Source organism: Chlamydotis macqueenii, chromosome 1 (genome assembly GCF_036417535.1).
Source record: "Chlamydotis macqueenii isolate bChlMac1 chromosome 1, bChlMac1.mat, whole genome shotgun sequence".
Classification (NCBI taxonomy): Eukaryota; Metazoa; Chordata; class Aves; order Otidiformes; family Otididae; genus Chlamydotis; species Chlamydotis macqueenii.
In genome coordinates, this window is record NC_141556.1 from 204,201,895 (window position 1) to 204,344,923 (window position 143,029).

At 44.1% G+C, this 143,029-nt stretch overlaps 5 protein-coding genes across 5 annotated transcripts; 3 read left to right on the plus strand and 2 right to left on the minus strand.

Moving 5' to 3' along the window:
• The first annotated feature begins 2,096 nt into the window (after positions 1-2,096).
• GPR83 (G protein-coupled receptor 83) lies at positions 2,097-7,459 on the plus strand. The gene is made up of 4 exons (XM_010127355.2): positions 2,097-2,868; positions 3,602-3,727; positions 4,767-4,900; positions 5,698-7,459. The coding sequence occupies exons 1-4, from the start codon at positions 2,482-2,484 to the stop codon at positions 6,320-6,322; spliced, it is 1,272 nt and encodes a 423-aa protein (XP_010125657.1). The 5' UTR covers positions 2,097-2,481; the 3' UTR covers positions 6,323-7,459.
• A 20,828-nt stretch (positions 7,460-28,287) lies between these two features.
• PANX1 (pannexin 1) lies at positions 28,288-54,549 on the minus strand. The gene is made up of 5 exons (XM_086742657.1): positions 54,369-54,549; positions 44,612-44,751; positions 32,446-32,669; positions 30,770-31,440; positions 28,288-28,803 (listed from the first exon to the last, which is right to left on the minus strand). Exons 1-5 carry the CDS (start codon positions 54,547-54,549, stop codon positions 28,718-28,720), a joined length of 1,302 nt encoding a protein of 433 aa, XP_086598783.1. The 3' UTR covers positions 28,288-28,717.
• A 2,851-nt stretch (positions 54,550-57,400) lies between these two features.
• On the minus strand, positions 57,401-91,420 carry HEPHL1 (hephaestin like 1). The gene is made up of 20 exons (XM_086742671.1): positions 91,251-91,420; positions 81,183-81,427; positions 80,203-80,415; positions 78,212-78,391; positions 76,053-76,307; positions 74,850-75,018; positions 73,987-74,126; positions 73,684-73,815; positions 70,293-70,504; positions 69,718-69,868; positions 68,687-68,899; positions 66,359-66,572; positions 64,639-64,778; positions 63,787-63,927; positions 61,423-61,529; positions 60,757-60,979; positions 59,863-60,002; positions 59,094-59,253; positions 57,682-57,762; positions 57,401-57,603 (listed from the first exon to the last, which is right to left on the minus strand). Exons 1-20 carry the CDS (start codon positions 91,418-91,420, stop codon positions 57,401-57,403), a joined length of 3,489 nt encoding a protein of 1,162 aa, XP_086598797.1.
• A 16,222-nt stretch (positions 91,421-107,642) lies between these two features.
• LOC104476124 (transmembrane 4 L6 family member 1) lies at positions 107,643-123,756 on the plus strand. The gene is made up of 6 exons (XM_010115824.2): positions 107,643-107,759; positions 110,984-111,163; positions 114,582-114,647; positions 120,077-120,222; positions 120,991-121,177; positions 121,691-123,756. The coding sequence occupies exons 2-6, from the start codon at positions 110,993-110,995 to the stop codon at positions 121,709-121,711; spliced, it is 591 nt and encodes a 196-aa protein (XP_010114126.1). The 5' UTR covers positions 107,643-107,759; positions 110,984-110,992; the 3' UTR covers positions 121,712-123,756.
• Positions 123,757-128,292: 4,536 nt separating this feature from the next.
• On the plus strand, positions 128,293-136,103 carry LOC104476125 (high affinity choline transporter 1). Its single transcript, XM_010115825.2, has 8 exons — positions 128,293-128,669; positions 129,702-129,815; positions 131,392-131,547; positions 132,035-132,183; positions 132,695-132,838; positions 133,776-133,929; positions 134,818-135,035; positions 135,488-136,103. Exons 1-8 carry the CDS (start codon positions 128,492-128,494, stop codon positions 136,007-136,009), a joined length of 1,635 nt encoding a protein of 544 aa, XP_010114127.2. The 5' UTR covers positions 128,293-128,491; the 3' UTR covers positions 136,010-136,103.
• Positions 136,104-143,029: the final 6,926 nt, after the last annotated feature.

A 143,029-nucleotide genomic window follows, 5' to 3' on the forward strand; every position in this document is an offset into this window, starting at 1 on the left:
CCGCTTAAAACCATTTTTTCCACCAGGCCTCTTTTCTAATGTATTATAGTTTTGTTGAGAGTGCTATTGCACAGATGGTTTTGATTACTTTTATTTATTACCTGAATTGATGAGCTGTATAGCTTTATTTTAAACATTTTATAAATACTTTTCACTTTATAAATTACATCATTTCACAGATACCTTACAAAAACCAGGTACCCTGGTTTACAAGCTGGCTTATTGTACTTACAGTATTTTTCCAAAGACCTTTTTTTTCCCTCAGAGAGACAGAGACCCTGACATTCCTGTGCAGCTGCTTCCTGTGCTGTCAGTGGGTGCCGAGGATGGTGCAGCAAGGATGGAGTCAGCAGGTACCAAGCTGAGGAATCTCCTACAGCCTGTTCTCTAGTAACAACCACACGTGGGTGAACTGCTTAGAGAGTTCATACTGGGGTGTGTTTAATTACAAACTAAACCAGAAGGGCACACGGGTGATGTGGGCAGCTTCCACTAGACTTTTTCCCAGCACCCTTTGCAGGTATTTTGGGTGGGCCTGCCCAGTGGGCAGTGGGAACACTCCCTTTGGATCATGAGATGCTGAGCCCAGGTCAGCGCAGGGTGGGCTCGGACTGTGTGGGATGAGATGCCCATCCTGGCCAAGGAGGTGAGGAGAAGGGCTCCTGGTCTTCAAAGGCAATGACGGCTCTGGCTGCACGCTCAAGGGTATACCCTGCTGGAAATGCAGAATTAGATCAAGAGGAGAAAATAGACAAAACTAATCCTTTTTGCTGGAATATGGATGATAGTACAGGGGAGCAGGATCCGATAGGTGTGGAAGAATAAGAGCTGGAGTTTGAGTGTCAGCAGACAGATTACTCTTATGCAGCACTGAAAGGGAGCAGCCCAGCAAGAAGGGGGCCTGTGCCACTGACCCCTCTGTTCTCATCCCAGATCCACACCAGGACACTGCCCTGTTCTGCTTTCTGCCATTTCCCTGGGCCTTTATGTTGAGATCTTCATGTTTTCCTGGCAGCTTCAGATTGGGGACCTCCTCCCTGACCAAGTGCTTCTGAGCTGGACACAGATTTCTTTCTTCTCTCTGAATGGTCACAGGTGACTGCCACCTTAGCAACTCCAGCAGGTTCACTAGAAAGCTTCCTCTGAGACAGGCAAGCTACCAAAAGAGGTCAAATCGTACAATATCCTGGAGGAAACAGATGCTGGCAACAGTTTGCAGAGGAGTGCTGTGGGCTGGCCATGCTGCCTATCCTGCTGTGTTCAATTCCTGAGCAGCGGTGAGGACAAAGCAGCCTGAGCGGTTCACTGGGGGAGTCAGAGGCATCTTCTGGAAGTGTTATTTTCACCAGTGACTGACTGGCTTGTAATAGAAGCTTTTCAGATAATGGTCTTTTAATTGGTGGTTAAATAAAGCCTTTTCTGTACAAAACCTGCTCTGGCCGGGGTTAGTTGATAACACCCAAGCAGATCTGTTCCCAGCAGAGGGGCAGCACCTTACACATGCACTCATGGAGGGGCACATCTTTCTGTGCTGTGCAGAATTTGTGGCTCCTGGTCTCCTGATGCTGATTTTAGACTTCCTGCTGCAGAAGGAACACATACGCTGCTGTCTCACCAGTGCTTGAGTCCAGCATACGGCTGCCTGTTGCTTTGGATATGGGACTCACTGGGCTGGGACTTCCCTTCCCCTCCTCTGTCCCATATAATCACCTCTTTGTAGCTACCTCTGTATTTCTACAAACCCTAGAAAGCACAGTTTCACATCAAACTTTTTATTCCCTTGGCCAAGAGGAAATCTCTGCCAAGGGAAAGCTTAAATATTTCTCTGTCTCTCTGAGGGGGAAAAAAAGGTCTTTGGAAAAATACTGTAAGTACAATAAGCCAGCTTGTAATTCACAGTTCATCTGTTAGCTCCCTCTTCTATGCTAGTTAGTAAGTGTCATGCTGTGAGGTAGGCTGAAACTTGCCTGCCAGACCTTGAAAACGGAGTTTAAATTTGAACTGCATTCTGTAAGAGAGCAGAGCTGCCACACATGCTGCTGCTTTATGAACAGCACAGAATTTGAATGAGCTGGTCTGCTGGTATAGCAAAAGGATGCTGACGACTGGAGAGATCGATTTGTCTTTCTCACAGATGTGCTTATCTTGGAGTAGCGCCCGGGGGAGAGTGACTGCGTGGAAAAGCAGCACGTCAGAGCAGAAATAATGTCATGCAGCCCAATGGCTGCAGAAGATCCTGGCTCGGAGCTCATCTCTGGGTATAAAGCTGGCTGAAGGAGCAAAAGTAGCAGCAAGCCGAGCGGGAGAGAAGCACCGGGTGGGAGGGAAGCACTGTGCTGGAGACAGAAGCATCCACCCACTCCTGCTGCTTGCACGCCGTGTTTGCAGTTCCTGAGCGTGCCCGGGCTGGACAAGGGGAGGACGGCTTCCTGGCACACCAGGAGAATTTCCAGATTGGAGGAGCAGAGTAGCGTTTCAGAGATGTTGTTCTGTTTTGTCTGGCTGTTCCTCCCCGACTTGGTTAGTGCCTTTGGGATCCCAGAAAAGTTGCCTCTCAATGGGAGTCTGAAGGAGGCTTTTGTAATCCCAAACATCTCGGATTTCTTTTCCTGGGATAATGAAAGCCTGGCCGACTGGCAGAGCTTTGTGGGCAGGAGCCGGTATGGAGCGGAGTCGCAGAGCATCACGGTGAAAGTCCTGCTCATTGTGGCATACTCCTTCATCATCGTCTTCTCCCTCTTCGGCAATGTCCTGGTCTGTCACGTTGTCATCAAGACCAAGCGCATGCACTCCGCCACCAGCTTGTTCATTGTCAACCTGGCTGTAGCCGATATCATGATCACGCTCCTCAACACGCCTTTTACACTGGTAAGACTGGGGCAGAGATGCCGTAAAGGCTTTGCAGTTACTTCGGTGGCCTTTTCTTCTTTATGCTGCTATAGGCAGTGCATGAATACCCTGCAGATACCTGTTCAGTCCAAATTACAGCAATTGGAGTTATCTTTGAAAACTCTACGTCTTTTTCTTCTCCTATTCCTGTTATCTAGGTGAAGATCTGAAATTATCCATTTGCAAAAGTGGCTCTGACAGCACTTGAACAGTAATAACCTCACAGCAATTACTTAGCTCTTCATAATATCTGGTCTTTTTTCCCCCTTCTCTGAAGTATTTCCAAGGTAATGCTATGAACCTCTTTAAAAAAAGATTAATGCTCACCATCATTTTACAAGTTGCAGTTTGCCCGGAAGTAAGGGAAGGAGTACAGATCAGCCGTATGCTGTAAGGAGAGCTTAAAAGGGAAAAATGAATACATTGACTCAATAGTTAGACTACAGAGGGACATGCTGTGAATAAAACAGAACAAACATCTTTCTTTGGTACTGCTCTGCCGTGTGGTCCTGGTGGATATTCCTGGGCCCCTGAGCAGCACCAGCCTGCCTCTTCAGGGCTCAGCAGTCAGAAAATGACACAATTATGCAAAGAACCTGCTATTTTTAAAATATCTTTTACATAGTACAAGGAATTAGGTGCCAGAGGTGTCTCAGGTAGCATGTGGAGGTGTGTGGAGGTGTGCACAAAACTAATGGTATTCTGATTTTAGGCTCGTTTTGTGAACAGTACCTGGATATTCGGGAAGGGGATGTGCCATGTCAGTAGGTTTGCGCAGTACTGCTCCCTCCACGTCTCTGCCTTGACCCTCACAGCCATTGCCGTGGACAGGCACCAGGTGAGAGCCGAAAAGCTTGGGAGGGCACAATTAAAGGAGAAAGGATGATCCTATGTCCTTTCCTTCTTAGCTCCCAGATTAATGTAAAATGCATGAGGAGCTGACAGGGTCGGGGAGCAGCTCCTGCTGTCAGATGGGAAGAACAGTTTCAAGCCCGCAGCAAGGCAGGAGATGTCCATTGCCTTGTGATTGCTTTCAACTAGGGAATGGGAGCTTTTCTGCAGTGGGTAATCCAGTAGCTCCCAAACAAGGAGAAAGTTTCTCCTCAAAAATTCTCTTGGAATTCATGTGGGCAACCCTCTGCTGGGGTGGTTTGTCTGGATGGTGGAGGAACAGAGACTGGAATGCAGGGACATCCTCGTTAGCTTCCACAGCTCCATCTCCCTTTGCTCTGAGATGTCTTACCTCTTGTTACCCCGAATACTGGAGAGCTGACTGTACCATACTGGTATTTCTCTCAAGCAGAGCTGTGGCTTGCTGTTGATAACGGGCTCAAAATGGGGGACAGTCAGGCATTATCAGTTTGGAGTCACCCAACAACCACACAAAACAAACCAGTACAGTTGGCATTTTCTGCTAGAAAGCTTCTAAGTTTCCAGAAAATGCACTGGCTGTCAGGAGCATCCCCAGGGAGGCCTGGTTAAATCACAAACCCGTGGCTCTTTGGGTCACTGATACTGAAGAGTCTGAGGCTATTTTCTCCTTTGGTGTTGTTTTTTTTTTTTTCCTTTTTTACTATTAAGTAAATTGAACCTAGGCGTTCATAGGCAAAACCCACTGGTACCCAGTTCTCCCCACCTAGACGCAGATACTGAAATGAGAGGGGTAGGGCTGGGATCTGACTTAGCCTGTTTCCATGGAGGAAAAATTCAGGCTTTCATGTACAGCTTACAGTCAATGGGAGTTGAGTGACAGTACTGCGTGTATGCTGAATTTCTATCTTAAGTAATAGATTTAAGGCTGGAAGATTATATGAAAAAAAAAGCTATAGTTATTTCCTGAAGTGGCATAAGCCTGAACATTGGTTTGTTTTGCACAGGTTATAATGCATCCTCTGAAACCTCGCATATCTACTGCAAAAGGTGTTATCTACATTTCTGTAATCTGGATCATGGCAACTTGTTTTTCCCTGCCACATGCTATCTACCAAAAACTCTTTACTTTTGAATACAGGTAAGGACGTGCTTTGCTTTCCTCCACAATCTCCCTGGAGGCCAGACTCTGAGTGCTCATACTTTGGCATCTTCTACTGAAAGCCCTGAGCTTTTGTTGAGGTCAGCCACATATGGACCTAGCCTATAATATTCACCAGATTCCTTTTGCAATGGCTGATATCCTGTCCTTGTTTCTGTTTTTAATTATTTTATCTTTATTCTGTTACACTCACATGAAACAGGCTCAGAAGTTAGTGGATCTGGCCTGGACCCTCTAGCTCTATACATTGGCATTTTACACAGTGCACCAATCTGACCTGTTTGGGCAGACCAGAAGTGGGGAAAAACCTAAAACCCAACAGGTTTTAATCTACTCTTTAGCCCTAGGAAAGTGAAAAAAATCTGCCTCAGCTGCTTGTTCCATAAAATGCTGTAATGAGCCTTGATATTTGGGAAGTGCCTTAATGATGGAAAGGTCCTTAATATATGCAGAGACTGTGTTTCTGTTTGCCAAAGGACAGAGAATAAAAATCTGCTTCTGTGCAGCTGGAAAAGTTGTAATTGACAAAATTAATAAAATTATCATAAGGTCATGAATGCCCACGAGAAATTATCGCCACATTGCTCGCAGGCTGCTCCATGGCTCAAATCCTTGAATATCAGAGCTGTGCTTAACTGTGGCACATGTACATAAATGAAGGGTCCAGGCTCTGTGGCAGGAGCCCTCTCCCTCCTACCCCCTTGTTTCTGATGTACTTCTCCCACAGTGCCCAGCCGTACTCGGTCTCATCCCCTGTCCGGTATCTCCACTTGCAGTGAGGAAGTTACCCGATGCCTGTGTCTGCCAGATTTCCCCGAGCCCGCTGACCTCTTTTGGAAGTACCTCGACTTAACCACCTTCATTTTGCTCTACGTCCTGCCCCTTCTGATCATCTCTGCTGCCTACATGACAGTGGCCAAGAAACTCTGGCTGCGCAATGTCATCGGGGATGTCACCACTGAGCAGTACTTTGCCCTTCGCAAAAAGAATAAGAAGACTATAAAGATGCTGATGCTTGTTGTCATCCTCTTCGCAGTTTGCTGGTTTCCCTTAAATTGCTACGTCGTCCTCCTCTCCAGCCAGACCATCCACACCAACAATGCCCTGTACTTCGCCTTTCACTGGTTTGCAATGAGCAGCACCTGCTACAACCCCTTCATCTACTGCTGGCTCAATGACAGCTTCCGATCAGAACTGAAGACTTTGCTCAGCGTGTGCAGAAAACCTCCCAGACCTGCAGAACAGAGGCTTCCCTCCATGGTCCCATCCTACCGACTGGCTTGGCCAGAAAACAGTGACTTCAAGAGATTGCAGGTCTCCCATGTCCTTCCGTCAGCCTCCAACATCCAGTCAGGAAAGACAGACATCTCTGCGGTTGAGCCGATAGTAGCTGTGAGCTAAACGGTGGCCCTGGGAAATCTATAAGGACCATACAAAGATTTGGCTAGAGCTAACATGGTGGGAAGGTGGGAGCTCTGGCCCACTTAGGGACTGTGCAACTGCACGTGATAAAACCAAGAAGGACGTTCTGCAGGAGGTAGCATGGAAGAGCTGGATGTTTGATGCAGGCTGATGATAATGCCGTGGAGCCTCTGAAGGGGAGAAAGCAAACTCTTCCCAGGAAGGAACTCTCTTTGTCAAGCTGACTTTGGATTGGCTTGCAGGATGGGATTGTCTGCATGTATGTAGCTGTTAACTGCATGACTAAGTCTTTGTACCACTGGGGCTGTGCATGTGTTTTGCTGGTATTTAAACACTAAAGCAACAATCTGATCACATCAGGCCTCCCTCCCCCTTTTCTTAGTAGCAACATGGAAATGGTTGAGAAGTAGACCTTTAGGTTGCTGGTTTATCACAGAATCATAGAATAGTTTGTGTTGGAAGGGACCTTTAAATGTCGCCTAGTGCAACCCTCCTGCAAGGAGCAGGGACATCTCCAACCAGATCAGGTTGCTCAGAGCCCCATCCAACCTGGCCTTGAATGTTTCCAGGGATGATCTAGTGCAACTGAGTAGAAAGGCATCCCTTCTGAACTGGGGCCTGAGAGGTCAAAGTCTGTTCAGGATGAATGAGCAGATATATTTTTTTCTGGAAATACCCCCAGAGAGGCAGAGGGTAAAGTGGACATTGATAAATAGAGCTGTCTCTTACATCACAGGAACTTTTTCTAAGGTAGAGTTGAAGAAAATCGGATGCGTAAGTAGATGGCAAACACCAACCTATTAGCTCAGTGTCTGCCACCAGTGCTATAACACACAGAATTTTTCTATCCTAAAATAAAAGCATGAATGTTCAGAAAGCTTTTCTTCAAATAGAGAACCCCAAAAAGCTACTTTGGAGAATGTTGGACGTACCATCCACAGTTGGAGAACAAGTAATTAAAGATTACTCTGAGTTTGGACTAGGACCTTTTGATCAGAGCATCTAAGCATTATTGTCAAGAGGCAGCTAAAGGATTCCACAGTTTGACATTTTCGTTTGCCTTTGCATGTTGCCCTCTTACCCTGTGAAGCTCCTGGGTACTTCTCAGATCAGACATTTGGGACATTTCATCCCAACTAAGATGTTACCTCTCTGGAATCAGTTCATAAATGAACTGCTTTAAGAGAACAGATTATATCTCTGACAGCAAGTAATAAAAATGGAACATTTCTCTGCAAGATGTCCTCTGGTGATTGCACAATTTTAGTGCATTTAAAGATGAGTGAGATGTGTCCTCCTTGGGTTAGCTAAGAAGATTCATGTGACTGCAGCTGTCTGGAGTAGTTTGCAGAACTTAATGTTCTTAGCAGAAGAAAATCGGATTTTGAATAATGAGAAAAGAATGGGCATTCCAAAAACTGTACCTTGTATTACACAGGAAAGCAATAACTCTCCCTGTGCTGTGGAAATTAGCTTGAATGTCACACCAGGGTGCTCCATTCCACATTCATCTTGTGGCAGCCAGCAGTGAAGTGAGAAAAATCTTCTTTTTATATATGACTATAAATGAGAAAAAAAAAAAAGCTAAATTGCTGTTCCCAATGTCCTGTAATAAACTTACAGTTATGAAATAATTTTAAGGCTTGCACAGGTCTTTCATACTTGAGTATTTCAAGAGACTGAAACACCTGCCACTCCTTGCAGCTAGGCTGTCCTTTTGCAAGGTGTTACCAGTCCCTCGCTCTGAATGCAGTGCTATTTTACCACCCTTTATCAAGGCCTCGTGAATCAGAGTGCTTTGTATCACCGATGTGCAGCATCAAACCTTTCCTCCTGCCCGCTTTGACCCCGTAAGCCAAGTCCCATTTCCTCCCTTAACATTTGCAACACGTCAGCCCTGAATTGGTCAGGCAGTTGGACAAGATGATTGTTGTAGGTCTCTTCCAACTGAAATTTCCTCTCCTCCTCCTCCAGATCCCAAATGTGCAGAGCCTGTGAGCCACGCTCCCTCAACCAGTGACAGGAGATCCCAGCTCTTTACCAGCAAATAAACCTTTGGGAATGCTGAGTACTATGCTCTTAAAAGAGGAAAGTGATGACGGGGTATTTCTAGAATCACGGTGACCTTGAACATACTTTGAACTGCTGTAAATCAGACCCATTCCCTGATTTCAGTTGCACAAGACCTGACCTATATGTTCAGTATAACGTTTAAATTAACATGCCAAAGCATGTGAGAGAAGCAGGGACCTCAGCCCATTTCTGCTCCACAAGAGAGAGAGGTCTGGCAGTGTTGGAAAACCCACTTCATGAGAGTTTTGGAAGTTAGCTCATCCCTTCCAAAGTCCATTCAGTGGATGTTGTCCTTTCATTTTCCCCTTTGCCTCTTCCTTCCTCATAATTACACAGCTCCAGTTTGATTTTGAAGTCCCTCATAACCCTTTGTAGTCATCCGTATAACTTTTAAACTATTTAAACATTTCTCCCAGATACTAAAATATTTCCTCAGAAGAGGATGAATGAGTGCATGCACGTATGGGCAAGGGATAAAGCAACAAATTCGAGGCTACATTTGGCTCCCCCTGAAAATGGTCTGCACTTACGTGCCTTTCCTAGCAGCAAGTGTTCACTCACTGGTAGCAGAGGGAGAGGAGCGGTGAGGAGGAAGCTGAGAGGGGAGGGAGCATGTGATGGCAGCAGGAGGAAGAAGAGACTCAGACAGGAGACAAGGGAAGGGGATGGCATGAGGAAAGGAGAGCCAGGGAGCCAACTTCTTCCCACCTTAATTTTGTCACAGGTTTTGTAAACGTTGAACAAAACCATTTTGAAGGCTACACATTTGTTATTTTGTATTCATTAACAAAAATCTTTCTTTGCTTGGATTTCTGGAATGGCTTTACTCAGCGTCAGCTCGCAGTGAACAGAAAAGCTTCTCTGTCTGCAGCAAAAGGAGGAGAGTTAGAGCAGATCAAGAGACCCTTCCTGAAAGCATCCTTCACTCTGGGAAGCAAATGATCAAGGCTATAGTTAGGTTTATCTATAGAGTCACCTGGCTTCAGAAATGGAAAATATTGTCTACGTGTGGGCTTGGTTTTTTTAAGAGTCTGCCCTTAGGGAAACTGAATATTTCAAATCTTCATATAGTATCCTACATTTTGCAGGATTCTTTCTCTGTTCAGTCACAAATGACTTGAGAGATGAAATCTGCCTGGAAATCTACTTCTGAAAGATAGATTTTGCCGCTAGCTTGACCTTCCACTCTGAACCTTCAAAGCATCTCCAGTCCTGTGCATGGCCAAATGCCTCTTGGGGCTTCTGCCAGACCAACACTACCGTGGCTCTCTCTTGTCAGCATCACCGGCTGGCTGGGGAGAGCTCGGTGAGCGTGGGGCTGGGCCAATCTCCTCAGAAAAATAAAGCAAGGCATTTTCAAAGTACGATTCTGCTGTTGTCAGTCTTATCAAAGAGGAGAGGGAAAAATTGTCTTTCACATTCTGGATTCATCTTTTTACGCTCTCATACTTTTTTTTTTTCTGTCACATCTTTTAATTTTTTTTCTTTTTTTTTTTCAGTGAATCTGTAGCTTAAAAGTCTCAAGCACAAATACTTCAATTGTGAATACTCTATTTGTTGTCTCATGACAAGTCAGTTGATTTAGATGTCCAGAGTTTCTTTCTTGCCCATAAGTAACTGCTTTTGGAGTGTTTTCAGAGTTTTGTCTGAATAATGCTTTTGAGTTGTGATACTTATCATCATCAAATACAGCCAGTTGTTTACACTGTGCATTCCCCAGAGACTAAAGGGCCTAAAACTTTAAGGGCAAAAAGTCTCCCAGTTTCCCTGCTGGAGAAGGACATGCTGCCGTGACAGCTCTTGCACGAACTGTCATCCCATCATTCTGGGGACTCCTGGGAAGTCACTATGACTGGTGTACGGACCTTGGTCCCACTGGCCTTGCTGGATGTACTGGGAGCTCCATCTGAAGGAGCTTTTGGTGTGAGAGAGGTTGCAGGTTAATGGTCGATTGGAGCTGATGGACAAACCGGCAGCAGAGGTGAGCCACAGGTAAGCGCTGCCTACCCAGTGCTTTAATACAGCTTTGCCAAGTCAGAACCATTTGCCTTGAGCCATATTTTACATTAGAGGTCTCTTTTTTTTTCTTTTCAATGAATGTAATGCAGTTGTTTTCAAGCACGTATAGAATCAGCAAATCACAGAATAGTTTAGGTTGGAAGGGACCTTTAAAGGTCATCTAATCCAGCCCCCTCTGCAAGGACCAGGGACATCCTCCACTAGACCAGATTGTTATAATGGATCCTGCAGCTAGATCCTTGTATTTAGCTTCATCCGAGACCAAGGGCTTACGGTCTGAACTCAGTAAGATATTCTTGCTGAAGCTGAAGGTAACATCTTAAGATTCACCATCTTTGGGTGCAGGTATCATCCTTCGAACAGCTAGCTATGTAGAACCTTGCTGTAACTCCAGTAGACAAAATCCTCAACTGCCCAGTCAAATGCTCCAGGTGGGTCTGAGCAGGGATCCTGCAGTTACAGCTCTGGATCCTACACCCCTGCATTGGCTGGAAAACCTTTCTCCTCCAAGCTCTGCCCAATCCTGGATCTGGGTGCAGAGCGGATGTAAGAAGTGCTGAAGCTATTTGCAATTACAGAGAACAGGAGGGACAGGCCTGGTGAAAACAAAAGAAGAGGCAATTTGGACAGTGAGCCTTAACAGCCTGTCCAGGGATGAACCCATGGCCAGCAGAGGTACAAGTTTTAGACAGAACAGGGCAGAAGTCTGCAAGAGAAGGGCATGGTTAAAGCACTAGAAATGGTGCCCTTGAAAGCTGTACCCGTACACTGTGCTGCAATGTACTAAATGTGGCACAGGGCAATTTCTGATGAGCATTTCCTAATTAGCTATTTTTCATTTTCTTCATATCTGATTTGGGATTCTGGAGAAACATTTTACATTTGCCGGTGTTACTGAAATCAGTGAGGGTTGTACTCTGAGCACACGAAGTGCAGTATGATGCAAACTATTCCAAAAACATCACATCCTGGGCAATTTAAATTGGGCATGCAGACTTCATGAATATTTTTTCATTCTATCCTACCTCTGTTGCAGACTAGAGGGCTCTTTTAAAATGTGAATACAGCCATTGGTGTGTAAACTGCATTCAGATGCCACCTTGGTGAGTGTGAAGGGATGGTCTGAGTGATGATAAAATTAGATATGTCGAGAGGGTGGAGATTATCTTCTTTCATTTTCCCTTTTGTGGGTGTTTGCCTGCTGCAGCTGGACTTCTTGCTACCTTTTGAACTTCAGTCTTGTGCAGTGCTTTGAAATAGATAGTTTAGTAGCCAGCCTTAGAAAAACAGATCTGCAAGAACAGGCCTGTGGAGGACTGTGGTGCAAGACGGGACGGGATGCTCAGGAGCATGGTAAGGATCATGCTGCTGGGATGCTTTTCGTTCCCCTCTGGGAATATAATGAATCAGAGATAAACGTGAAGTTTTATGGAAAAGGGAGATCATTTTGGTTTTTCTGACTTTCTAAGCAAGTTAACTCTCCCTGCTCCCACCCTCATCCCCTTGGTCCTCGGAAGCACCAAGACCTGTGCGTGTGTCCAGGTGGCCTGGCCAGGCTGACTCCTCTGTGACACAGAGCTCAGGGGATGCTGGCTGCCAACTCCTCATTATGTCTCTTGGGTTCCTGTTTGTTGACAACAATCAACTAGATTTTGGATGGGTGTTTTACACTCTTTAAGAGTCAACAATTATTATTGTTATCTTTTCCCTCAAAATCTTGCCTGCTTTGGCTTGTTGTTTTTTTCCCTCCTTTTCGGTGTCTTTATACAGACTGTCTAAGATACAGACTGTCCTCGTATTGGGGTGAGGGAAGAGCAATGGTACAGGTGATGTGCCATGACCTTGCACCCACCGGCCAGGCGTGGGATCCTCCACGGGCTACAGGTGGATCTCTGCTCCCTCGTGGGCTTCCATGGGCTGCAGGGGAATCTTTGCCAGGAGCAGAATTACTCCTCCCCCTCCTTCTTCACTGACCTTGGTGTCTGCAGCCGTTCCTCTCACAAGAAATTCTTCACAACTGGCTCAGGCAGACACCTCTCCTTTTTTACATCTCATTAACATCTCCTCTCCTCTCCACTTCTTGCAGCTGGGCCGGGCCGAGTCGAGCCCAGTGGACCGCCCGGCGGGAGGCCCGAGGGTGAGGGCTGCAAGGCCCACAAGGCTCGCGCCTCCCCCTCTCTGCCTCTGCTTCTGCTTCTTCACTTCTTCTTTTTTTTTTTTTTTTTTTTTTTTAATTTTTCTCCTTCTTAAATACGTTACCACAGAGGCATTACTGGGGAACATTCTGCCACCAATTGGCTTGGCACTGGCCAGCAGCGAGTCCGCCCTAGGCCCAACCAAGTCCACCGGACAAAAGGGAAACTTCTAGCAGCTTCTCGCAGGAGCTGCCACTGTAGGCCCCCCTGCCCTAAATAAAACCAACATAACTGCTATCACTTGTGTCCTTGGTTATCAGTGTAGGTCATTCTTTTAAATCCGGCTCAGTTGTTTCCCCTGGAGCGTTCACATGCATGCCTCTGGAGCAGAGCGGTGTCTGCTGGATAACAAAGAACGTGCAAGGCACTGGAGAGCTGCTCGTTGCAGGAGATCCACATAGCCTGAGCACAGGGGTTTTGTGGAAAAATGAATTGCATTTAGAGAATTCATCATCCGGCATATGAATAAGGAAACACAATCAAGGTCACATAGGTAAAGTTAATGCTGGTATCTCCAAAACCTTGAGTGGCTGGCTCTGCAACTTTCATGATTTAAAGAGTGCTGTGTTTTTTTCTATTCAAAAGTGAAACTATCTGTATTGACAATACTGTTGTCTTATTTTTCTATTTCCTTGAAAAATATCATAAGATAACAGGCCTATGAAAATTAGCTTGCAAGTGCTATGAATGAATGAATGTTAATTCTCTGTTTCTAACAATGTTCCTAGTGTTTTATTCATTTTCTCTGGGTGGAATTATGCAGAGACCTTGAAAGGGAACAAAGATGATGCCAGGCTATATTTGTGCTATTCTGAATAGAACTCAGGGGAAAAGAAATCCTTCAAGCCTTTCTTGCACTTGTTGATGTCAGATCAGGTTTTTAGCTTCCAGCTTTCATTCCCTCCCTCTTTCCTTCCCTCCCTCCCTCCCTTGAGGCTCTTGTCCTAGGCCTGTGGTCCATGGCACCAGTACGGGTACTGTGACACTTTCTAGCATCAGTGCTGGGAAGATAAAATGTAGCCTCAGTCCAGGGCTTTGCAGCTTTGAAAGTAAAGCCTTTTCTAAGCATTTAAGCTAAATCGTCACTTTTGCAAGTGAATTTGATGGCTTCTTTTTCATGTCCTTTGTGAAGACCTGTCTTTCACTAGTTTTTCTTCTGAGAATACTTTTGCTTCTCCCCACTCTCTTCTACAAAAATCAGAGCTCTTCCAACTTTCCCTTGCAGGTACAATTTTCTAAGCCTCTAAGCCTTCTAAGCTTAATTGTTATGAAAAATCACTAAATTGCCTGTAGATCAGTTGCTTCTACTTTGGGTTTGACTGATGAACTATAAACTCCATCTGGGATTCCCCTGTAAAAACAGAGCAGGGACAGAGGGAGTGAGGGAAGGGAAAAGGAATTCCTTGCTGACACCGCTCTTTCCTATGAATCCCAGGGGCACCAGTTGATGCCAGTGCCGAGCATCCAGTGGCCACTCAGTGCTGGCCTCTTATGTGTGTCACAAAAGCGTATCTAGTCACGATGGTGACTATGCCCAGATGTAAATGTAAGGTGGACAGAGACATTAATGGCAGGTTTTTCCTTCAAACATGCTTTACTATGCCTACCATAATTAGCAGTAAGGCAAGTCAGAGACTGTGTCATCCGAAGGAAAGTAACAAATAGCTGAGGCATTGTATCTGCATCCATGAGAGGGATGTGTCATAGAGCACAGGCGAAACTGGCAGCGCATAGCACAGCCAAAGCCTGTTACTGTAATACGTAAAAGGAAGCCAAGACTCCTTGAAGCGTGCTGACATCACCACCCAAGGAAAAGATGACAAACTTCTGCACAGAAGAAATGAACCTCAGCTTTGGTTGGTATTGTCGCTGCCTGCAGGGCAGCACGCCCCTTCTCCTGTCAGCACGGGATGAGTACATTCTCCCTTCAGCTGATGGAGATAAGAAGCGGGCTGACAAAATATAGCAGTTTCCTGGAACTTCAAGAACATTAATGCCATTGTCTCACGGGCATTTTCCAAGGGTATCAGGCACCATCTCCAAACTGTCTTTACTTCCACTGCTCTTATGGGAAAAATATGGGGAGGTTCCAGAGATTTCAAAATCATAGTTTTCTGACAAGTATAAACACCCTCTTAATTTCCTTGATTAATGTATTTAACTAGCCACTACTAGCTAATACAAACGTGATTTTTATCTCTGGAGCTTAAAGCATTTAACAAAGGTTGGTGCCATTGTCTACATTTTGGTACCACAAAGAGAGAGCAGTTATTCACCCCCATCATTCAGCTGCTGAGAGTCTTAAACATTTGCATGTTGAATGTGAAACTTCAAGATGTTTTTTTGATGTACTTTGGGTAGATCACTATTAGAATAGTCTGGTTATGTCCTGCATGGAAGACATTAATGGACTGCAGAGCAGTCTAACATTTTGCCAGGTGCAGACTTGTCTCCTCTGTGAAAGCCCAGATTCCCCAGCTTGCTACAAGATGCAGGCTGCATTTGTGCAGCGAAGCTACTGAGCTGGGAGCTCATGCTGAGCTCAACAACACTTGGATGAAGCTATACAGCTCTTGGACATAAGTAGATACATTTGCACAGCGCTGAGCCGTGACCCATGTGTAGTCTTACCAGATGAGTTTCAACTCTGTTTTCTGTATTGCGTGCCACAAGCACGGCCGTCACAGGGCCATGGACAAGTATTCCAGCTAAAATTAGACCTTCATGGACTTAAACAGAAACAACGAACAGCTACTGTAAAGTGTCAGGTAGTAGAAAAGGGTTTCAAGAGCTTCAGGGATGTCTTATCTCTCTAAATAGACTGACCTAGAAACTGTATGTGGACACACAGACAGAGCTTTAGAACAGCAGTTTCCCAGGAGACTGAGAATAACTGTTATTTATGACTGCCTTATTCATAGATCTCTTGAGTGCTGCTGGGAGAACGTAGCCAGCTCTGCTGCTGATGCAGTCTGCCAGCCTGGTGTTGAAGCCACCGGGCTGTGACCGTCTGCACCCGCGGAGGCACCCAGATGATGTAACAGCTCTCAGAGCCTTGGCTGAGAGAGCTCGTACCTTCCCACAGCCTCTGTGTCTGGTACGTCATGACTGGGTAGCGTGCTCTTTTATTTCCTGATCTTCCTTATACCACCCAAGGGGGATGAGGATGGGATTCTCCATCCAGCAACCCAGCAGAAGGGCAGCCCCTGCTCCTTCCTGGAGATGACACGGTAGGCTGGGGAGCAAGTTTGGGCTGGCATTGGAGAAACAGAAACAGGGAAATTCTTTGATCCATCCTTTCTTCTTCTGAGAACTATGTCCCCTACTGTCTGTCCTCCCTTTTACAGGCTTGAAGGGATTTCTGTGAGCCACAGTGGGGTCAAACGCACCACCTCTTGCCTTAGGCTCAAAGCCTTTTAATGATACTTAGAGAGGAAGGGATTAATCTCATCATCACCACAATGTCCTGACCAGAAGAATTGCCTTTATCTACAAACAAATGCATGGAAGTTTCCACCTCCTTCAGATCAGTCTCTCAGCCACATCTTAGGTGTATCTTTTCTCTACAGGCTGTATCTGGCAGGTAGGGCTTTTTAGGACAAGAGAAGTGGGCTTATCCAACTAAATAACTGAAGGCCTACAATGATTCCTGGCTCTAAGGTGTCAAGTCATCTGTTTCCACAGTGTGGGGGGCTGGGTCTATCTAGAGCCAACCAGCTATGTCATGGTACGCAGTCCTTGAATCTGAGCCCCTAGGGTCACAGGGATATTGGGATATTAAGATGTACTTACATTTCCTTTATGTTTTTCAGTAATGTGACAGGTTTGCCAGAGGCCATCAAAATAGTTTTTAATCATATGAAGCCAAGGACATGTATCAGATGTCCTAAAAGCATGCCATCACAGTCTCTGAAGGTACAAAACTTGATGGAATATGTTGGACGGACATGTAGGGTGGTGGGAACCAGATTGCTATGGTCTCATCCCTACTGCCTTTTGGGAGCTGCTCTTGAAGTGAACTGTTCCCAGAGGCTGGCCCAGAATTTGTCTTGGAGAAAGGCCAAGACAGGGCTCAGGAATGAGCTAACATTTGAGAGATGAGGACAGCAAGGAACAAAACCTTCAGCTGGGTCCTTGGCAGTCCTATTCAGCAGTGCAAACACACTCCTAGATGTCAAACAGACAAGTAGCTCTCAGGCCTGTTTCTCACCCTGCAGCTCAGACTCCCAGCACAGAGGCATTGTTCTGCACTGTGCAGCATCACGTAATTCTCTCATCCCAATTTACCAGAAGTAAAAGGGAAAAAGCAAAAAAAGTTCCCAAAGATTTTGTTGCTGGTTGAGAGATTTCACTTCCATTGCTTTAGCTACATTCAATTTTTAAGTGTGCAAGAGCCAAGACAATTAAAAATGTAGCACAAACACAGTGAGCCCAGGCTATTTTTGTCCCTGGACTGGTTACCCATTCAAATACCCTCAAAGGCACCAACAGCTTTCTCTGGACTATGTCGGGGAGTGAGGCTCTGACTTTAGAGGACTAATTCAGCAAGCACCCAAGTTGAGTGGGAGTTTGTTTATAGGCAAAGAATTGTGTTTACGTGAAGGTGTTTGGTTAATCTCAATGACACAAAGAGTTTGTAAACAGACAAAGCAACTCACATCAAACAATCTGAAGAAACAGAAGAGAGGATGCAAATTTCATTACCTAAAAAAAAAGAAATCAAATGTTGCAATGTGAACTCTGTGTCACAGTCCTTCAGGGGAGGGTTGATAACATGAAAATATTTTGAACAAAATCAATGTGTGAATATTTAACTATTTAAAGCCATAATAGATACATTATTTTAATTACATTGTGTCACTTCAGAAATACACTTTTTAAGGGTTTAATAGAGTAATTACTTTTTAAAATTATGCTAGGAGTTTAGTACATTCAGTTGAATATCCCATTATGAGGAAAAAAAAGCCAAATTCCAATCTAATGTTTGGATAACTTCTCTGTCAGCCACCCAGTTGGCTGTGATGTGATTGCCTTACAATTGCAACAATGTCCAGAAGATCTCTGCTTACTCCTGCTACCCAGTATCATCTTCACTACTCTATTGGGTTGTGGTGGTGGATGCCCCATCCCTGGAAACATTCAAGGCCAGGTTGAATGAGGCTCTGAGCAACCTGATCTGGTTGAAGATGTCCCTGCTCCTTGCAGGGGGGTTGGACTAGATGACCTTTAAAGGTCTAGGTCCCTTCCAACCCAAACCATTCTCTGATTCTCTGATTCTATGATATTCCTCTAAATAATTTGTTTTGTTTCCCAAATTCTGCCTCGCCCCCAAGCCTGCTCAGTTCTTTCCCAAGGAGCATCTCCCTCTAGAGGAGATCTGAGAGAACTAACTCACTTTTGGACAGCTTTACCACCAGCAATTGCCTTTCCAGATGTTTTAATCTTGGTACCGCATCGTTGTACTAGCTAGATCAAATAACTCTATGTGCCGCACACTTGCCAAACCAGATAATCTCCTGAGAGGTGGCGAAGTGTCAGTCACTTCACAGGACAATGATAAAAAGACAAGGAAACCATCTGTGTGCAAGGGTTACAATCCTCAAAACACTTCAAGAAACCCCTTAGGGAATAATAGTTAAATGAATGTCGGGATTTCACCTGCCATGTGAAAACCACGATGTTGCAGATGTTCCTGGAGGAACCACAGACCGAGTTTCAGGTTTCACCACATTGCTTCAGGCAGCATTCGCTCTTAGAGCACACCAGCCCTCCCCAGAAGCAGCCAGCTGCAGGAAGGAAAATAAACCTGAAGAGCTGAGGTATTGTTTTGAATGGTCTGCAGCCAGCCCTTTTCTTGAGTTTCTCCAGTTGGGAGAGCCTCAGCATCATGACTTCCAGGGCAACTATCCTGCAGGAGAGCTGGCCAGCGTGGGACGGGGTCTGCTCACCAGCGCTAGCACATACACAATGTCCTGCCTCCTCTGGACCCACAGCCTTGCGCTGTGCCACTGGTAGCAAATGTCTTAATTCTTCAAAATACGTGGATTAATGCCCAAATTGAGAAGCTGGAGAAAAGAGCATGGGTCGCATAAAACACAGTAGAAATAAAATCAATAAAATATTAGTCTTACTGACTTCGTAAGTTTTTAAATTTGCTTTTCTGTGCTCTTGTGCCAGAGTCGGCAGCGTATCATAACCCATGCTGGCTGGTTGATCTGCTACTTAAAGAGCAAAGTAAGCAAACAGGATAGTCCTCAAAAGATGATAATGAACCTGCAGTCGTTTCTCCAGACTGATCAGCCTTGGAGCACTCTGGACTCATTTCAGAAGAATATCACCTAAATGAAAAAGTCATCTTTCACTTTTTGTTTCCTATCTTTACATGGTTGAAAAAATGTTTTAGCTACTTAAATATGTGTAATTTTAAAAACAGAGGTTTTTTTATTTAATTCACTTATGAAACATATACTGAAACTGGCTTGGTTTGTAACAATGCTAATGTACTTTGAGAAAAATCTCATGGATTAAAACTTTTGGAAAATTTCCATACAGGGACTTATATCTCAGCTTAAAAGTCAAATGTGTTTCTGGCAACCTTAGCCTACCTGAAATCTCGTGCTCTGTTACAGTTCCCCATTACTTTAACACCAGGTTAGAAATGTGAACATTTCTCTCATTATGTTCCTCTGGAGTCACTATTTCTCTGATACTGATAGAAAGCCAACATTGTGTAACATTATAATAAACACAGCTTTTAAAAGAACAGTAATATTACAAAGTGAAACTACCATTTCACTCTTAATTTGTCTTCCCATTGTGTACGTGAGTGACACAACTTTCAGTTATGGGATTATGTGTTAGTTTTTCATGATGCCCTGCCTTGTCTGGCTTACAGGAGGACAGTGTTCAAAAGCAGTTATTTAGTATTTTCTTTCTTCTCTCTAGTCGAAGATGTCCCTGCTCCTTGCAGGGGAGTTGTACTAGATGACCTCTGAAGGTCCCTTCCAACCCTAACCATTCTATGATTCTATCGCCCATGGGTAGGCATCCTTTTCAAACCCTGCCCTGAATAGGGAATGAAATTCTTGAGAGTGCTTTTTGTAGCACACGACGACATTGAGGAAACATTTGCATATTCTGATACTTAACATTTTTTTAGAATGCCCTCATTTGATGAAGTGGTGTTATCAGTCCTGCTTTATAAAACAGGAACTGAGACAGAGGGAGAAGAGCAAATGCATCTTGTATTCAGGATATCTGGAAGCAAGAGTTTGAGAGCAACATGGTTCAAAAACATGCACAGAAACACGTAAAAATTATTTTGTGTATCATTTTATTGATGGCTGGATATATTCTCAGAAAGGCTGGAAATGCTAATTCATTATAATCTCCTCTTCTAATCCATCTAACTGACAACAATGGTGGGATGATGTCCTTCATACGTAGTTAACAAACAGGGCAAAAATGGGAAGTTTTGCCTGTGGATTTGAACGTTTGGTAAAAGCAGAGAAATTATGAGACTTTGGACTCTCGCAGTACTTGCAAGGGGTCACACCTTTTCCATCTTCTTCTTTTGCAAGTGTTGTCTTCTAGAATCTTCTTGGAAGACCCTGTTACCTCAGAAATGGAGATGAAGTCAAGCAGTCACTGATGGCTGGTTCCATCTGACCTGCTGCCTCAAACTTTCTCCTGTTTATTGTTTTCTTTCACAGTTCTTTTTAGGTTGTAGCAGAAGAATAAAGATGAGCTTCCAGTGACATCCTGCTGTCTCTGGCTTACTGTCACTTCAAATATGTCATTTGTGAGCTGCAAGGTTGTATGAAGCCCCCAGAGAAAATCTCTGAGGAGTTTGTCTTCATTACCTTCAGCAAACTTGCTACCAGCAACGGTCCAGCAACCTGCACCTCTTGCTTTGCTGTTACACTCTCTGAGAACCCGGTGAAGGTGCTCTTCCCTGCACCCTGAGGTGCTCAAAGGGCTATGAGATCATAGCTGCCTCATCATTTGCTGCTCTGAACAGTCTTGACAACATAAAGAAAGTGTCTGAAGCTTGCAAGGCTGCTGTGGTTTGGAAGGACATCGGTGACCACCTACCACTCGGCCTCCTGCAACAAGCCCTGGGGGAGGAGAAAGTGTAGGGGGGAGGAAGAGGAGCAGGAAAGAAACAGCTTGGCATTTCAACGAAGGTGTTTCATGACCTTTCATCCCTCATCTGTTAATTCAAAACTGACCTGTGATTAAACCCTAAGGAGCACAGTGCTGTAGCTCGGGACGACTACCCTGGGTGCTAATGCCAGACAGCCTCCCTGGCACCTACTTTTTACATTACCTTTCCCCTCATCTTTTGGTGCAGTTCTAAAGATATAAATACTTCATTCAGACTGTGGGAACAATGTTTCTTCCCTCAAATGAGGGAAGTCCAGTTTTGTGGCAGCTCACTGTCTGATTGTGAAGAGGAAGAGGTGAGAACTGCTGATGTTGTGGGCCTTTGACAGCAGCTCTGAGATGTCAGAGCTCATTTGTCTTTGTATGTAGCAATGGCGTGTGAGGAGATGTGCTTTGGCAGGAAGTGGTTTGTCTAAGGAAATATCTAAAGCTGGAAAACTGTTGCTGCTGTGGGAGTAGCAAAACCCTGTGAGTTGGTAAAGAGTGTGGCTGGATTCCAGCTTCTTATCCCTCTCATGAGCCTGTGAGACCAGGCAGGGCCTGTGAAATTCATGTTGAGATGCAGCTCAATCCCGTGAAAGCAGGGAGATATTCTCTCTCCTCTAGAGAAACACCTTTCCTCCAGAGGAAGGAGGGAAACATCTCTCTCTAGGAACTTGTCTCTAGAGGACGCTGTGTATGAAAGAGGAACTCCAGTCTGAGCAAAAGAACTTCTCGCTTTCTTCTCTGCGGCTCAAACAGACCATTATGGTTGTGGCAGTTGTGATGGACCTCCTTCAAATGCAATTAATTGTTTGTCCAGCTCTCCTGGGTCTTGGGTCAACATGAGGAGGTCCAACACTCTTAAATGACCAAGATGAGGTGGTCCCCTGGATATCCTGTGGCTATGTGGGTTTTTGTGTCAGCAGATTTCAAAAACCTGTGGAAGCTCCTGAAAAGCTGCTGACCTGAACAGAGCTAGGTGCATGCATACAGGTGGAGAGGAGGTTTAAGGCTTTCTGTGTTTTCCAGGCAACAGAACAGAAAAGCACGGAGGCCTGAGACAGTGCTGAGATTCAATGAAGCCTGATTTCCTGAGAAAGTGGGACTTCCACCCACTCCCTCTGTTTTTCTAGGTGAACGAGCTCTCTTCCAACAAGAAATTGTAGGTAACACTATGGCAACACTGGCACAAATGCTGGAGGAGCTGAAGTAGTTAATTGGATCCACTTTCAAAGACATCAGTCTGTACCCTGAGATTTCCAGTGATGCTGTGAGTGAACTGTATGACCTAACTCCTCTTTCAATGATCTTTGTAAAGTTTATCTGAGAGGTGTGTTATAAGCAGGTGCAGATTAGGATATTTTGGGTTCAGAGAAGGTTCTTCTGTGGAAAAAAAACAAAGAGAATATGGCAAGACTTGAGGTGGTCTCTCCTGATCCTCAGCCTCAGACAGATATTCATCCTTGATCACACCTGGAGAGTGCTGAAGAAAGCCAGGATACTAAGGAAGGAGTCATCTCACTTCACTGTAGGTTCCTACATCTGCACTGCTGCTTCCTGTATTTTTTCATAGCTAGTGGAGACAAAGAGAAGGGACTTTGTTGGTCACATGAGAGGTGTTTGAAAACTGCAGTGAGCAATGGGAGTCCTGTTCTGTATTGTCTGAAAACTGCTCCGTTGTCCAGCCTGGGGATGTGGGGATGAAGAGCTGTTCTCTGCAGGAAAACAGCCCCAGCCATGCTGGAGGAAAGACTTACTGGAATGACGACCTTCTCTCAGATGCTCTTCCTGAGCCACATGGAGATCATGGTGTGAGTCTGAGGGGACAGATGACCTGGGAAGGGCTCAGACATGCATGGGACTTGGGCGCGAGCCAGGAACAGGTTACCTAACTCTGGGGGTAGGCACTTTCACCACCCAAGCCTCTATTCAGCAGGTTGCTTGTCAATACTTGCCACTAGAAGGGATGCTTTTTTGAACTGGCAAGTCCCTCATAAAAGGAAAGGGTTAGAATAGTCAGTACAAGATTTTGATAGTTTTGGTAACCAAATAAATAAAATTAAACTTTTGGGAATGCCTTGAAGTACAAGATAGGAGGTCTCTGTTCTTTTGCAATGCTGTGCCAGAGCTTCCACCCTTGCAGCCTGCAAGACAGAAACCCACAAAATGCAAATTGTCCCTAACAGACAGGCAGATTTTCTTTTGTGCCACTCTAAGGTAGGCTGCACAAAGTGGTGCTCAAAGAAAAGGTGTTCTGGAAAAGTTTACTCCAAAGAGAGAGCTCTGATTCTGCCTTCTTCCATGACACAGACTCATCTCTGCCTTTACTGAACTGGCCCACTGATTTGGCCACTGGAACAGAATCTGTCATTTGTCTTTGAGAAATATTTTATTCAGCCAGTATCTCCACTTCTTTCTGTGGATCAGAGATTGTTTTGCAAACGTAGGTGTGCAGGAAGCCAATGTGCCAGCTTGTGGGCAGTGGTGCTCCATGAGCTGTTGGATGCAATATGGACATGTTGCGAAAGGGTGATAAAGGACTGAATACATAAGGGTTTAATAATAGCCTCCATCTGAGGAAGTCCTTAGTGGAATCACTATTCTGGGAAAGCATGGCTATATGCTTGGCCATACCACTGACCAAACAGGTTGCATAAAGTCTTCAGATAATTAAAAAAAAAATTCACAGTCCAAGAAATGGTTGTGAGTGGTTCATCTAGCAGGTCCCTTCTGTAGTGCTTCTTGGTATTTAGCAGGAAGCTACACTGTTTTGTTTCCTTATCTTCATGGTACCACCATAAAAAAAAAACCCCGAATCCTAGACTTTTTCAAATTTCTGAATACAAAGAGTACTCCTGAATAAGAGTCTAATTCTTTGTTGCACTTCATAGACAGTCTGAGCATTACCTTGTACTCCTCCTAGCATGTTGTTTAAAGCTTATTCCAAATGCTAGAGACCTCAATATGAGCCTCAGTGGAGCAAGATAGTCCTAAGCACAATACAGACATTGAGAGTACTCACTATCAAGTTGTTTCATCTGCTCTTGTTCTGTTTGCAACAATCCAGCTCTCAAAGCAATGTCATGGTGGCATAAGAACACATGTGTAGTGATGACAACCACTCATTGAGGTGAATATAGTCTAAACTTCATTAAAAGCAGAATTACAAACTTCCTTAAGACAGACATAATACTTCACATACCTTTTAAAATACAATAGCTTGGATCCACAGGTTAGAAACAAGACTGTTCCTATGAGCCTTTGAAAGCAAGTCTGCAGTACAAGCCTAGGTACAGGAAAAAAAACAACCGAAAGGTGGGCCAACAAAATCATTGTGGTGTATGTAAAGGCCAAACGATCCCTAATTTCTGTCAGTACGTTAGAATATACTGCATTTCAATGATAGCATGCCATTCAATGGAGTGCTTTTTATCCACAGTGCATAGAGATTTAGAATCATAGAATGGTTTGGATTGGAAGGGACCTTCAAAGGTCATCCAGTCCAACCCCCCTGCAAAGAGCAGGGACATCTCCAACCAGATCAGGTTGCTCAGAGCCCAGTCCAACCTGGCCTTGAATGTTTCCAGGGATGGGGCATCAACCACCTCTCTGGGCAACCTGTTCCAGTGTTCCACCACCCTCATTGCAAAAATTTTTTTCCTAATATCTAATCTGAATCTACCTCCCTCTATTTTAAAACATAAAATTTTTTTAACATCATTATTAGAAGAATATATGACATACAAGTCCTTTGGATCAAGGTAAATTATAATTAGTAAAATCCTTTACAACAATTTGGACAATTCAGATTTTGATGACTGCACAGTTTTATTTAAGCTGGGCAGGGAAGCAATCATATCACTGTGAAAGTTCAAGAGTTATACGCAATGTGAACTGTATGGGATACAGCATCTGCACAAGACTTCTCCAATCTTTTCCTTAGTCCCCTCTCACCATTTTGGGCCACACAGCCAGCTTACATAGTTACCAAAAAGGTCAGTTCCACGTTTCTGAGCAGATATTAACATGGTGCATTCACTTTCTTGGGACACAACGCTCAACAGAACAGTTAGAGACTGGTGATCCTCCCGTGTTCACACGGCACAGCCTCCCTGCACTCCCGTGGATATCTTCATGCTTCTGCTGGTGCCCCCATCTACACTCAGCCACTGGGCAAGGTGGTGGTGCTGAGCGACACCACTCCCGGCTTTACAGCTGTCCCTTCTCAAGCGGGGGGTTTCAATGTCATTTTCCCTCTAGGTGATCTAAAAACCAAACCAGTCCCAGACATCATAAAATGAACTTACACTTCTTAATGGGAATTCAGTGAAGAAGAATAATGAATAATGAACTTCTTCTAGCTTGTGCACACTGCTGAGGAAGTCTAGTTGATACAGTTGATGAGTTAGGTAACTAATTAGTCCATAGGGCACAACAGTATAATTTTCATTATTCATATCAGCAACATGACACTCATTACTGAAAAATATTTACACCAAGTTGCTTCCTTAAAAGGTTTTAACTGAGACAGATAGAAGCCACTGTAGACAGCAAACGGTGGTGGTGGTGGAGGTGAAGGTTAAATCCCTCTTACCACCTCCATCTTTGGAAAACCACTCATGACGTGATGTCTGTCTTCATGTTCACAGAGTGCAGCCAGGACATCCTTTGGTCGTAGGCTCATTAAATGGGGCTCTAGGCTTGGACTCTAAACTCGTCATCAAAACTCCTACTAAAAAACCCACCCACTGCTCTCAGTAAAAGAAAAAAAAATATGGATCTAAAATATATTCTTTATTCTGAAAGTGACTGACAACATCCAAAGGAGGAAAAGCAGAAAGGGGCAGTTGCTTTAGAGATACATCATCTACTGGAATAAACATTTTCACTCTCCTTCTCTGCAATGTAGTTTATATCACAAGTTTTAAACCTCACAAGGTAGCTAAGAGCCATTCAACGGTGCTATAAAGCAAAGAGCGTGCAGAGGAGCTAGCTGCAACTCTCCTGCATTTGGAGGGCTATTGATACCCAAGCGATGGAGGGAGAAGGGTCAGACAAAGGCTGACCAACCTGAATCTCTTCAGACTTGATCTTATATCAAGTCTGAATCTGCCTCCTTCTATTTTAAAACCATTATCCCTCATCCTATCACAACAGGCCTTGCTAAAGAGTTTCTCACTGTCTTTCTTGTAGGCCCCCTTTAAGCACTGGAAGGCTGCTATCAGGTCTCCCCGGAGCCTTCTCTTTTCCAGGCAGAACAGCCCCAACTCTCTCAGCCTGTTCTCACAGGAGAGGTGCTCCAGCCCCATATCATCTTCATGACCGCCTCTGGACCCTCTCCAACTGGTCCGCATCCTTCTTATGTTGGGGGTTCCAGAGCTGAACACAGGTGGGGTCTCATGAGAACGGGAAGAGAGGGGCAGAATCCCCTCCCTGGACCTGCTGGCCATGCTGCTTTTGATGCAACCCAGGATGTGGCTGGTTTTCTGGGCTGCAAGCACACATTGACGGGTCATGGGGAGCTTCTCACCCACCAGCACCCCGAAGTCCTTCTCCTCAGGGCTGCTCTCAATTCATTCTTCCCATATTGTGCTATGGGTTTTCAGATGGTGACATGCAACCGTTCCTGGAACCTTCAGTCTCTTATGCTGCTGTAAGTCACAAAATTGATTTTATTTAAATAACCAAGAAGAAAGGATACATATTTTATTGAGCACTTCAGAAGACAACAAGAGATTCACTGCAGCAAGTCATATTTTAAAATACAAAAGGGGAATTAGTAAAAAGTTAGGTTCATATCCAACATGAAACATGAACATGTTGCTTTCAGGAGCTTCGCGTTTTAAAGACCGAGAACTCTACTCATATCAAACAGTTCAAACACATCCACAAAATCTTAGTATTGCACTATAGCTCCGTGTCCAAAACGCACAACACACAATATGCACCTGCCTTACCCACATGTAAAGGACACATGCAACACATCAGCACAGCCAGACAGGAACAATCTAGAAAAGGTCAGAGGGGTTGTAGGTTTGCTGGTAGAAGTATGGCAGTAAAAATGACCAGTTTGGGCCACCAGTACCCAACACAAGCCCTGTTTCTTGCTGGTAATGCAACAGACATTAGGACCTCAGCTGTGCCTGTCCTATGCGGAGGCAGCATAATACTATGGCTTTAAAGACTTTATTTTAAATAAGGCTTCTCTTAGCTGAAAGCCATAAAATAACTGAAGAGTTCTTGTCATACGAGCCCAAAGCATAGCATGGCAGCACTTTGGGATCCACTTGTTTAACCAACTGCCAAATTGAAGTAGGCACACTATCTGAAATCTGCTGCAGCACATAGAGTTTTGTGCAAAGATGGCAACACTAATTGCTTCTTTTCCTCCCTCATCCTCAGGCATGGGAGAATGCTAACAGTTGAGAACACAATAGATGAGCTGGAAAATGGAAGTCCTACCCAGCTATAAAAGAGATCCCACTTTCTAGTTGTCTAAAAAGACAACTTGGAAGACATGACAGGCAAAACATTTAAGTCACATGGACAATACAGAAAAATAAGTGAGCATATAACATTTGTGAAAGATACACACTGCCATCGTGGTGCTTAAACCCTACCCACCTCACCTTGTATCTAAAATTCAAGACAAATCTGGTTTTAATGTTCATTGAAGGTAGAGGTCCTGGGCAGGAGGGTGACATAAAAGCTGAATGCTACTTTCCCAAAACAGTCCAATAACAAACCAGGACAGTTTTCCAATTTACATGGGCTCTCCCTTCTTTTGTCTGTTCCAGTCCACTTCAGTATCTTATCTTTAATTAAAATTAAGTCACAGGGTGCATGGGGAAGAACCTTTCATTGTACTTACATCTACCTCACTTTGCCTATTGGGTGCTTGGCTCTGCTGAGGCACTCAGGTGCCACTGTAATACAGTTAAGACTTCTCAAGTGGGGTCTGGAACATAGCACAACTAATATTGCATTTGATATTACAAACATGTTGAAACAAATTGCACACATACAAACATTACAAAACACTTCTACGAACCATTACAAAAATGGTACCAACTTCACTGATTTTCAGTCCAAACTCCAAGGTAGATTTGCTAGTCACTAAGACCAAAACAACTGAGAACTAGAAATTAAACTAACATTTAGCTTACATATAATTACATTTTGTAAAAAAAAAAAATTAAAAAAAAAGTGTTAAAACAATATTAATTTATTAATACATAGAAAATTCAAAATCTCTAACATTTACAGTACCCCCTTATACTAAGGCCTGTTTGTAGTTTCTTCTCCATCAGTGCCAATGCCAGACATCAATGCTGAGATGGCTAACCAAGACATCTCAGGCTGAACAGAGCAACCTCTATTTTTCCTGTGAAGACAGAGCCAGTATCACTGGCCAGCTACCAGTACAGATTAAGCAGACTCATTAAAAAAACCCCACCACTACCACCACCCCGCCCCTTTCCAGGGCAGAGAGCCCCAAGATGCCTCGCTTAAACCCCAGAACTGAGATGGCCGCTCCCAGCAGAGCAACACTTCAGAATGCAATGTGGCCATCTCTTTTTGTGTACCTACAGGGTTGTTTCCCTGTGTATGGGATAGTGCTAGCCCTTTACTTGCTGCCAGCTTCCATTGCATTCAGTGCATGTCACTTGTAACTCATGGCTGAAATTTTTTGTTCTTGTTGTTCCTTGTGTGTTGTTTTTTTAAAAAATAAATAATAAAAATCTACAACATGCTTTTTCAGGTACATGATTGCTGATTATTATACAACAGTAGTCTGTAAACCAGTTTGGCCTCTGAGGAATTGTCAGGCTCTTGAGACAGTTGCATTCAAAGAGCAGCACCTTGCGTTGAGCGCAGCGAAGGCAGAGGAGAAGCCCTCCTGCAGTAGGAAGCTCCTGCCCACTGTGGTGGGAGAGCATCAGCATGAAGAATCTAGGAGTCTTTGGCGAAGTTTTTTATCTTCTCTCGGACTCACGTTGCCACTTGCATCATGGTCTCTCAAAACTAAAGAGAAAGGAAACCTTTAGAAGTGAAAAGGCCACCAAACCACTTGACATATTCTCATTTACAAAGGGAGTGCCACCAAGACTGCAAGGCTGGCTGTCCTGTGCCATGCTGGAGCTGCCAAGAGCCTCCAGCTGCCCCCGCTCATCTACCACTGGTTTGTTAACATGGTTACTAATTAAAACATGCTAATGACACTAGTGACAGAAGAAAGGACAATGAGCCACAGGCGAAGCTTTGCTGATGGGTGGTGAAGTCTGCAGCTGCACCCAGGCAGGAGAAGAAGGCTGCACAAGCCAGGGCTGCTCATGAAATGGCAGCTTCTTTCTGCAATGCATTTTAACAGAGCTCCAAGCATGGGTTTGTTCTGCTCTGGAGGAAAACAAGCCTTTGAAGTGTTTTTGTGAGATGAAAACAGTCTCAAAAGTTCTGCTTTCAGATAAAAATAAGTCAGATTTTCTATTAGCTTTTTCAGCTCCTTGAGCAGAGATCTCCACCTCGGGCTCTTAAGTTCTCCTACCAAAACCCATCCACCTGTAATTTCAAAATGGAACACATATAAGAGGAAAACTGTTAGAATTATTCCAAACTGCTATACTAGAGCTGTCTGCCAGAAGTGCTTCTTCTAGTTTGAACAGAATTCTGCTTGTTTGGTCTGAATTCCCCTGTTGTATAGACTTCTCCAAACCTCAGCCTACTAGAACTGCTTGACCAAAGTACAGAGGAACAATTACCCCTCTGGATGCTGGCTGCTTCTTTTTTATCAAGCACAGGGCATAGCTTTCTGAAGAGAAAGTAGATTTCATTTTTTCCTGCTTTTGAAACTGCTCTTTAACTTGCTCTCAGCATTGTGCTCTGCTACTCAAGTCAGCTGCTAAATGTTTTAAAGCATCTTCACTTCTGTGAGTGAAGGACTTTGTGAAGAGGCAGCCCACAGAGTCTCAACTCCTTCATTTGGGGGATTTAGGCACTGGTGTCCTGCCACTTCTGTGGGGACAGCTATGACAGCAGCCACATTCACATCAAATGGGAAGAAAGCTCTTCCATCCCTTTATGCCTCCCTGTGGACATTTGGCTTCTCTTCTCTCATTCTGCACTTGAGGAGGGAATTTGAATCACATTTAAGATAGGCCACATTTTTTAGCACAGAATCTAAGACTGCATCTCATACAAGAGCGATTGCTCAGAGCTGATCATGTCTGGGGACTGGTGGGAATGTTCAGACAACAGCTGCACCAATTCAGATTGACTCAGACCCCTTTCGCAAAAAATCACTTTACAGTCAATCTTCCTTTCTGTCTGCGTAAGAAGGAACGGGAGCAAGTTCACTGGTCCCAGTCCCACTTCCCTTCTTTTGTCATTTTCTGTTCCTCCACCAGTGGCATTTCTGAGCATCAGACTTATTTTTACATTCATCTAAGATTTCTGCCAAAGCCTGAATGAAAAGCAGAAGCAGCAGTTACTACTCTCTTGAGATAATCTCTGAAAAACAGATGTCCTGAAACCACCAGCTTTCTCACCGGAGCTTCTTCAAGCACAACCTACTGCAGACCAATCTAGTGCTCTTCTACTGTGCAGGTGGTCTTAAGGAGATGAAGTTCAGACACCTGAAGCCTCTTACTGCTAGAGCAGAGATGTCAGCAAGGACCACCAACTTAACAGACACTTCAGCATCCAGCCTGTGCCACCAACTCACAACACTACAATCTTCTGGCACACAGGTGAAGTTAAGGCAGTTATACCGCAGACAACACAGCAAGGTCTAAGCAGCTCCATTTTCTTGTAGAATGTATTAAAACCTTTCTGGTACGAATACACATCTACGTGAAACCTGCTTTGTTTTGCATGAATGAATTTTTGGTTTAATGGATTCCTTATCTCTTTATGCCAGTAGGTTTGGATGCGGTGTTTTTGTGCTGTTTCTTTCTTTGAGTTTTCTCTTTAAAGAAAGGGCAAGTCACCTTACCTTGTAGCTCTGTTGCATTTTTTTCCAGCTCTTCTGTAGTTGTTTCTTCAGGCTTCTCCAACACAGCTGTCCCTGGCTTCCCATCTATGGTATCTGTCTTAATAGTACCAAGGTTTACCAAAAGTTGCATGACATCAAACTTCTCAGAAACTGCAATGTTCTCCAGCACTTTGAGGCATTTAAATGATTTAAGTTCACTCACATTTTCCTCAAGAAAGAGGAGGTAAAGGCTTAAGTCGTCAAAACACTTTGACTTAAGTTTCAGAACATCAAAAGTTGGCAGGATTTCATACACCTTGAGAATACCCGAATTCCACCTCCACGGAACAAACATTGCATACACTACCAGCGGCATCACTAGAAGATAGACTATCAGGTTAATGTAGCTGAGTACCTTGAAGACACCAACAGCAATAAGCTTGCACTGAACCACTTCTGGAACAGTTGTGTCATTCTTTAAGATCCCAGTTTTGATAGTGCAGAGAAACTCATCACTCAAAGAGGAGAGGCTAATGTAGTAGCCCAGGTAGAGGCATGCAAGGAAAATAATTACTAGTGTGAGTAAACGGCAGATAACATATTTAATTATTAAGCATTTGGAATTCTTTTTCGTCTTCAGGTACTGCTCCACAATTGGGTATTTAAAGTGGCTTTCAGATATTTCCCACAAACTGAAAGAGAGAGAGAAAAAAAAGCAAATCACATAGATCAGATGCTGCAGCATTCACCTACCTCAAATTTCAAACAAACCTGGTACTCTAAAATAGACACAAGATTGGGTTCCCTCTCACTGGGGTAAATCAAGGGTAGTTTTAGTGAAGTCAGTAGAAAAACAACAGAATAGCAGATAAATGAAGAATATTGACATTCTAATACAGAAAAGCCACTTAAGAGACAAAAGAGCTCAAACACTGGAAAATGGAAAAAAAAGTACTGCACTTGCAGCAAAAAAAAAATATTTTTGTTCTTTTCCAATAGAAAACAGGTATAGTAAGCAAACTCATGAGGAAAAGCAGACTTCCCAAGCACTTGTTTGATAATAGCACACTGGAAGGCTTTTTACTTGTCAAGACCTAACTCCACATTTTAAACAACACCCCATAGCCCCTGTTGCATTGCCTGTACCCCCACATGCAAAGAGAAAGAGGTGCCCTGACTTAGGATGAAGCAGAAACTGGACTTGGTTAGCACAGTGCACCAGTTCGATCAGAGAGAGGGTTTTTGCTTTTGTTGGTTATAGTATTTGCTTTTTTATTGTTCTTTGGTTTTTTTTCTTTAAACAGAAGTTTTGCAGACCAAGATCTGAAAGGACAGGAGATGACAAGTAACAGACTTTGCTCACAGCATGCAAGTGACTGCCAAGAACATCGAGGACTGCAGCCATCTCCATTTTCTTATGCTACTTAACATCTACTACAACTAAAAAAATCAGGACAGCTCAGGTAATTAGTAATCTCAAGAGATCATCAAATATTTTCTTTGAAAAAAAAGAAAAGCTGTAAGTTCCAGCTCCAAGTGCCCACAGTAATGATTTCACGTATCTTCTCTTTTTTTAACCAAATGTAAAAATGTGTCAGGGCCCCATTCAAACCTTTGCAATAAACTTCTAAGAGAGTGCAGGTGTCACATCTGTTAAGAGCTTAAGGAAAAGAGCAAAGAGAGCCCCAGCATCTTACCTCTGTGTCAAGTTCTCATTAACAGCTGGAACCAAGTCAGCAGGGTCCCTGGGGTCTCCGCTGCGGATGCTATTAGCAGCTTTGATTGCTCTGTTATAGGCTTTGTCAAGTTCTTCCATAATAAATTTCAGGTCTGAAGAAAGGTGAGGTGCTGCGGTGAAGCGCCAGAACAAGCATGGTAGGTACAGCAGGATAGCAACAAGCAAAAGGATGTATGGAAAGAACTGAAGGGAGAAAAAAAAAATTCACATTAGGCTCCACTTGTATATAAAACAAGTGAGCCAGTCACCATCATTCCCTGCAAGTCTATTAAATTCCTTCTAAGCCCATTCATTTCCCTAGAATTTTATTTAAATGCTTTTAGTAAACCCCACTTTTGTGGTTATTTGGGATATGCAGGGAAGTGAAATCTCTTTTCAGACAGCTCCAGTAACCTTGCTGCCACTTAGGGCTTTGCAAAAAAAAAAAAAAAAAAAAAACCCCAAAAAACCCCCCAAAAAACCAAAACCAAAAAAGGCAGAATAAAGTCACTGCTGGAGCTGAAATTGAGAGAGGCAGCATTAACCTGGGGAACCACAAATAGCAAAGGCAACCAAAGCAGCTATCAGAGAGGCTAACTGGAAGAAGAGGATAGTGTCACATAACTGTCCCTCCCAGATGTGTCACCATTGTTCATAGCAACTGAAATGCTCCAAACACCAGCAAAATCTCTCCTGCTCTCAGCTGTCAGGAGGTCAATGAACAAACCTTTATAGTGCTGTGTCTGTCTGCAAACACAAATATCTAGTCAGAGCACATGGCACACAGAGACTGGAAAGCGTGTGTCCTGGTTTCAGCAGGGATGGAGTTAATTTTCCTCTCAGTAGCTGGTGTGTTTTGCATTTTGTGTGTGAAGAATGTTGATAAACACCCTGATGATAGCAGTTGTTGTGAATGAGAGCAAGGACACTGCCCTGCTTTCCAAGTCTCACTACTGTGCAGATGCAGGAAGCTGGGAGAAAGACAGACAGAATAATTGACCCAAACTGGCGAAAGAGAGTATTCCATGCCATAAACGTCATGCTCAGTATATAAGTGGGGGTTGGCCAGGGCAGGTATCTGCCTTCCTGGCATCCATCTTCCTCCCTCGTTTGCTGGCATCATTCCCTCTACCTTGCTGGCTCCCTTTTGCTCCTCTGCTTGCCGCTCGGTTTTGTTTCCACAATCGCTGCTCGGGATGGGCTGTATCAGTCATTGGGACATCAGGTGGTGAGATAACATATATTGTTCACTTTGTGTATTTTAATATCCTTATATTCTGTTATTATTGTAGTTTTCCCTTGTTATTTTAGTAAATTGTTTTCATCTCAACCCACGAGTTCTCCTTCCTTCCCAATTCTCTCCCCCATCCCACTGGGGAGGGGGAAGGTGAGCGAGAAACTGTGTGGTAATTCGGGCTAAACCATCACAGTGTGGTTGTAATATTTAAGGGTATTTAAATATTTTTAGGTAACTCCTGAATGGAAACCAACACATGGCATCAGAATAGTCTGGTGTTAATGCAGCACTGAGAAGTCAGCCCTTACTTAGTCCCCAATGCTCAGGGAAAGGGCTTACACAAGTATAAAATACAACAGCTTGAAGTCTTTCCATCTTTCTTCTAGTCATCAAAAATAGTTTTTCACCATGAGATTTAATCTCTAGTTTCCTCCAGCTGCTGGAAAGATGGTATTTTCTATCTAATGTGACATTATATTCAAGGTCTACATTCATATATAACATTATCCTTACAGAGCCATGAGGTAAGACCTCGTTAGACAAGCGGTTTATTAACAAGTGTACTGCAAATTTGTCTAATCTCTAATTCATTACATTCAACTTCTGACAGGAAGCACACTTAACTCAAATCCAGCACCAGTTCCTAAGGAATTTTAAATTAGTTGTGGTGAACAAATCAGAAACAAATTTAAGGCATCTAAAATGTTACAGCCATGCACACATACACATTCGTTGAAAACGCCAATGGAGAATATTAGAGGAAACTTGGACTGAAGTCATTAATCAGTACAAGTGAAACAGCTCCACTTACATTTATAGCCATTTAAGAAGATGAGACTTTGGACCTAATATTAGAGTGTTAACTTGTGTTTGCACTGACCAAGACAGATCAAAGTTTTGTATGCACAAAACAAATAATCTGATGTTATTGAACATTTTATCCAGGAAAACTACTTCTAATATCACCTACCATTAAAGAAAAATCCTATGTTATTATTAATAATAGGAATGCATGCAACATATTAGCAGATAAATAAAAACAGACTTCTTAAAAGGAACTGCATCAGCAACTGGAGACGACAATATGAACCAGCATTCTGGGTGTGCACGTTCTCTGCATACCAGTCAGACTGGAAATTTGGAACACACAGTAAGACAAAGCCATGAAAAGCAGGAAATAGCCACAGAAAACTGAGGATGCTGTATTTAAAGGTCAGCTTTGCCTTGCAGCCCATCTTATAAAATTCATACTTTAACTGTTTCTCTAAACTGTTTCTCTGCTCAGTAGCAACATAATTGAACTTGGACAGAATTGCTACTCCAGTCTCTAGGTAAGGCCTCGAGAAAGAAATCTTCCAGAAAGGCTTCACCTTTAAAACTGAAACAGAAATCCTGCAGGGATGGGCGACCCCAGTAAACAAGATTGTTTCAAAAACCCAGTTAAGCCACCAGAGCGGAGCTGGCTGTAATTATACCGCACATCCCACTAGAGGTAGCTCTTCCTCACCAGCAAGGAACCAGCATCAACCCCGTACTGCCATATCACAGCTGCGGCCTGTCCCCGCTCCACTGCAGGGGACTGACCTGACAGGCCGGGGGATCCAGGGGATTCCTTCTGATCTGGAATTGCTGGGTATCTGCCCAGCGCTCCCACCGAATCCATACTGTCTTCTGCACCAGCAAACCACACTCACCGAATGGATTGTCCACAGTCACCGTCAGGAATTTCCTCCCTCCAGAGCTCCCACCTATGCCAGCAGCCAGGACAGCCCTTGGGTGTGGGTGCTGCTCTTGTCTTTGAACTGCTAACTGCTCTGGACCAAACTGAGCAAGCTCCTTCTCTCAAAATCACGTCCTTCCTGGCTGTTGCCTCTCTGCTCTACTTGCTGCACCCTTGACATGATACTTCCCCTCCACCCAGCAGCCCATAGAAACTGCTCAGAGCTTGGCCCTCACTGCCTCCTCTCTTCCCTCTTTGTACAAACAGATAACCTCCCATCACACCACACCTATACTTTCCAATTGAGATGTAAAGCTCTGGTGTGTCCGATGTGCTTTTGTAGACCTCTTGTCAGCTCAAACCCAACAGCTCAAGAATCTACCCTTCATATTTGTCCCTGTGCACAATGCCACCAGGTCTCACATGTCAAAGTCCTGGATGCCCTGATCTATCAAAAGCTTTATGGTCTTATGGCCAGGCTCTTTCAGTCCTCTGAGTTCTGTATTATCTAGAAATAGAAATTAGCTGTCTACGAATTCAGCTTAAACTTATCTAAGCTTCTCTAAGCTGCTCCAGTACCTTTTCTGTAGGCCTTAACAAATGTCTTCTATAAGATTGCTCCAAAGCCTGTTTCACTTCAACTTAATTCTGTGTCACACACCTCTTAACACCCTTCCACTGGTGCCAGGTGGGGAAAGAAACAACAAACTTCTGATTTAGTAAGGAGCGGCCAAAGCTTCTTACCTTGGTTTATGCCACTTGGCTTTACTACTCACTCATTTGAAATTTTACAGGCGTCCAACAATTTATGAATTCCCTTTCTGACCCTCAAAACTGGAAATGCCACCAGCAGCATCTGATTAATCCTTGAGATCTCTTTACGCTGAGGCCTACAAGACATGCGTCAGGAGGCAAGATAGTTGACATGCTGAAGTCACAGCCCAAAACCTCCATTATCCCAGTCCCCATCTCTTTCCTTACACCTAGAAAAAGACACTGTGGGCACATTCTGCACTTGCGTAACACACCGGCATCACCCCTGTTGCTCTGCCCCAGACCTCCACCAACCCCACCCATCTCCCCAGCCCCATTACAGACTGTTGTCCTAGGAAACTGAGCCTCTGCCACCTTCCCCTGCACCTCCTCCTCTCCCTGACTCCTCCACCACTGCCTCTTCACCTAGAAGCATCGCACCACTGGGACAAAGGCACATTCACCACGCGTTTACTGGGCTTCCCTTTGCCAGGCTCTCATCACTCCCAAAGCTGTAGCTCATGGCAGCATGAGAAAACATTATGCAGCTCTTTTCTGAATGGTCTCAAAACCAGAGCAGCAACGTGACCATTAGTCCCACTCTTTTTGTTTGGAAACAAAAGCCTGTGTTTGTCAGCCCTTCCACAGCACTTGATGCACGACTCCATCCTTCTCGGATGCTGCCTTTTTAAAAAATGAAATATATGCTTGTTCTATTTGTTAACAGCAGGCTTAGATAACTAGCAAATTGTTTTGAATCACTAAAATTGAAGGCCTTGAATCAACAGGCAGAAGTGAAAATGCAAAGTCATCTGGCATGAGTCCTAGGTTTCAGAGCAACAGACTCGGATTACCCAGCTCATCTGACCACATTTCAGTCACACACAATGACTTCCCATTTTAAGAAGAGGACTCCGTGGTATTCGTACACAGATGAGCATGTGCCATGCGACTTTCCTTTATGGTTTATGTACTTACTTCCAAGGCGCTGAATACACAGGAGTAAATGTTACTGCAGTCTTGGATAGTTTGTAGTATTTAAGTTAAATGGGACATGACACCAAGCTCAAAAACTGTGTGGTCAAACATACGCCAGAGAAAGACACTGGCCTACAAGTAAAACTCAGTTTTTCCTTTGCTGTCTAGTTATCAAGGTCCTTTTCAATGGCAAGTTGAAAATGTTGGATGTGAGATGCTATGAGAATGCATAACTGAAGAAGGGTCCTCTGAAGGCAGATTAGAACAGATACACTAGAATAGATACAATATCCTACGGTTCAAAACGCTCCTTTCTGAACTTCATTAGTGAACGTGCACTGAGGGCTACAAGACTGTGCTTCAACCTGGATGCCCTGAGTCTTCATTTCCACCCAGCTGCAAGGAAAAACAGGACAGGCTGAAGTCCTCTGAGTTTGTCACTCAAAACCAGAGTAGCAGAGCTTCTGCTAGGCTAATCCAAGTTTCTGGAAGGTACTAGGCATAGGTATTGTGTGATTAATACTCAGTATGAGACAGACAAAACCAAGAGCACATGCACCAGGGACTCAAACTAGAATTCCCTGTGTGTTTTCTGCTAACTATTGCAGAGCTCCTGCAAGCTAAAGATGATGGAAGCAGGTTCACATGCCTTGCTTGTCCCGTTAGTCTGATGGCATGCTGGGTGGGACAGCAAGTTCCTAAGGAAGCAGAGCACTAGGAAGCCAAGAGGTGAACTTGCCCCTCGTTCTGTACTGCTGCAGCTCATTTCAGTTGACAAACCTTTGAGCTCTGTATACACTACCAGCATTTACTGACATTACCTTTACTCCTCCTGAAAGCCAAGAGCACCTCATACCAGAGCAGGGTACGTCTGACAACTCAACACCAGAAATGCCAGAAACCACCAAACCCTGTGTTAACCAGTACTGATAAGGCACTCAAATCCAAGCCCTATCTAAGCAGAAATCTATGTAGAGAAGGATTCCTTCCTCCAGGCTAAAGATGTGTGTGCTCAACATCACCGCTCTGCAACAAGTAATGCAAACGGGTACTGCAGATTTAGTGCCGTATCTCACAGCTGTAGTCATAGCATCACAGAATCATGTAATAGTTGGACTGGAAGGAACCTTTAAAGTTCATCTAATCCAACCCCCTGCAAGGAGCAGGGACATCTCCAACCAGATCAGGTTGCTCAGAGCCCCATCCAACCTGGCCTTGAATGTTTCCAGGGCTGGGGCATCCACCACCTCTCTGGGCAACCTGTGCCAGTGTTCTACCAAGAGTAGCACAGCAGTAGCAGTCCAAGAATAACACATCCCACTGGGCACTGAAAGATGAAAAGAGGACCAGATCTGACACTAGCCGTTGTGGCACAACACTCCACCAAGCCCTGCAGCAGAGAAAGCATGATCTTCCTGGACAGCAAGAGCTTAGGAAATAGGGTGTCCAGGAGTGGTACAATGCAGAGCCCTGATCCCCCATCTCAGCACAACACATTGTTTTCAGCCTTGTGTTCTGCACTTGCAAAAGCAGCTACAAAGGTTATAATCAAAGTAAATCATTTACGCCCACCAAAATGCTTATACTTTATAGATGTGTGCTGTTTTCTTATATCACTGACCATAAATAGGTTGAGCAATTTTAAATCAATATGAGCTAGTATGAATGGAGGATAAAATAACCTGCATGCATGCAGCCTGAACTCTAGAAATCTCGTGTCTAACAAACTGAACTCTTTTGAAGTCAGGACCGTTTATTAAAGTGCCTCCATTTGCTCCTCTCATGAAGATTATCTGCACAAATTGAATCCATATTTTCCAAAACAACTCTGTCTTACCAGAATTTGTGAACATCTACAATCAGATAAATATTCAGAATGACATGAACAATCTTCACTACATTTTAGTCCCTGATGCAGACGCACAGCCTTTCACTGATTAATGCACATAGTGCTAGCACTACAAATATCAAAACAAACTCCTAATATTCTCATGACATGAGTTTTTTTTCACCTTTTATTGAGATGGAAATAAGGGAAGGGAAATAAGCTTTGAAGACATCAGTCCATTTAAGTTAATTTGTTAGAAATCAGCTAACTGTTTAACCAGAACACACACAAGGGTATAGAAGAAATGTTTGAGTAATCTGTTTGCATAAGCAGGCAAGACACTGGAATCACAAAATTGTCCTTTAAAGATGCATTAGAATCACACTCTTCTGAAAGTAAAAGGAAAAATCACATTAAAATACGAAATAGTCTAAAATGTACAATTCCCAGCTTCAACTGTGCTAAGATACAGTAAATAAACAGTAAGTTAAAAGGACATTTTTAAAACTTCGTCACAAGCTCAAATATGCTTCTATCATCCAAAGAAAATATAGCTGCCAAGGGTGGTGTGACCCAAAAGGCATTTTCAAGGACCTAATCTACAGAAAGCTTGCCAAGGTCTGGATGAAGATGGCTGGCAGAAGATGAGAACGCCTTTAGTGGCATTTAGAAAAACAGTTTTCTAATTTTTCTGCGTCTTCAGTCCTTATTTCCTCTGGCAAACACTGTTAAAGTGACTACAAGCATTCTGACTCCTACCATACCTACCAGTGGCCAAACGCTCATTTTAAGTACAACAGGATGAAGCTGTTGAGCTGCACAGGTCTGAATTACAGCCTTGAGAAAATTCCTTGGCGTACAGTACTCATCAAAGAAGGAAGCACTAAAGTGTCTTCACTCACTTGATGAAAACGTTTCTCATTAAAATATAAGATCATGGTGGAGCGTCTGCTTCTTCAGTTCCACATTTCTATTTGCCACCAGGAAAAGCCTAAGGAAAGGCTCCCAAACAGGCTAATGACGGCAACAACGCGTTTCCAGAAGCAAAGGTATTAACCTTGGATACAATGCTATTCCTGTCTGAGTCAACGGCAGATGTTTCATCGGTGTTCAGGGCAGAAACATGAGCTATAAATGACTCATCATTCTGGCTGAGATACTATCCTGCTTCCAGACCTGAAAGTGAATCTCAAACCATACATGACCTTTTCTACCCCACCTATTACTTACTTTCTATTTTGATACAGCTTGAAAACTGTATTTCTCCAGCATCAGTAAGACTAATGTGACTCAAGTAGCTCTAACACTACACTCTCAAAGAATGGTTTGTAAAACATTCAAGGCCAGGTTGGACTGGGCTCTGAGCAACCTGACCTGGTTGGAGATGTCCCTGCTTCTTGCAGGGGGGTTGGACTAGATGACCTTTGAAGGTCCCTTGCAACCCAAACTATTCTATGATTCTATAAATGCATCTGCATTGACCTTTTATTGCTTTGACAGCCCTTAATGCCTCTGGGTGGGGCTTTATAGGTGAAAAATGAGGAGTCCTCAGTCAGCTAAGAAGTTGTACAAACTGAGGAATGAGAATCAGGTAACAACTGTGATTCTAATCATAGCAACAACGTAATAAAGAACCTCAGGGTGGTTTTCGGGTGTTTTTACAGACAAGCAAATCAAAGAACAACCCACAGGTTCACACTAAGTCTTAATTCTGTTACAAAAAGTGAATATTTTCAACAAGCTAAGTTTCACTTTATGCATACAGACTTCAGACCCACTCTTTGTATGCAACGGTTTGAGCAGGTCCTGCAGCACTTGCCCGGCGCTTTTACAGAGATCTGAGCCAGACGACCAACCCTTCCTTGCTGTGCCATGTGTGAAGAACTTTCATTTCTGCTGTCAGCTGTGCACATAGCAATATGCAGGTGAACCACTTATCTGCATTTTACACTGGTACATATCTCCTCCTTCTGAAGAACCATCTGCTCTGTTTATCTCTACTTTGCTTACCTTTATCTTCCTCCTTGATTCTCTCCAATTAATAATAGACTAGAAAATAAAGTAATTAAAAATCCCTAGAAGTCTCTTGATCATTGACACCTCCATCCTAACAATCCAAATTTCAGAGGCAGAGAAAGCTCACCACTCAGTGTCCAACCTGCCCCTCAAACTGCGCGGTTGCCATCATGTCTGCTGGCCATCAAGAGCCAATCAGATGACGCACACTGTTCTCCTGCATGCATTCGTATAAATTTCTCTGGGCACTATGGATTAAAAAGGCTTCACAGTGCAGTCTCCTCTTCCACTGGACTGCAAGGACTGGCCACTCACAATGGCCAAAAGCTTGTTTCTATTTCAGTTAAGGATCAGGCTAAGTTTTATCAAAACAAGTTATTAAGTGGAGCACTCCTCTTCAGAGACAAGAAGCAAACTATCTGCACAGAGGGAGCAAGTACATGATTTTTCCATCCCACACCAGCACGGACTGTCTCTTTCCCACTCATCTTTAGAAACCAATTCCTCTATTCTGACACTTCAGACAGATACAAGAAAACTCTTGAAGGAATTAAACCTGAATGGAAAATCTCAGAAGAAAACAGAGACAACAGAAGAGCGAAGCCTCATCAAACCAAGTTTCATCAATGACAAACCTGAAGATGAGTTTTGTCAGAGGACTCAACCATATAAGCACTTTGTCAGCTTTTCCACTGACGAAGAGGAGGAAATCCTAGCGTCAAACTAAGAATATATGCAAGACATACCATAGCCTCTTCTTTCCATTTATCTATCTGCAGATAATTTGTTTCTTAAATTGTGCATTTAAGTACACAACTCATTTTGCTTTCCGCTAAGGGTCATCCAGAGTGAAGACTTATTCCAGGACCACTGGCAATTTCAAAAATCCTGTTTTCCAAGGGGAGAGGCCCCAGGCACCCTCTGGGAGTGCACAGGTCACTAGAGAGGCAGGGAACCCAGAAAGTTGCAGTACGCTCCTCCTCTCCACTCCAAAACAAGCTTCCAAACTTATAAATTCCAGTGTGAGAGAGATCTCCCAGAGTATAAAGGACAGCAGGTAAAGGTGTCCAAGCTTTGGGGACTGCCCAAAACTGAAACATACATTTTACAGATTGAAAAAAAACAAACAAAAAAAACCCCAACAAATCCCAGCACAAACTTGTACTCTGAAATAGGAGGGAAATTGAAAGTCTTCTGTTTTTCTGTAATGCAACCTGGTTTTGCTAATCACTCAGAGCACCCAGATGCCTAGAATAAAAGCAGGGCAAGTTGCTGCCAGCTCTTCACCAAAGAGCTACACCGTCCTAGTTCCTCTCTGTACCACGCTGAGCACTGTCCTAGGGTGCCGTAAGGAAACCCATGCATTTCAATCAGGAATTGGGGCCTACAACCTCATTCCCCCCAAAAAATGTAACATAATGCCTCCTTAAGCACTTTTTATGGAGCCTTCCAGCAGGCCAATATAGTGAGATAAGTCAGAGCATTAGAAAGAACCTGAGATGCTTTTCAAATAAATGCACCGCTGTCCAGAAAGCAAGAAAAAAAAAACTTTAAGTGTTGTCTTAGGAAAAACTGGACCCAACAACCCCGGCTGCCCCTCTATGTGTGTCCGTACCCTTGCACTGCAGAGCCAGGTCTCCTCTCACCGGAGCTTAGGAAGGCTCCCTTTTTTATTAACATCACTGTGCTCCCAGAGCTCTGCTCTGGCCACTTCTGAAACGGTCTGCAGAGCAATGAGCTTGTATGAACCTCGCAGCGAGAGGCTGGGGAGAAAACCCAAGCCCTGTTTTCCTGCAGAAGCGACCAGCCCCCATAGGAAGCCACTCAGCAGCGCAGCCGGCAGCTGCTGGCCCTGGGTGCAGAACACAGCCAGACACCTTGAGATACCACAGCCAGTAGAAGGATGTTAATTAATACTGGCCTCCAAACAGCATCTGCAGCTCCCAGTGCCCAGCTCAGGTGGCTAAGCCTGGATTTAGGAGGTTAAGATGAGGCAGCCAGCCTCTGCCACAAGCTCTGACTCAGCTGCTCAGACACACTTTTTGCAGCTTATCTGCAGGGTATTTACAAGGAAAGACCACATACCATTAAGCTGTCATGGAGGAACTGTGGGAAGAAGGGCCTTGCAGTCAGTAAATGAACAAGGGTTGCATCACAGAAGTATGACTACTTAAGCCATTAGTTATTGCTGGCAAACAAGGAGACTTACAGCTATCAGCAGGTGACTATGGCATAAAACTCAACATACAGAAATCGAGTAACAGGAACTAACTCGCTCAAGAGAAAGGGGCAGCAAGGTACCCAGGTTTGCAGGTGGAGTTTGCACACACGCAAGCCACCTGCATTGCGAGATGTCCCAGCAGCTTCCACTGGCCTCTGTAGAAGGTCTGGCTGAAGTGAAGTGGAGCACTAACTAAGCAAGGAAGAGTTCAGGCTAGAAACTGGTAAGTCTGGCTTTAACATTGATGAAACACAAGACCATTGTGTCAAGGTTACGAGTGGAGTTAACTGGAGAAGGCAGTAGTAAAACTTCACAGTTAGTGATTCGAGTCAGCAAATGAATCAGAGACAGTTCTGAACCGTCTTTCAGAGGAGATAGCACCAACTGACTGGATAATAAAAGCTGAGGTATAGGATACACCAGCAAAATCCAGAAATACAGGCGCTGCAGGTCCCAGACATGAGCTCCCCCTAACTCCAGGCTCTCCCCGGCTCCCAGGTGCCAGGGGGGTTATTTACTGGGACAAGTGATAAAAGGGCTTGAGAAGGCAGCACAAAACACCCTAAATTTGCAGAGCTCCAACAGCAGTTCTGACTTTGACACCAGTGCTGCCTCAGCAGGGCGATGCTGCCTCTCCAGCTGAGTCAGCTGCAGATGTTGGAATGGCATTTACTCAAGAGTTTGTGACTCCTACCAAAGCTCAGCTAACTGCCTTGAGCCAGCTCAAGTATCTCAGTACCTACTGCACTTTTTACCAGTAAAACAAGTCTCTTACTGTGCATGAAAGCCAGCTCATGGTTTGCAAGGGAACAGCCCGCGGAAGCTCAGAAGACCACACTGAAGACCTGTTGGCACCAGTAATTAAATTAATCTCTCCCAAAATTTTCTTCTCTCCCAAAAATTTCATCTCTCTCCATCTGCCATCAGTCTAATTCCCCATGCACAACTGGCAAAGTGTAATATAATAAAAATATTTTAATAATTATAATTTATAATACAATAACAATGTTTTTACTCTTTTGCTTTTCTGGAGTAAGCTTTTGGTACAAGCTTTAGGGCAGTTGTTGTGTCTTGTGTCCCAGTTTTAAAATAGTTCCTGGCTAAAGCCAGGTGTGGCACTCATCTCCAGGGCAACATAGCGACATTACCATTACTCTTGCGTCAGATAACTGGTGATATTTGTTATTATAGCATGACAGACCCTTTATTTAAAAGGAGAAAATACCTTCTCTAGTAGTACCCTCTTCGGAAGCGAGGGAAAGAAAATATTCTCTCTAAAAATAGAACCAAGTCAAAGCCAAGGACTATAGCAGAGAAGAAGAGCAAGAAGAGTTAGGCAAAAGCAGGGTCCTCGCGGGGATAACTTCTCCAGGAGAAGGAGATCTGTACATACTTTATGCAGCCACAGGGGAATGTTTTCTAAATTGTTCCGAGATGGTTGCTTCTGTTGCACAGCCGCCCAGCAGTAAGAGTCCACGTACGCAGCTTGTCGCCAGGAGAAGGAGCTGGGTGCAAAACAGCTTATCTGGGCACCTGGGAAAACAAAGCCAAAGTTATCAGGTCCTCATAACACTAAACAAAAAAAAAAAAAGAAATCAAGTTTAGGAAGAAAAGCTCACATTTGGGATTTCACAATACCCAAAGCTATTAGGTTAAGCGAGCAAATGAAACATGGCAGCTCTGCAGGGAGGAGAGTCACTGAGTTCCCATTGCATCCAAAGGGTTAAACTCCCAGGGGGCCTCTCTGATGTCTCCTAAAGGTTGAGACAGTATATTAGGAAGACCTGTCTTTCAGGCCTATTTTCATAAGGTTTTGGGGGAACAGAGGCTCCAAGACCTGTCTCTCTTGCTTGCATTTGACTCAAGTTGGCCAAAGGGGAGCCACCACAAAGTGCAATCAGATGAGGCTGGTTTCCTGATGAAGTAGTCACCATCACTTTCCTTCATGCCACTGTATTTCCCAAACACACAACCTAGAGCTTACGCATCTATTGAAACAAGACCGCAAACACCATTCCCACAGACCAGCAGTGGCCCAGGGTACAACCACTTCTTCTGCCTCTGCAACCCCACATGAGTTTTGAGGGGCTGACATGACACATGTGAAAACAGGGATTTCCTCCTGTAACTTCTGGCAGTGCAAGAGTGGCCCCCAGACACCTCCCAAAGGCACCAGATCCCTCCTCAGCCGCACAGTGGCATGTGGTGCCCGGGGCCAGGCATACCACCATCATCCCCACCCACTCCCATCACCTCTCCAGCTGCTCAAGAGCTTCAAATTAAGATCAGGGCACTAACTGACAACAACAGCAGGTATTTAGCCAGCCTCAGCCTGAGGGTCAAATTATGCTCTAACAAGCTACAGGCACCAACTGAGTCTTCCCAGAGAGTATGTCAACAAGAAAGAGTGGTTATTGGACGTGGAGTATCAGTGGCTCCTCAGATGACAGCTATAACACAGGATGAGGGGTTTTGATTTTCTTTCTGAGGCTTTGATAGTGAAAGCAAAAAACCCACACACAATTCCAGCAGGCTTTCATAGAAGCTGAAACAGGACAGCCATTTCACCAAACGATTGCACAAAGTGGAGCTGGCTCTTCCACAAACATCCCTCTTCTAAGAGCAACCTCCAACACAACACCAATATCAGAAGACCAAGAGGGGGGGAATAGTGCTACTTTTCTTTCTCCTTAGTATATTCATCAAAGTTAGTGCTAATGGCATTGCTGTGTGCTTTACACAAAAAAAAAAAAAAAAAAAGTATTTGTATAAGATTGTATCATTCCTTGTACCTTTTTGCTGGTTTAGCTTTTAGAGAATAAGAGCTTCTTTTGTATCAGGACCCCACCACATCTGCCTTGTAACTTGTACAGCCTTTTTACAGCACAGCATAGTCAAGGAGTGTTACAAATAAAAGCCTTTCCTTGTGAGTCACTATTATAATCATTTCTAAGCCTGTAGTATCATAAGGACATGGCTGGATCTGTCACAAGCCTCCCTTATGGAAAACAAATTACTGTTTATCACACCAGAGCTCACATGATTTAGCAAAGCTGGCACCAGACAAGCACTTGCACTCTCCCAAAGCTTTGGGAGTTTCTGCTTTCCGGAGAATTTCCATTAGCTGTGGAAGCTCAAGAAATAATACACCTCAGAAAAAAAAGTGTTTGTGCTTGGCTGGACAGGGACCATTTATGCTCTCCTCTCATCACTTAACGAACCTCCTACTGCTGGCCGTGCCCAGTGTGAAGCACCAAACAAGTGACCCTTTCAAAGGACAAGCAATGGGAGCGTTCAGAAAGATGCTTTGTCCTATTCTTGGCTGTGTATCCCCAACAAGAAACACATTCCATGTGTTTGTCCTCATTAACAGGCGGGAAGCCACTGAAAGTGATGGAGCGCTTAAACAAGTGAGGAAAAAGGCAGCCAGCCTCCATCTCCAAAATTAGTGATGAAAAAGGCAGCCAGCCTCCTCCTCCAAAGAATTACGTGCCCAGCTTCATGCCAGAACAGCCATAGCAATGCCAGTGATGCGGCAGAGCAGTGAACCTCACTCACCTGATCCCCTCGTTTCGGCAGGGCCACTGGAAACCTTTGGCAACCTGACTTGCGAGCCAAGCAGACAGAGTTCAACATGAAGCAGAAGCTGGGGACACTCCAGTTATTGCACTGGTTTTTAATCAACTAATTGCAGTCCTGGTTGTAAACACTTGTTAACGTAAATTACAAGTTTGCACTAACCATGGCTTAAAGGGAGAGGATGTTTCTCTGCATATTTTACACAGAACGCATTATTAAATACATCTGAAAATGATCACAGTTTTCCATCTTTTTTTTTCCTTCCTTCTTCCCTCCGAAGGAGTAATAGCAATAAATCTATATAGATAATTTACTTTATGTTGGGCTATTCTGGAAGAAGTGAAAAAGAATATCTGTAGTATTTATTAGAGGAGAAATTAGGCAAAGGGCCAAACGCCCTTCACAGAGCCACTGTGCACACACAAGCACAAGGGCTAGTGTCCACGGAAGGCTAATGGTCCTCTGCTGTCAGAGGAGCAGCCTCCTGGCTTGGTGACATGAAACCATTCCCTGTCCTTTGCTCCCACAAGTAATAGGAGGGGAAAAAGAAAAGCAGCAGCCAAGCCCATAATAACAACAGGGAGATAAACTACACTACGAGAAGGATGAGGAGTAATAAATGACTGCGTTTGTTAAACAGTTGCCACAACAGTCTGTGGCCAAGTTATTATTACACTTGGCAACACATTTTTTTTTAAAATAATTCCCTGGTACTAAATCAACTTTGGAGAGGGAGTGATGGGGATTTGACTTACATTTTTGCAAACAAATTAGGATAAAAAAAGTGCCACTTACGAGGGCTGCCCAAAAGAGAGACCACCTTAAAGAGCTGCAGAAGCTTAAGGCAGCAAAAGGTGTGCAGCCATGTAGGATAAAACGTCACTCTTACAAGCGTGCTAAGATAATCAGCTGGAGCCGGTCGCTGACAGCCGGAATTACCTGCAAGCATGCAACCGAGTGCGGAGCGCGAGTCTGCGCCACTGCAGCCAGCGAGCAGCGAGGCCGAGCTGTCATCCCCCCCAGCACGTCTTCAGGGGTGCGCTGCCAACAAGCCCCCAGCTGTCTCCTCTGCCTCTGTACTGGGAGAACCCTCTTCTTCTGCAACCGGCTCCTCCGCAGCTCCTGCACAGCACTGTAAAAACCAGCATGGGCTTGTCTACAGGTGGAGGTCCTGTGCCCTGGTCACACTTTTTCATCCACTTTGCCTAAGTCTTGCAAGCTCATTTGGGAAGGATCTGTCATCAAGTGTCCCAAAGAAGATGTCCCAGACCCAGCTGGGACTTCTCAGAGCTGAGATGCAAGCAGTGGGCCTACTCCAGCTTCTTTTGTCCAAACAGAGGTGTAAATTTTGCTATCGATGCTAAACGAGCAGGATACAAGTCACTTTTATGATTCCCACCCTAATGGCCCTGTAGATACTTTCCAAAAAAGAAACCTGCCTACAGAAAAGAAACTCCCATGGAAAGCCTCAAATCTGAAGGAGAGAGACTCTGTTCAGCACCCAGCTGCTTTGCTGGGGTGCAAAGCGGGACGAGCAGCGGGCTCAGCATCCTCTGGCTGCATCCCTTACCAGAGAGAGCAGAAAGCCAGCAAGCTGGACTGGTTTCCTCCCCAGTGGCTCAACACCCCTTCTGAATTGAACATGTAATTAAGAAATTACAACTAACAGAGAGTACTTCCAGGAATCAACGTTAATCATATGCTGAAATATTTTTCCTGAACCAGGATCAAGTGGTCGTAGTTGATAAGAGTAAACCTTCAGTAAGCACTTATTTGGTTTCTAATACACTGCAATCACTGCCAAAAGATTTGCATAAGCTCAGATGAAAACCTCGCCATTAATCACCACTATAATTTTCCACAGGGCAAAATGAACTAGCCACGATACCCGAACACCTGGTTTTATCTAGCAAGAATTATCCATGTTAGCAGCCACTAAAGAAAAACCCACAAATGAGAAAATCAAGCCACACATACACAATGTGCAGACTGCCGGGCACCATCCAACGCACATCCTCCACCCCAACAATAAAAAAAGATTTTAAAATATGAAAAAAGATGTCCCAATGCATGCCAGAGAAGAAACGACTGTACGCGTGGTTGTACACACATGCATTAAGAGCAGACCACAAGGAATGATTTTATTAGATTTACAGATGCTTCTCATGGACCAGAGTGGCAGGTTGGGTGAAACATGGTAGACACAATGTTTAAGAAAGAAATATGGAGAGAGACAAATGGGTGCACTGGAGAAAATAACCTGTTCCCTGAGGTTTCCTTTGGCAATGGAGTCGTAGTAGAACATAAAGGTCAGGGGAAATGGGTCAGAGGAGCCCCCAGGTATCTTTCCCTCTCCACAGGGCTGCCAGTTATCCCTCAGAAAAATCTCAAAATAATGCAGTGAGAAAAGAGCTGGGTGTTTATCAAGCATTGCCTTCAGAGCGATAGGTTTTTTGATTCATGGGGAAAAAAAAAAAAACCCGTGAATGAAATTCCCACTAGTGAGATTTAAGGAAAACAAAACCAAAAAAAAATTCCTTTCACCTGATGGATCAACATCCTAAAACAGCGATGATGACCATCTGACTCCACATGCTTTTAAAATTAATTCTGGCACCAAGAGCAGCTTACTAGCATTTCCATAAGAAATGTAAACCTGACTCTGTAGAAGTTAAACAAAAGAAATCTCCTCACCAACAGCTGAAGATGTTCACCCAAAGACAAGTTAGACCTGACACTAAAGTAAATTTTTTACAGGTTTATCCTGGCTCCCCAGGCAGGCTCATTCCTGATGCTGGTAACTTCTGCTATTGACTGCGCGCTCCTTACAGGCCAACCAGCAGCACAGTGTATGCTGCTCTTCTCTGGGGTCTGCACCTCTAACAAAAGATGCTTTGGAGTTCACAGATTGCCCAGCTGCTCCAGACTGATGCAGCTCGCACACTTGTTGACTCAGTCCTGTCATTAATGCCCCAGGTTTCCGAGCATCCCGCTGAACTAAATGCAAGATGTGCAAATCTCAACTGTTAGCATACAGCCTGCTTCAGCAGCACTTGGAGATGTTTTTCAAGCTCTCAGCCAGCAGCTGCCATAGTAATAGTCTTTGGCCTAATTACACCCAACTTAACCGTAGCCCCCAGCTCTTGCGGAAGTCACAAGACAGGATTATTTCCCAAACGCCTCCCCAGCAACTTCTCAATGTGAAGGGTGATGGACATCAGCAGGGAGGGCCAGCGAGAGCATAGGAGAAAAGCAAAGGAGCTTAATCCAAGAGTTAAGACTATTTCTTGGTATATTCATAGTGATTCAATCTCATTTCCCCCCCCCCACCTTTTCTATGTATTTGATTCTCCTGACTGTTTGAGAAATCATTAACCTGTACAGAGAGACACAGGCTCGGCAATAGGGATGCTGCAGATGGGCACTGCTGGCCCTGTGGTGCCCACAGAAGCTGTTGGGATGCAGCACCCAGAGTTCCTCACTAACAGTCTTCACCCTGTGTTTTCTGCTGGGCAAAGCACCTCAAATCCCATAGGCAGCCAACTGGGGGGTTGTGAACTAACTCAAACAAATTTGAGAAAAAAAAACCCTCAGAAATTAGGTGGAAATTGAGCGGGGCAAGTAAGGATTGTCACCAGCGGGAAAGCCCGAAGTGGTCAATGGGGACATTAAGCCTGTAGAGCACAGGACAAGACTCCACTTCCCAACCTTCAAGCACCCTCCAGCAAGGAGATAAGTTGCATCAGAAAGAAATAAGACTTCTCTAGTGCAGCAAATCTTTATTTTGACACATTCATGCAGATGTCGTGGGTTGGTCCACAGCCAGGCACCTCCTAATCCACCATTCTGCCACAACTGACGAACTGGTAGTGCTACCCAGACCTTCATGCTGATGATACACAAGATTCTTAGGTGACTTAGTTAACATATGACAGTTTCTGGGTCCTGGGAGGGTTTCCAAGGTGGGTTTTTTCTATATTATAAAATAAAGAGAGATGCTAAAACAAGAGGATTGATTCATACCAGCAATGTATGAGTCATGCACAACCAATGTCCAAACTGAACTTGCAGTAAGGATGGCTGGTGGCCACCACGAGACTCCCTTCTCCTCCACTCTCTAGCTCTCTCCCTCGCTTCTCGTCTCCTTTCCCAGCCATCACCTACCACGCGAAGATGCAGTGAACGCAGCCAGCACACGCTGCGTGCTGCACATCCTCACGGTGCCCAAAAGCCACTGTACATGGAAGGTCAAGCAACATCATTCAGTGACAAGCAGCTGCTGGGCTTAAGCACATATGAGCAATTCCCAGTTCGCTTCCTACGGGAAAAGAGGCAAGTATTTGATGTCGAGTGGACAGCTCTCACATCTGCTTTTCTTTTGGCTGCAACTCAAGCCAGCCACTAATATTTTTCCCAGAACTAACTTGGAAACAAGCCTCTGCCAAAATTAAGCAGCTTGTTTTGATCTCCTCTCTGCTCAGCTGACTGTACCTGCTTAGGGCTGCTGCATCCTGCTACAAGCAGTGCCTTGGTTATAATTATCTATGTTTTCAGCTAAGTTGTTTAGAGTAAGAAAGCCTATCTCACAAGATATGCGCACATGGTTTAAAAACTGGAATCTCAATCCTGGCTCAAAGCTATTCTTACTAAAAACATGGTCATCGAAAAATGACACAGACAAAATTCTATTAATTTGTGGCTCATACATTGCTGAGGGTGCCTCTACCTTATGACTTTTTTTTTTCCTTTAGAAGAAGGATGGGTGATTTAGCGATATTTATACAGTTTCTGTTACGACACTACCTGATCACCTGTAGTATATTTACTGTAAGAACTGCCAAATAATATAAGGAAACAATATCAGGCCATAACATAAGAAACACAAGCATACACAACACAATCCTCACAATCCTATTCTTATTTCCATTTTCAAGTTCCCTGTATACAAAATTACATAAAATTATATAAAATTGTATAAAGCAAGGTCTAGCTGCACAGAGATAAGAGGTGCAAGATTTCAAGCAGCAAAACTTCCCAGCACTGGCAGAGAACAGCTCAATCACAGCTAAGCACTACCAGAACCAGCTTAAAATCATCACAAACCTGCAGCTGACCATGGGTTTCTAAAATACAACCAAGAATAAACTTATATTAGTTCTCCTTTTGCCCCCAAAGGATGCCGAAGTGCAGCGCAGGCACCAGCCTCGGAGTTTCAGCAGGACTCGCTGGCTGAGCACGGCAGCTGGGTTTTCCATGCCTCTGGCACAGAAATCCTCCCTGATACCCAGCTGGAATCTCTTTTATTTCCTAAAACTTCTACTGAAACTAAAAGTCACTTGGTAGCTTCAGAAAACCTCTGCGGCCTTCGTAAACATTGTAATCATTTTGCACAATTAACAGCAACTGCACGTAGGAGGAAAACTGCAGCTGTCTGACACCGCACGGCAAGGAAACAGGAAGGCAGGGCGGGAAGGGAAGGTGACAGTTTGAGGTACCAGGAGAATTTCAGGTGGGAAGAATGCAATTATCCCAACAGAAATAGGAGCTGAGCATTCATTTTTGGAAAAGGTGTTTCTGAACCTGGAGGCAGAGGTATTTCCATGCTGTGACTCACACTCTGCTTCCACAACCAGTCCTGAATCCCAGTTGCTCTTCTTCAGCCCTAAAACGGACCCTACCATTTTCTCTCAGTGTAGCACTCCTGAGCTTTTTCAAAGCACAGCTACATCAGGAACCCTTTGAAACCAATCTTTGCTTTCTGTTTTACCGCTGGCTGAACACTAGTGCCCACAGAACTGGGCACATCCAGCCCCCAAGACCCTCTCTATCCCCTCAAAAGCCTTAACAGAAACAGCTCCGGGGTCTCCTGTAAGCAGCCAGCCTGCCAAGCTGCAATCCCTGTCCAGGAAATAGGTGACGGCCGTCACGGCAGCGCAGGTGACATACTATCACTTTCTGTATGGAAACCACGTGGCGCAGTTTCACTCATGCTGAAGGCCTGGCATATTCCTCACACTTATTTTCATATTTCTTTTTCAAATAGCAAAGCGCGGTTTTAAACCCCGTGTTTTCTTCTAAAAGGTTCTCAGGATGATGAGCAAAATAAAGCACATGTCAGATGCAGCACACGTTTTAATTCTTGCTTTATAGATCTACTGCAGTTGCAGATTCAACTTGAATTAGTTTAATACTGAAAGGTCTTATATATACAGCACACACTGAGGCCCAAATGTTTGATTAGCAAAGACGAGAACTTAACTCATCCAAAAGAAAGGCACAGCTTATGAAACTCTGCAATTCAACTGTGTGTTGGAGCTTTACATAAGGAAGGAGGATGAAAAAAATACTTCTGCAGAGCTCATAAAAGAGACCTTGATATGCAGGCACTGTTTCAGACAGAGGTGGATCCGGCGCGTTTAGAGAAGCAGAACTGAGGGGTCTATATACAGACTAGTACATGCACCTGACACGCAAGCCCTCTTTTTCATTGCTTTAAGAGGAAGAAATGTGCACATATCAGTATCAGATCTAAACCTAAGAGCAGCAGGTTAGATTACAGAAACACTTCTGTATCCATCCAGTGTCTGACCGACCAGAGATGCCACAGTGCTTGACTCCTCTGTGCGGTTATTGCAGGGCACTGTTTTGAATCGAAACCACACTGATTGCAGTAGGTGTGTAGTTAGGTGTAAACACAGCAGTCTGGGGCATCCTATCTCTTAAGCAGTCTGGGATCTGATTAATGCTATTTGGGATATTTTTATACAGATTCACCACCAATTCACCGTTCCATCTCAGCTTCCACTCTCTTGACTCAAATCTGCAGGCCATGTATCTCAGGAGGTCAACAGCGAATGCCCCTAAACAGGGACACGCAGTAAATCAAACTATTTCTGGAAGTGTGGAAGAAGTCCTATGATTTACTTCTGTCTCAAAACGGACAGCACTGCTGATTCACCTTTGAAATCTTCACCCGCACGGTGCCGTTTAATCTCAGTTCTTACAAGCGATAAGATTTTGTCTGTGAGCCCCTAGGTTACGAGTCCTTGTCCCGTGGATTTCAGTCATTTCAGACTCTGAGGAGGGCTGGCTGCTAGGCTGCTGCACGAGCACTTCTCTAACGTGGGGATGCGGAAAAAAAAAAATACAGCGAAATAATTAGGGAACCCGGGCAGCCGGTAAGGCAGAGCTGAGCGGCACCGGGGAACAAAGAGCGGCGCGGCCCCATCCCTCTCCCTAAACCACAGCCACGGCCCAGCCACGGGGCCCTTGCTCAGGCGGTGTCCAAGACCCACAGCGGTGGGGCAGTGCCGGTGGGGGGGTGGGGGGCAGGCGAACGGCGGGGAGGGCCAGCCGGGATGCCCGGCACTGCTTGCTCCCTGGGATGCTTCCCGGGGGAGCCGCCCGCCCGCTCGCCCGCTCCCCACAGCCCAAAGGTGCCTTTTTCCCGACCCCCGAGCGGAAACCCCACCCGGCAGCCGACACCCCGGCACGGAGCACCGCCCCCGCCCCGCCGAGCCCTTTGTCTGCCGCGGGAGGAGGGAGGGGGGGATGCCAAGGAGGCCGGTTACCTATGGAGATCTCCTGGGCGAAGGCGAGGGAGATGAGGAGCAGCGGCAGCCCCACGGCGATGCAGGTGACGATCTTGTCCAGCGCCAGCTCCAGCCGCAGCCCCTTGTAGCGCGTCTCCGGCGGCTCCTTCAGCAAGAAGTCGGAGAAGACGTACTCGGTGGCGATGTGGGCGATTGCCATGGTGGCCACGGCTCGGCTCGGCTCGGCCCGGCCCGGCCCGGCCCGGCCCGGCACGGCACGGCACGGCACGGCCCCGCTCAGCTGGGCTCTCCGCCCCCGCCCCGGCCAGGCTCCGCCTCCCGCCGTGGGGAGGGAGGGGCGGGAGGGGGTGCGGTCGTGCAGCCGGTCCCCTGCCCGGACCTGGAGGCTCAGGGGAGTGCCAGGAGCCTTGGGGTGACCCCGGGGGTGGAGACCTGCACGTGGGTGGGGGTGGGGGCAATGCCAGGCACAAACACAGGCTGGGTAGAGAATGGATCGAGAGCAGCCCTGAGGAGAAGGACTTGGGGGTACTGGTGGATGAGAAGCCGAACATGAGCTGGCAGTGTGCGCTTGCAGCCCAGAAAAACAATCGCATCCTGGGCTGCACCAAGAGGAGTGTGGCCAGCACGTCCAGGGAGGTGATTCTGCCCCTCTACTCTGCCCTGGTGAGACCCCACTTGGAGTACTGTGTCCAGTTCTGGAGCCCCCAACATAAGAAGGACATGGACCAGTTGGAGAAGGTCCAGAGGAGGCCACGAAGATGATCAGAGGGCTGGAGCACCTCTCCTATGAGGACAGGCTGAGAGAGTTGGGGCTGTTCAGCCTGGAGAAGAGAAGGCTCCAGGGAGACCTTATAGTGGCCTTCCAGTACCTAAAGGGGGCTTATAAGAAAGATGGGGAGAATCTTTTCAGTAGGGCCTGTTGTGATAGGACAAGGGGTAATGGTTTTAACATAGGAAGAGACAGATTTAGACTAGATAAAAGGAAAATATTTTTTTATAGTGAGGGTGGTGGAACACTGGAACAGGTTGCCCAGAGAGGTGGTGGATGCCCCATCCCTGGAAACATTCAAGGCCAGGTTGGATGGGGCCTTAAGCAACCTGATCTGGTTGGAGATGTCCCTGCTCCTTTCAGGGGGGTTGGACTAGATGACCTTTAAAGGTCCCTTCCAACCCAAACTGTTCCATGACTCTGTTAATTTTGTTGCTTTGCTCTCTGTTCCCGCTGGTCCTTCAGCCCAGCACAGATGGTCTCCTTCAGCACAGGTGCTGGGGCATGGCTGGCTGCGGGGCTGCCTGCACCAGGTGAGCAATGTTAAATGCGATGCCTTACACTTTCTGTGATACTTGATGCTCTCTGCAGCAGGCTCTGTCGCCTGGGCAAGCAGCGGTGACAGCCTGAGGCCCTGAGGACTTTTGGAGGCTTCATTCCTGTTTCACAGCCACCGTCCAGCTGAGAAGCATGCCAGATGAAGTGATCTGTGCCAGAATGTTCATACAAATAACCACATTTTTATTATCGTTGTAATAACTTTGGCTGGCTACTTTCTACGGTCAAAAGATATTTATGATTCTGTTTCTAAGAAGTCAGACACATTAGCTACTCTAAAAGGAAAGTACCAAATAATTTCCTTTATTAACAGTCTGTGTTTAAGTGAAGGGCTTTAATTTTGTCCATATACAGAGAGCAAATGTCCTGCACAGACAGTGTTTTTGCACAGAACAGGAGACCTCAATTTTAATGTTTAGAAAACAGAAAGATGAAAGGGCTTAGAGTATTTGTTTTTTTGTCAGCTCAAAGGGAAGATTTAGAGGAGGAGTCTGGAAGTGTTTATTGCTGTGGTGTAAATCCTGTTTGGGCTCAGTCCTGCAGTTCTACCTCACATGTTTGCTTTTAAATGGCTGGGGAAAACAAAGAATCAAGAAATAGCTGAGAAACATCCAAGCAACTTCAACATCTTAGTTAACTGGACATCAGTCCAGGGCATCATTAAGCTACAATAAGAGTAGTGGGCAGTAAAGTTTCCTACATCTGAACACATTTCAAAATACAGAAGTAGAAAAAGTAAAGAGAAAAAAAAAAACCACCACCCAGCAACTTGAATTTACATTCAAAATCAAATTTGGATAAACAATTTCACAGGCATGTTTATTCTGGAGTTCCTCTGCAAAAGCTGTAGCTGATGTGAGCAGGCAAGAATGAACACTGTCTAATTAAAAATGAGCTAGAAACATTCAAGTATCACTAAACATGGTCTGATTCTGCCTGTCTTCCCCGCAGAGCACAGGAATCTGCCTCCTGATGGCTTCCATACTGGTAGGGAGTGAGGTGCTACTCGGTGCAAAGAAGAGGTACAGAATCAGGACCACAACGAGCAGCAATTACAAAGTCAACTAACTTTCTTGGAGGTCGCTCAGGGCTAGATTTTTAAAGGGATTAACGAAAGGTGAGAGAAACTAACAGCAGGGGCACTGCTGAACTCTGTCAGGTGCTCAAATATATTGGTAGATCCCTAAATGCCTTTAAAAATCTGTCCCTAGTGCACAGTTTCCTCATTTGACAGGGAAAAAAAAAAAGGAGAATCGCTTAAATGTCGGTGAATTCATTGAGTCAGACTTTGGGAAACTACAGGGACTTCCACAATGACACCTGCTCCTTTGGAAGCCAGCACGCTTAAAATAGACCCTGGTGGTATTTATTCCCTAGCTTGAGCCCTGTATTTCTCCACAGAGTGCATGGATGCCGTGCTGTCCGCTCCTTAATCCCGTGGATAAATCCTTTGCAGCTGGTGTGGATGCCAAGAGGTGTGCTGCTCTGCTCATCCACCAAATTTCATCTTGGGCCGAGCTTAACAGAACTCCAGAGGAGCGGAAACGGTGATGTGTGGTATGTGGTTGGTACGTGGCGCTCAGAGCTGGACCCTACAGCTCATGTTCACTCTTGTGAGCGCTGGCTACGGGGTAGGACTATCAGCATATGTCTCGCTCCAGTTTTATTAGCAGCATGTCATGAAATCCAGTGCGGCTCTGTGAATGGTGCTAAAAGCGGGGATTTACAGGAAATCTGTTAGAAGTGCACTTTTGTCATGCAGAGCCGTGTAATGGATCCTGCTTCCTTGGCGGACGATGAGGCAGAAGAAGGTTAATACTGTTGAGAGCAGAACAAGTCCAATGAAAAACAAGACTGCAAGTATCAAGCTGGCTTCTCCAAGACTCAACATTTTGCCAAAAAAACTGTCCCCTTTGCTGTCATAATCTGTTAAAAGAGAGTAGTTAATAAGAAATCTATGCGTTACTGTAAAGAGTTTGAAATGGCATTTTAAGAAATCCTCACCCTTTGCAGTGGTCCTATTTTTTGCACTAGTTGTATCGTATGCTCCAGTGGTGAGTCCTCCTTCTGAATGAGCTTCCCGCGCTGTGAGGAGAGAGAGAAACCATAGTTAAGTTGAAAATCTTAATAAATGCTTTTTTTGTCTTCTGGAAAAGTAGCTTTGATTTTATTTAATTCCTTCTTCCTTGTTGATTTAAACAGACATCATGATTAGATCAGCACAGCTATTGCTCTCAGCAGCTCTGTGGACAATGTCCCCCTTCTCCATAGGCATCTTTGTTACTTCACTACTTACTGTAGTGATAGGACAAGGGGTAAACGTTTTAAACTAAAAGAGGGTAGATTTAGATTGGACATAAGGAAAAAATTATTCACTGTGAGGGTGCCTAGGCACTGGAACAGGTTGCCCAGAGAGGTGGTGGATGCCCCATCCCTGGAAACATTGAAAGTCAGGCTGGATGGGGCTCTGAGCAACCTGATCTGGTTGGAGATGTCCCTGCTTCTTGCAGGGGGTTAGACTAGATGGCCTTTAAAGGTCCCTTCCAACCCAAACCATTCTGTGATTCTATGATTCAGTTCCCTATTTGTTTGTTTATTTGAAGTTTCACAGCCCAAAGGAATATGTGGTATAAAATAACTTCACCTTGTCCAAGGAAGGAGTATTTTGGCTGTGTTTGGCTTTACATTTGTCATCCTGCTGCTACAGGGTTACCAGTACGAGGTGTGCCTGCTGACGCTGTTGCAGACCCTGCAGAGGAGTGTAGCAAGCACAGCAGGGACCCAGGCAGGAGACAGTGGATCCAGATGTTTAGTGAATTATTTAGTGATGTAGAGAGGCTCACAAAGCACTTCTGGCTTTACTCACAAGTGGTGGAAGGGACCAGCACCACCCAAAAATTTTGCCAACTTTTCTTAGCCAAAGGATCTCCTATTTCTTGGACAGAATGAACAATCATTCTTTTTCTGGAGCATCTGGTATCTATTTCTGCCCGTGCAGGAAGGAGCTCGAATAGCCCCGTGAGCCAGCAGTGATTGCAGGGAGGAACCAGCACCATGCCAGTCTGCAGACCCTCCCACACACCACGTGCAGCAAGGCTGAAAAATAGCTTCGCAGCTGTTTGCTGCACCATCTGCGGGTGACTAATGGCCCGCAGACTGCCACTGTTTAGAGTGGCTCTTGTGAAGCACCAGCTGTTTTTAAGTTGCAGAGTGCAGCAAAGATTACTGTCCTTGCCATGTCATTAGCGGTGTTTGTCCTGTCCCTAGATGACACTAACTGGCCCCGGCAGTCATTTACAGGTGCTTCCCATCAGCGTGCAGGGAGCAGCGTTGACATCAGCCCTCTTCCTTTCCTCCCTGCCTTCCATCCGATCTGCTGCGACACCTAGTCCGAGGACGCATTTCTGATACTGCACCTGATTTATTGATGGTATAGGTCGTCTCCATGCCGGCATGGATGTGATCAGCTACGTGGCAATGCAGAAGCCACGTTCCAGGGTTTTCTGCTATGAGTTCAATTGTCTGGAAAGTCCCAGGAAAAAGGTCGTACACATCTCCTCTGTGGTCCTTATCTGTCTGTGGCAAGGCAAAACCAGCATCGTAAGAGTCTTGCCTCAAATACCCCACAGGCACTGAAATATTCCTGTTAGACTTTCAGCTCCGCAAGGCAGCTCAAATGCTTTCTTGTTATATGTTCCTAGGACACCTCATCCGGGGAAGCTGAGGTCTGTGGACACTGCTCATTTAATCAATTAATTAAGACATCCCTTCTGAGGGCTTCAAGTGCTGATCGAGCATGGGTATTTCTTTGAAAGATAGATTTTTCAGACAGTCCTGTCAGCGTTGAGCTGTCACAGCATAAAACCATACCATAAGCAGGCATAACTCGCTCTGATTTCCTCCCTTTATCTTCCCTTATGCGCATGGGTAAATATATATATTTTACCCACCTAATCATGTCCTCTAATAGTGACATTTATTCATATTTCATAACATGCTCATATTGGCAGAAGCTTTTCAAGAATCACATTCATTTTTTATTTCCTTCACACACAAAACTCTCACTGGCCTCAGCATCAGCCCAGGGCTCCGTGCCCAAGCCGCAGAACCAGGCTAGAACCTGGACTTTTTTGCAGGAATTTCCCATCACACTATAAAGGTTTTACTTTGATTAATTTTACCAACCTTGAAAATGAAGGTCTGTGCATGGAAGTGAACTGTATGTATATCCACTTCATCGCCCATTCCTATCAAATACCAGTTTGTCCTATCACCTTCATTCATCGTTAGGCCCAGGAGACTGTTATAAATCTTCCCATTGATTGCTGGAAGAATGACAAAATAGGACTGATTAATAACTGGCCATGATATGGGCGATGATAACCTCCACATCAGGCACCCCTTCTGACTTTCTCTCCGGGGAGAAGGGGTGCCCAGGCAGAGAGGGGACAGGCACACGTGGCCAGGGCAAGGGCTCTCCATAGTGACTGCTGCCATTGCAGGGAGACAGTCATATTTTTGTTTCAATTTCCAAATCATCCATATGCACAGCAGCAACCATATTTTTTTTTTTTGTCTTGAAAAGCATCAGGTAGGTTTTTACTGGTTGAGATCAGACTCCTGAAGAAACAGGATTTATGCAGAGAAGCTACATGGGAAAAGAGAGAATAGAGTTGTTGCCTAAAATGGGTACCATCTGTAGAAAGAAGAGTTTGCTTTGCCAGGAATGTTCCTGTCCCCATCCAGTCTTTGCTGCCTGGCTCTTCGGTTGTCTGCTACTACAAGCACAATTTTTAAATGTCATCCTTACTCTCCTACTAAATAAACCTGCAAGGAATGCAGCACCCAAATGACAAGAGAAGTCTGACAGGGCAACCACTTCCCATGAGAACAGGATTAAACTATATCGTTAGAAAAAATATCTTGTCTGAGCCGCATGAAATCTTTTAGTCTCCAGAGTTGCAGCTTATGAAGTTGTCACATGGTTGGGTAATTGCAGGCTAAGTCCAATGTCTTCCTAAAATGGCTGTGAAAAATAAACATAGGTCCTCTTGGCTGTTGCCACCGAGTCCTACATACCATGCTTGCTGTTGCCTTCTACAAAGTCCTCAGTAGAATTAAAATTGTCAGGATTCTTATGAAGGTATGTTTCAATATTTTCTTTCAAATACCAGGATTCATTTTCATCAAACACCATGAACAGAAGGGTAAATTCACGATCAATGTCTTTTCTTAGACCTCTTTCATCTAGAATTCCTTTTCTGCAAACTACGAGAGGCCCAATCAGACCACTGTATGTGTCCTGAAATAAAATAAATATATGCATTACAAATTTTCTAGTTCGTTCAGTTATGAAATAGTACAGATTAACTATAGATTAAAGAAAGATTAAATTCTGTTTTCCTATTAGATGAGAAAAATTCATTACTCTCTCTAATTAGAGATCTCTTTCCCTACGTGTCCCTAAGCATGTACCAAAGCAATGTTTGCCTTCACTTAAAATCCCTTTAACTGTTCTTTAAGGAGGGAATCACATTACCATGGGTATCCCTGGGGATTTCACTAGATTAATTACCCAGGCATGTACAACTGTTATCAAAGACGACAAAGGATCTAGCTCTGTAAATTGTTCCTCTAGCCTGTGGTCCTGGCATAAATGAGAAGCAGGATCTTTTCAGAAACACTATGCGAGGCAGCATGCTTTATCCAGAGCAATGTGATCTTTAATGACCATTTCTTGGTTACCTTCACAAAATTCACTGTTGAATAATAAACCCAAGTGATACAGTTTGGATCTGTTTTACCAGGGCCAGATCGTTCTGGGACGTTCCACCTGTAGGTGTTTATTTCCCCTGAAATAGAGAAAACAATTTTACCAAGAGCAGCTGGGTATTAGAGGCTTTGAATAGTATGTAACTGAGGAAATCACACAACTGTTGGCCATGGTCTTAGTACAGTCACAACCCAACACCTGCCAACAGCTATGGGCATCAGGGCAAAGGAGAGTTTTCAAGCTTAAATGGTTGTGAAGTGACTGAGTCTAGTTTTGTGTCAACTGAGCTACTACACTGTTTTGATGGATCATGCAATAGCGGGTTTTATTGCACGGCAATAACTACAAAAAAGAAATGGTGACTCATACTATATGAGTCTCACATAGATGCTGCAGTATCATTTAATCTGACAGGACAAGCACCTTCTGTTCATTACAACATGTTTATGCACTTCAACAGAGATCAGAAAGGCTTTCAAGACACAACACTACACTAATAGGACAGAAAACATGAAGAAGAAACCCCTCAATCTCAGAGACATTCATGCCGTGGAGCCATAGACCAGAGGAGAGTTTGTCATCCACCTGTGTCTAACCTCCATATCATCACCCCTTTTTAGATGGCCTGATGTGAGAAGGGAGCCTGGCCTGGCCATGGTCCTTCACCACTTCCTTAGTTTTTACTCCTCAGTTCAGGATGTTTGGAGGCTGTAGATGGAAAAATTTCCACTCTACTTAAAATGTGAAACACTTCAGATGGCACTTCATCTTTGAAGTGCAAATGAAGAATAACCCCTGAAAAGACTGATAAACAAGAGGAAAACCAATGTGTTCTCCCTTTTTGCTGCTGGGTAAATGGAGGAATGGACAGGGAGAGGACAAAGCTGTGGCAGCTGAGAGCTGTTTTGGCATAGGCTGCTATGGATCTGCTCTCTGCATCTCTTTACTATGCCACCAACAGTCTCTTTAGGAGGTGCTCTCGGGAATGCAATTTAGCAGGACATAAATCTGACTGATGACTGATTCAGGAGGACTAGATTGCCTCTGGGGAGCTTGGGGTGAGCAGTCCAGCCTGGCCTAGGAAGACGAGACAGCAAGGATTTTGCGATGATGGTGGTAGGGGCTGAAGTGCCAAGAATTATTCTTGTTTTGAGGGACTTGTTTTCTGTGTTAACGGCTGCTTCCAAACTCCTAAGGAAAAGCCTGTCCTTAGATCTTGCTGAAGAGTCCTTTCCTTTGGCCTACTGTCAAACCAGACACCTTTCCTCCTCTAACTCATCCCAAGCCTGCTCCCATGTGGACACAGCAGACATGACAGTAGCGTTCCCAATGTTACACCTCGTCTGTCAACAACACAGCATCGACACCATCATGGAGCAAACAGCAAAACAAGAGAGTCATATAAACCAGCTCCCTTTTTTTTTGTTTTAATATATTAAACACAAGTATTTATTCATCAAACTCCATCAAGGCAGACTATGGCTCACATTTGGCCATGAAATTCTGTGTGATTGTACTGTACTGATACAGCTATCTACAAGAAAGAAATTTCAGCTTGCAAAGAGGTTTAGTACATCAGAATTTGTTTTAATTTGCTTTCACACTGAATCTCACAAATACCATGAAAAAAACTGCATGGGTGATGGAAAGCAAAGGTATGTACTTTTTGGATTGACTATAATGCCTGGGTTGGGGTTTGACTTTCCCCTAGAATATAAAACTCAACATAGAAACTGAAGTACAAAAATTTTAACAGGTATTTTTCTATATTAAAAATTGCATTACTGTGAGAACTATTTTCCAATATTTTCCTCACTAGAAACTGAGGCATATTTGGTACACTTATTCAAAGACTTTTAATTCACGACAGATACATTTTGCATTTTGTGCATCACCTCTGAATGCAAATGCCAATTCTGTGTACATTAAGAGGCAGAGTTAGCATTGCCAGCTGCAACTCTATCACTGAATTTCTGTTTTTAAAATGTTGTTAGTGTCAATCTGGAGCAAATGCAGCACTGGCTTATGCTTCTCTTGCCATGATTAGGTGCCTGCTTCTGGTTTTTTTTTTGAGATTGTCCAGTGATACTACATTCCTGTTTCTATCCCTGAAAGAGCAAAGTTTCATTCTTTGCCTGAACATGCTCACTTGATCAAGAACCTACATGTATAACAACACAGAACCGTATCTGAATAAACTCTGAGTGTGTGATGTCTGGAAGAACATATAGGTATGTGTTAGCTTGAAGGAGGGATTGTCATTCATGTGTTAAAATGCTTTTATGTATGGTCTTTGTAGCTAAAATTAAAAAAAAAAAAATAAACAACATCCTTACCAGGAAGGGTAATTGGTGTCTCAGGTTGCTCTTCACAACCCACCTCTTCTATACCATGTGCACTTACGGAATAAGGCCTGCTGGCTTTGTTCTTAAATACGATCAATACAGAGTCACCAACCTCGGCATGGAGTAACGGCCCTAGATTCAAACAGGAGATGCTAGTGATTAATGCTGCTTTTCTGAATTTTAGCAGATTTTCAATAAGTTGGCCTAGGAAAGGAGCCATGATCTTTCTCAAAACCCTCAGGCTTTTCTGTTCTTTCAGTGAAGCCATCAGAACATTATTCTGTTATCTCAGCTGATGAAAAGCTCCATATATATAAATAATCCTTTTTTTTTTCTTTTCAGTCAATGAGAAGAACAGTTCACTCTGGAAACAGGTCTTTGGACAGCTTGTTTTTAAGGAAAACTTATGTTGATGTTTTTTGTATCTTTCAAAATTTTATTTCTTAAACTTGTAATGTTTTGGGTTTTTTAACTATTTTTTTTCAGCTTTGCATTGCAAAAAAATAAATTCCTAGAGTGTGTTGCCTACTTTATGACTAGTGGTTGCCCACTTCTCATCCCATAAAAAACATAAGCCAATGGTTATTTTATGACATGCACAACATTTCATCTTGCCCAATTTCAAATACAAATCCAGACTTATTATTGACTTAATCTATCTACAAGAGCCTCCGCCATGTTACATGCTCTGATGTTAAGGTGAATCCTGGAATTGCTGGTTTTGCATCCTCCCTTACTCCTTAAGAACTCATTATTCCGTGTTAATAAAGCTGGAAAAACTGTTTTTGGAAAGCAATCCTCTCACTTATCAGGCTCATTCTGTGAGCCATGAGAGCTACTTGCCCAGGATTTCCAAGTGTTCCTCCTCCTCCGTCCTCACTTTGCGCTGTGTGAAGTTGCCGTTGGTGTACTCCCTGTAAACCACCTTCTTGTATTTTGAACCGATCAGATCTTCTGCTTGGCTCAGAAAAATACGCCCATAGCTGCAAAATAAAAAGGCAAAAATTAAAAGCTCTAAACCGTACATATCTAAAGGCTCATAACTGTTGTGTTATTCACGATAGATGTGATAAGAATGTATAGCTTGGTCCAATGTGCTGATTGATGTGAAGCCCTGGGTGCTGCAAGAGATTTTAAACAGCAAACAATAACAGTGATCATCCTCACTAAATGCACACCCTCTTCAAACAGGTAAAGCTGGGGATGTGTTGCCCTCACTGCAAACTTTTGGGAACACAAATCCTTCACCAGAGCTGTCAGAGCAGAGATGAAGCTGAAGCTCAGAGTGGGTTTGGCCACTCTCTCCAGCTGCATCCTCTGCGTTAACACAAGATACTGTCGGTCCCTGCAAACTTGAATCCTCTCACCACGATGACTGATTTTGCTATCTTGGCTGTTAGTCAGCCACAGGAAGATGATAACCAAAGCCTAAACTTGCAATATCATCTCAGATAAGAAGGGGCTGCTTTACCCTGCCCTCCTCTTGCTATGTACTGCGCAGGGCTGGATGCTTTCCCAGCATGGAGATAAAGCAAGAAATGTATTTTCCCTTCTGCACTTGGCAGAGGGTCATTTTGTGCCCTCTGGGTTTGTGCAGTCACCCTCAGTCTGTTGCTGCTGCTTGGGTGGGGTCCAGCCGAGGACACCCACCACCAGCCGTGGAGGAGGGTGCACACCCACTGCTGAGAGCAGCTCTGTCTCCCAGCAGCTCATCTCCAGGGTGCCACTGGCAGGGGAGTTGCAAAGTTGGCTAACAACATACTAAATAAAAAAAAAACAAAAACCAAACAACCAGGAACACTGCTTATTGTAGTAATATGGCACGTGTGTAACAGCAATCTTTTGACAATACTGGAGTTAATATTTTGTTTAAACACATTTCTTCATCACCTACGATTCTTCAGGTATATTTCCTACTGACTCCACCATACTCTTCCTCTTTACAAGGTGCAGTTTCTCAATGACTTTTTCTAAGGGTTTTTTTTTTGAAACATGCTCGCTGTTCCTTTTTCTTTTCACCAGAGTGGTCTCAGACACCTCTCTATGCGATATGATCTGAAATGCTTATCTTCTGCATGTGCTTTTTATCCCTTAGCACAGTGCCGGGTAGATGCGATTCCACTGTGATCTGACTTTTCCAGGGGAGCCAGGGGCTACCATGCTGCAGTGAAGCAGGCTCAGCACCTCCCTAATGCATCTGCACTGCTTGCAGGGGCTCATGTCTGGGATGGGTACCTAGGTTTCTTCTCCATGAAAACTGGAGCACTGGGATGGGGAAACTGGGGAGAGTGAGGAAGGGACTGGGGGCATCAGTATAGGGTTGAACCAGAGCTGGAGCACACATGAATTTAGAGACACTCTGAGATGTAAACATTTGAACATGCTGCCTATGAACTAGTCTAGTCTGAAAGGTTGCCACTTTATAAATACATTTTATCTTATTTTGTTTGGCAAAGAGTGCCCTCTAAAAAGCACATGGCTGGCTTCATGAACAGGTGCTTCTAAGTTCCCCCTCTGCTATGAGTGTGCCCCATGTGCACAAGCATTTTTTTGCTTTGGGTACCTTTCCTCATTGCTGCTGATGTTGTAAATCTTTGGTTCCGAGCTCTTATTTGAGGCATAGTCCCACTCCACCTCCTCTGCAGCAATGTAGTAGAGCCTCATGGCTCCATGCTGCTGCTGGGCTCGGGTGGTATTACGGCAGCTGCTGACCTCATAGAGATGTTTCATCCCACCAACAAAGTGATCAAATGTCCTGCAAACCACTTTGAATGTGCCTGGAAAGGAAAGCATATAAGATTCAGACAATTTTAAAAACTTCAAAAGCAGCATGGCAAATTAGGTCCCCTGCCTTGTACTTCTCTGATCTGTCTTGAAAGAAACCTAATCCATGATGCTGTATGGAAAGCCAAGCGAGGGAATGCTTATATCACTCAGAGCTCACTGACTTTGAAAAATTAAGGGAACTGAAGGAGAAACCAGCTGGTGAAATGGATACGCACCAATCATCTCCTTTAGTCACCACATGCTCTGTGGTCCCAAGACATGAGAGGATGGGGTTTCAGGCTGTTGTTCACACACAAGAGTAAACATACACATAAGACACTGCAGGGTTGTGGCCTGTAACTCCTACATTACAATACATTCTTCAACTAAAAGCCAAACGTGAATGCAGACACGAACGGAAATCTCTAAGCCAGCAAGTAACTTCTTTTTGCTCCATCAGAAAGAGTAGCCTGCTCCATCTTCACTCAAAAATCTCCATAAATTGCTTCTAATTATTTGAGTTAGATCAGCTTAGCCAAGGGAGGTCTGAAAAGCAATCCATTAGATGCCTGGCAAAAGGACCAAGCTTGCCAGTAAGCCTTCACCAGTGCTGCCCATGCCCACAGGGAGCATGAGAAGATGTAGGAGTGTGCATTGCAAACACTAATAAAGAAAAACAGGGTGTGTATTTCAGAGATGCCATTTTCTTGTCCTTGAGCACAGAGCTGCTGTGTCAGCCTTGGGTGCATGAGACTCTCAGGCTAATGGAGGCCTCTTAGAGACTTTGCAATACAGATACAAACCCATTATACAAGGCTGCTGTAACAAAAGGGAAGATGCTGCTTATAACCATTTGTTTATATGCACCTATATGGTATAAAAATGACTGAGGTAAAGCTGCAACTCTTTGACTCTTCACTTTTCCTCCATGAACAGCCAAACTATGGACCAGCTTTTCCATGGCTCTGGTGGTCAAAGGCTGCAGTGACAGTGGGAGCATCTTTTCGCTTGTCTGTGAGCAGATTTTAACATTTGTACTCTCTTTCCTGTTTACACAAACAGAAGCTGACCACAACGTAGTCCTGCGTAGCTCCACCTGCCAGCACTCTTGTGAAGGAGGAAAGCACTTTCACAGCTGTTTTGTATGTGAGTCAGTGACAGAATCAAATTTAGAAGCATAGCTCTGTCCAGACTGCATTTCAGTCCATCCCTTGCGCTTCTAGGGCAAAAATTATCAAAAAGGTAAAATAACATGCAGTTAAGGAAAATCACAGGTGTTGGTGATACTAAAGATCTAATAATTCTTTCAGTTTCCATTATTGCCAGTAGAAGGCTAGCTGGCAAAAATTAATAATCTCCTAGAATATATTGTTTAGCGTGAGCCCTGCAGTGCAGTTTCATGACAGATAGTGGAAATGTATGGGATACGCATAAGAAAAGAATCTGCTGTCCTATAGACACCAGTGCTGGAGGTCTAACCTGGCATGCACCCAAGGCCAACAGATATTTTCACCAGGTGCTCCGGCCAAGGATGGTCCTTGGCATAGCCTTGCACAACTCTGATGACACCATTGATTTAAACAGGGTTGTACCAATGTAAAGAAAAGTAATGCTGTGCTCTTAGGCATGAAGCTCATCTGCTGCCTCCAACAAACAATTCACCCCCTCTGAGTTTGAAGAACGTGTCGTTGGATTATATATGAGAACTGAAAGTATCTTTTACGTATATGCTTCAGAAAAAAGTCCTAAAGACTAAATATGATTGAAGTCCTAAAATACCTTAAATGATGCTAACTATCTGCATAGCAGAGAATATTATCTTTGTTTAAAAAAAAAAAGCCTATTTTGAGGGTCATGGAAATTCTGTGAGCATCCCATTAGCTGTCTGCCTGCTGCTCTGCCTATCCAAGGTCATCAAAGCCTCTGCTCTTTGGTGCATATATGTATTTGATTGACAGCACCTTGCCAGGAAAGCAGCCCAGCTTGAATTTTTCAGCTACTCCAGGTCCCAGTGGTCCCCACACTTTCAGGCTCCCTTGTGCAGAGCAGAGCATCTCACCGACTGTTATTTTGGCTGCTTGATTTCTGCACATGCCACACCACCAAGATAAGCTCAGGAACATACCCACATGGTCTGGTTGCATCAGCGCTGTCCCTGATAAATGAGGAAACAAGGCCAGCCCATCCCTTGTTGTCCCTCTCAGGTTGATGGTGTTTCCTTGAAAATGAACCCCATGCATGTCGTAGTGACTGCCCAGCCCGATGAGGTGCCAGGAGACCTTGTCGTCCTTGCACATGGCCAGGCCTGGCAGGTTACCAAACAGGTAGCCGTTGACAGCTGCAGGAGAAAGAAAGAGCCCAATTGGCAGCAGGTCGGTGGAAGCTCATCACAGATCCTCCCTCTGCCTCCCCAGAAAGAGACTCACAACTCAGCAAGTGATGGTGTGAGTTAAAGGGGCATTTTGTGAAGCAAAGGTAGCACTGGATGACACCAGTGCCTGACACTTAAGCTGGGCACATATCTTATCAGGAAACTTTAGCATGAGATACTGCCTCATAATGGAAGAATAAAAATAGATGGGTCCAGGAAGCCCTGGGGTTCTCTAACAATATATATTCTCAATGCTCTTCAGAAAACTAAAGCAAAGAGATGCTATGTGATTTGCTCAAGTCTGTCATGTCAGAAATAACTTGGAAGAGATCCATGCTGAAGTCAGATACTTACATCCAGAAGTGATTTTTTAAAAAAAATATTATTGACCATTCCCCTAGTCTTCACCTCTCCTCTGCTGGAGGTGGCCACTGCCCAAGTGGGAGCTGGCAGGGCAGAGCAGCTGGATCTTCACTGTCTGAGTCAGTGCAGAGGTCAGCAGGGACATTTAAATCACCAGTGTGCATTGGCCTTTTCTGCAACTGCTGCCTGACTCTGGCATTATGCCATTTTATAGACCCAAGTGTTGTATCTAAAAGCTGCACCCTGTTCCCTTTCTCCAGGTGTAGCTCGTAGGTGGATGCACTCATGACTACTGTGACTGAGGTTCCTACATGCACTGCAGTGCACTGCAGTCAACTATGAATGATGATAAAATCTGGCATCTCATCTTCCTAATATGACTGAAGAAAAGGTATCATTAACAGATGTTAAATATTTAATACCATGCATTTTGTTGGATTCCTTGAAATCTGCATCATTTTGATCTACTTTTGAAGGGTCTCCAGTAAATGCTTCAATATTCTTGTTTAGATACCAGCTGTCATTCTCATCGAAGATTGAAAAGAGAAGGTAAAATTCTCTGTCTATTCCTTTCTGCAGTAAGGAAGTAATACAAGGCATTAAAAACAATGTCTGTGCAGAATATCTGAGTAAAAATTATTTTTTTTTAATAAAGCTTTCTTTCCTCCCAAAATTGCAGCTGCCTTCTTATGTCCTTGTAGAGACAGGGATTAGCACTCTTCCATCAGCCAGAAGAACAAATAAAGTGACCATTACCTTCTTATGATGGAAAGATTAATTCGTTGCTAATAAGTGCATGGAAAAGATGGAAAACCTAGGGATGAGCCAGAATACTGAGGATGACAATTTCATCTTCCTAACCATCCCCTTAGGTCAGCTTTTACCTTGAGGAATTATCTTTGTTTAATCTCTTAAAACTGAGCTAGGAACTGGGCAAATTGGCCCATATGGGAACCCCTCCCGGTGCAACACCCCAGCAGATGTTCATGTTGGGCACCTGTGTCCCATCGTGATTCAGCGTGTTCTTCCGACAGACCAGCAAAGGCCCCACAAGGCCTGAGTTGGTGTCCTTGACAGCATCAGTGGCTGAGTAGTACAAATAGGTCAAGCATGGGGGGTCACTCGCTGTTGGACCTCCATTTTCAGGCACCCTCCATTTGTATGTGAAGGTTTCACCTGGCTTAACGTGGGCTCCTGGCTTCAGGTAACCTGCAGAGAAAATTGAGAAACATTAAGGTTATAGGGTGGTTTTGTCTTCCTCAATACAAGCAGTGGCTGGGTTGGAGCGAGTCAGAGGAGGCCACAAAGATAATCAGAGGGCTGGAGCACCTCTCCTATGAGGACAGGCTGAGAGAGTTGGGGCTGTTCAGCCTGGAGAAGAGAAGGCTCCGGAGAGACCTTATAGCAGCTTTCCAGTACCTAAAGGGGGCTGATAGGAAAGATGGGGAGAAACTCCTTAGCAGGGCCTGTTGTGATAGGACAAGGGGTAATGGTTTTAAATTCAAGGGAGGTAGATTCAGACTAGATAAAAAGAAGAAATTTTTTACAGTGAGGATGGTGGAACACTGGCACAGTTTGCCCAGAGAGGTGGTGGATGCCCCATCCCTGGAAACATTCAAGGCCAGGTTGGATGGGGCTCTGAGCAACCTGATCTGGTTGGAGATGTCCCTGCTTCTTGCAGGGGGGTTGAACTAGATGACCTTTGAAGGTCCCTTCCAACCCAAACTGTTCTACGATTCTGTGATTCTATGATTTCTGTGGACAAACTCCCCCTTGCAGCCACAGCTTGAGCACCATCCCATAGTCTGGATATCTCAACAGAGTCCTGTCCCATAGGGACAACCGAGCCCATTCCCCACAGAACAAGTTTAGCTACTTCACCCAGGCACCTTCTGACACTATCTGGATTATCTGGTTTCAATCAAACAAAACACACAGAGCTCACCCTTGCACTTAAATGGCTTCCCCTAATATTTTTGGCTTATCTGTGCTTTTATGAGATTCATCTGTGGCACTAACCACTAACAAAGACTACAAGACTTTGGCTTTTCATTAAGCACCAACAAAGCCATTACATCAGTGAGCAGAACTGCAGCTGTGGCTATTTAGAAATTTAAACCAAATCTGATCCTGGTAATTGTTTCTTTTTGATTTTGTAGCAATGCATAGGAACCTCTGTCAGAGTCTCCAGAGGGCAGTTGCTGCTACTGTTTATAGAAGTTACTCCTCAAGGATTTTGCCCATTGCCTGCTGCTGTGCATGAGGTGGATGTAGTAACCACTCTTGTAATATAGTCACTGTAAAAGAGTGTTGATATCCACTCAGAGAGGTCTTACAAAAGGGACTTGGAAGGAAAGTTAGAAAAAGGGGTCAGCCCTGCACCCTTTTAAGAAAAAAAGTGCTAAGTGACATTTTTGGTCTTTGCTATGAGGAAGATCAAACACGAAATTTTGTTTAATGTTTAGGTACCCACTGGCTGGATTTTCTCAGCATGGTCAGATGTGTCTGGCAGCAGCAGACAGCATCAATCCAGCAATCCTCTTTAATACTCCAAGAGAATCTTCTTGGAAACTTAGACACAGGTGCAAATATCAATATTACATTTAAACACATACTATTGCCACAAACTACTGTACGAAGGACAGCACTCCTGCAACAGCAATCTGATGATACTGAATTCATCGTGCAACAGTGCTGAATAAGGAGAACACTGATTTTGGGGTGAAAACCCTCTGAGAATGGGCAATTATCAAATGCAACATGAAAGAGTATTTCCCAAGAGCACAACTGAAAAAAGATGTAGAGATCTGTAGATGTCTGTAAGTATGTTTATGTACATTATTTTCACATGAATATGCCGCATTCAGACATTGCACAGCCTTTGAAAAATCATTTGCCTTCAGTGGGAACCTACAGCCCCTATAGAGGCTGTACCAGGATACACCTGTAGGTGGGTGTGATGGAAATCCAAGACAGGAGGGTTACAAGGAGAGAATAAGAGGCAGAAAGATTCCTGATGAATGTGGAGTCAGGTTCCTCTCCAAAGACCCAGAGGTGTGCCACACATTTGGTTTGATTTTTCTCCACTCCAAAGGGTGCAATGCTGATGAGCGCTATTACCGGGGAGTGTCAAATGAAATCACGGCAAGACAGCGAGCAGAGGGAAGCTGCTCTTCCATCAACTACATCTGACATGGGTGGCATTAGGATGTGTGCAGATAACTTCAAGGCTGAACTCAAGCCAGTTACTTCGTGATGCATTGGGGCCTGCTGGCAAATTTGTGGTGTTGCAAGGTCAGCAACTAGAGGCAACAGAATTTAATAAAGCTTTTTGTATTGATTTTATTGTATGATGTTGTGAGTTTTACATGTTGATCTAGTTCTCTTAGCACAGTTCTCAAAAGAGGGATTATGTCCAGTGAGTTTCTTTCAGATGAGTTGTAGTGGAAGCAAAGCTATTTAGACAACAAGAAACCTACCTGTCTTTTCAGTGCTGCAAATGCAGCAAAACCTTCTTCTGAGACCAGAATATTATTTTTGTAGACTCTATGGATGGGATTCATCTCACCTTACTTGAGCCATCTGAAGCTTAGTCCCAAACTCAAACTCTAGACTTCTGTAGTTGATGGAGACAGAAACACATCTCCAGAGGGTGATCTCTTGTCTCCTAAAATAGGTGTTCAAAGTAAATGGGACTTCTCACCCACTGAAGGGTTTGTTTCTTGTCACTGACTGAAAAAGATGCCTACCACTTAAACATGATGTTTAACATTTAATGGTTAAACTTAGATGATAAAGATCCTTGCACAAAATGAGAGGAAGCCTTTGGTAAATGCTCTGTTGCAGCATTTCTGTATTTATGAGGATTAATAAGGATTATCGCTGCTTCACATTCCAGGTCAATCAGATAAAAGCTGCTTCCAGCACTGACTATCCTGACAGTGAAGCAAGGGCAATGCCCAACCTGAATTAGAGAGTCAGGGGTGAAGCAACCCAGATTGTGTGGATAGCCACATCCAAAGACTCAGCAGGGACATCATGCCAGGTCCTAAGCCTCATAATTCTGGAGCATGTCCACACGAGATCCACTGACTGCAGTTGAGTGACATTAGATTAGAACTACTATAGATTGGATTGGGCTGGTGACTTTTGCTCAGCATGGACCTCAGCTAGTTTTAAATGCCTTGTCTGGCACATGTCCAAGCGGAAGAACCAGCACATAGGCAGACTGAGGAGTTCCACGGGTAGGGACACGTAGAGTAGATACAAACTAATGAAATCATCCCTTCAGTGCCTTAGTGTCCACAAAAAGGGCAAACCTCAGAGCAGGAAATATTTAGACTCAGGTATTCCATATGTGACGATACAGCAGTACAGTCAAAACTCACCATCTAAGTAGGGAGCACCTTCTGACAGCTTGCTGAAGCTTACGCCGTGGGCCATAATGCTATAGCTCCTTTTGGCTTTGTTGGCAAAAGTAACTAGCACTGTATCTCCCACTTCAGCTTTTATAACAGGGCCTTAAAAGAAGAGAATGAGGGAAGATGTTAGAAGAACTACCCTCTAACATATTTCCATCTTTAACAAGAGATGGCTGACTGGCAGCTGCATGCACAAAATTCCCCTCTGGATCCAAGTGAATCTACATTCAAACCCAATGTAATGCCAGGAAGGGAAAATATTCACTGTACCAAGTATTCCCAGGTGCTTCATGTCCTCTGACCGAATCTTCTTCTTACTGAATGTTGCATCAGTATATTCCACATAGCGAACTTTCCAGTATTGCCCTCCTATTCTGTCAGTCCCTTGTGTGAAATATATTGCAGATTCACTGTGGAATTAACAAATTGGACTGGTTAAATAATTGGAGGTTCAGGCAGAATCCTTCATTTCAGATAAAGCTATTACCCCAGACACAGTAGAAATGACCCCCAAAGTCAGTAGTTTGTGTACCCTTTTCTAGCAGACAAAGGGAGATACTACTGGTCTGAATTACAGTTATAAATTAGTTAACAAATGGACATTCATTGTGCATTGGACTTTCATGTGTTTAACTCCAATTTACTTAGGGACATATCCGTGTCAACTTACCTCTAACTACCTTAGGGCAAGATCTGTGCCATTACCTGTGCCCAATGTGTCTCTCATCCTCGTTAGCTTTCCTAGGAGGTACTGTAATACAATTCACCTTCATCAGTAACAACAAGGGGAAAAAATCTGCCTCTATGGCACCTCTGAAATACACCGATTGCAAGTGTGAAAGCTGCCTGAGCAGTCTTATTGTACGGTCATTAACTCTGATGAACTTTGCACACCTCACTGGGGCTCACTTTCTCCATGGACTTGATGGAGCAAGATAAGTGCTTCCAGAAGGCAACTCCAGGCATCACAGTTATGAATCTAACTTCCTGACAAGGTTGTTTAAATCCATTCCTCCCTGCCCCTTTCAATTAAAATTAATAACAGTGCAGGACCTAGCCCTGGTGAATCACTGGGGAAGTCTCACTCAGACTCCTGAAATTAAAACACAACAGGAGAGGACAAGAAAGCTTACCTGCCAGTGGCGTTTAAACCCTGCCCAGTGAATTTATCATAACCGTCAGGTCCATAATTCCAGAGCTCTTCTTCAGCAGCGATATAATATCTTCTCTTGTGACTCAGTGGTGAAGGCCGAGACAGGGTTTTTTGGCAGATCTGGACATCATATAACGCCTCCATGCCACCTGGGAGGAGAAAGAATCTGGAGACGGTCCTTGGCCAGCTACAGGGTCAATAATCTCATGGATACAAATGCACATTCTAAACTCTCTCAGAGCTACATGGATTGGAAACAATTACTAAGGTAAATTTCTGTTTTTAAGGACTTCCTCTGCCAACATTGGTCCAGATGCTAGCACCCTTCTCTTGCAAGGTAGTACTTTATGCCACAGGTGAAACCCACTGACATCAATGACACTCTTTAGTGGGCTTATTTACTCAATTCCTTAATCTAGTTAAGGATAGTAGAACGATTTTAGGGGTCCAAGTGCCTCCTGAAGTGTGCAAAATTACATAATCTCTGCTTGACCTTCATTGAAATAGAGGCTGGTTATTACCACACTGAAGATATTTGTTGCTTGCCAGAATTGTCTGTTTTGTCTGATACAAATCCCTCTGAAATCAATGTGCAAGTTCTTAGAAGTAAAAATTCTCCCAACTCCTCTCTGATATGATAATTATACATTGCTTGCTGTCATGAGACCTAATTTATGATACATGCTTTCGGGCTTTCACACCACACAAATATCACAACATCATCATCAAACTCCTTCACATAAAGGTTTCTGAAAACACTGCCAATTTTTGTCTGGTTTCTGTAAAGGAAAATGCTATGAAGTGTTCAAGCTGGCATGATTTTTCTTTATGTGCAAGTACTTATCTACAACAAACAGTGATGACGAAGGCTTCTCTTATTGCTCATCAAAATCTTCAGTTTACATAGTGTGGTGTCAGCACTGGGTCTAGCAAGCCTTCCTCATATGAATTACAGAGATAAGTCATTCGTACTAGCTGAAGATTTGGCCTAACATGTATAATTTCCACTGGTGACTAAACTTATATTCATTATGTTTATCTGGTGAAATAGTTCCAAATTGTTCAGTTAGTCACAAAAAAGTGTCAAATCCTGCTTCCCCTGGAAACATCTCTCAGTTTTCTTTTCCAAGCATAATACAGGCTGGAACTTCTGAAAGGATCAGAGAGATCTATAGCAGCGTACCTCGTAAGTGCTCATTAACCTGGCACGTTATCAGCCACCTCCCAGGGTTCCCAGGAGTCATCTCTGCTGTGATGAACGTTGCTGGAAACAGACCGACGACGTCTGCCCTCTGGTCTCTGCTAGTGAACGTGTGGCCATAGAAATACGCAGCGTGGATATCTATCTCGCTTCCCATGCCAAACAAGTGCCAGGACATGGAAGTGTCAGCACATATCTCCAAGCCGGGGAGATTGCCATAAATATAACCATTAATAGCTAAAAACAAAAGCATGAGACTTTATGAGAGATGAAAGAGAAGTCCCAAGTGCCTCTGACCCCATTTCTAAGGATAATCCTTTCCTGGTCCAGAAAAGAAGTTGTCTGAACATCCACACTGAATAAGGCCCTCACAAGCTCCTTGAAGAAGGGTAACATTTTGAACATACAGCTTACAGCTCTGGATGATCAAATGGCCCAAATTCTCTGGTTGGGTCTATGAAAAACTGCCTGGGTGATATCAAGATGGTGCAAAGGCCAAGTCATCACCAAAAAGGCCTGATAATGAAGTTAACTTGTTCTGCAGCTACTTAGCATGTCTGAAATCTATTTCCTCCTATTCTGAGCCATAAATATACCATTATATGCCAAGCTTAAGCAATTTAGATTTGAAAATTATGGTATCATTCAAATCAGTCTAGTCAGTTCTCTCGTCATCAGCTTCCCCACCTGAAAATGCATCAGGACACAAGGAGAATGAGACTCATATTTTGCAAAATATTTTAGCTCCTACGCTCCATGGAACAACCAGAATACAGAGAAATATCTGGATTTAACTTCTTACACCAGATCTCTAAATGGCACAAAGTACTATTGATCTCTAAAGGGCAGGAGTGGTTCTACCAGCCAGCCCACCATCCACAAGGCCCTTTGAGAAACACTGCACTTTTCCAATATACACATCTCAAAGTGCTCCACAGCTTGCTTTTCTCTTTTCACAGCTGGTTAAACAGTCACCAAATGGCTTAAATCTGTTGCCTAAGATAAAATGCTAAACAGTAAGTTCGCAGATGACACCAAATTGGCTGGGAGTGTGGATCTGCCTGGGGGTAGCGAGGCCCTACAGAGGGATCTGGACAGGCTGGAGAGCTGGGCTGAAGCCAATGGGATGAGGTTCAACAAGACCAAATGCAGAGTCCTGCACTTCGGCCACAACAACCCTAGGCAGCGCTATAGGCTTGGGGCGGAGCGGCTGGAGGACTGTGTGGAGGAAACGGACCTGGGGGTACTGATTGATGCTCGGCTGAGCATGAGCCGACAGTGTGCCTGGGTGGCCAAGAAGGCCAACGGCATCCTGGCTTGCATCAAAAACAGTGTTACTAGCAGGAACAGGGAGGTAATTGTCCCCCTGTACTTGGCACTGGTGAGGCCGCACCTCAAGTACTGTGTTCAGTTTTGGGCCCCTCACTGCAAGAAAGACATTGAGGCCCTGGAACGCGTTCAGAGGAGGGCTACGAAGCTGGTGAGGGGTCTGGAGCACAGGCCTTATGAGGAGCGGCTGAGGGAGCTGGGATTGTTCAGTCTGGAGAAGAGGAGGCTCAGGGGAGACCTTATAGCTCTCTATAACTTCCTGAAGGGAGGTTGTAGTGAGCTAGGGGTCGGCCTTTTCTCTCATGTAGACAGTGATAGAACTAGAGGCAATGGTTTCAAGCTGCGCCAGGGGAGATTCAGGCTGGACATTAGGAAATATTACTTCTCGGAAAGGGTAGTCAGGCACTGGAATGCACTGCCCAGGGAGGTGGTGGAGTCACCGACCATGGGGGTGTTCAAGAAACGTTTGGATGTTGTGTTGAGGGATATGATTTAGCTGAGAAGTATTGGTGATGGTTGGACTGGATGATCTTTTAGGTCTTTTCCAATCCTGATCTTGATAATTCTGATAATTCTGATAATTCTGAAAGTGGCAGAGCTGGGCATGAAAGCCAAATCTCCTTTCTGCAAACCAGTGTGTTGTGCTGTATTTAGGGAGAGGCTATTTATCAACACGGTACTTCAACATCCTGACCCATTCCTTGCTGATACAGATAAAGGAGAGACACCACAAGGGACAGAAAGTCCTACTGAAATGAAAAAAAAGCCCAGTCACTGCTGTAGGTCAGCAATTGCTCAAGAGTCCTTCTCACCATGCATTCGGTTGCTGGTCTGGAAACCTTTATCCTCTTTGTCAACTGTGGCTGGTTCTAAGCAGAAGGTGTTTATATTCTCATCGAGGTACCAGCTGAAGTTTTCATCTACAATGCTAAACATCAGGGCAAAAGCATTAGCAGCACCAGTCCCTTCTATTGAGGTCTCATCTGCAGTTCCTAAATTGCAAACGAAAAGGAAAGTGATAAAAAAAGCCTTGGAGAGGATTGAATTCAAAAGTGACAATAACTTTGGAGCACTCGAGGAAATGTGGTGCTCTGTCTGTGATCCACAGTGCAGGATGAATCTCCTAATTTTGCTCTTCTAAGACATCTTAACCCCCCTCCAGCAGCCTTTGAACAGACAAGTGCCTCCAGAAGGCAGTTCAACTCATCTAAGTCAAGCTGATATTTCAGGATCTCTTTGAGTTGACATAAGCGCAAGTACCTGCCAATATCTATGGTCCCATTTTCCCCATCTTTGGCCCACTGCACCCAACCCTGTGCTTTAGTCAGTGTTAGCATCTGTGTGCCTACACAGCGAGCCAGTGCATGGGCCTCATCCAGCCAGAAACTAGGGAATTTTTTTTTTTTTTTGACCTGGAATGAAGGAGAGGCAAGTGTTAGCCTACATTTCTGTTGCACTGAAGTGACTGGAGAACCATATGTTCAGAATGGCCATCTGGCTCACTCTCCATGGACTAACAAGAAAGTCTGGACAATTGTCTAGGACTAGATTCTTAAATTTAAAAAGTCTGAAGGCAAGATGAGTATAATCTGTTCAGGCTAAGTTCAATATCATTATTTGAGTGACAATTTGGGGAACAACCTGAGACTATAGGAGTAGCAATACTGAGTAGTCTATTATTAACCATTGGCACTTTTAGACTTCATCTAATCATCCAGTCTACCTCTGAAACCATGAAAACCTTTGCTTCCCTTATCTCCTATGGGAGGGAGCTCCAGAACCTTGCTGTCAGTCCTGTACAGAGCCACCCACCACCGTTGGACGGAGGACTACAGGAGTAGCATCATGCAGATATCCACCTTGATGAATTCAAGACCAAACATGCAGACAACCTGGCCTTTCAGGCTAGGATCATTTTGAATGTGCTACCTCCTAGCTTTATGTATTATTGCAGTTATCAGCTCAGTTTCACATATTCAGGCAGTTCTGTGGATTTCAAAGGCTCTCCAGGAGAATAAAAATATGAGACCTTTTAATTATGTGAGTTAAGCTGGAGATTAGGCCTGTCCTTTCAAACTTGAAGTCTTTCTCTTCTTCATATATAAAAACTGCTTCACTCATATGTTCTGTATATAAAATTGGGGCTGATTTTGTACTGTGGGAGGTACTGGAAAGAGGTGGCAGGGTTACACGTGCCCAGGGGAAAGGGGGCAATGGCTCAGCTGTAGAGGGGAGAGGGCTGGTACGTAGTCCCTGATGGCTCCAGCTCAAAATTAGCAGGTTATGAAGTACAGGCTGTCACCTCAGTTGTTCAGCACACATCCCTGTATGGTTGTAATATACAACTTGTGAGCAAAAATAAATATATAGTCTGTATGGGGAAAAAATGACAAAGAACATTGGGGTTTCAAATATGTAAATGCCAATGCCAAAGTCACCCGCCCAGCCCTGATTTCATTTCCTGGGCAGTGAGTCCTTTGCTTGTCCTGAAATGATCCTAGTTTGGGAACATTTATTTTTGGTCTTGGCCACGACTGGCTGGCCATAGAGCATGCTGCAGTCCCTCCACCAGCTGAGGCAAATCTTTTGTGAAGCCAAAGGGGAGCAGGAAGGGGGTTGTCCCAGAGCTACAATACCTACCCTGGGATGGTCCTGGAATGGCCCAGCTATTCCTTGCCCCTTTTTTATGGGCTATGTAGGGATAGACTCTAGACCATCATGTTTATACCTGTAAGCAAAAATGACTGTTAAGATGCCAAGCTTGGCAGAGGGGCTTGCTTTATCAGAGTTTCTAGCTCAGTACCTTTTTTACAAACCAGCAGTGGCCCAATTAAACCAGATGCAATATCTCTTGGTGTGTCAATGTGAGAATGGTAAATCCAAGTCAAGCAGTTTGAGTCTGCCAAAGTTGGGGAATAATCTTTCCTTACTGGCCATGTGTACGTGTAATTTCCACCAGGAACAACAAAGTCGTCCTCTTTGCTTTTACCGCCAGTTCCATCAGGGTAAAGTGCTCCTAATACATTAAAAGAAAAAGGAAGCTTTTAGGCCCCCCCCCTTAACTGTTTTTCTTAAATAAATGTGTACCTTATTCTATTTTATCACAGATTTCTAAAATAATATCAGCACTCACAAACACAGAATCACTGAGAAACTGTGAAAAACTCAGAAGTTCTGGTAAAACCATAAAAAAAATTTGAGACTTAAAATCTATTCTTTATCATAGACAAAGCTTTAAAGATGCATTAACAGGCTCTAATTTTTCCTTGGCTCTTTATTCTCATCAGTCATCTACACATTTTATCAGCTGCCATTGTGTATCTTCTCACAGAAAACTGATGAGAGTAATGCATGTAGGCAAATCCATACAGTCCTCTAACTAAAATACACGTGCATAGGTTTGGGATTCTGAAAATTAAATCATGCCTGTTGTAGCCCTATAGAGAGGAAAATATTTACTTACAAGAATTCCATCCATTCAAACAGGCTAGAAGTAGAAGAAAGATGCTTTGGTGACTTACAATTCAGGAAAATAATTCAGGAAAAAAGACCTACCTAACCTGTTTCAGTACTGGATTTTTCCCAGGCATGGAAGGTTTGTGGCAAAAAGTTTTAAGAGATGAGCCTGGTCCTGCTTTTAGTCATCACCTGCAATTACTGTTGAGTTCATGAGAAGAGTCCTCTGATGTCAATGGCCAGAACCATAAATACTCAGACAAACTTTTAGTCATTATATTAGCTACTCCAGGGGAAAAGGAGAGGAAAAGGCAAACCAGCTTTTACCTTCGGAGTCCTTGTCATAGAAGACTCCATGCGGATGCACAGAGTATGGGCGAGAAGCAAAGTTTTTTAGATGGATGATAAAGACATCCTCTTCTTCTGCCTTCAGGACTGGCCCGAGGAACCCCAGCCATGCTGCTTTGGGGATCTCCTGGGAGTAAGTGTCATCTGTGAATTGCCTAAAAATAGCCTTTTTGTACACACGTCCTATCCGGTTGGCTCCTCTTGTTGCATACACACTTGCAAACCTAGTGTTGGGAAGGGAAAATATTTTAGGAACAAAAAAAATCTCCTTTAAGAGTAGATCAAATAGCTGGTGCTTGCAGTGCAGCTAAATAGTTCCCTGGACATATCACGTAGCTGGTGGGATAAAAGCTGAGGCATAAATCTGGACAGCAGTAGCAGGGTCCAAGACCCTTTCTGTACAGTAAAAGTCATCCTACTTGCGGGTCTGGTCTTTACCGTGGTTACAACAAGTCTTCACTAAAGGATGAGCCACTCAGGCTTTTCTGTACGGTTTTAACAGCTTCTGTCTCTTTTGAAGCTTTAAAACCTCACATCTGAAAGTATGACTGTTCAGAAGGAAAACCAAATTCATTTTTTTCAAGAGCCGATAAGAGTGATTGTAATCAATTAATTTGACACCCCAGAGGAGTAACACAATTTTTTTTTTTCATGAAATGCATAATTTCTACATTCCAGAGTCTATGTTTATAGCGACTTCAAGTGATGGCGAACCCACCATAGGGTCAGTGGTTGAGATATTATAGCTATTAAGTACCTGCTTCCTTCAAATCCTGAACTGCATTTGTAGTCTAATATCATCTAGCTCCACACTCTAACCACTGGTTTCCATCAAGCCCTCTCCTCAGTTCAAAGAAGCCACATGCCATCAAGAGTTTCTTTTTTTATGCAGGCACTTGCATAAGTTTTAATTAATTGACTAAATTGCCTCTTACCCTTCTTCTGGACAAACCAAGTACACTGACATTCTTTATGCCACAAATCTTTCCCAAAGCTGTTTTCTGAAAGTGTTCTAATATTTGTCTATCTCTTTTGAAGTCTGAACACAAAAATTTCACACAATAGGCAAGTAATATTCCAGCTAAAGCGAGAGGTGCTCCCAGTCAATGTTTCTTACACAACTGGAAATTAGTTTTGCCCTTTTCAATATACCATCATACTGGCAACCCATGTTTATCCCATCTGTTATGATATAAAATCTTTTATTTGCTTCTCTCCAGGTTACACATTCTTGATCCTTAAATATCCCACACAAAGAGGATAGAAATGAACCCCTACACAACCAGCAGTGGACTGTACGACCAGTTTCACCATAGCTGACTGCTCCATGAGTTTTTGCATCTCCTGAAGATCGTTTGAACTTTCATACTTCCTAACAAACTCATTAAAAAGCTGCGCTAAATTTCCTTGAAGTATCACTGGCAGAAATAGAGCAATTTCATGTTTGTAGTGAGTTTTGTGGCTGGCCAGTTAACCTACTCGAACCCATTTTGTTTAGGTGCTTTTGTGCAGTGCCAGAAACCTGTGTTGGACATCACTTGAGTTGAAAGGTATGATTTTCTATAATTTATTCACAATAAGATCCACTACTCCCCCTTTTCAAGCTGTCTCTGCTTGACAACATTACTGACATCCCCCATCCATGGTCATTACACCTCCGTGTCCACTGCCTGAACCAGATCCCTGAAGTGATCCAGATAAAAAGCCTCCAAAAATAATGCTTTTTAATTTGAAAAATGTGCTTTATAACAAGCCAAGAGCTCTTTTGGCACAAATGAAAATGTTACCAATGATGCTGCTGTGGCAGAAACATCTGGCTAGGATGGAGGGGAAGGGACAGAAGCTTCTCAGTCTGCTTCTTCACAGAATAATGTATGTCAGATAAATACACTCCAAAAGCGTGGTTAAGGAACAGGTTGCCAAGAAGTCTGGATTTTCAGTGAATTAGCAGGTCTGTGGTAACTGTCTGTGTGTGCACAGCAAGACCTGGCAAGTCACACCATGCTCACCAAGGAGAAGATACCTTCCCCTGCCTGGAGGGAAGAGCTGCTGCAAGAGCCCTTACCACAGAGAGGAGGTGGTGTCGGTAGTAGTGCAGTGTAAACGCACATGCTTCCTTACCTCATGGCAATGTATTCATGTGGCTATGCCCTCATTCGAATTATAAATTGATTTTTTAAATGTTTTATAATAAATTTTCTCTAGCAAAAGATCCAATAGATTTTTTTTTTCAGAAAGTACTTATTTTCAGGAGATATTTTTCAGTAGATTTTTTTCCATTTTCATCAGCCACTGAATACTTTCAAAGAGGTGCTGCAGTGGCGTCGTGCTTTCCCATGATGGCAGTGTCCTTATGCCCTTGGTTTCTGGCCAGACAACATTGCACGCTCTCCCATAACCTCACTCCCTGGAATACACTGTCTCTCCAAAGAAGGAGAAATGTACCACAGAAAAAATGCTCTTCTTAATCAGGCTTTGTCAAATGCTTGACATGAGCCTAGCTCCTTTAAATGCATAGATCAAGGATCCCAAAATTTAGTTAGGTCCTGAGGTTCAATAAATCACCCTGAGAAAACCCTGTAGGTTTAGGTACCAGAGACTTCCTCAGTGCCTAAAGCCATGCTGTAGCATCTTTGTTGGCTAGATCTGTGCCTGTCTCCTACTTAAAGCCATCTAGGAGGCCGTTCAGAGCTGCAGAGCTGCAGCTGCCGCCAGCCACAGTGTAGGCGATGCTCTTCTGTGCAGGGCATCAAGCAAGGCAAGAGTCATGGAGCCAGAAAGGGATCACAGGGTGAAAGGAGCAACCTGGCCTCTTGGTCCTGGTTAATTATGGGTTTTGTTTAATCATTATCCAGAACAAAACAACTAATCAAATCTGGGACACAAATCCTACATGCCACTGATGCCCTCTTGCTGTTGCCTTACAGACTCAGGCTCTTTCATAGCTTCCTTTCCTTCTAGATCCACGCTCTCCAAAGGCCAGAAGAGTTTCTTACTCAAAACGCTCTGATTTTTGGGAGTTTCTTGAAGTGCAGACACTGCAGCCTCACTCCTTCTTCTATCTGGGAAGAGTTCTTCTACCTATACAGAGATACGTATTTTCAGCACATCCTTTCGGTTGCTCTCAGTACACAAGAACAGAACACACTGGTTGCTGTGAGTCCTGCTCTAGGTGCCCAGGCTGCCCCATTTCATCCAGGAGGTATTTTGAGTGCCCACCTTGGCCTTGCAAGTAGCTGGTAGCTCTATGTCTCTTTACAGGTGTTGCTGTACTGCACATTAAAGTGCTGAAAGTATTTTGCAGAAAGACTACTCACATTGGAGCTAATGGTATCAGACATAAGAAGCTCATAGAAAGGATGCATGAGTGTCAGTGACTTCTCCTCTGCACTCCTAGATGCCTGGATCATGGGTGTGTGGCTACAGTGGGGCTGGTACCTCTACCCAGTGCCACAGTGCAGCCAGCAGATGTGTTGGAAGGAGCTGGCACAGGCTCAGTGCCATGGCTCCTGCTACTCCATCAGTGGGACACAGAGGTTTGTTCTCTGTCCCTTTTCTTGCTATCAATGAGAGCTTCTTCTCAGTGCTCCATGAAGTCTCTGCTGACAGTGCCATTCATACCATACATATCCCACTACACAGTTCCTTACCAAACATCTCCAGAGTCCCTCAGAGATTTTCTCCACTTCAGGATAGTGTCCTGCTGACCTTTCATCTCCCAACTTCGACAACAGTTCTCAAACCCCATTCCCTGTCTTCTTTTGATTCTGTCTGCTTCCTTGGGAAACACTTCACATTTTCATAAAATCATAGAATGGTTTGGGTTGGAAGGGACCTTTAAAGGCCATCCAGTCCAATCCCCCTGCAAGGAGCAGGGACATCTCCAACCAGATCAGGTTGCTCAGAGCCTCGTCCAACCTGGCCTTGAGCATCTCCAGGGATGGGGCATCCACCACCTTTCTGGGCAACATGTGCCAGTGTTCCACCACCCTCAGTGTAAAACTTTTTTTCCTTATGTGTGGCAGTAAAAACACGGACTCCGTGGATGGTGTTCCAGAGACTTCTATTGCCAGTCAGCATTAGTCTTTTATACCCTAAGTTACACGCGAAGCGCACACACTTAATTATCTAATTTGATTGGTAGCAATATACTGTTCACGGGCCTTATGCTTCGTTTGGATTGGTTATAATTTTTTTGTTGTCTTTACTATTTTTGCCTTTGGTATTTCCTTATCTTGTTCTAGTTGCTGGTTTTTGTTATTGAGCAAGTGGTGTTCAAGGACATAGCCCAGATTCGTCAATGTCAAACAGCTGTGCTGCACTCTCTGCCTCCACACTTATGTGCAGTCTGAACCTGCTTCACATAAGGAAAAAATTTTTTACAATGAAGGTGTCATTTTCAGTCGAACATCCCCTTCAACTGCATCTCCTGTTTCATTCATTCCCACTGACTTTCCAATATGTTGTTCCAGCAGTAGCTTCTCCAAATGCTGTAATGGTTAAACACATCCAGTTCTCTGAATCTGCCTTTGCCTCTTTCTTCCAGTGGTCACAAGGTGCCTATTGTACTGGACACCCCCTGCCAAAATGTCTCCTATCTCTCATTCCTGTCTTGTAACAAGAAGCCAAACCTTGCTTCTTGTTGCTCCCCTGCTAACTTCAGATCACTACATCCTCCTGGTGTCTTTATGATATCCTTGCCTGAACCTCTTCCATGCTTCTGGTCTTGTGGCAATGTAAGAGTTGCTCTTCTAAACCTTGACTGTCTCCCTCCAACTCAGTTGTCACGACGCAGAAAATCGTCATAATCAGCCAGTTCCACTTCTTGTAGGAAAGCGGAACCGTCCATCGCCTGGAGCTGTACCTGTGCGAGTTCCCTAAATTCCCTCCTTCGTCTTCTCCAGCAAGGCCAGTCTTGAGGTTACGTATAGAGGTAAGCAGGCTTGTGAATCAGGGCATGAAAAATCTTGTTCAACTAGGATAACCATGCAAATCCTTCCTTTATTTCTGTGCCTGGTTTCATTTTGCCAGTTGACCATTCTCAGCAGTCCTTAAACTCCAAGAAAAGCTGGCAATGCATGAGTGGGACAGGGAGTTATTAATTGGGAATGAACTCTAATTCCTTAAAATTAGTATTAATATAATCACAGTCATCTGAGCCCCTGTAATGATGAGCACTAAAACTCTTCCAAGTGAGAGTAAACCAAGAGTGTTGTGTAGATTTCACTTCAAATCAAGACACACAGATAATCTGCCATCCGAGGGTAAGAACATGAGTTAGGTAGGACCATGAGTTAAGTGTAATTTCTACACCTAATTATTTTATCACAGAGGGAAAATATTTTGCTAGGATTTTTACTGTATTTAAGTTACCTTTAATCTTGCGAAACAGAACAACAGCAACCTAATCTCTGTAAGGTTTTTCAAGAGGTGCTTATGTGAGCATTATGTTACAGCGTACAGGAAGAAATGGAAAGAGAGCTATGGCTCTCTTGTGCATGGCCAAACAGCTCCTCAGTGGACTGGAGCCAGATCGCTCACTGATACAATTTTGAAGCCTGCTGAGCTTGTTTGCCAGTGTTACCACCACTGAAAAATCAGCACTTCAAATAACTAACTACCAGATGTGGAGTCGCAAATTGTCACCTGCTGTTAACATGCCCAATAGCCACTGTACATTCCTGGGTGCAGCTGTAGGTAAAGGCAAACTTTCTTTTATTACTGTTGTTCCACTAAAATCCCATAGATTTTACACTGACAGTATTTTCAACAGCTATCTTGTTAGGCTTGTTCCCTGAAATCTGTTGGTGGTGAAGCCTTTCTTATTCTCTACCTTTTTTACATACTCTATGCCTGGGTTTGTAACAGATTTTGTCCCTAAATTCCCCATTTTCCCTCTGGCTGGAGTAAGCCAAGACAGTAAGTCCCCATGGCTCCAGGATGCTTCTGGGCAGTGTAATCTGTTGAGGGTAACCCTCTCCAAACCATGACTCCCATGCTAAACCCAATGCAATGTCTGTGCTAAAGAGTTGGCCAGTGGAGTGGGACCAGTGGTGCCAGCTCTCATTTGTAGATGGTGCCCTGATCACACAGCATTGAACAAGGTGTGTTGTGTGTCCTCAAAAGAGAGAGACACAATGTCCTCAAAGAATGTTTTAGGCCTTTTCTGAAAAGAGAGAGACACAATGTCCTCAAAGGATGTTTTAGGTCTTTTCTGACCTACACAGGTAACTGAAGAGGTCAATGAAGCCCATACAATCTTAGAGGAAGCTCTGAAGTGTGGTTATAATAGTTTCTCTCCTAGGATAAACTTCTGCTTCCACTGAAGCCAATAACAAAACTCCTCTCAGGCTTCATTAGAGGTAGGATTTCACCTTGAATGCCCTTTTGATGTTGACCCTTCCCACAATGATCATCTCTGCTGATGCAATTGGGTCATTTGGCCGCATGATGACTCAGCCATTAGTTTAGCATCCGTGACGTCAATTTCACTGTCATTTGTCTGGGTGGCATCTTCTCATAGGCAAATTGCACAAACTGTGTTTGATGCTATGGTAACAAAAAACACCCGTTAGTGTTGGTGGGTGCAAGACTTGGCCCAGATAAATGTAGGATTGGTGGCCTACAGAAAAGTGATGAGCTGTTACATTAGGTAAAACTTAATAACATCTACCACCAGCAGAGCAAGATTTAAGTGACCATCATGTAAACTAGCATCAAATTTATGTAAAGAGATTATCAATCAAACTCTAATCCTGAGGACTGAGCCACAGGAGGGAGGGAAAGACTTGATATATGTCAAGCCACAACGCCTAGGTGTATTTTTCTTTTGAAAGGTTGTTGCCTATGTGGCCATTAAAATGAGCAGGCAATGCCTGAGCTCACCCACCTACTGCAGCATTATTCATGCCCTAACCCACAAAATCTCACTGGGATCTGCAGCATGTCCAGGAACACTCACAGCACCTTGCACCCTGTGTGTCCAGTCCACCATGGTTTAATGATGCCAATTCTTTCACCAATTATATTAGTTGGGAGAGGATGCTGAACATCTTCCCAGCTCACCTACGCTCAGTGACCATAATTTGGATCTGTCTGTGATTTCCAGAGTTCTGTGTGCTTCAATATATGTCAGCTTAATTTTCAAAGGGAGAACTGGGAGTGAAATGCCTTGATTTCATTCATAACACTCCAAATTATGAGAATTAGTGGAACAGCTTGAGGCTTCAAGTAGGCAAGACAAATGGCAGAGGCGGACAGCCTCGTTACTCTCTTTACATACAAAGCACTGATGCACAGCAAGATATTTGCTTTTTCAAGCAGCAGGCTGGCCCTTGAGCACTGCAGCAACACGAGGCCTAATAAAAATTAGCATCCAAGCAGAATAGCTATGTTAAGACAGGGTTTGTGTTTGGGTTAATCAGCTCCGAGGAGAGGCAGCCCTTTCAGCTCCCGCCCAGGCAGGAGCTGTTGCAGCCCTGCGGCTGCTGGCTCAGGAGGGAGCTCACTCAGCATCAGCACCAGCACAGCCGGAGTGGAGCAGTGTAGCTGTGCCTGCTGCCAGAACCAGCTCACCAGCTATCAAAGTCTCCTTTCTCCTCATTACTGCTAAAAAATAAAAGCTGAGGAAGGCATTATTGACTTTGGCACAGCAACATTGAAAATAATTTCTTAAATCTTACTATCTGATCCAGGTAACATAACACTTTCCATCACATGCTTGCTAATTCAGCATTTTTATTAAGTAGGGAAGAATAAGTGGGTTTGATTATATCTCTGTGGGCTACCTTGAATCAAAGGGAGCATTCCTTTATGTTTATGCACCGGCTCTTTTAGAGATAATCAGTTTGTCTGCAACCTCTATATCTTTGCTTCCCTATCAGTAAAACTGGGATAGTGCCCCACCGAATGGGTGCTGTGAGGATGCTTCACAAGGTGAGAAGTGCTCAGCTCAGCGAGCCCGAGCGTTGCTGCTTGCAGAACACAGATGGCTCAAAATGCACTCCTGTCCCCACCTAGAAATGGATCCTTAAACTTTGTTTATGGAAGTAAGATTTTTATAATATCTGCAGGAGCCAATTAATTAGCTGAAAAGTAACCTGCTTTAAATATACTGCTTTAAATTTACAGTAGAGGTTATCCTAAAGAGCTAAACAGTCAAAACAGCTATTACTGGTTCACTATTTAGTCCACCTGCTTATGCAGACACACTATTATTCCAGAATATAGCACTTTATTGTGGCTAACTCAGTACAGTTTGGAAATGGAGTAAGCTGGTTACAAGAATCACTTTATTATTCTGCATATAGGGAGTTCATCACAAACAGCTCCCCAGCTTTGAATGTCTACCTTAAAAGGTAGACTAAAATGTCTCCCATTAAAAAACGTCTGCCTTTGAATGTCTGCCTTTGAGTCTACCTTAAAATCCTCTGTGGATAAGCCCTTTGGAATTAACATTCTGTAATTACTACATTACAGCGATGACTGAAGACATAAGCTGTCATCCCTCCCTGTCATGCCATGTAAAAGGCATTGCATTTATGTCACAGACTTTAAAGCAAATGTGCCACTTGATGTTCAGAAAACACGAAGTGCAGACAGCCTTAAAAGTACAATTTATAGTACAGATTCCAGTCTTTCTATGGTGTTGGGGTGGATTTACAGGTGGCTGCCCTTCACTTAAAGCTGAACTATTTTTAGTAAGAGTTCTTCCAGTTTAGGGAGAGGAGGAAGTTATTCTTTTCTAAAAATAATAGGGAAGTGAGAAATTCAAGTGTTTAACACAACTGAAGAATAACCTTTCCAACAAAGCCTGTTGTCATGGGCTGGGAACAAACTATTACCCTGAATTCTACCTATAAAGGTAACACCTGTTGACTTGGATGCTATCTTCAGTTGTTAACAGCACAAGCATAAGTTTGTTTTGAAAAATAAAACTCTTCCTTGCCTCCTCCTTGTGGCAAAATCATTTCATTTATGAAATCCAACTGAGAGTGATTCCAAAATTACCAGCCACTAGAGAAAAGTCTGGAGTTGCTTAGGATTTCCTGAAAAGTCAGAAAGGACTTTTCCATTTCCACCTGCTGGGACACAACATCGAGCTCCCAGTGTGCCTCTAGACCTGCTATGGTCACTGGGACCTCCTCACTTGCTCACAGCTCCCACACCAACCCCAAACCTAGACTCAGAGGAAGGACCCCCAAACTATCTCTAGAGTGTCAAAGGTATCACTGAAATCTTAAAAAGATTCCCACGCATGTTTGAAGCCCACACTGCAGAGAGGCACCTAGGGTCTGTGCCATCCCCATCTGAAGTCCAGCAGCCAACATCAGCAGTGAGAGCACGAGAACAGATGCTTGTTCCCTTGTTTTCCTCTGGCCAAGTCACAATTCATCACAGTGCTTACTGACACACTCCAGTTTCAGCACAGATGATCTCTGGGACTTCAGTGTGACCCTTCACTGTTCTATGATTAAGCATGTATCTAAATAGATTTCCTAAATGGAGGTCTCCGCAGTTGCACATATTGCAGGGATATATGGACCATCTACTTATGTCTTGTTCATAGGTGCTATACACATCTGAATTTTACAGTCTCATACCACGCCCCCCCAACTTTTATCATCCCACAGGGAGAAAACTTAACAGTTAAACAGACTTCTATGTCTTATTGCAAAAAGCTGTGCTTGATTATGGCAAAGTTGCAATTTGCCTTTAGAGAACAAGTCCCAGAAATACCTGCATCTCCATGAAACACACACAGGGGATTTTGAACCCACTACCTGCCTTTTTTTTTTTGAGAAATATCAGTTCCTTAACGTCACTTTCAAATACACACTATCACCTTGCTTAATCAATCACGATGGAAAAGAAGTCAACCAAAGTCTACTCTTGCCTTGAAGCTGAAATACTGCCTATGATACCACCACTGAAAGAGAAACATGAAAAGGCCATCTTAAGACATTTACAGCAACATTAACCACATCAGTCAATTTTCTTTGGAGTTGTTGATATATCTCAAATTTATCAGAGACCCCAGTGACTTACTTGTCCTCCAAAAGGTTTTGTCCCGTGATCAGATTTTTCCCAGACGGTGCATAGTCCCAGTTCTCTTCCACAATCCCAAGGTAGTAGGTTCTGGTCTTTGCTTCCACCACTGCAAACAGCCAGAGGAACCCAAGAGCACGAAGGCAGCCACCACGCTGCACGGGAGGCATTTGTAGTTGTGATTGCGAGGTTGGCAGCCGGCAGGCAGCAGCAGGATGAGAGAGCTCACAGAGAGCTCACCCCTCCCTCCCAGCTCTCAACAAGTTATAAATAATGAATGGACAGAGCAAAGCTCCTCCTTTTCAGCAGGTAGGACTGGGATAGGTAGAGAGCCTTGCTATGCAGAGCAGGGCTAGGGAGGAGGTTGCTGCCGTGGCAGGACTTTTGCCAATCCTTCAGTGAACTCATAAATTGTTCATTTACCTGTCCAGGCTAGAGCCAGTTGGTGATTTTTCTGAATAGTTGGATGGTTTTTCATCCCCTCTTTTCCAGACTAAGTAGGATGGCATATTAGGGCAGCTTTTTTTTTTCTTTTTGCCATCCCTGTCAAAACCCTTTTAAAGAAAAAAAAAAGTTTAACTCCTTTATTATGTCTGAAATTTCTAACGCTCACATCTTGCTGCCTTCATTCTTTTTTTTCAGTTACATGATACTAGTTTATAATCCAGGGTTATCAGAGAGAGAGAAAGAATTCGCCAGTACCTCTCCAGTTTCTAGGATTTTATGACCCATTCATTAACATTGCAAGTGATCTGAATATATTCAGTTTTAGAATGCCCAAAATGAGGCTCCTTTTTACAAACATTTCTGGAAATTACAGCCTTTGTAAAGTATTTCCCTTTGGATACCTGAGAACTGAGGGACACAAAGATCACCCTCTTATTAACCTTGGTAATTAACATGCCCACGTAGCTCTCTAGAAAATCAGTCCCTCCCTTTACAGCTGAACTTCCTCTAAGAGAACAACTCTATTATATTCTTGGCAAAGCAAAGTGCAGAAAAGTATGAATTGGTAGGATATTCTAAACCATTACGTAATATCTCCTAGGTGGCAAGACACTCTGCAAATTCATACTGCTCTCTTACTCATTTTTATCCAACTAAAGACATTACAAAGTCGCAGTTCTGGAATACAGCATTGCTCTTGAGACTCATCACCAGGTTTAACAGTTGTGAAATTCCCCTTTCAGCTCCAGAACCATCTGACCTCTTCCCGTTGAAGCCAATGCTTGCTAATGGCTAGGAGAGTAAGAGGCTTCTCAAACGCATTTGGCAGCCACAGGTTTAACTTCATCAGTCAAGACCTAGCTCAGTGATGGGAATGTTTTTACCTGGCAGTCGTGTGAGGTTCACGCTCCGGCCTGTGACAGCGACAGCAACCCGTACAGCTGTGCTGAACGCCTCTCACCATGACCGGTGTGCAGGCAGCTCTGAAGGCACACATAGAACTCAAAAAAGCAGGTGAAGTTCACAGCATTCCAACCTCCAGCCACCCGAACCATGGTGAATCTCATCTAAATTCAGACACAAGGCACACTCACACATGGAGTATCTTACTAAAGAAGGTCTCGGTGTCTTCAGGCTATTCATTGCATCTCTTTAGCTGCACGGACTGAAAACCCAGGATATGTCGGTATGGATACAGCCGGACAATTGCAAATGGTCAGCTTACACTGCTGGAAAAGCGAGAGTCCCTCACCTGTAAGCTGTTCTCTAATACATGCTGATGTTCGTTATCTCAAGCCAGTTAAGCGGTGAACAATAAGAAGGAGTAGAAGTGATAGGACAATACAGATGTGCAAGCAGAGATCCTGATCCTCAGAAGTAGCACCCACAGACTTCCTGATGATCTTGAAGACCTTGCTCTTCTCTTCATTCTTCTGCTGCAAACCAAACGCTGCCCAACCTCTTGACATCTCACGTCAATCTATGTCCTCTCTTTCAAAACATCAATCGTTAAAAATCATCTTCCTTTTCCACTCCTGTGTTGTGTCACTCAGATACTCCAGTGATGCCAACTACTAGCACTGTGATTCTAAAAGGCATAATTAGAAAGCAAAATAAAAGTCAATGACTGCAGGACAGGCAGAGGCTTTGCCAGCTGGTGGCACAGCTATCAAACATGCAACCATGGTGGGACCAAAGGGTCAGCTCATGGGCTATGAAGCTGTGAAATACTGCAGTGAATGCTCCCCTTGCCCAGAGTTGCTGTCCTGAGCCAAGGCAAACTGTGAGCTTCATCTCCTGTCACTCAAGCACCTGAGTTTAAAGAACTAGATGCCTGTTAGAATCATAGAATCATAGAATGGTTTGGGTTGGAAGGGACCTTGAAAGGTCATCTAGTCCAGCCCCCCTGCAAGGAGCAGGGACAACCCCGACTAGATCAGGTTGCTCAGAGCCTCATCCAACCTGCCCTTGAATGTTTCCAGGGATGGGACATCCACCACCTCTCTGGGCAACCTGTTCCAGTGCTTTACAACCCTCATGGTAAAAAATTTTTTCCTAATATATAAATTTTTTCCTAATATCTGTTATGCAAATGTTCATTGTTATAACATGAGCATTTGTATTTGAATAGAAAATACACTTATTTAGAGGGTAACATGCACTTTGAATGAAATTGTGTAAAGCTTGATTGCTTAAATTAGCCATCTGAATGGCATTAGAGATATTTAGAGATCAGGTACAGGGCCAATTTAATCCAGACAGTTTTGCTATGACCTTCTGTCTGTTTGCTTTTTTGTAACTAAAGAATTCTGTTATATGTTTAACGTAAATCTATATATATATGTGTACTTGTATAACCCAAGTGCATTGAGCTAATGGGGAATAGGAAGGGGGAGTGTACAATTCTGAGCTGGCACCTGCCTGTGCTGTAGTCATTTAAATAATAATGGTGCTCTGTCCTAGTTTTTTTATTGCTTCTCATGTGCCCAGAATTGGGTCCTGGTTGCTTTCTTGCTAGAATAACTATTCAAAAGTCAAATATGAAGCTAATTCCTTTGTCTTATTACTGTAAAAATTATTTGTGTAACAGGAATAATGTGTTGGCATTAGCACCCTATATCAGCAATGTGTTGTAAGTCTGGTAAACGCCTTAGCTTGGCTTCAGCATTTACTAGATCTGGCAACTTGTATACCCTTTGCATCCACACATTAACACTTAATTACCTTGTCACATCATTAAACTCTGGCACATTTACATTCCGGAGAGGTACTGTGGGCATGAGTCAGAAAAAGATGAAAGAACAGCTGTTTTGCCCTTGCATCAGGAAAATTTCTGGGAAGCTCCCTTCTGGCAGTGAGGTAATGGGATTAAGTTTGTCCCTTTGTTCAGGATCCTTTCAGTAAAAGGGTTGGATACTGGTTCCTCTAAGACTTTCTATCCCTCTGAAGGTTAAATTAGTCCACAGATGAGTTTTGAAGTTTTGCAATCAGAAGCAATGTTCATAGGTCTGAAGGGCAAACATCTTGAGTAGCAGTTTGTGAATGAGCCCTGAAACATCACCGATGGAGCTTTCTTTTTATGTACATCAGAAATTATTGCAACAATTACCTTAAGTTAATCCACTAAAGCCCAGACTTGTGCCAACAAATGTTAGTGAATTAATTAGAATACCTAAGTTAACCCAGCGATCGCCATAAGGTCAAGGAAGAGAGATGCTGGATATGCTGATCTTCTGCACTTCCTTGAAATTAGACGACATGAGTTCAGAGATAAGCACTGTATTCAAACTGCCTACTACGGACAGACGGCTTGTGTTCTCCATTGAGCAGATGATGAGCTGATGTTCAAGCAGATTGACTATGCTATCCTCTCTGCTTCTTCTTGATAGCAGTAGAGTTCCCATTGGTAGACACTCCTTCCCAAGTCCCTCTGCTATGTTGGTTTGCGTCTGCATTGCAATTCAGGTTGGAGAATTAGTCTGCCTCTTTCCAGCATGAGACTACTCTCAGCTGGTATTGCCACCAAACCTGGAGCTGTGACCATCCCAAGGTGACAAAGAGTGCCTGTGGTAAAGCTGGGAACTGAAGTACACCCTCCCAGGTTTCACATCACTCTTTTAACCAAGGCATCCTTCCCCTTCCTCAGTTTTCCCACACTTCCCAGCCACAAACACATATTAAATACAGAAGCCTCATAGTGCATTTGTGACAATCAATTTCACTAGTACTTTCTAATAATTTTCCGAGTTGCAGTAGTAGTGAGCAGAAGGTAAACCTCATGTTATAGTCTTGGATAGTCACACAAGGTGTATCTGAATTAGTGGAATCTTTTGAGTTTATCCTGGTAGGTTGGAAATCTCAAAAACAATCTGCTCTGAAGGCTTCCACCACTTCTATTGCCAATTCTGAATAGGACCTTGGTGAGAAAGGATTCCTTGTCATATACAACACTTCCCAGGAGCACTCCAAGTCCGAAACAACTAGAGACAGAACGACAAAAAAAGCTGCTGAACCTCCAAGGATAGTTACAAGGATCTGCAATCAGTGAGGATATTAGAAGGGCTGCTGTATTACAGGTGGCCCTTTGTGGACCTGACTCACGTCCTTTCAGAAGTCCCTGAGGCAGGAGGAAGACTGAAATCAGCCCTCCAGATTCCTACCTCAGAGCCCACACGGCTCCCTCGTGTTGCCCTTCAGCCATTTGGGCTCTGTCCATGTACCCAGCTCAGGTCACACTTGGATATTCACCACAATGGTTGTCCGGTGATCACTACAGCAGAACAATTTTCTCTATACATCTCTGTGCAGATACTTTGCTTGTAGAACAGCTTTGGTACATTACCAGCTGCAGACAAATCTTGAGCCATGGTGTCAAATGGAAAAGAGGGCTCCTGTTATATCAGAAACAGCCAACAGAGCCTTTCTTTTCCATCATGGATTTGAGCCAAATCCTGTATCTGCCACACTGATGACAAAGGACAATATCATACCTGAATTTAGACTTCAGAGAAACTAATACAGTGGAAAAAGAAGATACTTAAATTCAAAGACTGTAAAGGGATGCAATAATGAGAAGGCATTTAACCGTATTGAAAGGAGCTGCAAATTTGAAGATATTATAATAAATTGCCAAATAGACTGAGAAAATGAAATGTGTTCAGCCTCAAAAGCCATTACAGCAAGGCTAAAAAAAAAAGGAAGTGTTGATTCTAATTAAGAGAAGCTTCTTGCGTGTGGTAGCTCATGTAATACCTGCACTGCTAAAAGAAGGCTCATACCTCAACGGAACTTCAAGGTACATTATTTATGGGTTTCTATAGTGCTGCCCATTGCAGCACCTAACAAACATGAAAGAGCTTAACTTTACATCATTACGGTGAGGCAGAGCGTATTAACCCTGTAATACAACTGAGGAAAGAGGAAGGCTAGGAAACTTCCAGATGCTCGCACAGGAAGGCAGCCTGGTCTTCTGGCTCTGTCCAGTGATGGAAACAAGGTGACCGCCCTCCCACCCTCCCACCTTCCTTCTGTGCACAAGGGTGGTGGAGACTGGGGTCTCACTGGACTTTCACTCTTTGTGGGAGTGATGCTGTGGCCCAGTTGCATGGTGAAGCCCTTTCATACCCACCTTTGCTGCCCACTTGCAGGAATGCCAGCACCAAGGGCCAACTCGTCTCTGCCACCTGCCCAGCCTCCTCCAGTTGCCCTGTGGGCATCATGGGATCCTCTTCCATCACGTCTCGCATTGAAGCACTGACCTACTTACTCTAGAGGAAATGTAGCCCTTTTGTTTTCTTCCTATGAGATCATTGCCCCATTTTCTCTCTGGCTAGATGGGGGAGTTGTAGTAACAAACCTCAGCACTGGAAAACTAACCAGAACCATTTAAAGAAGGTAGCAGAAAGGAAGGTATCGAGTATCAAGGGAAGAAAATAGAGAAGTGATGTGATTGCATCTGCACAAGTGGCTTCCAAACTGTTGCAAACTCACCTCTGCCAGGCAAGCCATACCCAAGAGTGTTATAAACCTCCGGATTCCCAGCAGGCTTGTGACACTCTGCTTGGGTCTGCCGATTCAATGGGAGGGTGCTGTGGGCGGTGGAGGAGCTAACAGAAGTTACCTGCTATCCAGACAACTGCTGTCCAGTTTTTCTGCCTGAAAAGGAGAAAGTGGGGAAAATGTCACGACCTTGTGGAAACCTGGACAGTTGCCCACAGTGAAATTATATGATTTATGCGATCTGCAGATGACTGCCAACGCTTTTAGCGTCTTTCATCTGTGCCCATGAAGCTTTGCAATAAAGAGCAGCCCTACCGCTCTTCAGTGACTCTGTTGCTTCCTGTTTGAAGAAGCCTGTGTTACAGCCAGAGTGCCGTTCCTGGAATGGAAACATTTCAGGTGTGGTATTAAAAAGGAAAACAACTTCTACAGAATTAGAAATTCCACAGTCTATGGAAAAATCCCTCTCCCTTCCACCAACTCAATTATGGTCTTCCAAAACATCATTTGCCTTTGATCTATCCTTCTGAGTTAGCACTGCATCCTATATAGTCCCTACTGAGGATTTCTTCTCTCCTCTGCCCAGCTCTTGCCCAGTCTCTCCTTTCCCCTGCTGGGTACAAGAACACCCTTGGTTTAGCAGAGACATATAGGAGACAAGATGACTGTAGATTAAGATCCTAGAGCTGGGTCAGGGCTCTTGGCGTCTTTCTTTGCAAGAAAGGGCTTGTGAACACCAGGGCAGGGATGCAGCCTGGTAAGCCCACACCATGCATACAAGACTGGGCAAATTTCCAACCCAGATGCAGACCCCTCTCTGAAAGGGTTAAGGAGTGAAAGGCAGCACAAGGAGAATGTGGCTGTTCCACCCCGGGTCCAAGCTGGAGTGTTTCCGCACCAGAGTCCACTTACGTTTCAGGACTAACTCAGGCAGTCACCCTGGCTTTGCCCGCTCTCAGTGATGCTAACACAATGTCAGCAGAGCTTCCTCCTTTCCCAGGCCAGGTTATTATTTCGAATGGGAAACCTCATGAATCACGGTGGCTGAAATGCCTCCTCCAGCTCCTGCAGGACTTGGGGCAGATCACACAGGTCCACAGCCTGTATGTTTTGGAGGTAAAAAGTGGACATCAAACCCCACCTTTGGGCACCTGAGAAAACAGCTTGAGCCTCAAGAAGTGCTGAGCAACCACCCTCAATGGAGGAAACTTGGTTTCAGCTGACTAACTGTAAGCACTCTGTTAGCCTTCGCTTCTCCTCATGTGTGCTCATCTGCAAAGTGGGGATCATTATATCTGACTCTCTCTCCAGGTATTTGGAAGCTAATTTAATTAATGCTTGTCAAGCACTTTAAGGCCTTCAGATGAAAGGAGCCGCAGATAGGCAAAGCATTGCTATTACTATTAATTATTTCTATTGTGCAAGTAGACATGAAAGCAGCATGGGTGGTGATTACTCGCTTCCTTTACAAGTGCCAAGACACAGTGCAAATACAGACAGGGACCCTCCCTGCCCTGCAGTGCTCCTAATCTCACCAGCCAGATGAACCAAAGAGCACGGAAAGAAGCACAAACCCAGAAAAAAAAGCAATGCATGCAGTGACTCGCCACACATAGGGGTTTTTTTGCAACAACTTTTTGAAAGTGCCCTGTTAGCCAAAAAGCACAATATCGCTACTCTGGAGTATTTAAAAATCACAAGTCAGGCTCTCAAAAAGGCAAAGTTTTTTACAAAAGATAGTAAATGCTAGTTCTCCTTATTTGGCCTCAAATTTTTGAGCAGATCAAGCCTAGAAGTTTTTCTCTGCAGCCACAAGGACTGCAAATACTTCACTCAGTAAAAAAAACCTCAAAATTCTCTACGTACAAGTTCATGTATTTGGATATGTAAGACAAATTCCTGGCAGTAACAGGTTGCTGTCAATCAGCAGCTCAGAAGGAAGGAGATGAGTGTGGTCTTCGTGGCAGCTCATCCCTCTTCCCTCCCAGGTGCCCAGTGAGTCTCTCGCAATTAGTTTCCATTCTTCTCAGGGTGCCAGGGGCTGGATGCACACCACAAAGGAGTTTACAGGCAGTGATGAGATGCTCCGCAGTAATTTGCTCCTTTATCTACTAGCTGGCTAGACAGGCAGATGGATAGAGGAGCAAAAGAGCCAAATGGCTCCCAGCCAGGTACTGAAACCTCTCACACGTGGCTGCGAAAGGGCTGGCACTGGCTCAGCAGAGGGAGTGGGAAGCACGACCAAGGTGAGGAGTGTAGCGGGACTGGGATGCTCTGGTGTGAGATGCGACGATCTGAGCCATTCTACCTTCTCTTCAGAGCATGAAGGGTCACGGAGAGAGATCCTGGGCTAGGGAGCACCAGGCTAGCCAGACAATCAAGCATCTGCACCCCTTGCCTCCTTCAGCCAGTTTCAGCCCACCTGTGGAAGGAGATCGTGGCTGCATCTGCAATGTTCTGGTTGAATCCAGCAACTGCTGAACCTTGCAGAAACTATTTGTTTATTATTAAAACCAAAGCAGGATAATGAGAAAGAGAACGAGGTAACTTCCCCCTACCCCTCCCTCTTCCCAGGCTTAACATTATCTCTACCTCCTTCCCCTACCAAGCAGCACAGGGTGGAATAGGGAGTGGAGTTTATGGTTAGTTCATCACTTGTTACTTTACGCTACTCTTTCCTCCTCCAGGGAAGAACTCCTCACATTCCTCCCCGCTCCAGCCTGGGGTCCCTCCCACGGGCTAGTCCTTTGTGAAACTGCTCTGGCATGGGTCATCTCTTCTTCAGGGTGCAGTCCCTCCGGAATGGCTGCCCCAGTGGGCCCTCCACAGGCCACAGCCTCCTTCAGGCATCCACCTGCTCCGGCGTGGCGTCCTCCACAGGCTGCAGGTGGATTTCTGCTCCTCCGTGGGCCTCCATGGGCTGCAGGGGCACAGCCTGCTCCACCATGGGCTGCACCACGGGCTGCAGGGGAATCTCTGCCAGGAGCAGCATTACTGCTCCCCCTCCTTCTTCGCTGACCTTGGCGTCTGCAGCCATTCCTCTCACAAGAAAAGTTCTTCACAATCGGGTCAGGCAGATGTTTCTCAGGTTCTCTTCACATCTCATCTCCTCTCGACTTCTTGCAGTCGGGCTGGGCTGAGTCAGGCCCAGTCGGCCACCCAGCGGGAGGCCAGAGGGTGAGGGACGCAAGGCCCACAAGGCTCACGCCTCCCCCTCTCTGCCCCTGTTTCAGCTTCTTCACTTCTTCTTCCTCCTTTTTTTTTTTTTCTGTTTTCTCCTTCTTAAATACATTATCACAGAGGTGTTATCAGGGGACATTCTGCTACCAATTGGCTTGGCCCTGGCCAGCAGCAGGTTTGCCCTAGGCTCGGCCAAATCCACTGAACAAAGACGAAACAACTTCTAGCAGCTTCTTACAGAAGCTGCCACTGTAGTCCCCCTCACAAAGTAAAACCAGAACACCAAATAAAAGCATCCAGTTCATTTAATATCAGTTGGTGAACAGGCTTGGGACAAAATCAGCTGCATTTTTTGTTGAGTTTATGATGGGATGAGGATGCCTGATGCAAGGTAGCACCTGACACCACAGACACGAAGCCCCAGCACAGGGTGAGAGGTGCTTACCGGAGGAGGCCCTCCAGGTTTTTATTTTTCTAATGTGTGTGGGTTTGTCTCTCACCTAGCCCTTTTATGATCCTGTCTCCACCCAGTGTCTTCCCTCTTAACACCTCCCCAGGTTCTTACCTTTCTCCCCGGCCTCCAGAGACCTGCCGTCATCGCAAAGTTAATGCACGTCCTGCCTGTAGCTAAACTTGGGCCCACACCCTAATATAGAGAAGGGATTACACCACTGAGGAATGACAGCAGCGTGTGCCAGACAGTTTGTACATCTTTTAAGTCCAGCTTTTTGATGTCTTCCTCATGCTGGCTGTGGAGGAGCTGCAGACTCAAGCCAGCTCTGCTAGAGGGACCAGGGACCAAACCCCATGGCACCACAGTGCCACTCCTGCTAAGGTGATCACGCCGCTCGGTACAGAGGGCTGGGCAGCTGCCCCTCGGCCATGCCAGTGCTGTGCTGCTCTCCCTGTCTGGTGTGTCACCGTCCTCCGCAGAGCCACACAATCGCAGAGTGGCTAAGGCTGGCAGGGATCTCTGCAGATCTGGTCCAACCGCCCTGCTCAAGCAAAGCCACCTGGAGAAGGCTGGCCAGGACCATGCCCAGATGGCTTTTGAATAGTTCCAAGGATAGAGATGATTTATCTTCAAGGATGGAGAGATATGTGGCTAAGCAGAGACAGACAGGTGACACGTTTTCAGAAAGGACTTTTACCTATGTCTCCTTTTGGTACCTAACAACTAACAAAAATGCCCATAGTCCACCTTCCTCAACATCCCCTCACTCTCAAAAAAAGCCTTGAAACTGCCTTCCAGTGGACATAGAAGCATAAAAGTATAAACAGTTCTAAGACAGAGATTGCTTAATTTCTGGGAAAATTTTGTGATGCAGTTGTCTGTGCAAGCAGAGAATCACTTTCAGAAACACAGGCAGTGTGCTAAGGAATGTCCAAAGGCACTTCCCACTTTGGGAAATATTGCCCTAATTGCCTCAGGCCCTTCTGCTACATAAGATATGTGGAGATGTAAAACACCGTTCAGTCCTACAGTGGACCCAAACTAAAAACTTCAGGGCCAGCAAGAGGATGGATTGTCCTTTCTTCAACTAGACAGCGCCAGCTGGAAAAAAACAGACAGACCTTAGGGTCTGAAGACCAGCTGTGTTTCCAAAGGCTTATCCAATTTTTCCACATGTATCAGTTTCTCCAGTACAGGCAAAGTAAGTAGTAAGTACTTGTACTAGCAAGCAGTAATTCTGACTACAAACTTGACCTCATGTACATGTTTGAAACATTACAGCTATGCACACGCAACTAGTATTGATTTTCTTTTTTTGTGTTTTTTTTTTTTTTTTCTTGGCACAAAACCAGATGGGGATGGTTAACAACAGGACAGTTCCCCTGGGAATAGCAAACCCCTTAATGATCGCTCCTAACCTCTTGGCTGTTGCCCTCCTCTTTCATTCTGGTCAGAGTCAGAGTTGCTGCTCCAGGTGCCTCAGCCTCACACAGGAGTATTTAATCTCTCACAGGTTACCCGGCCAAGCCACGTATCTCTCAGCCTGACTAGAAACACTGCATTGGACCATCTTGACAATGTCAAACAGCTCTGAAAAATGCAATGAACATTTTTTAACAAAATTCATGTTTCTTCAGTATAGTCCCAATATTTACCCTTTATTACTGAAGGCCTCCTGGGAAAGATAGGGCAGTTCAGGGCAAGTTAGGAAGGGAGAAGAAGGATCTCCCATTTGGGTAGGTAAACAGGGGCATTTTTCAGTGGGTACTGCTTTTAGCTCCTAATTCACCTGCACCCTGAGCACATACTTGGACAAACCCCAGTGACAAAACACAGGGATGAGAAATGCCTTTCAGCCACAAGCAGAAAGAAGTGTTGCACGAAACCAGCAAAATGAAAGCACAAACCTCTAATTATTTTAATATTGGATAGTGACAGTGTTGTTCTGTGTTAGGAGCACAAACAACCCTTGACCACAGGTCATGGTTCATTGCCATTTCAGAAAACAGTGGGGCTGGCATGGTGCTGTCCCTGGACAAAACACTCAGGTAATGAAACAAAATGAACTTTGCGATAAATCAGATGAACATGGATACACACAAGCAAGCAGTGGGTAATACTTTGCTGGCTGGGCAGAGCTCGCTGGATGTTGTTTTGCCACTGAAGGCAAAATGTCCCAGAAGATACTTCTGCAGAGTATTGGCTGTGCAACCCTGGGGTGCCCTGGGCTCACAGAGTCACTGAAACCATGAGGTTTAGTCCCAAAGGATTGTCTCTCGGTAGTGGCACAAGTCTCCTCAGAGGCAATGATGTGTGCACTGCCATTGGAGGGGGAAAGCTGTGCTGAGCAGGATGTCCTCTCAGGGAGGAGAGAGAGAGTCTAAGTATATAGGAAAGGGGGTTATGCATTAAAAAAAAAAAAAGGAGATACCTGGGAAAATAAAGAAGGAAAAAAAATTGAAAAATAGTAAAATAGAAGAGAAGGAAAGATCCATCCATGTGACATTTAACCTGTTGTTGCTGTGAAGTGTATGTCCAGCATATGTGTGTTAGGACCACACATATGTGACAGTAACGTACAGTGAATATACCCACAAAGAGTGTGGAGAGCCTCTTTCAAACTTGGTCCAGAACAACTTCCATCTCACTTCTTCAGACTCTTCAGACTATATTCTTAATATAAGCACCATAACCTGCACCACTCAATTATTCTCTGTCATTTGCTATGGCTACCTCTGCTCTGATTCAAGACTTGAGCCTTTTTGCATTGGGCTGCCCCTCATCTTCCTCAGTGCTCTTGTCATGCCACCAGCTCTTTGTTGGCTGGGGTGATGTGGGTCTGGGATACTCTGGGTAAAGGAAAACCTGAATAACACTGGTACTGCCATTTCCACCTTGCTGTGTCTACTTTAACAGGGCATCCATGTGCCCCCTGGATACAGGCAGGCATGTTAACCTGGGTACCTGCTGCAAGAGCAGGGAGCGCTGGCAGGGGCTCCAGGACAGGTTGCCTGCCATGCTCAAGCCCATGAACATGCTTAGAGCCAGCTCATCTCAGAAAAGGTCTCTTAACAACAGTTTGCTTCCTAATTCTTCCTCAGGAAAACCAATCTCCCTTTCCCTCAGTTGAAGAAAATATTAACAGCAAAGTGTCATAGGAAACAATAGTGAGAGATAATTAATAAATTATCAACAGCAAAAAGGGCATTTTCTCATCAGCACACTGCAGCTGCACTCCAAATGGGGCAGATCTATTAATAGAGTAAGCAGGCAGTCAGATATGCCCTTCAAAAAACTGCACCGGGCTATAATTCTTCAGTTTCTAACTCACACAATGTACCACCCAGGGAAACTGTAGGGCTGGAATGGTTTTCATTCCTAGCGTGATGAACAGGATTTTTTACATATTTACATTTCCTCTCTCAGTACCCATGCTACTACATGTAACTGGAAAATTAATAAAGAGTTTACAGCTAAAAGGATAGAAATAAAAAGAGGACCAGAGCTGATGTACAGTAAGTCAATATAATCAGGAGGCATTGATCAGTGGAACACAAAATGCTTTCATTGCCTTCAAAGTCAATATTGCAGGGGGAAAAATAAATGGACACAATTGTATACACTCAGCTTAGCCACTAAACACTTCACAGAAAAACATCTGTTTTTCTAAGTGTTTCAGAGCTTGTTTTTTTCATTTCTTTAGGATGAGTCTGTCACTTCAGAAAAACAAGTAGAAGTAAGACTTTCTAGTGCTAATGCAGACTTTTATTGTGCTCTTAGAATCATAGAATCATAGAATGGTTAGAGTTGGAAGGGAACTTCAAAGGTCATCTAGTCCAGCCCCCCTGCAAGGAGCAGGGACACCCCTGACTAGATCAGGCTGCTCAGAGCCTCATCCAGCCTGGCCTTGAACGTTTCCAGGGATGGGGCATCCACCACCTCCCTGGGCAACCTGTTCCAGTGTTCTACAACTTGCATTGTAAAATTTTTTTTCCTAATATCCAATCTAAATCTACCCCCCTCTATTTTAAAACCATTGCCCCTCATCTTATCACAACAGGCCCTGCTGAATAGCCTCTCCCCATCTTTCCTGTAGGCCCCCTTGAGGTACTGGAAGACTGCTATCAGGTCTCCCTGGAGCCTCCTCTTCTCCAGGCTGAACAGCCCCAACTTTCTCAGCCTGTCCTCATAGGAAAGGTGCTCCAGCCCTCTGATCATCTTCGTGGCCCTTCTCTGGACCTTCTTTTTGGCATTCCTTCTGTACCTCACAATGAGCAGCATTTAGTTCAGATCTTATAAAAGACTGAATATAGGTCCTACTCAGTAATGAGCAAATCTAAAGGTAGTCTTGAAGCAGTAAGAGAATTGTGTTTAATATAGCTTACCAGTATTTTATTTTTCTGTAATGGCTAGAAACCCTAGTCTTTGGTTAAGCCCCTGAACACAAAATGTTGTGCAAACATAGGTGAAAACACTGAACTGATCCCAAACAGTTTAAAATCCATGTAGTACAATAAAAGACAACAGATTGCTGTAGGCAAATGGAAAAGCACAAAACTAATACAATATCGGTTCTGCTCATTGTGCACTTGCTTGAAAAACTGTTAAGCATTCAGTGGAGAATGACACTGAGAGGTATTTGAAATTAAGAGACACAATCAAGCCTAGGTGTCAAGTCTAGACACTAAATGATAAGTGATAGACTAAGTTTGGTAGGATGGGACAGGCTTTGGAAGGTGAAGAGAAGAAATTTTAAAATGCCAGTAAAGGAATGTATTGTGCTGGGGACACAGCACAGATGGGAAACGACAGAGGTGAGCCTTGTACATCACCCTGGCGGGCTATGAGCCAGGCAAAATCAGAGAAAAACAGAATCAAAATCTAGGATGCTGAGCCCAAATGAGAGTGTTAGCTATGTGCGGATGGGAAAGGTGGCACTTTAGAGATATTATAGAGTAAGAGTCTATAAAAACTCCAAGCAATCAGGATATGAGATTTAGGGGGAGGGTTCATCTTAAAGTGTCATTATGAACTTTCCTTATTTGCTTCTTAACTCTCTACACAAGCTGGCAGGTCCCCTCCAGGTGCACCAGCTGTCAGTGCAAATTGCTGATGGTCTTCAGGTTGTTCTAAATTTAATTCTTTAAATGTTTTAAATGCCCTTAGACCTTGTGCCTTTGACCTGTATGAAGATTATCTGAGACTTACTTTGTTCTTTTTCCTTGAGGTTGAAGCATCACGACATAAAATAAGGTGAAATGCTGTTGCCACTTGACGTGAGGTGAAGTTTGGGGCACTGAGTTCAGTGGGTTCAGCTCAATTTCCCTCCTTTTTTGCCATTTGTACTGTAATGAAGTTTATTTGCCCAAGACCACTCTATGGGCTTTTAAAAGACTTTTACTAGCTATGGGTCAGTGATGAAGACAATCTTCCCGGCATCCTCTGCTGCTGGTGGTATTAAATATGCAGCCTGAGAAGTGAGATCCCAGGCTTTGACTCCATGCTCTTGCAGCCACCCTGCCATACTGGTAGTCCTCATTGATAGGATTCATCTGACCACAGATGCCAACACTTAGGTCTGAACAAGTGTTAGAATTATTTCACCACTAATGATTTATTGTAACTTTACAGTAGCTCCTAAAATAGGTCTGGTGATTTTTTCCTTAAAAGTTTATATTACCCTTACTAGGATTAAAGGCGGTCTAGGGTTACATCTACCTCATGGACATCTAAACTCATGTGAGATAAACGCCTCCCTACACAACAAATCCTTCATAGTGAGAAATTTTCTCCAAAGATGAGAAAGAAGATGAGAGGTGGCAGGGTGGAGAGCAGAGTGTTTTGCATCTTTGCTTTCACTCAAGGCCCCTTTTTTGTGATCAAGTCACCTTTCCACCTGGATGTTGAGAACAAGGCAATGGCAGGTGCCTGCCAGAGGGGATGTGTTTTCAGTCGAAGAGAGAGCTGAGCATATTCCCAGCATGACTGGAGCCAAATCTAACCTACTGAGTAACTTATGTATTTATATGGTTTAATGTTTTGACATTTTAACAGCTATTAGTATCACATTTTCTAGAAAAGAAAATGGCTACATCTCTCTTTCCTCAGTATGAGTCATCATCCTGTTTAATTTTAACATTTCTTTATACCCTTTGCCGTGTTTTTCATTTCTTGGCCCATCCCTAGTGTCTCTTCTACCTTTCTCATCTCCTTTGCCAAAGCGAATCTTCAGTTTCCCTTCCATATTCCTACTTTCTCCTCCTTGGAATTGTGTTTTTCTTTCCTTGTTTCCTCATCTGGTCACATCTTTCCCTTCTCTCCAGCCTTTTTGCCCTTATCCCTCTTTTTTCCCCTGTCTTATTGAGAATTTTCTTTCCTTCCCTTCCCATCCCCACTCTCCTCACCCAGCTGTCCCAGCAGCACGCTTTGTAGCAAAGCGAGTGCCAAATTCTGTGTGGAAGATGACTCCACACCAATGGCTGTACTTTGCTGTGCCACCACCTCGTCTTTCAGTCACATTTTCTGCCACGCACCCATTGCTGTTCTTCACGTGTTTGCACTCCTGCCATCTCCTGCCTCTCCTCTCCTGCCAAACTGTGCACGGCTGAAATGGTTGTGGCAGTAAAAAGGTCTTCGCTGCTCCAATCTGTGTGTCCCGAGGGGCTGAAGCATTGACCACTGGAACACTGCCTTAAAATAATCAATAATGCCGAGCGGCACGCCAACCTCGCACTGGCCAACCAGGGATAACTTGGGGTATTTCCTCATTCTCCAGAGAGAAACAGCTATTTGTTTAATAGAGGCCATTGCCCGAAAACATCGCCGTGCCTCCCGCAGACCGCCACGCTCCAGGAGAGAGGAGCCGGAGAACCCAAAGCCAGCTGTGGGGAACTCTGGAGCCTGGAGGCCATCTTACCCCTGTGTAGAAGGTAAGCAAAGGTATTTACCTGCTTTCCTCAGCATTAAAAAGCAAAACTTTCTAAAACCCTAGTTAAAAATTAGAACCTTGCTCTGGCTGCCTTGCTTAATGAAGCTGTAGAAAGTGCTTTTGTTTGCTGAATTAATAGAGTGTTTTGAGTGCTTGTGGCAGCCCAGAGTGTTTTCTTAAGTTGTAATAACATGGTCAGATCCTCTGATGTACACGGCGGTGAAGCAGCATTGATTTGGTGACTGATGTTTAGGTAAGTTCTCCTTGCAGTTTGAAGTGGTATTGAGATAGGTCAGAGAGAATGGGCTGCAAACCCCTACTCTTCCAGCCACAGCAGCATCGTCTTCCTTCGCACCGGGCAAGAATCGGGCCCTCTGGCTATGTGTGAAAGATGCAGAAGAGAATTTATAACTCACCTACGAGACTTAGTTTTTCTAGAAGGAAGCCAGGCTGTGCCTGTGCTTGTTCACTTCTCTCTGGGAGCGGGGAAAGTAAGTGAGGCTGGGCAAATGCAGGGAAAAGCAGAAGCTGGAGTGAGATGGGAAAGCAGACAGGCAAAAGTGAGTGTAAAAAAATAGCAAATGCATTGGGCATTTGAGAAAAAGACAGGTGAAACAGCCAATATTCTTTCCATTTCTCTCCACTCCCTCCTCACTTCATCTTTCATTTGCACATTCTCAGTCTGCTTAGATTTTTATCTCTTTGAGCTGGGGCTTTTTTCCAGAGGCTTGCAAAATGCCCTGCCCAATTTTGAGCACTATATAAACAACAGGTAATGACTGTAAACCAAGAAGCATCTCTGTTCACACTGTTGCCTTCTGGAATAGTTTAATGATAGTTAACTTGTTTTAAAGCTGGATTTAAAAGCATAATGTGATTGTAAAGTGCTCAGAAGATAAGGGATATAAGCACAGTGCTTTTATTCAACTCACAGCAGCAGAGAACAATGAATATTTTTTGCTATAGAAATGCAAACTTAGAAGAAGTCTCTGGCAGTCTCAGCTATCTCACAGCAATATACAGCATCCCATAAAGTCTTTCTGTTTTCCTTATCGGTTACAGAGAGCTGAGGGAAAAAAAAAATATTACAATGCGGGTAGTGGAACACTGGCACAGGTTGCCCAGAGAGGTGGTGGATGCCCCATCCCTGGAAACATTCAAGGCCAGGTTGGATGGGGCTCTGAGCAACCTGATCTGGTTGGAGATGTCCCTGCTCCTTGCAGGGGGGTTGGACTGGATGGCCTTTAAAGGTCCCTTCCAACCCAAACCATTCTATGATTCTGTGATTCCTGCCTTACCTCACCTCTTCACTGTCTTCGTTCTGTCAATGAAGCTGGCTTCAGCCTGTCTCTGGCTTTCTCAAATATCTTCATACTGTCTTCCACCTGGGCATTTTGCTTGGGAACCCAACTGCAATTGATTTCCATACTCCTACCCTGCTTAATATTTTCTCAACACCAACTTCTGTCACAAAACTTTCAGGATTAGCCAACACACATGACTACATTGAGGGACATTTCACTGTTTACTGCCTTGGTTATTACAAAAACTGTTTGCATGTAGCAAGAGCAGGCATGCGTGCGTGCATGGGTGCGTGTGTCCATGTGTAACACAGGTGTATGTATTGAAACGGTGTTTATCCAGATTATCTTCCTTCTCTTACATTTTATAACTTGCTCAATGTAGACCAAAGCCAACTTTGTCATGAACTTTCAGCTTTCTCTGAGGACAGAAACCTGCAGATTGACATTTTGTATTTTTAAGCATTTGAAAGCCTTCAGCTGGAGTGAAGCTTTGATAAAACGTTATGAAGAAGTTGTGATCAGTTTATGCCATAAAGTTAATGGCAGTGTGAAAGATTCAGTAAACTCAGTTACAATAGTCTGAAATTTCTAACCTGACGTGGAGAAATACCTGTGTATCAATACTTTTGAATTGGTCAGCCTTTTCTCTTTGGCTGGAGATCACAGCGTGCATGCATTACGAGCTGGAGTTGCTCACTTTGGTGAAGGGGAATCTAATAACAGCCTACATCAAATTTGTAAAGAAGTGACAGAAGGGATAGAGTGATGGGAGAGGATACAACAAGGAGCAACAGCCTTGTTTACAGCTTGGGAGATTCAGGCTGGACCTGAGGGAAGACCTTTTCACCAAGAGGTTGGGGCAGCCTTGCAACAGGTCACCCACAGCGATGGTGTCAGCCTCATCCTTGGGGGTTTTCAAGGCTCAGCTATGCAAAGCCATGGCTGACACAGTGACCTAGTGTTGGTAGTAGTCCTGCTTTCAGCAGGAGGGCAGGCTGGAGAACTGCGGAGATCCCTTTCAAGCAGTGCTTAATTTATGTTGAATCTTTGATTTTAAAAGATTATATTTTGATTTTAAAAGAAGAACCTGACCACTGTGAAATATTAAGCTGTTGTTTTACACACTGTGACACATCTCTGAAAACGAGGTGGGATGGCTTTGTGACTTGCCCTTAGCAAATAGCCACAGCATTAGACATGCTTCCAGTTTTTCAGATATTTTACCGTGGATGCCAAACAACCCCGTAACCCACAGTGTTATCTACCCTTTCTGCAGAATAAGCACATCACAGGAAACAGTAATGACAGTTTCTCCATTTATTGCTGACAGTGTATTTTTGACCGAAATAGAGAAAATGCAGGTGGTAGGGGCCCTAGTGAGGTTCTTCATTCTGCACCAGTGCCCAGCCAGGGTTGAATGTTTCTATGGCATTCTTTGCAGTCATTTCTTGCTCTTCTAGACCTTCAGTGCAGGAGATTTCAAATCAGCTTCCCAAGACAGTTGTCCCAGGTAACCCAGTCCATCCACCTCCCCTTCCACCCGAGGCCTTAGCCCCACCATGAAGTTTGCCAGCCAGCATATCAGTTTATGTGGCCACAGTTGTGTTACTGATGTTTCCAATGGACAAACAACTGTTCATTAACGACAAAAATGAAACTCTCCATTCATTTCATACCAACACATATTTACTCCTGGCAATTTTAAATAAATCCAATTATAAATTCCAATTTTGAATAATTCCATTTTAAATAAAGACTCTGAAGGGAACAGGCTCTGTAGAAGAGAATTGTCTGTGTAAGCTTTAACTGGAACGTTTCTTGCTTCAAAACTGATTCTTCTTTCATTAAAGAGGAAAACTGATGAAATTCCATGCTCCCTGTGCTGCAGTAACCCACACCTCCCTGCGTTTTTTCTCCGCAGAGAGCTGCCATGTGCACAGGAAAGTGTTCGAAGTGCATTGGGATCACCCTCTTCCCACTGGCAGTGTGTGCCATAGTCTCCAACATCCTGCTCTACTTCCCCAATGGACAAGTTCTGCAGCTCAGCGAGATAACCGATCTGGTCTGGTTTTTCCATGGCATTGTGGGAGCTGGGATACTGGTAAGAGAGAAGTGTTGCTACTGTTTCTTTTAGGTTTTTGTTTGCTTTGTTTTAAATTCAGGGCTAAGAAAACCCCTGTTAACAAAAAATGTCATAGAAATGCATAAACATAAACATTTTTTGCATAAATATGTGAGCAGTTTAACTGGGAAGTTGGATACGGGCCTGAGAAAGCACATTCAGGCCTGAATAAGTCCCTAATCACAGGAATGCAAGGTATTCCCGAAGTGTCAAGACTCCAGTCAGGAGGAAGCAATAAGACTGACTTCTCACTGTGGAGAAGGGTGACATGGGTGTTTATGCTCCATGAGTCAAAGCAAAGCTGAGGTCCTAAGCTCAGCTGGAGGTGGTGAGTTTTCACTATTGCCTGCACCCCCTCGTTACTCCTCTAACTGATTTGTTGCTCATATAACTCACAAGAAACATTAAGGGCAATACTGAAACATGTTTCAGTAGGTGTTCGTTAGAGACCCAGCCAATGCTCAACGAATGTTGAGCTGCAAATGGCTTAAATCCCAAAAGCCCGCTGTGTTCCCACACACCCACCCACCTCCTTTTGGGTTTGATCTGGTTTGTAGGTGCTTTTCTACAGCCAGTTCTCCATTCCACCACTCAGAAAAGATCACTTTTACATGAATATCTATAACTAGAAGGGAACATGTTTGGGAATACTGATCTTTCCAGTTTGTAAGAAAGCCTACTCCCTTTGCACTCTTCCAATTATCCACTCAAGTGCAGATAAAAAGCCGAGCGAGTATGACAAGTACTGGCTGTTATGCAGCCTGGGCAGATGGTAAACTGGCACAGAGCTGGCTATGCGCCATCAAAAATGAATGTTTAAGATTAATTAACCTAGAAAAAAGAAAATTTAATGCACAGTCAGGCTATGATGCAGCTGCCACTTAAACCTATGGAAAAGCTACAATGGATGTGGTTCAGACTCGTATTTCCCAAAGCAGAAACATAGTATAAGATCATTCACTAAATTGTTCTCCACCAGCAGCTTGCCTGCGTCTTCTTCCAGCTACTGCCTGGGCCTATTACTCATTCTAAGCTTGAACGTCAGCATGAGTTTGTGGAAGGAAGCCTAAAGCAAGAAGTGGAACTACATGAGAGACCTGTGGAAAATTCATATCGCTGCAAGCCCAGGAGTCATTGGCGTTCAATGAAAGGAAAGGCAGATGTTAGGCAACGTGCCTTCTTTTAAGGCTTCCATAGAGGCTTGCCTCTGGCCAGCACTCCGTACATCAAAAATGAGAACAGCAAGGGAGAAGGGAGGAAAAATTTGCATTCACCTTCGAAACACAGCATTAGGAGTAATTATTGATCCACGAACAATGCTGTTGAGTGTACCTGTTTTCCAGACAACAACATGACAAATGCCTACGGGTGAAGAGAAGGGGAAAGAAAGCGTTATCATCAGCGCCAGGTGCTGGAAGCATGGAAAAATTAAGACTGGCTTCTGGGCTGCATAGGGAGCTAAGCGAGGGGCACAACTGGAGCCTGGGCTGTATCCTGACTCCACAGTGAGGACAGGCCAGATTGCACTGTTACCGCATGCACTCAGCTTCTCCTCAAAGGGAAGTCATGCCAACAGGTTGCCCGACCTTCGAGAATCTCCCTGTAACCAGGACACAGCCTGCAGAGACAGAACTGTGGGGGAAACTTCATAACAGTCTGGCCTGGCTCTGTGAACTAGAAAACCTGCCTCCACCTGGAAAATTCATCCATAGACTGATACCTAGATCATCAACGCACTCTTTGTCTGAGCAGCCAGCCCCACCCTTTCTCCTCTGCTGCTTCTCTAATGGAAATGTATATGACGTGAAACCTCTCCATTTCCTTATTTCAAAAGTTTAGGGTGTAAAGAGAGGAAGATTGGATCCGTGTGTCATAGTAATGTCTTTCCTGATGGAAAGCCTGTGTGCAACACTGAGAAATGCCTGACTGAGCCATGGCTCACGCACAGCCCTCATTTTACTGACAACAGCCAAATACAACGAATTCCCATTCCCATGACAAAAGGCAGGTGTTTATAATCAGGCACCACAAAAAAAAAAAAAGACAGCTGCCAAGCAAACCCTTCATCCTGAGCCAGGCTAATAAAGGACAGAAAAGTGCTCACAGCTTAGATGGGGAACCTCCAAAGAAGAAAGGCAGCCTTGGAGGAAAGGGAGTGTTGGTTTGATGGGCAGAGGTTACAGCTCTCCTTCTGAGTGCCAGACAGTGGCACGTTGGGGCTGAAGCTGCCTTGGGGACCACATGTGATTATTTAAGAGCTGACTTCTTTACAGAAAGAGGAACGTCTTTTTAACCTCCATGGTCTACATCTGCAGGTCTCCAGCTGTGGGCCAGCAACCACTGCAGGTGCTGCAGGCTGCCTCTGGACTGTGCATAAAAAGGCAATGGAGAGAAAATCCTTTGAAAAATATTTAGCGGCCTGCAAATCTAAACAGGTTTCATAACACTGTCCTACACAGTCTAACAGAGATATTCACACTACACAAATAAATTCCCTGGGCTTCATTCACCATGGACATTCTGCTCTTCCTGCCTACGTGGAACAATATCTCTCCAACATCTAGTCAGGCTGTTTTTACAGTGTTTACCTTTTTTGTTTGTTTATTTGGAGGGGTTCTCTTTCTTTTATTAACTTTACAGGGACCATTTCCTAATTTGTCAAATACTCATTTCCTTGCGTTGCTCTTTGTGATGCCTACACAAGCAGTGGTGGGCAGAGGCGAGGCAGCAGGAGTGCTCTGGCCGCACAGCTAGACCCACAAAAGCTTTCTTGCCCTCTAGCTACCAAACTGAAAGCATCTTTTCCTATCTCCAGAGTGCGTCTGTAAGGTAGCATTATATCCGGAGATAGAAATGATTGCTGACTCCATCGTATCAGCCCAGCTCCACCTGATAATTGCGATAGAGAAAGCTGACGTGAACTGGGAGTTCCCTGATGAGTGAAGTCCATTTTGTAGGTTTTCCAGAAGCTTAGCAGAAAGAACCAAAGTCAGATGTGTTTCAGTAGGTTAAGACGAATTTCTCAATTATAACCCAGAGCAGGATGCTCAGGGGATTTAAACTAGCATAATTCTTACTCCAGTGATGCACCTTTTCTCAGAAAAAAAAAAATTCAATTTTCTCAAAACTGACATGTTTGTCCCTGCTAAAAAGAAGCAGTGTAGCTTCAGCAGTCAGAATTACTGTACTAGGAACTTTCCAGCTGTCTCTAGCTGTAATTCCAGGCTTCCTCCTGAGTTACTCTTCAGCAAGCACCAACATCTAAGCAGGTGTAACTCAATAGAGAAGAGGCAGAAGGTGGTTTGCATTTGAGGAACATGATGCCCCAGCTCCTAGACTTTAAAAACGATCCCAGCACAAGTACTGCACACCAATTCAGCTTGTGCTTCTCTCACAGGTTATTTTGGCGGCATTCATGATGCTGGGAGCAGGCGGAGCAGGATGTTGCGCTAACAGATGTGGGGTAAGTGGATATTTATGTGTTGAAATGGCACTATAGGGTTTGCACAATAGCTCTTAAATGGCTGCTCAGCAGGTGGAAATGTACAGTGACAAACCATCACATCACCATCAACAGCCATGTCAGGGAAATGCAGAAGAAGAGCTTGATCTACAGCGTCCCTGGGCTGGGGCTGAGAGCTCAGTTATCCAACAAGAATGTTATGATACTGCAGCCACTGATATGAGGGAGATTAAACTCAGCCAGGGCAGGTACTGGATCATTTAGCCACATCGATGAGGGCAGAGGAGGGCAAAGATACTTTGCTTCATCCCACATAAAGTAAAGCACGGCTCCAGCTTCCTCCTGCTCAAGGCAATCCTAAAGACTGAGACAGCTGCCTGTTCCTTCTGCTTTCACCTAGTCCTGTCTCCTTCATACCCTTCCATGGCAATTTGCTTTTCCACAGGTTCATCCCTGCTTGCCTCTGTAGGAGCAGATAGGTCCCCTACTTTGCAGGCCCGTGCTAAAAGCCTGAGCTGCCGCTGCTGGCACTAAGGAGCCAGCGTTGCTTCCTGGAGGCTGGTTGCCATGGAAGACTTTGGCCCATAGCACACATTTGCCCAAGCGTTATTCACCTGAAAGGTGCAAATGCAATTTGGGCTCTCTGTCATCCACAGAAAGGCTAGAGAGACTTTTGCCCTTGATAATTAAGAATATTATAAAGCAACATGTTAGACAGACATCTTCATTAATCCTCAAGCCCTGGACACAGACTTCTATGTGGCTATCATTATGAGCAAGAAAAAACTGACTTAGAAATATTTTTCAGTCTGCAACCTTCCCAGAAGCAGCCTGGAACGAGAGATTCCATACAATAAAGCATGTGTCTTCTGTGCTCTTCAATTAATATTTAGTTTGATCCATGAGAAGACTCTTCAAGATGTTTTACTTAATTAGTTATTCATAATACCAAAATAACATTCTTCATTAGGATGTCAGCAAGTACTTCCCAAGGGACATGCCATTACATTCATTTTACCAAATGTCACATGCACAGAGAGGATGCTAACGATGGCCAAGTGAGCAGTTGCAGAGCTGGGATGTGAGTCTAGGCACCCTGAATCCGGTGCCTGAGCCAGCTGCTTCTCCTGGTTTTGAGTGATGTAGAAAGTGGTGGTAAAAAACAGCCCTACTGTGGGTGTTCCTATCCTCTGCTGAGTGTGGTAAGTCATGAGGGGAAATTCAGCTGAACCAGGCTCGGTTCACATAGCATCTCAGGTCTCCCTTCTCCATCCTTCATCCCAGCACTAAATATTATAAAGCCAAGCATCAAACTTCCCCAGACTGACTGGGTTCCCCAGCCCACTGATGCAGGCAGTAGCACAGTGTCATCCAGCAGCCCACATCTGCAGACCCCGAACACTCCTCTGCTCCACTCTACTCTCCTTTCACTCTCTGAGCCATTCCTAGCAGCAGCACATAGATGCCAGGTATCCTGTCTGCACCTTCCCATCACTGGTCATTTACCTACAAGCTGTTCCTTCTCTTCCTTATTTGCTGTTACAGAGGGATACGATAGGCTTTGTTAAGAAAGTAATTCGATTACGCACTGCTATACTTGTCTAAAGAGAGCTAGCTAATGGCCAGGTGATGAAGCTACTTGAACCAAACTAGAGAATAGCCTCAGTGAGGACAGTGTATCTTTGAAAATGCTGTCTTCTGGGACTGTGGGAACTGCCCACCTCTTTAAGGTGGAAAGGGGTGAAGCTCTACAAGTCAGTCTATGGTTTAAACAGAATGTGGCTCAATGTAGAGATGAGATGGGGACATGAGCAAAGAGCGAGTGGCTATGGATGGCATGAAGAACAACTGTTTCCCCTGCACAGCTCCTGGGGAACAGTGATTTCCAAGCATGCAAAAAGAGGTGGGTATTGCAGGGAGATCTGAAGGCTAATGATGTGCTTCTTCAGAAGAAACCTCAGGAAAACTTTGCTTTGGGGATAGCGGGAGGAAATGCACAGACATCCACAGGAAGGTTGCTCAGATGCCCTGTGTGCCCTGTATGCCTTGGCTGTATACCCAAGGCAGGGTATGGTGTGAGTCACCAGGAGCTGGAGAGCAGAGCAGCCCTGGGACTGGTTCAAACATGCATGATGGCAGAGACTTCCCAAGGTGCCAGAACTCCTTACGAGGTGGGTCTGGGTGAACGTGACATGGGATCTCCAGCTCTTGGTGGCTTGTCCACCAACTCCTACCTACTGGTAGAGAAATAGCCCACAGTGGAGCTACTCAGGAGCCTCTGTAATCCAAAGGTTAGTTTGCCCACCTTTCTGCTTTGGGGATCTTACATATAAAATTATAATTTACACTGAATACTCAGCATTGCTTTTCATAGGGAAAAAAAAAGGCTCAAGAACTAATACCAATCAGAATTATTATTCAATCAGCACATAACCATTTCTCTCAGAGTAGGGACTGTATCCTATTATATTTTGTGCAAACCCTGGTTTAATATTTTCAGACTTCATCACAGCCTTTACTTGCTGCTGAAGTATCAACAACAGTAATAATAATTACTAAATTTCTCATCCTTTTTGTCACCTTATTGAGTTCTTCAGTTCACAGTGATTATGTGCTTCATTGAGTAAGTTTTTTCATTAATCTATTTTAAATTGTTGCCTGCAAACATACCTAGATGGCTCCTTGTCCTTGCATTATAGAGTAATGATTTTGGAAAGTAGTAGGTTTAGAAAGCTTCCGTGTCTTGCAGGTTAGTGTGTACATATCTGAAAGCATCCATTGCACTGGGACAATGAGGAAAAAAGGCCCCCAAAATACAGGTTCTGCCATTGCATCAGCAAACATACTCCAGTATTTCTGTCTAAGCCTTCCTTAAGAGTTACTAGTAAAAGAAGAATAGTCATAACATCCTTCCAGACAAACGAACCTAGATAAGCAAAGATATCTGGATAACCAGACAGGATATTAATTCCACAAAAAACACCTCCTGAGAAAGAAATAGAGAAGAAAGAAATGTCCATGAAACAAGAACCAGAGCAATAAAAAGCAGCACAAGCTGGGACAGGAGGAAGTTGGTAACTTCACCAAAGCAGCTGATGCAAATGCTCAGAGAATGAAGGCTAAAAGTCTTCATCGGCTCACGAGAGATGATACAATTGTGTGAAGGATAAAGCAGGGAAAATATTAAATGAAAACTGGCAAAAATAATCAGCTAAACTTTTGCAAGAGGTAGAGAACAGGCCAACACCATGTGAAAATAATTTCAACAAACTCAAGCATCCCAGCTTAGATGCTTGCAACTTGTTGCAACTCAATACACAATGTGGAAATATTTTTTTTTTTTAACTGATACAGCTAGGGAAATTCTAAAAGGTTGAGATGATGTGATAGTTAATAAAATTGTTGGATTTCCATAGAAAATGGGACAAGCTTCCAGAAAAGACTCCAGAAGAGTAATATAATGGTGAAATGCCACTCTGTGTCTAGAAAATGCCCAGGAGAGCAAATTTTACAGCTATAGCAACTTCAGACTCCCCTTTCAGTGACAAGTAGTCTTTGTCTATATAAATAAGTGCACAGTAAAAGGAAACAGGTGAGATGAAGCAGCCATGCAGCCAACAGATTTCAAATGAGTAAATCATGTGTCAAAGAATAGTCATCAGAGATAGCACTGATGAGTACTACTAGTACGAACCACTATCATGAACCAGAGTAGTAGCAAAATATCATTTGACTTTTTCTATCATAATTGTCTTTGGGATGCCCATACTGCTATGCTGTGCTAAAACTAATTGCTAGCATAATTAAGATCCTTCAACCAAGATGCAGAATGCACAATTGAAGTAAATGAGAAAAGAGGTGGGGAGAAGTGATTCTGCGTAGGTAGGAGTTTCAGACAGAGTATCAGACACTCATCTTCACCACGAGGCATGGCTGGTGATCTTATTATGAGAGACAGTGCATCAGCTACAACCCAGCACTGCTTGGGTCTGGAACAATACACTAAATTACCTACATTTTGCTGATAGTGAAGCTCTGCTAAGAGGTAACTCAGCCAACATGCAGATAAAGACATAAAGAGTGTCCAGCTTTGCCAAAAAAAAAAAAAATCAGTTATGATGAAATAAATACCATGAGAAATTCCAGCAGCTTCCAACTCAAAGATTGCTTTAGAGGTAAAAGGACACACAAAATTAGTTAATTCACACACTGGCAGCATGCAATGTTGTACAGAAAGCAGTAATGTCATTGGCTGGCAGGTTAGAAACTGCATTCACCAGCTTGAACACGTTTGGCTAGTAAATAGTTTTCAAGACTGTGTCACAAATGTGCAATGTGGATGGTGGATATTTCCATTTGATTCTGTAATACATTAGGAGAAGGTTTCTACCTTCCATGTGGGCTATTAGATTTCACTGGTATTTGCTGGCAACAGGGAAATGTTGCCAGAGGTATTTGGCTTCAAACCCAAGTCATGGACGGGAGTGTTTCCTCAGCCGTGCCTCTGCCCTGACTCCGAGGCAGTCTTGCTGCCTCGTCCCTAGTCCAGGTCTTTCCCTGGCTCTGTCAATCTGCTCCAGAGTTTCCTTTTCTCTTCTCCTTCTTAGCAGAGTTGTGAGCAACCACAGGCAGGGGACTGTTAACAGGACCAGTGGGAAGCCTCTCCCAGAGCTCTCACCACCAGGAGCACCACCTGAGATTCTTGTTTCTATACGCAAACAGCAACTAGATACATTCCACCTCTTACTAGAAAAATACCCCAAAACAGAGCAAAGGTAACGTTTCTGTGGGAGTGGCCAATGTAAAACATACAGGTGCATTGCATATAATTCAAATTCACCGCTGGTCCACTGCCACACACAGCACAATTAGATTTCTCAACACAAGCAGTGGTAACTGTATGTCATGCTGTTGCAAAATGAAGGAAAGCAGCAAGAAGAAAGGCTCTTTTGCATGCTTTATCAATTAGCAAAAACAACTAATGCATCTTCTGTTGCTTTCATACCTTGTTCAGTAATTGCTTGCTAGTTTCTGTTGGTACAACGGCTGAGAAAGGTGCTCTTGGTGAAGAGGTGGAAACGTCAAGGCTCATGATGTGGACCACATCAAGCCAGTACTGGCTTCATATTGACTTTTTGAAAGAAGATCAACAGATTTTTCATAATTGATTTGCCAAGTATAAAACTCCGAATAATTAATGCTCTGGACTTATCCACCTTTAAAAGCAAGACAAATACATTCTGAAATCTTTTCATATCTAGGATAGCTGCACTAGTAGAAAAACTGAACTATTTTTATTACTACAAATATCATACTATTATTATTAATTTCAGCATATAGTAAGAAATGTTTCCTTCCGATTCAGTGTAAGCTTTCCTTGCTACTTAGCACCTCTATGCATGCGATGTTGAAGGTCTTTTCCCTTTTAGATGCTGCTGTCAGTGGTCCTGGCTGTGTTGGGATTCGCAGGAGGAGCATATTGTGTGGTTATCTCCTCACTGGGGCTGATTGGGGGCCCTTTGTGTGACACAGGTGATGGAGAATACCTCTACCCTTTTAGGAACGACAGTCTGGAGTGAGTATGACTTACAAGCTCTGCCAACTTTGCTTTTCCTAATCCCCTTCATGCATATCTTTTTATAGCAAATTTTAATTTTTCCATGGTGGTGGTCCACCCGATCTACAAATAAATTCACATTTTTCTGAGCCAGCATGTCCCAACTGGTCATCTCTGATCAAGCATCATCTCTGAGCAAACTGCCTGAGCTGCTTCTGTTGTGCTTGCCAGCAGCCCCTTGTGCAAGCTCCAGCACACTTTCAAAAGGCTGCTGAGCTGTGACTCCAACCAGAGTCAAAAGGAACTGCTCAAAAATATGCCATATTAATCTGTTAAATCATCATGAATTGAGTCTACTCTACCTACTTCTGAAAAGCAAACTAAAAATATTTTCTAACTCTTTAAAGTTAACCCTGGCAACCATGCTTTTCAAGCCAGAGCAAGAGATGATGGATGGACTGGGCTGAGATACCACAGCAGGAATGAAGAACATGGAGACACATTTAAAAAAACATTAGGGGCTCTTCCCTTTAGTTATTAGCACTGCCATAAAACAAAAGCGAGATTCTTGTGCATGCAACAAAGTACAGATGTGGCGCTCTTCCCTAGTGATCAATTGCACCTCTGCAAAAACAGTTCTGAAGAGAATCATCAGCTTTTACCAATTCTAGTAGAATTTGAGACGCACTTTGTGCAATCAGGTTCAGAAACTATAATGTCAGAAAAATAGAAAGAACTATCATTTTTATTTTCCTATATATTGCCAATTATTTTTCTCTATTGCAGAGACAATTATTTGTTCAACCAGACAACATGGAGCATTTGCAAAGAACCTGAAAACATCATCCTTTGGAATGTCGTCCTTTTCTCTATTCTCCTGGCCATTGGTGCGATTGAAGCTATTCTTTGTTTCATTCAAGTCATCAATGGACTTACCGGCTTCATATGTGGCACATGTATGAGGAAAAGAAAGGTTGGTATGCAGTAAAAGGTATCAGAGTGCTTTACGTTCTTATCGCTTTTCTTTTTCAGGATCTGGAAATGGTACATGATCAGAGAGATCTGCACAGCCCCTGAATGAGCTCCTCTGGGGAGCTGACGCAGGATAGGTGCATTTGCAGACTGTCTCTCTTCATCACATCGTAGTCAGGGACAACTCTGTTCTCAGATATTTCAAAACAGCAGAGCCAAGTGATGTACTGACATACTCAGTTGCATGGTTATGTTCCTATTTAAGAAGCCTTTTTTTCATAAAGTGTAATGACCCCCAGCATCTGTAAGTGAGAGAGATGAGAAGCAGAGGTGCTTTTATTTGGTCAACAGTAGTAAAAATATCATTTTACAAAATGGAAGAAGACCTCTTTCAAGTTTAATTTATCACCACTGCTTCCTTTTTACTGTTTATTTTCATTGTACAAGATGCTTGCAGTACGTCTGATATCCCTCTGGAATATTAATTAATCATCTTTCATTCATTGCCTTTCAGACAAATATTTCCGGAATGTGAATGACCTGCAGGGGATGCCAAGATAAGCCCTGAGTTGTCAACTCACATACAATAAGGATGGTGCACTGTGCTATATTTATGGGCAGACAACAAAGAAAACCCAAAATCTTTAGGAGTTTCATGGGGCAAAATAAATTTTTTTATCAAAAAGTCAGGCTGGAAAAAGACTAGATCATTTAGGTTTGAGACTCCAAATTTTCATCTCTAAATATTCCTGCTAAATCTCAGGCACTGGAAAAAACACTGATCTGTCTGGTCCTGACTGCCGTACTTGTGCATAAAGCACAAGGGTCCCTAAATCAAAGCTCACCATTTGCCCTCTTGTGTATATGGGAAACTGAACCCTTGTTACTGTATGCATTTATCAGCTGCACGAAGCAGGCACTCTGGCTGGATGTACATAACCTTCCATCCCTTCCAAACCTGACCTGGAGCTCACCTGTCTGTTCCTATTAACTTACTATCCAGGTACTCCCAGATTTAAACTAGGAAGCACAGAGAATATATCGAGTAGTATTTGTGACACCGCAGAGGCAATTGAAGCACACAGTTTTCAGCCTCCCTCAACCACCCTTGCGCCAAATCCCCTTGCGCTCATTTGGTAGCTTGCTCTCATGTTTTACAAAGTCCAGCACACTTCTAAACCAGTTCTTCAAGGGTTTTCAAGAGATGTGGTAGCTCTGGAGTGGCATTTAGGTCAATACAGACAGTAGGACTTGGAGCAAGAGTTTAGCAATGTCCAGTTTAACAAAAAGGAGGAGAAAGTCAGCACCAATTTTGCCCTCACAAGACCGCATAGGAGTCTCACTAATTTCCACACAGGTCTGTAGAGCTGTTGTAGAATAGATCACATGGACAAAGCAATTAACTAGTAAAGATAAACATTAAATAGATGAAGTTGGCAATTACGTGCAGCTTAGTAACAAATAAGAGATATAATCTGAAAGGCAACAAATTGCATCAGTTTTAGTGTTACAGCAACAGTAATCCCAACCAGGAACTGCGTAATTCCCCATCGTCACTCAAGATCAAGCCTTTGATACTGAAGTCCATGACTGGCAAATTTCAGAAACCCCATCATTTCAGTGACTTCCTCAAAGGCTGATTCTTGGACATGCCACAGACTTCCCTGAGTCAGCCAGACTGCAAAACGATCATTATCCATCCTGAAGGCATGTATGCAGTTATGAAAATATAAATATATTTAAAACACTTGGAGTCTATTTTTCAAAGAGAGGCGTTTATGTTTTCTCAGCCAAAAGTTGTTCGTACTTCTACATTGCAGCATGGGAGCAAGTTATTTGAACACAGTTATTGCAGTCACATATGACTGTTTGTGCTGTGCTCTAATGCAGCACACAAACTCCTTTATACAAAATGGGGAAGAAAATCTCAGTTGTGCCAAGATGAAGAGCACCAGTCCACTTCCCTGGAGCATAGCTTCACCCTTAGAAGCAGGAAGTTTGCCCCATAAAACGTAAAAGTACGTTCTGTAAAAAAAAAGTAAGACTTGTTGAAGTTTGCAATCATGACTAGGTGCATCCAAACCTGCCAGGTGGCTTAACAACTCATATTCATTGTCAGCAATGAAACCTGGACAGTGCTACCATATAAAGCAGACATCAAAATAAAGCCAACTGATTCAAAAAGAGTCAAGGAGGCAGCTAGAAGTAAGGATATTCAGCATGTAGTCAGACAGAGCGAGACTCCTTCATCAGCAGAAGAGCTCTATGAGCTCTTCACAGTCCCTAAATATCAGCCCTGCCCTCATCCTTTAGTTTTACATCCCTGATTCTAATCTCTGTGATAAAGCCAATTTGGGCTGAGCCAGCACCAGGAGAGGGAGAGATACCCGCTGGCACACACCAGCTCCAGCACGGGAAAGTAAAAGCACTGTACTGCTGCCACCTGCTTGTTCCAAGCTGTCCTGCCCTGGGGATGTTTAGTGTCACATCTGTGTCCTTACGGGGACACCCTCTGTCCTGCCAACTGTGTGATCACTGGCCTCACTGATACATGTAAATATTAAATATTGTTGTTCTGAAGTTATTTTTTTGCTTGATTTGTGTGACCACAAGGACTCATGACTTCAAACTAGCTCTAGTAGGAAAATACATGGAATAACACAGAAAGTAGAGTTAAATTCATCTTGTCTAACTTGAGCCACTGAAAAGGAGTCTTTCCTGGGGTAGGCATCAAGCCCCATAGTCCATGGAGAGAGGCAGCCTTCCCTCAGCCCATACTGAAAAAGATGTCTAAAGAAGGCATGAGGAATTGCCTCTTCAGGCAAGATTCAATTGCCCACCCTAGACAGGAGCATCTGGTGCCATTTGAAGTGCAGTAAAGCATCCTGCTCAGCCTCTGGATGCCACTCCAGGTGGGAATGGTCTCCCACGTGTCCTGTGTCACACCTGGGAGCCACTCACAGATTGCTAGAGACCCAAGTGTCTCAGCTGGAGCTAGCAATCCAGAGGTGTGGGTGACCAAAGCCATGTTTGCCTCTTGCAAACACAAGGAGGCTAAAAATTCATTTCACCAAAATACCTGAAGGTGGCTAAAATTAGGTTAAATCACTTCAACTCATGGCTTTACGGATCCCTCAAATCACCTTTTACACAAGCCTGAGCTCTCAGCAGTGTCACCAGAGTCTTCTTCGGGAGTCGGCCAGCACATCGCAAGAGAGGCGGCTCCTCACACTGAGCACTCCTGAGACCTGTTGGAAAATGGCTACATAAGGCTAATAGCAATAATTTTGGTTGGGACAGTGAGTTGGCTTGACTAAAGTTAAAATATCTTGTTGCAGAATTCGTATTACTACAGATTTTAATTTGGTTTGTTGTTTTTTGGTTTTGGCTTTTTTTTTTCCTGAAATAGGAAGAATTATTTCAGTGAAATCTAATAAAGGAAAAGAGGCATTTTGTTTCTGAAATGTTTTATGTACAGTACACATGAAGAATTTAGTAAAACTAAGGAACTCATAATATTCTTATATATCTGTCTTTTATCTCTATTAATCTTCTATCTAACTACCTACCTACCTAGCTATCCAGCAATCTGTCTTTTCTATATCTATCAATCTTAAATAATTAATGGTCAAAAACTCACACAGGCATAATGGCAAAATATTTGGTTAATTTTTATATTTATTACTCACAGTGTAGTCTCACCACACAGAATCTCATATAAACTGTAAAAATGTGTTACTTTCTAACAAATTATCCCTCTCTCTTCTGCATTTGAAACTCATGCAGATCAGCCACTTGCAAATCCACGTTGGTTGGAAGAGATAATACTTCTAACATGTGAGGAAAAAGTGTTCGTGGGATTGACTTGGGATAGGAATAAAGCTTTAGACCATGCACACCATGTGAAAAACTGCAAATGTTTGGAGACAAGTGGCCCCATGTTTCAGCTGCTGGGATCAAGGGCATGATTCAGATACCTGGGTTGGAAACCACCGACTAGTTCATACGTCTCATTTCGAGAGGAATTGTCAGATCATTTTGATGCAAATAGCTCAGATGCCTCAGGCCCTGGTGCTCGGTTTTTCTTGCCGGGCAGAGAAAAGCAAACCAAACCAGTGAGAGGTTGGTCCCCGCAGACCTTCCTGTGCCATGGCCTCTGCTCTACCACCCCATCCCCAGCCCAGTGTCTCTCCTCATAGGCAGCCACTTCTTTGCAAAGAAACTTAAAAAAAAATCCTGAAGGAAATAATTATTTAAAAACATGACCAAAAATCACCTTTCCAGATTCTCAGAGTACCTTATTTAGTTTCCCACAGAGCATCAGCTCACTGGGCTTGTCCTTTTCCAGAGAAGTGACAGGGGACAGCCACCCTTCAGAAATGCCCATCCCTGTGGGACCTCTCTCACCCCACAGCACATGTTTCCTCCCGAGCCCATGGGCCACAGAGGGCCGTCTAAACCTCGTCATCAATAATGTTGCACATTTAACCCAGAAAGGCATGGCAAGGCACAGAGGCCACTGTTGTATTCATCTTCATTTCTTCTGGTTGGTTAGCTTCAAAACTGAGTAGCTGTAAGTGCTCACTACAGTGCGAATAATTTCCACCACAGATAGAAAACTTCCCTGGCATGCAGCACTCCTCACTTTCTTCCAGACACTCCTTTATCAACCACCCATGTCAGCGTTTGTTGCATTAAAGTCAAGCAATAAGAAGAGAGTAAGAGCTCAGCTGAGTGTCCCCCAGGTAGATACTCAGAACCATTGGAGATACACCAGAATATCCTGTCTGCTGCTCCAGAAGGGCATGTCTCCCACAGGAGCTCTGAAGCACCTACTTGCCCATGTGGACATCTCAGAAACTTTAGAGCATCTCAGGTGGCACCAGTCATCTCTACGTGAGCAGCCAGATCAAGCCCTGAAACACCTACTGGGTACAGCGGCACTGCTCTTAAATGCAGCCCTGAGTCCAGCAGACTGACACCTACCCTCGCCCTGTCCTGTCTCACAGAACCTAAAGGAGGTCAGTGAATCACGTCCTAAAATTGTATATTTGTCCCTATGGGTTATGCAGGGAGCTTCGTGTGAGTGATGCAGCAGCAGGCACCCAAAGCTGCAGCCCTCCGTCGTGTGAGGAGGTGAAGCCCACCTCACACATCTCTCGATTAGTGCGATTTCTTTCTTGGGGGGTAAAACAGATGCATTAGCTGAGAGTCATCTAGTGGCAAAAGAGCACAACAACAGATTCAGTGAGGAATCGATCTTCTGGTACAGCCTCATGATGTTTACAATCCTCCTTCATCCCACAGTGTAAAGTTTTCACTTACATTTTGTCTTATCACATCTGCCCTCCACCCCTCTGGCTGTTTAGATGAAGTTTCCCTGTAGATTTTTATGCCTGCCACTTTTTATTGTTTTTTTTTTTCCAAGAGATAATAAAAAACAGAGTCAGTCCAGACATTCTCTGTGGATGTCAAAGAACAAATTCAAATCTTACTTTGGACATGCTGAATTGAGTTGGTCCCCACACAAAGGATGCAATGCCAGGTGTTTTCCAGGGGTGCCTGGCTGCAGAGCAGGCTGAGACCTGGCTATGTGCACCTTCAGCCACATGGACCTTCAACCCTATTCTGTTCCTGCCTAGGAAGTGTGCGGCAAAACATTTGTTCATGGAAAAAGTTTAGTGCATATCTGTGTAAAAAGCATTTTTAAAGTTTTTTAAACATTTTGAGCAAGGAAGGCAACCCAGAGAAACCAACGCCTCCATTGCCACCAACGGCTCCATTGCCACCGACAGCTGCAGTTTCTGTGACTTTGTAGCGGGTACAATTAAGGTGAAAGGGAGTGTTTCTAATTACCACCCAGAAAATGTGCCTTTAAAATGCAGTGTCCCTTTTTGTACATAAATAATTGAGTCAAAGTTAAAAGCCCTTACTCAGTCAAAATAGCATCTGATTATAAATACAAAGGAATATTTCTCCCGAGACGGGATAAATAATCATCTGGTTGTCAGGTTTTTCATCTTTTTTAATTTTCATGTTTTTAAAAACACTTCTTATGGAGTCTTCCCACCAGATCACTGCATAACCTGCCAAAATCCTTATTTTCCCTTGTACAGAGAGGTGTTACAGAAAACACAGGGTTCCTGCACTTCTCCCTCTTCTTCCAGCAGCCATCACCCATCGCCCGTGTGTACCTACCATGTCCTGCCCCTGGGACGTGCTTAACTGGTGCCACTGCCATTTCCATGCACAGCTGCTCCTGGCTGGCTGCAGGAGATGGCAGAAAACCTTCCTAAAGATCTGGGCTTTCAAACTCCTGCTCAGAGTGCATCTGTGAAGAAGAAATCTGTGATTTCCATGTGGAAAGGAGCTACCCGCTCCACAGAGGAACACAAGAATCCAGGAAAGTCAAACAAGTCCCCTAAATAGGGCACGGTTTACACAGAACTGGTTTGGAAGAATCGTGCCTGGATAAGTGAAAAAATATTCGTAGGGCAACTAAAAAGATACCACTACAACGATTCTATAATAAATGTAATCGACTTAATTCCTTAACACATATATAAATTTTTCTCAGAATTATGTCTGTTTAAAGGGAGCGTCATAAAGTAGTTTTAAAAATTCTGTATCTTTCCTGTAGTTTTACCGCAGAGTCTAACAAGACCTTGCTGTCCTGCCTGTTTCCCGCAGTGAAATGCTAACACGATTGCTTTGAATAGCAGCGTGTAGCTCCTTCGGCTGGTCAGTGGTAAATCTTTTACTGTTTCCTAGGTATATTTTTATTACTTTGATGATTCTGTGGATTTAGTTCAGTCAACTTTAAACAGACAAATTCTTAGCCCTATCTTCTGTGTTAGCCTTGTGCCTAGAACCTAGAGAAATACGGATTATTTTCATACCATTGCATATCAGACAAAATATGACATTTCCCCTCCTTTAAGACAAGCTAGTGTTACCCCTCACATCAGTGCTTCATTGCTCTTATCAGCACTCATTCCTACCCTCTTCATCTCTGCTCCCCAGAAAAATAAGATTGGGTATCTCCTGAAGAAGGGGAAAGACAGAAGAATTGCCAGCAGTCCTCCAAAGACAGAGACTTTGCATCCAGCTCTCAAGACTTTTTGGTTTACAACTGTTCCGTGCTGCATCCTTCCTTGCAAAGTACAGTGAACTAATCCTTAGCAGTTTCTTTACAAGGTGGCACTGTTTTCTCTGATTTTTTTTTTTCAGTTTTTTTCTGATTGTGGATTCAAAGTCAAAGAATATTATCATCAAGCCATTATTCCTCTCTATAATCTAAATTAAGCAGCAGAAAATGGCTCTAAATATACCAGGTTTAGTATCTTTGAGCGTGTTTTTTACATTAACTTTGGCTACTGGAATTTGGGCTTCTTGGAAAAGCAAAAAGGACCAGCAGAACAGAAACCCAACTGAAATGGCCATAGTTGGAGGCAGGAATATAAATGTTTTCATTGGATTGTTTACTGCAACAGGTAAGTTTTCTTAAAGGACTTTAAAAAATTCTTCTTAAAACACACGCATTACATAGATCTGGGGGACTTTTCTTTCAAAGCAAGTTAACTCCTTTAATGTCAGGGTAGATTTTACCCAAGTGTGGCTTTAAAGGAGTATGGTTTCATGAATCATTTTGGGATGGATTCTTCCAAACCTCTTCACACTGAGCAGAACCTAATGTTTATGTAGATTCTTTTAAATTAAAGAGATTAATTTAAGAGTTTCGTTAAGAGTTAAAGAGTTTAATTTAAGAGTGACTGAAGAATAAGACACTTTTCATTAAGGAGGACTGTGGTCTTAATCTTGAACCAGTTTCTGTTATCCAGCATAAAAGAAGAATTTTACTCCTGGAACATTCCAGTTCTGTGTGGAATAAACTGCTACTCATGACAAGCATTGGACTTTCTCCTAAAGAGAAACTGTCTCCCCACTGACTGCTGCCCTCCGCTTCCCTTTTCCCCCTTGCTGCCTGGCATCATCTGAAATTTCCTTCCTGCCTCGTTTCTTGTGAAGACTTCCCCAGGTGGTATTTGCCTGGCTAAGGCACTTAAGCCCGTGTTGTAAGTTTATATTCTGACTGCAATGTCTCCGTGCATTTTTTTTTCTGATGTCTGTTTTCTTAGACTGTGTAAGTGATGTTCATGAAGGATGGTCTATCAGTCAAGGCAGAATAACCAAGGCAATTGTTTGCTCTAGCAAAAGTCTTCCACTGAGAAAAGTCAAATTAAAAATTAGTGTATTCAAATTGCCTCTAAATGTTTAAACATCAAGTTTTTCCATGCACACATACATATTCATTCTTGAACCCAGGAAATTATTTAGGGTGAGATTCTAATACTGTGACCTGTACTCAGCACCACATCTCACTGTGTGAGAAAACTTTGCAAAGAAAATAGAAGTGTGATTAAATATTTATATGAGAAAAAGGTTTACAAGCTCTCAGAGTGTTCTACAAGACTAGTTGAGAATATATATGGTAATTCTTATCTTTCCATCTTCCATGTTTACAGCCACCTGGGTTGGAGGAGCATATATCAATGGCACAGCTGAAATTGTCTACCTGCCTTCAAAAGGATTATTGTGGGTCCAGGCACCCGTGGGATTTGCCTTATCTCTTGTTATTGGTAAATAATTCACGTAATCATGACACATAAGCTTTAAAAAAAAAAAATCATATGAGTATATTAAGATGTGTAACAGAGTATAGAGTACATTTGGAAGGTGATTTTGTTTCTTTGGCCTCCCATAGATCCAGAATAAGCATTTATAATGCTATCCTCTAAACTGAAACATAAGAAATTGGAGTAGCTTGGAGCTAGTGTAGAGTTTTGCCTGCTTGGAGCAATTTATAAGAGAAAAATCTTATCTGAGAACTTTAGAAGCATGTGGGTATATGCGTATTGCTTTTTTTTATCATGGTCTCTTATTTACAGACTACTGAGAGTATTGGTATCATTTTTTTTTTTTCTTAAAAATTTCTGTGTGATGAAATAATACTATCTTGGTTTTTTCCACTAAAATGCATTCTTCCAAGTAGTCTCATCTCAGGATGAATTTGTAGTGCATCCAGCTTCTCCCACTTTATAGTTGGTCACTATTTTGTTGAAACTAAGCTAAGTTTGCAGTGTCTTATACCTAAGTTGCCACTTCTAACTCCAAGAATTATTGGACTCACACTGTGGCTCAGCCGTCTTGCCAAGACCAAAGTTTCTTCCAGTCCACGCTGGGTTACACCATAACTCTTTAGGGACACAGGATGATTAAAGCAAGGAGACCTGTGCAGACCTTGCACAGGAATTTCTAAAGGAACAATAACCTTTATTCTCAAGTCAGATAAAAGAGTCCAACTGACGTGAATATGAATCAGGCTTGGAAATATACTGCCAGCATTTTTTATGTGAGTAATTCTTACTAATGAAATTGAGGAGTGCAGGTCTGATCCTGCAATCTTTACTCAGGTCAGTAGTGCCCAGACAAGCAATCCTGTTGGCTTCAGGGTTAGGCACAATACGTATTCTTTGGTTTTAATGAGCCTGCTGTACGTCTGAAGTCTAATATTTAGATGAAGATGTGTGAGACTCAGCTCAATGTGCAGATTAAAATAATATAGCTCTGGGAAGAGACCATGAAGCCATCAAAATGAAAATGTAACCAGAAAGGGAATGCATATCAACATGTTGCATCACATGGTCAAGGACAAAAGTTTGTCTCTTTTTTAGACAAATAGGAGTCTTCAATGCCTTGCTCTGGCCTACTGACATTTTCCACAGGAAGCATTTCAGAAAACTTTGTGTCTCAGGTTGGTAGGTCATTGAAGATGGAGGGGAGACTATATGTGTGTATCTTCTGAGCTAAGTTTCTGTTACAGTCACACATGCCATTTGGGGTGCCCTAGGGGGCCCTGCCTGGCCTCCAGTAGCCACTTCAGAAAGACGTAGGTCTGCCAAAAATGGAGGGTCATACCTGTCAGCTGTAAGCAGATATCCTTTATAACCTGAGACCTCTCAGATGGATGAAATGTCACATTTAGACAAATGACTTGAGGCCCCGGTGTCTGGTTGGCTGCATTATTCTCTAGAGTCCATTATTTGTGAATTCTGCATTCACTATATGGGTCTGATACCCAAATATCATTCTTACGTATTTTTCCTGGAATATAATACACACAAAATTCTACCAAAATGTCATCACTTTTCACAGGTGGTTTCTTCTTTGTAAATCCAATGAGATCCAAGAATTATGTGACTGTGATGGATCCCCTTCAAGAAACTTATGGGAACATGATGGGAAGCCTACTCTTCATTCCACCACTGTTAGGAGAGGTGTTCTGGTTTGCAGCTATCCTGGCATCCCTGGGTAAATACTTACATTGCTGTTTATATTTGTTAAAGGTCATGTGGCACAACTACCAGAGTATAATACACATTTGGGAACTGTGTTGGACTAAGCTGTAGAAACTTGTGCTTCATGTCTCCTTTTGTGAGGGGAACACAAACATTTCTCATTCCTAGAAAATACACTTTTAGGTTTAAAACAAATTACAGTAGTATATTTTCATTGTATTTTAATATAGAGGTCTGGCAATCTGAGCTCCTCTTGCCTGTGGGAAAGCAGAGGTAAAAAGGCAAAGTGCCTTGGAAAAGGTCATGCAGCAAGATAGCAGCAAGAACAGAAACTGAACATGGGCTCCCCTGAGTCCTCACTCTGCTCGCTCTCTGTAGACCGTGAGCCTCTCATACAGTGTGGTGTGCTGGCGTCAAGGAAATAACGTATCCTTATTCATTCTGTGTTCTGCACATATGAAATCTGCCTTAAAATACTTGACCGCTGTTCTTGTCTGCAGGAGCAACAATGAGGGTCATACTGGATATTGGAGGCTCTTTGGCTATCATCATCTCAGCATGCATTGTCATACTTTACACTCTGCTGGGAGGCCTTTACTCTGTGGCATACACAGATGTCATCCAGCTGGTTTTCATTACCCTCAGTCTGGCAAGTCCTGTACATTTCTTTGTTACCAGTTTCCTAACTAAGGGAAAAAATTCTGCTCTTCTTTTCGGTATGTCTCAGACCAAAAATAACTCCACCACTACTGGCCCTTGCCCTACGGTCCCTCTTCAGGAGAACAGGCTTCCTGAAACATCTTACAGGCCTTACACATTTCAGACAGTCCTCACCCAAGCTATTGGCCTTGCTGCGTGAACGTGGCTGCTCACAAGTAAGGTCTGCAGAACCTGTTCAGAACAATCTTGGCTGGAAAGGAGAGAGATCTGCCTACTGAAGGCACCAATTGACCTGAATTACAGGCTCATGTTCTTGATGATGCCATGAACCAGAAACATATAGATTTAGAGTAAGGAAGAGGGAGAAAGGAAGACATTTAGTCTGGGTTCAAACTTATGTAACTTTATGTTCTACATCTACCTTAATTTCAATATCTGAATAGATTCTCCAAGAACAAGGACTCTGGGGAAATGGTTAACTATTTCTGTTTCTATCATAGTGGATCTGTATCCCCTTTGCCCTGGTGAACTCTGCAACAGAAAGTATTTATTATACAGCAACTCATCAATCTTACCAAGACCCTTGGATTGGGAAGATAGAAAAACAGTATCTTGGAAGGTGGCTGGATGACTTCTTCTACCTGGTATGGAGTATTTCTTGGACAGGCAGTTGGAAGAAGGGCTTGTGTGAGAGTTTTCTGTCTGGAAAACTTGTGGGTTCTCTCAGCCACTCTGCAGTACACTGAATGGACTGGGGAGATACAGGGCTCAGCTGTGGGAAGGAAAGAAGCAGTAGGGACACTCCATGCTTTATTCACATGAAGGAATGTACCTCTTGAGTAAGACCATCAAGGCAACTAGTTCCGCTTCTGACATATAAATGAGGCATTTCCTACCTTTTGAGAGGTTGGTCTTGCAGCCTCAATAGTATGCTTTTAACATAATTACGTAAAATTATCTGTATTTGAAAAAAAATATTAAAATGAGACTACCGCAGGTCATCAGCAAGCATGGTGCTATTGGCTTCACTGTACAACTCAACTTTTGAGCTACCAGTATAACCAAGACAACAGGAGGCTGTTATGCTCTTCCTAAACTGGTAGTAGAGACACATAGAAGCTTGAGCTTGTTTGGTGAGGACAGAATCCTCAGATTTTATCTGATGAAATTTTTCTGCTAAGAAAGTGAAAATGGTGATTTTATTTTTAGTTTTAAATTATACTTCAGCTAAGTTTGGGTAAATTTTTCACAAAAGTTGCATTCCCAAAAAACGTCTCTTCTCTTTTCCTTCCTCTGTGTCTGTTTCGCTATACCAAGCAACCTATCTTTCATATTTCTCAGTCTGCCAAACCATTAACCTGTTTTGATCAAAATTTCACATCCATCACAATGAAAACAAGGGAAAAGGGCACCCTCAACCATCAGAAATATCATCCTAAATAGTTAAAGCTGGGCAACATTTATGCATCTGAAACGAGAGTTTTATAACAGCAAAGATTATCATCCATTTGAATGGAGGGAGGGTGCCCTACAGCAGCCAGCAGCCTGGTAGGCACCACTGGTAACATCTGAATGTTTCAGGTGCTTGGGAGCATCCCGTGGCAAACTTACTTCCAAAGAGTGCTCTCCATTGCCTCGCCAGGACAAGCAAGGCTGATCTCCTACCTCTCTGGACTTGGCTGCTTTGTAATGGCCATCCCCTCTGTGCTCATTGGTGCAGTTGCAGCATCAACAGGTAAAACTAATCGTTTGTCTCTGAATAATGAACACATTTTTGTCAACGGTGATGAAAAGTGGATCCAAAGAAGTCACGATTTAGGCTTCACATTACCTAGTCCTGTGTACCTAGAAGCGTAGCCCTGGCCACAAAACTAGGTGGTCTGTACAGAAATGTGGAGCCCTCTGAGGTTCAGTCCACAACTACCTGGAGACATTTAAACAGCCTCAAGACCTGTTTAAAGCTACTTAATTATGATGAAATGGCTTTTCATGGGCCTTGTGTTGAGGAAAGGTGAAGAGAGATCCTGTAAACCCCTGTATAATCCTATTTTCCAAGAAATCTTATGTTTGCTTCTATTAATGCCTTCTGTAAGTAAAACCCAACAATATTATCACATCTCATTAATAAGGTTCTGAAGAAAACCTGCTTGAAGGAATCAAGAAGTTCAGTCTTGTAAACTCACGCCCCTGCCCAGGGGATCAGTCCTGTGTTGGCTGTGAGCAAAGGTTGAAGAGCAGCCAGATCATGGAACATTTAAAGAAATCTGTTGAACTCATTAATTCATCTGTCACTAGGGGCATAAAAGCAAAACTCCCTTCTCATCATGAGCAGGGCCTAGAAGGTTGACTTTTAACTGTCCCAGTTCTGGAAGCACAGACAGTACTATTTCTATAGATGCTACTGGGGAAAAGGAAAATCTTTCACCTAGTGACAGCTGCAGCATGCCAAGGGGAATCACAAGAGATCATAAGAGAATCCAAAAAATTAATTCAAGTCTTAAAATACTGAGTGGGTCCCGGTCCTTAGGCCTGCTGTGACTGGTCCCTGTGGAAAGGCAGCTTCAAAGACAGCAGAAATGTCAGTGAAGGATTTGTTGTGACTTTTCCTTGTTCTCTTTTAAAGACTGGAACCAGACAAGCTATGGTCTTCCGAGTCCACTCGAGAGAGGAGAATCGGCGATGATACTGCCACTTGTTTTACACTATCTCTGCCCAGCATACATCTCCATTGCTGGTCTGGGAGCCATTGCTGCTGCCGCAATGTCTTCTGCAGATTCAGCTCTTCTCTCTGCCAGCTCCATGTTTGCTCACAATATCTACAGGAAAATCCTGAGGAAAAAGGTACTTGGTTACAGCATTCAGTAGTTTTGGTGTCAGGAAAAATGCTTTTGTTTCAAGATCGTTTCAAATCCAGTCTGTGTGGTCTGCAATTAGAGGTGTCTGTCCTTCAGCTGCTGAACTGAGTTCTGGTGCCAGAGCTTCAAACATAGGTCAGGGGTCTTCATACCCTTAGTAGGGATACAAATACCCACACTGGCGAGCTTTGCTTTTTATAAAACAACTGGTATAAAATTTGGACTAGAGTATTGATGGAAACAGCATAAAACCATGGCGCTTAAAATTACAGAGGGCAGCTCCATCTCCAGGGGTGCCTGTCTGGGGCAGCTGCTGGTGGCAAGCACTGCCTGAAAGCAGCAAGGGCTTGCTGAGAACCAGCCCAGGGCAGGGCAATGCTGGTCACTTTGCCAATAAACGCTGTGTCTGTCTGTAATGTGACGATCTCTGTTTTACAGGCTACAGAGATAGAGGTCTTGTGGGCCATGAAGACCTCCATGCTGGTGTTTGGGGCTGCGGCTGCTGGTTTGGCTTTTTACTCCAGCTCTGTCTATGACCTCTGGTTCCTCAGTGGGGAGCTGGTCTACGCCTTGCTCTTCCCCCAGCTCTGCTGTGCCCTCTTTATTCCCAGCACCAACACCTACGGCTCAGCTGCTGGCTTCCTGGTTGGGCTCCTCCTGAGGCTGTTGGCAGGGGAGCCTGTCCTGAGCATCCCCCCTGTCATCTGCTACCCAGCCTGCTCCCTGGTGAACGGGACCTACAGTCAGCTATTCCCCTTTAAAACATTTACCGTGCTTGTCACCTTTGGGACAATCATTGCTGTTTCATACCTGGTTGCATTTTTGTTTCAGAGAAACATCCTGCCCTGCAGGTGGGATGCTTGCAATATCATGGGGGGAACTGGCGTCCTCATCCCCCTGCAGCAGATGGAGAAACAGATGAGCTCACCAACAGTTGCACTAGAAGAGAATCGTGGTTAAACATGGGGCCTCGTTTGAAAGGTCACGGTGCATTCAGCAATTAGAGTATGGCACAAACAGCATCGTTCTTCTCTTTGCTTTCTCCAGTAATGAATTATTTAAAGTCCTTGCAGAGTAATAAAGACACACTCTGTTCATCCAAGGAGAATGCGTGAGCTTGAAGTGTGCAGTGATTAAAGGCGTGTGGTGACGGAGCATGATCTTGTGGTGGTGACCACGGGGCACCTCAGGCCCCAGCAGTGTTTGCTTCAGGGTGCCCCCAGTACCCCAACAAAATGCAAGGCTACAAATCACGCTCCAAAATTCATGGCATTCTTAAATCACATGCTTTTCTCACCACAAAGGAGACCAATTAATGTTTAATAGATTGAGCATTCTTGATTTAAAAAAAAAGGTAAGCAAACCTGTTCCTATTACAACAGCTAGAGTTTTAGCATAATCATCTCTGGAGAGTGCATCAAACCTATAAAACCACATTACTGAATGCAGTGCAACCACCACAGCAGTCCAGCAATAATATCAGTTCAGCACCATTCTTTGTATGCTTTACACAGCTTTCCTTGATACCAAAAAAAATTTTTTCATATGCCTCTCCCCATCTGCGGTCTCAGGCCACGCAACTAGTCAGATGCCATGTGGTTGAGGAGAGGACGTCCCCTCTCATATGACCTGGTAGGGCAGAAGCAGATGAGCAAGATGAAGCAACAGCTCTTAATTACTGGATAAGAAAGTTTTACATTGCCACTATTTACAAAAACTCAATCAGCTGGAAAAATGGAGGTGCCAGAGAGACTCTTGAATGAGTCTTCTCTAAACCATCTGGTTAAATCACCTGTGTCAAGGTGTTACCCAAGCACAGCAGTGGGATTGTGTGGGACACATACACAAACTAGTGTGTGAGAACTCAGAAGGCTGGAAATTTATCCTGAACCTGCCTGCAGGGACACGAAATCCTGAGGGCAAGATCTCAGGTCTGTACAGAAAAGGTCTTGATACCTTGCTTGCATAAATTCTCAATGGGTCAGAATAAAAGCAGCTAACTTTGTGAGTTTGGTCTCTAGCCTGAAGTCTGATGGACCAAGACCATCCCACAGTGCATCCCACAGTCGTTAAGATGGGAGCTGAAACAAAGATTCAGAAGGATCCCACAGTGATGGCTCATGGATGGCTGTCATGTTATACGGCCCTCAGCAGCTATGCAGTGGCTTACCAGGGCCCAGTCGCAATCCACCCGCAACAGCCAGCAGGAACCATGCTCTGGGCAGCCCCTTGCCACAGAATCTTTACAAAGTGGTTGTGGAAGCTGCTGTGCATCGACACACCTTGGCACTGTTGGAAGGAAGATGTTTACAGACTTATCCAAAACACTCCACAGCAGAGCAACCCTGACAGTCAACTGAGCTACTGAGAGTGCAAGCAACATGCTGCTTGGTGAATTGCTTCCAGCATGCGCTGAACACCCCGCTGTGCATGTACAAGGCGAGAAACTCTGCTGGTGCCACCATGCATGGCTGCAGCAAGCTCAATGAGGAGCCATGTGTCACTCTGAACTGGGGTGCAGTCCCTCAGGAACCAGCTGCCCCAACGTGGGCCCTCCATGGGCCACAGACTCCTTCAGGCATCCACCTGCTCCAGCTTCCATCCTTACGGGCTGCAGGATCTCTGCTCCTCGATGGGTCTGCCTCACCATGGGCTGCACCATGGGCTGCAGGAGAATCTTGGCCAGGAGCAGCATTACTGCTCCCCCTCCTTCTTCACTGGCCTTGGCGTCTGCAGCTGTTCCTCTCAGAAGAAATTCTTCACAATAGGCTCAGGCAGACGCCTCTCAGGTTGTCTTCACATCTCATCTCCTCTCTCCACTTCTTGTAGCCGGGCTGGGCCCAGTCAGGCCCAGTTGGCCACCTGGTGGGAGGCCAGAGGGTGAGGGCCACAAGGCCCAAACAGGTTGCGTCTCACCCTCTCTGTCCACGCTTCTTCTTCTTCACTTCTTTTTTTATTTTCCTCTTCTTAAATAGATTACCACAGAGACATTATTACTGTCACCAATTGGCTTGTCCCTGGCCAGTGGTGGGTCTGCCCTAGACCTGGTTGGATCCACCAGACAAAGGGGAAACTTCTAGCGCTTCTTGCAGAAGCTGCCACCATAGGTCCCCCCACTACACAAAACCAGCACAAGGCAAGTGCAGTGGCTCAGGAGGAGGACTGGCAGCTCTAGATAGAGCTTTGTTGACTCTGCTCCCCATGGAGAGCCTTCATCTCCTTTAAAATACTCATCCTCAGCAAGGTGGAGATTCTGCTCCTCATCAGAAAAATATCACACAACTTTGTGCTTTGCCCTAGTGTTAGTAAACACCTGGGCACACTTAACTTCCCATGCACAGCCGTCCTGTTGATATGTTTTGCTAAACGAAGACCAGAAATTCTTTCCTGTATCTCTAGAGACTGTAATGAAATACTAATTATAACATGTGTCTAGAAAAGGAAGAAAAAAAATGTTTTGAAAATTAAAAACATTAACTATGGCCCCAGGCTCTCACTCACTGAAGTATTTCATACCCCAGTGATTTGAGTGGGAGCATGTGAGGTCGTGCTTAGCTAAGGGAGACAGCAAAGCTATCATTACCATAGTGCCAGAAGAACTAGGCTCTTGTTAAATCACAGACTTCAAGACTTAGATGACCTAGTTTGGGGACCTGCACGACCCTCTGTGTGGAGCAGACCAAAGCTGACACACTGCACTTGCACGAGGGCACAGACCTGTTGCATGGCCCAGATGAGAGGGAAACTCCAATGTCCTCATGTCAAGGTCAGCATCCCACTCACCGACCATCCCACCCAGCAGCTCTGAAAGGCAAATGACTACATCTGGAGATAGCTTTTCTCTATGTTGCTGTGCCTGACTTTTCCTTCTGTTCCCCTGCAGAGTCCCAAAGTCTGACATTAAAGCCTTTCCATGCTCACGCACTTGGCCTGGCAGGCAACAGATCCACAGCTTCCTGAGACAGCGTCGAAGGACAGCATTCTGGGGTAGGACCTTGCTGAAGAGCATTACCACCACCATCATGTCACCGCGCAGCGTCACCACAGAAAACTCACTGTGACTTCAAATAGGAAAGTCTTAGCACTGAAAGGGGTATCTGGCATACTCAGCAGAGACACTTTGCCCTTACAAAGCTTCTCTGAATTTCATACCACTAAAACACGCTCTGCTTCGCGTGGAGAGATGAAAACAGCAAAGACACAATTACGGTAACTCTCCTGAATGTTTACCATTTTCCATCCTTATATGACTCCCTCCTCAGAACATCCCCCAGCAAGCTTAAAAAGAAAACATTCATCAAGGTCAGACAAAGTTTTGAAAGCAATTAGCTGCAAGTAAAACAAATATAAAAGCAATTCTAGCCTATACTTAACGACAAAATGCCTAGTTGTTCCAGCCCAGCACACCCAAAGTCCTTGAGGTGCTGCCAGCATGGGGGATAATGACCCAGCTCCCATGAAATCATTCCTCTCACAGGCTGCTGCCTCCAGTTCAGTATTCCTTTATTTTCCTTGCCTCTCTATAAAAAATTCACTCAGGCACTGGAGAGCCTCAGTTTACCTCTCCACTTGTGGATTTACCTCCTTTGCCCCTTAGATGTGTCCATGTTAATGGCTCTGTACAGCTCCAGTTTTCATTAACTTTTCTCAGCCTAGACACCTGCTACCTGTTTCTGGCATTTTTGAGGTTAATAATACCCTATCTGTAATGTTTAATTTAAAAAAAAAAAAAGAAGAAAAGAAAAGAAAAAAAGATGTGCAATTTGGGAAGCATTTGGTTTGCAGTGAGTTCTCAGCATCTCATCAGATACTCACCAGGCGTCTTGGGATGTCTGCTTTATGTAGATGAGAAAAATAGCAACATAACACTTATGACTTCTGAAGGGAAATCTACATCCCTTCCACTTTTCACTGATGCTCATTTTTAGGATTTCCTAAATGTCTCCCCACTGGAATAGCAGCTGATGTCTAGCAAGGAAGCAAAGAAACACTTGCAGGTTTGACAGACATTTCCAGCAGGGTCAGGGAGATACTTCCACGTGAGCTATGAGCTGCGTGGGGCCAGGATGACCCTCTCGTCGTTTCCACACAAATGCTGTGCTCTCTGACTTTACCCCACATGTCACACACCAATTTTCCCTCACAGTTCTCAGACTTTACTACAATCACTGCTGGAGAATACAGCAGCTCCGTTAGCAGAGCTCCTTCATCTTCTAATAACTTTATCTGCTCTAGACCACTACTGACTTCTGTGCTCCTATTGAAAGGCATTAATCCCCCACAGCAGGCATTTGTAAACCCAGGAGAAAAGCCAGCTTGCTTTGCTGATCCTTAAAACTTCGAAGCAATCCATCATCCTGAGGGATGGGAATGTTGCTGCAGCAGCAAAACACTTCTTTCTCTGCCCCCCAGGTAGGGTCTAGGATCATCTTTGCGACTGGAATTTGGGCTGTCTGGAAAAATCAGAAGGAGAAGAATGTGAACTGGAGTAAGGTTTCCCTTATCAGACACGAAAGCATGAATGTCTCAAATGATGTAGAGCTAAAGTTTTCCTTAAGTCTGCTGGGAAATGTCTATCTTCAATACTAAACCACCTCAAAAACAGATAGTATTTTGTTTCAGTTCTTTGGCCAAATGACCAAATCATAGAATCACAGAATGGTTTGGGTTGCAAGGGACCTTCAAAGGTCATCTAATCCAACCTCCTGCAAGAACCAGGGACATCTCCAACCAGATCAGGTTGCTCAGAGCCTCATCCAGCCTGGCCTTGAATGTTTGCAGGGATGGGGCAGCTACCACCTCTCAGGGCAGCCTGTGGCAGTGTTCCACCATCCTCATTGTAAAAAATTTTTTCCTTATGTCCAGTCTGAATCTACCTCCCTCTATTTTAAAACCATTACTCCTCATCCTATCACAACAGGCCCTGCTAAAGAGTTTCTCCCCGTCTTTCCTATGAGCCCCCTTTAAGTGCTGGAAAGCTGCTGTAAGGTCTCCCTGGAGCCTTCTCTTCTCCAGGCTGAACAGCCCCAACTCTCTCAGCCTGTCCTCATAGGAGAGGTGCTCCAGCCCTCTTATCATCTTTGTGGCCCTCCTCTGGACTCGCTCCAACTGGTCCATGTCCTTCTTATGCTGGGGACGCCAGAGCTGGACACAGTGCTGCAGGTGGGGTCTCACCAGGGCAGAGTAGAGGGGGAGAATCACCTCCCTCGACCTGCTGGCCACACTCCTCTTGATGCAGCCCAGGATGTGGTTGACTTTCTTGGCTGCAAGTGCACATTGCCTGCTCGTGTTGATCTTCTCATCCACCAGCACTCCCAAGTCCTTCTCCTCAGGGCTGCTCTTAATCCATTCTCTGCCCTGCCTGTATTTGTGCCTGGGATTGCCCAGACCCAGGTGCAGGACCTTGCACTTGGCCTTGGTTGTTTTATGGGGTTTTTTTTAAAGTCTTTTGGTAGGTCTTTTGAAGTAATATAGGATCCATATTGGTGTCCATTTTCCTCCTTGCCTCCTCAGTTTCCAGCTATCTTATCTGACCCTGGAGATACTGCTGCACAAGTTGGACTTTGCAAATCTACCTTAGGCAACTCAACTCACTTTTGTTTTTCTTTCCTAGTCCCTTGAAGAGGGTCAGCATTTTAATTGATGATGTAGGATTTTGAGATCTTTGGAGGAATGCTCCATTACACACGGTGAACACTCATTTTACATCATTTGAGAATTTCTAGATGGAGGGCAGTTTTCCTGGCCATTTTAATTCACAGCACTGGACCAGTGAAGGTTATTTATCTTTACTTTAGCAAAGATTCTGGCACTACCTCTAACAAAACCCTCGTGGCCAAACTGATGAAGTATAGGTTAGATAAGCGTACAGTGAGGTGGACTGAAAAGTGGCTGAACTGCCAGGCTCAGAGGACTGTGATCCACAGAAATTCTTTCCTGTATCTCTAGAGGATATCCATAGGATAATTCATAACAAAATTATTTTTCACTGTAAGTGTGTTCAGGCACTGGAACAGGTCACACAGAGAGGTTGTGCAGTCTCCAGTCTTGGAGATATCCAGCCAACTGGACACAGGTCTGAGTAACCTACTTCCACCTGACCCTGCTCTGAGTAGGAGATTGGACTAAACAATTCCCAGGGGTGCCTTCTCACTTCAGCCACTGTGTGATTTTGTGACCCTGGAAGAACGCAATGACAGTCTCGTGGCACAATCCAGAAGCTAAACGCCTTCAGCAGCAGCATCCCTTTGGTGGGCTGGACTGGGGGTCCTTTCAGATAAGTTCTTACCTTAGTCACTTGTAATAGCAAGCAACTGAATCCTAGAAAATTTTCATTTTAAAGTTACCATTGAAGTAAGTATTTTTTATTGCTGTATAGTGGTCTGGACCCAAAATTGTCCACGATAACAGAAGTCCAGCTCAGCTGGCTGCATGCAATTGTTTACAAAAACTAACAAAAGCTGGGACAAAAAGGCCAGAAAGCTCTAGATCACTTATGTGAATATAGGTATGATAAGAACTCTTCAAGATTCCTGGTGCCATTGTGGTTTCTGCATGACAATGAGCAGAAAGACTCTAAAAATGTGAAAAAGACTCCAGATTAAAAGAGTGGCTGGACTGGATTTTGGTCAGCTCTCTCAAAGGAGATGAAAAGCCTCTTGGACACTGCTTGTCCTGGGTCATTTCATGGGACAGCAAGAGGATGCAGTGGACTCAAAGGTTATGTCTACATGACTAAATGCTTCTGCATGATGGAGCTGTCCTGGGCCCCTAGGTCAAGTTATAGAGTGAATGCAACCAGACTGTGAGGCTGAAAACCCTGATGGAATAGAAATGGAAGACTGCAGAAGTCGGAGGACACAAATCTAGTCCAATCTCAGTCCTCCGGAGTGATCTGGAGTGAACAGTCTCCAGAACAGCACTTGGGTTTTGCTTTTGAAGAAACCAGTTGGTTCACTGCAAACAAAAAAGACCCAGGGA

Bases quoted from the DNA above. Each gene is read 5' to 3' on its own strand.
- GPR83 (XM_010127355.2), top strand. From the start codon at position 2,482: ATGTTGTTCTGTTTTGTCTGGCTGTTCCTCCCCGACTTGGTTAGTGCC. The intron at 2,869-3,601 runs GTAAGACTGGGG...TTCTGATTTTAG, and splicing joins TCAACACGCCTTTTACACTG to GCTCGTTTTGTGAACAGTAC. The intron at 4,901-5,697 runs GTAAGGACGTGC...CTCCACTTGCAG, and splicing joins CTCTTTACTTTTGAATACAG to TGAGGAAGTTACCCGATGCC.
- PANX1 (XM_086742657.1), bottom strand. From the start codon at position 54,549: ATGGCAATCGCCCACATCGCCACCGAGTACGTCTTCTCCGACTTCTTG. The intron at 44,752-54,368 runs GTAACCGGCCTC...TTGTTTTCCCAG, and splicing joins CGCCCAGGAGATCTCCATAG to GTGCCCAGATAAGCTGTTTT. The intron at 28,804-30,769 runs GTAAGGTGACTT...CTTTCTCTTTAG, and splicing joins AAATGCAACAGAGCTACAAG to TTTTGAGAGACCATGATGCA.
- HEPHL1 (XM_086742671.1), bottom strand. From the start codon at position 91,420: ATGCCTCCCGTGCAGCGTGGTGGCTGCCTTCGTGCTCTTGGGTTCCTC. The intron at 68,900-69,717 runs GTATTAAATATT...TTTCTCCTGCAG, and splicing joins GGAATCCAACAAAATGCATG to CTGTCAACGGCTACCTGTTT. The intron at 66,573-68,686 runs GTATGTTCCTGA...TTTCCTTTCCAG, and splicing joins GATGCAACCAGACCATGTGG to GCACATTCAAAGTGGTTTGC.
- LOC104476124 (XM_010115824.2), top strand. From the start codon at position 110,993: ATGTGCACAGGAAAGTGTTCGAAGTGCATTGGGATCACCCTCTTCCCA. The intron at 111,164-114,581 runs GTAAGAGAGAAG...CTTCTCTCACAG, and splicing joins TTGTGGGAGCTGGGATACTG to GTTATTTTGGCGGCATTCAT. The intron at 120,223-120,990 runs GTGAGTATGACT...TCTCTATTGCAG, and splicing joins TTTAGGAACGACAGTCTGGA to AGACAATTATTTGTTCAACC.
- LOC104476125 (XM_010115825.2), top strand. From the start codon at position 128,492: ATGGCTCTAAATATACCAGGTTTAGTATCTTTGAGCGTGTTTTTTACA. The intron at 129,816-131,391 runs GTAAATAATTCA...CACTTTTCACAG, and splicing joins TGCCTTATCTCTTGTTATTG to GTGGTTTCTTCTTTGTAAAT. The intron at 135,036-135,487 runs GTACTTGGTTAC...TCTGTTTTACAG, and splicing joins GGAAAATCCTGAGGAAAAAG to GCTACAGAGATAGAGGTCTT.